The sequence below is a fragment of the Diplotaxodon limnothrissa genome, linkage group LG6 (genome assembly GCF_057381915.1).
Source record: "Diplotaxodon limnothrissa isolate DT_005_m linkage group LG6, D_limnothrissa_male_GT1.1, whole genome shotgun sequence".
In the NCBI taxonomy this organism is placed as follows: domain Eukaryota; kingdom Metazoa; phylum Chordata; class Actinopteri; order Cichliformes; family Cichlidae; genus Diplotaxodon; species Diplotaxodon limnothrissa.
The window spans coordinates 7,839,956-7,984,134 of NC_140601.1; the positions used below are offsets into that span (position 1 = coordinate 7,839,956).

The 144,179-nt window shown below is 39.7% G+C and overlaps 6 protein-coding genes across 6 annotated transcripts; 2 read left to right on the plus strand and 4 right to left on the minus strand.

Annotated features, from left to right (window-relative positions):
• Positions 1 to 7,989: 7,989 nt before the first annotated feature.
• ier2b (immediate early response 2b) lies at positions 7,990 to 9,498 on the minus strand. The gene has a single exon (XM_085355564.1). The coding sequence runs from the start codon at positions 9,372 to 9,374 to the stop codon at positions 8,823 to 8,825; it is 552 nt and encodes a 183-aa protein (XP_085211690.1). The 5' UTR covers positions 9,375 to 9,498; the 3' UTR covers positions 7,990 to 8,822.
• A 7,817-nt stretch (positions 9,499 to 17,315) lies between these two features.
• stx10 (syntaxin 10) lies at positions 17,316 to 30,734 on the plus strand. The gene is made up of 9 exons (XM_085356766.1): positions 17,316 to 17,373; positions 17,883 to 17,958; positions 18,818 to 18,911; positions 19,540 to 19,634; positions 21,956 to 22,018; positions 25,079 to 25,180; positions 26,544 to 26,650; positions 27,355 to 27,449; positions 28,055 to 30,734. The coding sequence occupies exons 1-9, from the start codon at positions 17,339 to 17,341 to the stop codon at positions 28,129 to 28,131; spliced, it is 744 nt and encodes a 247-aa protein (XP_085212892.1). The 5' UTR covers positions 17,316 to 17,338; the 3' UTR covers positions 28,132 to 30,734.
• Positions 30,735 to 43,180: 12,446 nt separating this feature from the next.
• Positions 43,181 to 67,734, minus strand: nacc1b (nucleus accumbens associated 1, BEN and BTB (POZ) domain containing b). Its single transcript, XM_085355566.1, has 8 exons — positions 67,587 to 67,734; positions 56,524 to 56,674; positions 54,255 to 54,497; positions 52,311 to 52,532; positions 48,628 to 49,087; positions 47,625 to 47,922; positions 47,366 to 47,463; positions 43,181 to 46,092 (listed from the first exon to the last, which is right to left on the minus strand). Exons 2-8 carry the CDS (start codon positions 56,647 to 56,649, stop codon positions 45,764 to 45,766), a joined length of 1,776 nt encoding a protein of 591 aa, XP_085211692.1. The 5' UTR covers positions 56,650 to 56,674; positions 67,587 to 67,734; the 3' UTR covers positions 43,181 to 45,763.
• Positions 67,735 to 73,221: 5,487 nt separating this feature from the next.
• trmt1 (tRNA methyltransferase 1) lies at positions 73,222 to 90,803 on the plus strand. The gene is made up of 16 exons (XM_085355567.1): positions 73,222 to 73,347; positions 74,255 to 74,620; positions 76,994 to 77,183; positions 79,449 to 79,636; positions 79,862 to 79,977; positions 80,723 to 80,835; positions 82,860 to 83,008; positions 83,278 to 83,361; positions 83,665 to 83,734; positions 86,710 to 86,844; positions 87,032 to 87,117; positions 88,191 to 88,299; positions 88,485 to 88,561; positions 88,672 to 88,791; positions 89,855 to 89,969; positions 90,694 to 90,803. The coding sequence occupies exons 2-16, from the start codon at positions 74,268 to 74,270 to the stop codon at positions 90,766 to 90,768; spliced, it is 1,980 nt and encodes a 659-aa protein (XP_085211693.1). The 5' UTR covers positions 73,222 to 73,347; positions 74,255 to 74,267; the 3' UTR covers positions 90,769 to 90,803.
• A 653-nt stretch (positions 90,804 to 91,456) lies between these two features.
• On the minus strand, positions 91,457 to 104,956 carry man2b1 (mannosidase, alpha, class 2B, member 1). The gene is made up of 23 exons (XM_085355568.1): positions 104,822 to 104,956; positions 103,958 to 104,060; positions 102,038 to 102,211; positions 101,768 to 101,961; positions 101,201 to 101,333; positions 100,949 to 101,094; positions 100,212 to 100,411; positions 99,961 to 100,081; positions 99,364 to 99,442; positions 98,925 to 99,034; positions 98,652 to 98,759; positions 96,785 to 96,901; positions 96,409 to 96,591; positions 96,219 to 96,316; positions 96,014 to 96,134; positions 95,691 to 95,809; positions 95,123 to 95,224; positions 94,840 to 94,927; positions 94,336 to 94,416; positions 94,006 to 94,230; positions 93,226 to 93,375; positions 92,982 to 93,084; positions 91,457 to 91,889 (listed from the first exon to the last, which is right to left on the minus strand). The coding sequence occupies exons 1-23, from the start codon at positions 104,954 to 104,956 to the stop codon at positions 91,786 to 91,788; spliced, it is 2,994 nt and encodes a 997-aa protein (XP_085211694.1). The 3' UTR covers positions 91,457 to 91,785.
• A 7,205-nt stretch (positions 104,957 to 112,161) lies between these two features.
• LOC146630062 (uncharacterized) lies at positions 112,162 to 113,794 on the minus strand. The gene is made up of 2 exons (XM_085355569.1): positions 113,454 to 113,794; positions 112,162 to 112,564 (listed from the first exon to the last, which is right to left on the minus strand). The coding sequence occupies exons 1-2, from the start codon at positions 113,756 to 113,758 to the stop codon at positions 112,294 to 112,296; spliced, it is 576 nt and encodes a 191-aa protein (XP_085211695.1). The 5' UTR covers positions 113,759 to 113,794; the 3' UTR covers positions 112,162 to 112,293.
• Positions 113,795 to 144,179: the final 30,385 nt, after the last annotated feature.

Genomic DNA, 144,179 nt, shown 5'->3' on the forward strand with positions numbered 1-144,179 from the left:
GCCGGAAATGCTCACTAGAACAGCAAGCGAGGATTAATCTGCAGCTGAAAATAGTCCCCAACAAATGTACTGTTGTTTACTCCCGCATGAGTCATGGTTGCTAAAAATAGGTCCCAACTCTCATAGACAGTGTTTAGAAACGTTTAACTTTATATTCATGTATTTGAGGCATTTTAGAAATATAATATTAACGCTGGATCATTGTTATATCTTCAGTTGAAAATCAGCGAGAGCTTAGAGTTGAAAACTCATGAACGATACATAATATGACTAAACTGAACTGGCATTAAATTTCTCCTGATATTACCTATAAAATGTTTAATAAATAAAATAGTTACCTATAACATTCCATTAGTGTCAGCTTTAATTTGTGTTTATTGCAACACACTACGTGATGCCATAAAGTCTTATCCTTTAATATATATTAGCATGCTAATATATAGATATGCTGTATAGGTCTCCATTTACAAGACTGAAGCTTATTCAAACAAACAAATAAAAATTTAATTGAGTTTAGTTAAATTTTCATGTAATTAAATGAAAGTCTGAAAAAAAATTAAATGTTGCTGGGACCTAGCAGTGCTAATATACCCACATAGCAAGCTGGTCTGGCCCAGATCTGGTGTCAAGCCGGCACTGCTGACTGACCGGTAAGTGGTATGTCATCCAGATATGGGTCAGGCCTGACGTAGGTGGCATTTTTTATGTGATGGCATGCCACATCTGGCCCGATTGTGGTTTGGTGTATGTGGCCCAGGCTCATAGAAAACAGGTCTGGCCCGGATCCGGCATCAAGCTGGCACTTCTGACTGACTGGTGTCATGGCAGGGTGTATGTCAACCAGATGTGGGCCAGGTCTGGCAATGATGGCACTATCTATGTTCCTATTTTCCTATTTTAGTTTGAAGACCCAAATTCCATGTTGCAATCAATGTTCCCTCTGCGCAATTCCGCACTGCTGGCACGGTCTCTGCGCACAGAAAATCTGCGTTGCACACACAAAAAAAAAAATCTAACCTGAATTGAAATTAAAATTAATACTTTAAGAATTCTGTTTTGCAGTGTTAGTCAGTAAGTGACTGGCTGCTCCCGTATGGGATTAGAACGACGCCACTTTATCCTATAGTCCAGCCAATGATGCGATTCACACTCATATATACGCAGCTAATCAACGTCGTTGACAGGCTATGACAGCTTCCTTATGTGCTGACACTGGTGTTTTAGCTAGCAAAGCGGCGTGGCTGATGTGGAGTGAAGCCACGTTAATGACAACGTGTACAACCATTGGAGATGTGAGCAGAACAATTGACGGGAAAAGTGTGGACTTTATACCAGGCCAAGTAAAACCAGAGTTATGATAAAAAATATATGCAATGTTTGGTTTTCTTCCTGAATACTATCATTCTTTATATTTACTGCAGGAAGAAACGGTAAAAACGGTGTTTTATAAGGAAAACCTCAAAAGCACTCTCCCCTGTGAGCAAAAACAGCCCTCCCAACTCCCCCAGCCTTTCCTATTGGTCGAAAAATGTACCATGTCGACCAATCACAAAAATGATATGGCAGTATGGCATTTAGTTGTTTATGCAGGGGGGAAGTTTTAGGAGTGACGGCGGTGTTTGAGATGTGAGAGATTTTCGATGTTTAGTGCAAATCTTGTGTAGTTAGTGTGTAGTGTAGTCAATAGTTTTGTTGTGTGTGTCAGGACAATGAGGCGACTGCTGAATGTTACAGGAGTGATACATCTCCTGTTGCCAGGCCTGCAGGTATCAGGCTGTTGTTCTCCTTTATCTCATAGTGGACAGAAATTATTTTTTGGAGTGACACAAATGATTTGTGTGGCATCAAATTTGATGCAGAACAGCTGATTGTTCTGTAAATATTTTGAAATGTTTATTTAAAAAAACGCCTTGGCTGCATTTTTAGGTAAACAGCTGCAAAAACTTTGTTGTTTGCATAACTCAGTTACTTTATTGAAGAAGTAACTATATAATTAATTGCCCAGCATTGGTCATCATGTAGTGTATTTTGCAGACAGAGAGTTACAGGACCTTCTCCCTGACCACAGACTCATACTCATAATACAAGTCAGAGCAATATATATATATATATATATATATATATATATATATATATATATATATATATATATATATATATATATATATATATATATATATATATATATATATATATATATAACAACACCCAGCACGCCCCTGCGGGCGGTTTATCCTTCAAGCTCAGGTCCTCTACCAGCCTGGGAGCTTGAGGGTCCTGCGCAGTATCTTAGCTGTTCCCAGGACTGCGCTCTTCTGGACAGACTAGACCTTTATGACTAGAGAGAAGATTTTCTGGATAAACTAGACTTACCTAAGCAGACAGCTAATGCTAATCATTGGCTAACTCACCCTGATCAATCACCTCCATGTTTGACAGTTAGTTTAATCTTCCGACCAGGCTCTGCATCAGTTTCCTAACTCAAAGTTGAGAAAGCGTTTTAGAGTCATTTTATATAATCAAAGAACTCAATTGTTTTGTATCTCTATGTATCCCTCATGTTGGATAATTCATCTCTAACAGACAAACCTTTTAAAAGCCTAACTGGTAAAGTGAACTTTCACTCATTGGACAGTTCATTAGTTACACCCAGCTTGTACCAGGTTGGAACCTGCTTTGCTTTAGTTCATGGATTCAACAAGAAGCCAGTGTTGAGCCTGTATGAACTGCAGCTTCAGTGTCCTTACAGGAGTGCCATCGGGTGTCTTCTGCAGCTGTAGCCCAGCCACTTCAAGGTTTGATGTGTTGTCCATTCAGAGATGCTCTTCCGTATATCTTGGTCATAACAAGTGATTATTTGAGTTATTTTTGGTGTCCTATCAGCTCGAAGCAGTCAGGCAATTCTCCTCTGACGTCTGACATGAACAAGGCATTTTTGCCCAGAGAAACCAAAACCGTGCTACCTTCAAAGTCACTTAATTCATCAGAGTACAAATACACTAGCTTTAAAGACTAAAGGTTTAAACTGAATCTCTCTCAATATCAGGTTTTGATTTTATATGTTAAACCGTGATTTAACTGTGCTTGATTCTTTTCGCTATAGGTTAGAAGACTTCCTCTATTACTGTTAAGTGTATCAACATAATACAGTAATTCATTGAATTCAATTCAAGCTAAAACCTCTAAACATCCTGACTTAGGTCTTGAACACTAATAGGATTATAAAGCATTATCAGCTGTAATCCAGGACTTCCACTCACGGTCAAGTCAGACACTAAGAAACGAGCAGGACGTAATTACAAGGAACAGAAAATTGATGTTGATGGTCCTTAGATTGAGCCCAGTTTATTACCTTTTGAAGTGCTGGGTTTTTTAGAAACAAGCGGTACATTTGTGTACCAGCTTTTCTTGCAGAGGCACACTGAAAGGAAAGAGACAAAGAACTAAAAACGTGCAGGTTCACTTAAAAGGAAGATTTGCACCTCTGACTCCATTAAGGCACCTCTCAGAACAGCGTGAACACACAAGCCTGCAAATTTATAAGATAAACAGCGTGTGAGGTGAAAATTCGATTTAGTTTGATGGAAGTACTTATTTCAGGCTTCTATTTTTTTGTTGTTGTTATTAAATGTGTGTAATGCTGTTTGATTGGAGCACACGAACTGTCCAAGGACATGTTATATTCTTCTTTAAGTGGCTAAAGTAGAACACTGTGTACCACAGCTGTTGTACGCAGCTGTGGAAAACGTGGTGTGTTCAGGTACGCATCCTCTGAGTAGAAGGTTTTTCTCTTGTCTAAAAAGTGAAGTTGCAGGTATTAAAGGACCAATCTGGACTGTGGTGGTGGCAGGGTGGTGTGTGAAGAGTTAATATGAGCCTCCATCAAAACTAAAGTGTGGGCAAGCTTTTTCCTGCCTCATACGGTATGATGAAACTATGACAAGGATTGAGAAATATGATGACTGATCAGTGCCTCGGTTAGTCAGCAGTGAAAAATGTGGCTGACTGGCATGACATGTAAAATTTTGGTGGGTATTTATGACAGTCAGAGAGCTAAGACCACACCTCTGTGGGGGGGTTTCATTCTCATGGAACTTCACTTACCCAATAAGTGGCATTGTTTTAGCCCATGTTTTAAATTACACAGAGCGAGTTAAGTCGTTGTTTCACATGGCGATAAACACACACACTGGAATTCACTCTGGCAGCATAATTATTGCAGCTTAAAGACGGATTTATACATGAAAGCGCAGAAAGCGTACACATGTAGGGTTTACTACGTATGGTTTGACCCAGATGTGGAAGCTGTTGTTGGCAGATCAGGGTCACTGTGATAAAACCCTTATCCGAGAGCTTATACAAGCATGCATATCTGGTGGCAAAAACACTTATAGTGTGATACTGAAGCTGCTGAGCCCTTTTGAAGGAAAACAACTGTGATAGCTGTAAATATTAATTATTAGAAACCAGAGGGTCTGAAACTGAAGGTCCAAATTCTACCACAGAGGAGTGGTCACCACTTAATTAAGGACGAACACAGTTTTTTATATATTTTAAAGACTTTTCTTATTTTGTCCTTTTGTTTCGTGAAATCTTTTCAGCTATTAAAAAACAAACACCTTCAAATCACTCTGGATGATCTCAAGACATCAATCACAAATAGACGCTCCTTCTTTTTAGGGGTGGAAGATAAAAGAGATAAAAATGATCCCTCCATGTTTTTGATTTTGGATCTACTTGTGCTGAGCAGTTTAATGTGATTCACAGTTTGCAATATTAGATGTGTTTTTTACTGCACTCTTTCAGTTCATCCTCTGACTGAAACAAGCCATTTCAGCTCCATTACCCTTGCCTTTGTGCTAACTCTTTCTTCAGATTGGATGGACTATGCAAACAACAGGCCAGAGATGTGTGCTCGGGTGGCCAAATGAAGGATACTGCCTCTCTTTAACATCATAAGCGTAAACTCTTGGCTCACTTTTATATATGCTCAGAAAAATGATTTGAAACTATACCCATGTTTAATATGAGCACACACCATTATAGCACTATATTTATTGCAGAAAAATAAGAACAGTTCCTGTTAGTCCAAATCCGCTCACAAGAAAATAGCTGAAAGCAAATCGATCATTTCATTCATTTTTGAGGTGAAATGGTCCTTTCTGTTTAGACTAATTCATAACCGGGACGGCTGAAAGTAGCATGCTGCAGTCCTAAAATAATAACGATAATAAGAGCACTGAAATTATAAGTATACATTATAACACCCTTACATTAATAACAGTATTTTCTATATATTGATTTAATTTTCTTTGTTCTTTTTACACATTCTTTAAGAGGTTTGTAGTACAAAAATTGCATATCATTTGAGGAACATAGCCAGAATCAGACAAGTTTTGTCAAGCAACACTGCAGAGGTTCTTGTCCATGCATTTGTGTCTCAGGCCCTCGCTCTCCCGGGAAGAGTGATAGATGTCCCGGGCAGACCTCATGACCAGGGAGAGTAGGAGGCGCCGGTGAAGTGTCAGTCCTCCTCTCTGGGTCCTGGAGGCGTACAGCTCTTCTTTCTGGGCTACCAAAGAAACGTTTTAGAGGTCTACAGATGGTGCAAAATGCAGCTGCTCGCATTTTAACAAGAACTGGGAAATTTGAGCACATTACCCCTGTACTGAGATGTCTTCATTGGATACCTTGTCAGGTTCGAGCAGATTTTAAGGTACCTTCATACCTCCCCGACCTTTTACACCTTTATGTTCCATCTTGTGCTCTACAGTCTCAGGACTCTGGCCTTCTGAAGGTTCCTGGAGCCAGAAAAAAGACAACTGGAGAGCGTGCTTTTTTCTTTTCGTGCCCCGTTTCTGTGGAACAACCTCCCTCAAGATATTAGGCAGGCATGCTCTGTGGAGGTTTTTAAAACTAAGTTGAAGATGCATTTGTTCACCCTATCTTACATGTCTTAATTCTATGGCTTTTAGTTTTTACATTTTTACTGTTTTTAACTTGTATTGTGTTTTTTACTTGTATTGCTATGTGTCGCTTTTATTTTATTTATCTCTTTAGTTTCAAATAGTTGTACAGCACTTTGTTTGAAAGCGCTTTATAAATAAAGTTATTATGATTATTATTATTATTATTATTAAAAAACACATTTTGGGGTCAACTTGAAAGAGAAGTAGATGTGAAATGCAAAAGTGAGTGAAAAGTGGTGATATGTAGAACCCCCTTATATCATTCCCTATATGTTGTCAGTACAAACAATGGCATTATGAAACATAGCATTATTATCACTTTGACCTTGAGACCAAACTATTGATCTTGGAGGAGAGGTCAGAGGTCAAATGTGGCATGATATTGTAAACCTTCATGTGGTACTTTGAATATCTTGATAAAACACGCCACACTTCATACACCACACACGAATCATAGTTTCTAAGTGATAAGGTTATAAAGGTTTTTGTCAGTTTACAACCAATAAATCATAGAGTTTACCTTCAACACCTCGGTGGATGTAAGGTAAACTTACTCAAAAACTTTTGAGTAATTGTGTTTACAGACAAAAAGAATGACACACGGGTCTAATGTTTTAAGCTTAAGGTGTTCACAAACCTCATGTGGCTCCAGACTTAGCGGCTCTCTGGAACGTTGACAGCAGTGGAAAACGTTAGACAACTCTACCTTCGAATTACTTTCGTTTTTTCCAACGAATGAACTCTTCACACTTCAGGATGACATCAGACTGAAGGTCAAAATCTCTTTCTACTTCACCTTTTCCTCAACACCTTATAATAAATGTTCACAGTCATGTTAGTGCTCTCCATTGTTCTGCACTGTAGCTCATGTGTAATAAAGGAATGCCATGATCAGACTTCCAGGAACCTTGTTTTTCTTCACTGCTGACTTCACTGTGTACTAAATGTGGCTGCAACTATAATCAAACCCATGAACTCATCGCAATTGGTTTTTCAGCAAACATTCCACATACTGTGTCCGAGTCTTGTCAACAGGATATTTGTCACACTGAAGAATTACTCCAGTCTTTTACAAACAGCCTGGCTTATTTATAGCTCTGCCTCTCACACTTTGTTGCAGCAGTGTTGCCATCCTCTCCTACATTAGAACAGCATGTGACCCATAAGTGGCAAAAATAATGGTAATGATTTGCCAGAACTACTAAATAACAGCTAAGCTGAGGAGTAAAAATTATAATTTTTCAGTATTTGGGGTCAGGGGGAGTTGTAATTGTGTGAGCTGTGTAAGTTCTTCTTTCATTTTTAATTCCTCTTCACCTCAGGTTCTGCTTCAATATGCGGTAAATGAGGAGGAAGTAGACGTGGGTGAAGGGTAATGTTAAAGGTGACAGGGATCTTACATGATAATGAGGATGATGACTGCACAACCGGAACAACCTGATCAGAGTCGCCTCCGTCGTTGAGTTTCGGGGTGTAGTTACACTCGAGGCAGCTGGCAGGAAGTTAATGATGAAGAAACCCTCAGGTTCTAAACACCACCTGCTGCTGTGTGCATTATTCAGCAGCGGCGTTTGGCCCCAGCTGCGATGTTGCGTAACTCTTCTAATACCCCCTCACCGAATCGGTGTCAGGTCATGTTGGTAGGATGTGATTCAGAATTCTGTCATAATCCACAGGAAGTGGTACAACCAGCGAAGCTGTTCATTTGTGTGTGCGTGTGTTTGTATGTGTCTTAGTGTAAGCACAAGATTAGTGACAGCAAGCCAGACTGGCGCTGGGCTGTACCATCCTCCTCCTGTTTTAAAGGATTGACCCTCTAAACTGTGGCCTAATGTTGACTAGCAGACCTTTTGATCTGAAAAGGAGGTGTGTGTATGTGTGTGTGTGTGTGTGTGTGTGTGTGTGTGTGTGTGTGTGTGTGTGTGTGTGTGTGTGTGTGTGTGTGTGTGTGTGTGTGTGTGTTTGAAACTTTAAACGTCAGTCTATTAGAACAAAGATTTCAGGACAACTCATTAACCTTTCTACATGTTTATTAGAAACATTTACAACATTAATTCAGTCACATGAATTAAAGAGCAGCTTTGAATGTGAGGTAACATCATTTCACAGACGAGACATGAACAAGGTGGTTTCAATGACATTAAAACACACACAGTTTAAATTAATGGGCTTCCAACCCCACGTGGACAGCCATGTGAACACAGTATGTAGGACAGTCCCCCAAGCAGTAGTATCGATTTATCAAAGTCCACAGCAGCAGCAGCTGAACGTGCATGTAAATGTATGCGCAGCAGTGTGTCTGCCTCAACTGTCCTTCCTCTTAACAGTGTTTCAGTGTGATATCCGGGTGTAAAGGCCGGGAAATCCCTGAATGCCCGGTTTTGTGTGTATGTGTGTGTGTACTGGTTTATGGTCAACTGTTAACCACTTCACTTCTTCTCTGTCTGACTCAAGTCTCTTTCTGCTGATTCACACATACACACACTTTGAGTCAGCGGCAGTCACTTGTTTGGACTCATTAAACTGAAGGTGAATCACCAGGAAACAAAAAGCAACACAACCAGTTCCCCTTCGGGTTCTTCCTCAAACTTTCCGCCGTCTCTCTTGCAGGCCCGCTTCTTCTCCTTGTGTGCTTTGTTGTTATCTGTGGGGGCTTTACAAGCCCGGCAGGCACACTGTGATTGACCGGAGAGCTCGGACCAGTGCCCCGGTAATCCCACTGTCCCGGGACTGCTGATGTAGGTCAGCTCCGCGGTGCGCAAAGGGATCACAGCGCCCTTATAGGTTAACGAGGAGTAGAGAATCACTCCGCTCTAAAGTCCCCATAGGAGGCTAATTTCTCCCTCCATCTGTTCAGAAGGCAGGTATAACCCGATTTAGAGACAAAGTGGTCAGGGACTCCCCGGCGCGACAGCTGCCGAGTGGGACCTCATACCTCTCTTCCCCGGGCTCCAGCCTCGCCCTCTTACTCGGGAGGAAGTCAGGCGCCGCCGACGCCTTCCCTCGGCGTTTCCTGGACTGCTTGGCAGGGCTTAAGTTCTCTTTGTCCTCTATGATTTCGCTATCACACCCGTCCTCCGTGTTGTCAGGCTCCTCTGGAGCCGTTTCGGTTGAGTTAAGTACCGGCTGGGGTTCTGGCTGAGGCTCTGGTAGCCGGGTTTGTTCCCCTGGGCTGGAGCTGGTGTCCATCGGCTCCTCCGGAGCTGACTGCGCCCCGCTCAGGACCTCGCTCTCCCGGGAAGAGTGATAGATGTCCCGGGCAGACCTCATGACCAGGGAGAGTAGGAGGCTCCGGTGAAGTCTCAGTCCTCCTCTCTGGGTCCTGGAGGCGTACAGCTTGCTTATAGACACGGCCAGGATCCGCCTGGCTTCGATGTTCACTTCCATTGCTGTTGTGGCACTCATTGTTTTTCTGTGCGTAATTGCGCACCGTTGTTTTGGCACTTTAACCAAAGGCGAAAGGCTGAGTTTAACTTTAGTTTCTAGCTTGTATTCTATCTTAGCTCAGACTCCGGCTCTTCTCCGTTTGTTGTCATCTGAGAAATGAGAGCGTGTGAGTAGCAGGGTGGTGTTTTATTTCCTCTCTGACGTAATGTGGACTTCATTCCTCTGTAAGTGACAAACAGGCGCCGCCCACACCTGATGTAGCTGTAGCAGCAGCACACACACACACACACACACACACACACACACACACACACACACACACACACACACACCATCTGTTCTGTCTAGCATTCCTTCCTCACAGTTTTGTCTTGTATTACTTGGATATCTTTCCCTTAGCTGTAATCAACTTGAATGGTGCTTTGGTTTCTAGTAACATATTTTCTTTTTATCATTTTCAAACTTTTCCATAAAACATTTTAAATATGTCAAACATGGTCTCAATGTTTGATGCATATTTTATTCAAAAATATTTCTAAGACATTTTATTTTATTATCATTGTAGGCTTAAATCGCCCTTTACTAACTATCTATCTATCTATCTATCTATCTATCTATCTATCTATCTATCTATCTATCTATCTATCTATCTATCTATCTATCTATCTATCTAAAAAACTTGCTCGTGGCAACTTTACGAGCAGAGGTTTGAAACATGAGAGGCTATTGAGCACATCAGATGTCAGATGTGCTGCCTGGTGTTTAAGGATGTTTTTGAATGTAAAGTACCTTTAAAAAGCAATAAATGAAGAATGGTAATTGAGCAGCGTGAGATTAACCGCTGTTTACATTCGGGTAAAAACCCAGGCAGCAATTCGAAGAACTGACGTGGGAAAAGGAAGTGTGTTCAGTTTCTCGTGAGTTTTGGCTCCTCCTCTATATCACACAAGCACACAGAGCAGCATACTCGTGACTTCAGAGGACATTCCGTTGACTTACATGACTAGCTGTACTGTAACCATAACTAGCCCAGAGTGCTTGTTGTCTAAACTTAGCCCCAGTCCCAAACTTAAACCTTCAGATCTGACCAACTTGTTGTGTGTTTGTCACTTTAGCATGAAGACGCTCTATAACTAGCTTTAGGTCCCCACAACAGGAGTAACGCCTGGACCACACACTCATGCGCTCGCCGCGTCATTCACTCACACGTTCTGCCTCCATATATGGCTCATCCGGTAGCCTGGGAACGCGCACAGTGGAAAAGCCGTGACGCGAACGCGCAACCGCAGCCCTTCCTCCCCACGGTCCCCTCTGTCTCTGTGTGCCCGGTGGCGGTGGTGGCGTCATCTGTACTCCATATATGGAGTTATCACCGGTGTAAATAAGGTTACTTAGCAGCTGTACGACCGAAGTCAAACGGCAGGAGCCTTTCTGTCCGTGCTGCTTTCAGGTCCCATTGGAAATATGTTATCTTAGCCTAACAGCGCAGAAAAGCCTCAGATTCTGCAGGGAGAAATGCGTAATAGAAGTCTTTCCAGAGAGCAAACGGATGTGCACGCACTTTTTTTTTCTACAAAAACGCTTAAATGCAAATTCTGGGTCAGTTTAAGGTTAATACGTGGGGATGATGGACTGTATATAAAAGATGGACACAGCTTTGTGACATTATCAATATATTTGTAAATTTGTGTTTTAAACTAAACTTGAACTAAAAAGCAGAAAAATGAATTTCTTATACTTTGAAGCATCTCACTGTGTGTGTGTGTGTGTGTGTGTGTGTGTGTGTGTGTGTGTGTGTGTGTGTGTGTGTGTGTGTGTGTGGAGGGGTGTGTGGGGGAGGACAGAAATAGTAAAGCAATCAAACAAAATGAACTCATACACCTGAAATCAGGCAAATTCCATAACTTAGTACAACTACAGTTATGCCCTCTCGTCAGGCACTCATTTTCATTTTTTTTTACGCCCACACGTAACTCTGCCTGTCACACAACTGCAAGTCAGTGCAGTATAATCATTGGCGCGGCATCCCAATTACACTCGTTATCACTAACACTGGTAATCATCGCCCTCAAGTGCTGTAAAACATGCAAGCGGTAACCATGGAAACGTTTCCCATCACTGCTTTTCCTTCCCTGATGATGTGGACATGGCACCAGAAACACAAACAATATATTGGATACAGCTTGCACTGCATGCACTGTCTTCTTTGTTATTCCAACTATACAATTTACTGGATGTGTAAAAGAATAGGGGCAATAAAGTGGGCTGCAATAGCTGCAATATATTTTTATGACTTTGCCAACAAAACATTGTCGTTTTAGCTGGTTGCTTTACATTTGATAGATTTTACTTTACACTTGGGTAAAAGAATAGAATTAGAAGATCACAAAGATGTTATCAGAGATCGCTTTAAATGTTCAGAAAAGCAAATGATCAAAGTTTATTGCTACTTGCAAGAATGCAAGTAGCAATAAACTACTTGCATTCTTTCTTTCAACAATCACGTAAGTTTTTGGTCTGAATCAGTAAAAATTGTAAAAAAATAAACTGATTTGTTGTTAGCAGTTTGTTTTTGTTTTTTTTATAATCACATTTTACTCCTAGTATGCACGTTTAATGAGCTATATAAGCTGAGCAGATCTTAAGCAAAGAAAACAACTAAACATGACTTCACTTGAGGTCTGTGGATCCGTCGCTATGGTGACAATGTTATGTGAGATTATACTTACACTGCCTCTGCCTAAGGCCAAATGTGAAGCGGGGAGTGTGAGTTGGTGTGTGTGTGTGTGTGCGCAGCAGACTAGAGGGCAGGGCCTGCTTTTTCACTGCGCAGTAATTCTTTGTATAGGTTACAGTAAACAGTGGTTGGTAGTGCTGGGAGATGACCTAGTTGGCAAAGCAGACTACAGGTGGAAAGCATAGAAACAGTTGCTACAATGAACATTATATAATGGCTGAGATTTTATTAACATATGCCTACATTTTAAAGCGCCATAGCTGCTATCGTCTATTTTTTAAGGACGGTTGTTAATGCTCTTCAGTAGGATATCCACAGTCAAGGGAAAGAGAAAGTACACCCTATTTTAATCCCAAAGTTTTACCTATCAGGACAATAAAAAATAATTTAGTCCTTCCCAAATTAAAAAAATATATATATAGATAAATACAACCTTAGATAAACAACAGTGCATGACACATATTACACCACGTCGTCATCTGACAAAAGCTGAACCAAAATGTGGAAGCAGTGTGTGAAAATCTAAGAAAAATACAAGTACACCCCATGACTCAATAACTGTTAGAAGCATTTTTAGCAGCAATAATTTGAAGCATTTGTTTTCTGCACGACTTCATCACACTCACACATTGTTGTGGAGGGCTTTTGGCCCGCTCTTCTTGACAGTGTAGCTTCAGTTCATTGACAGTTGCAGGCATTCATATTTACACAACTCTTTTAAGGTCCCACCGTAGCATTTCAGTCAGGCTGTTTCCTGTTGTAGATTTGCTGGTGTTCTCGAGATCATTGCCATGTTATATGACCCAGTTTTTTCCAACGTTTGCTGTCAGACAGATGTGACACTGCAATACTTTGGTAAACAGAGGAGTTCGCCGTTGACTCAGTGACTGCAAGGCGTCCAAGTCCTGTGGTTGCAGAATAGGTCTAAATCACCCCTCCTCCACTTTGCTTGACAGTGGAGGTGTTTATACTGATCTGCTGTGTTTAGTTTCCAGCAAACATTGCCCTGTGTATTATGGCTAAACATCTCCACTTTGGTCTTGTCTGTCCACAGGACATTGATCCAGAAGTCTTGTGATTTGTTCAGCTTTGCAAACCAAGCTGCCGTGGGGTTTTTTTTTTTGGGTTTTTTTAGATAGAAGAGTCTTTCTCCTGGCAACCCTTCCAAACAAGCCATACTGGTTCAGTCTTTGTCTAAATGTGCTGTCGTGAACTTCAATGTTTCGCATACCGGCTGAGGCCGGTCTGAGAGTCTGAGATGTAGCTCTTGGGACTTTTGCAGTTTCTCTTAGCATTGCTTGGTCGGACTTTGGAGTATATTTGCTTAGACCACCACTCCTGCGGAGATTGACAACTGTCTTCAATCTTTGAATAATCTTTCTCATTGTAGAATGACAGACTTCATTTTGTCTGAAAATGCCCCATAACCCATCCCAAGCTGATGGGCAGCAACTTCTTCTTTAATTCCATTGTAGAGGTTTTTCCTCCTCGCCGTTGTGTTATCACACACCCAAATGCTCCAGATCAGCGAACTTTCAAAACCTCTGCTTTTTCTTAGTTGCTCACTCTTGCTGATGATCAGTTTGTCTTTACCTGATTTTAAGACCTGCTGAGAAACCTGCTGTAAATCCAAAAGCACACACACACTCTCTACTTATTAGGTTGCAGCTTTACAAACTCTATTTTTATTTGAGTGCAACTTTGATTGAACATTTCCTCCGGGTAAACAAAGTAATTACTTTAGGAAAAGATATAAATAAATCTTATAAAGTTTGTATCTGTCTTGTGTGAAACTTGTATGAAAAGCATACAAGAGTGAAAACAGATATAAGATCCCTTGAAAAATTATATAAATGAAACTTGTATGTTTTGGATACTTACTAAAACAATATATGAAAGTAATGAGAAAGTGGCCACTTTCATGAGTAAACCATATAAGCCTTATATGATTCAGTATAGGCCACATCTTATGCAAGTCTTTTATAAATTTTTACTATTTCTTTTCCATATGGGAAGCGGAAAATAAATCTGAATTGATTCTTATATGCAACAGTCGCACACTCAGGTGTTTCCTTTTTCCAGTCCCAGCATCTCTGTTGTGAACTGCTTTTGTCTGTTTCAGTAGGAAAGCTTCTATAGATTAGCACATCTCCTTCTGAGCTACACATTTCTTGTGAGGCCCACATGTACTGTCACTTCCCATCATGCGCTTCCCATGAGACACTGAAAACAACACACACAAAATAAAAAAATAAAGCAAAACACACAGTTATAAGTACTCTTGCAGTCTTCTGTGTAACTGCACTTCCTTTTCTTTGTGCTAGTGTTCGTAACAATGCAACAAAATCTGCAATAATACCTGCTTTCTCACGAGCCAGTGGATAAATGGCAGACGTTTAGACAGCTTTGAAAAGCAGATGCAGTTTCTCAATAGAGCTGATTTACACTTGGCTCTGATTCTTGACAAAGGATTAACTGTGTGATAACCAAGAAATCATTTTTTACTTTTTATTTTTGTTAATTTTGTAACCAAAAGCTGCAAACACCCTGTGGTTCCAGCATCCTTGACTTTAAATCAGTGCCTCGACAAAAACAAGTGGTTTAAATAAATCACCTCGGTCTGCGAGGAAGTGCGAACGCACTTAGCAGCAGCAAGTTGCATTAGGTCATTCTTACTGGGAGCACTTAAAGGCACCACAAAGGAATGGGTCAGACTTCTATATTTAGACTCGCTTCTCTGACTGTTTTTTCCTGCTTGTTGACTCTGAGCCAGTTTCCCTTTTTATACCGGCATGATTTGGTTGAGTTCAGATCTTGTTTTGTTCCGCTAAAGAAGATTTTCCTGCTACATCACGGTGTTAGGGTAAAAATGAGTCAAGGTTTCCATCAAAGGCAGATCTGCCTTCAGCTGAGCTGGACAGTACTGAAGCAACGGCGACAGATCGAGTGACAGAACGAATGGAATTTGTAAGAATCAGAAACGTGTCCTCGTATCAGTTTTTTATCAAAGGGGTTTTTGAAGGTATTTTCCTCTTATTCAAACAGAACGTGGAAGGATGGTGGACATGAAACTGTACAGACTACAACTAGTTTTAAAGCATATTTGTGAAAAGTTTGTGACTGTGTTGTGCTGTATAATCACTAACTGTGTGGCAGGGGCTCAAACATTTGTCTGCCTAATGATGGTCCAGAAATGTGTTTACATATGACGCACACATAAACAAAGAGCAGGGCTTCTAAATGCAACAGAGGGAGACAGTTTTCCAAACGACGAAAATGAAAGCTTTTTGGATAATAAAGGCATTCAAACTTTGATTCTTCTTTCTTGTGTGCGTGTGTTTACATGTGCAATGGTTACCTCTCTATTTGTTTGTGGAATTTGTAAATCTAGATAAGCTTTTATGACATCACATTTATGACACGCTAACTGAAAGCCTGGGATAGTACCGGCTATGCGAACACAACAGCACTTTAAGTCAACTTGTGACTTGTGTGTAAATGTTGACTTGGTGCTATTACCCCTCAAAAACTTGGGGTCACTTACAAAAAACCCTGGTTTTAAAAGAGAAGATCTTTACCTAATATGATGTGAAACTGGTCAGAAATATTGTAGATGATGAGTAGTTATTACTGGAATCAGAATCAGTGATCGTATTCCATTGAAATTCTGTTTCAATGTGTTTATGATCCTCGGTGGAATATCTATGTGTACATAGGCCCGCTGTCTACAACCACTCCTGTGTTCCAGTGACACATAGCTAATGACCTCCCACAGCTAGTGGGAGGTCATCAAGTTAAAAGGCATACTGATAATCAGAAAACCCCCTTTTCCAACTATGTAAGCATGACTAAAACATGTTGTGATTAAAGATACAATTACTTGTATCTTTAAGCTTCGACGTTTGTGCAATTGATTGCAGTCGGAAAATGGACGATAAGAAGAGACTATTTTCTGACCTTTCACAATCAAATCAAATCTTCAAAACAAAGAAATGAAGTCTATTCCACAAGGGGGGAAAATACGATTTCATACTACAGTTTCATCTAGACGAGAACAGGATGCCTCACTGGTCCTTATTAAATGACACCTAGAAGAGCCAGATTTCAGTGTTTTTTAAAAAGGAGTAGTACACCATGTTTCCCAAACACAGGGGGGAAAAAACACACTTTTTTATTTTAAAAAAATCTGGTGAGTTTTGAAAGCTCCTCACACCCTCCACTGATGATGCTTCAGATGCTTGACTGGGCAAATTTACTCCTCGTTTGATCAGCTTGGTAGTTTTCAGCTGTACTAAAATAAGAGTTTAGTCTTTTAAATAAGAACAGTCACCACGAGTTCAACAAAGTGTTGCAAACATTCCTCACAGATTTTGTTGCGTATCAACACGATAGCATCACACAGTTTGTCAGATTTGCAGATTTGTCATTGGCAAGCCGACAATGATGAGAATCAGCCGTGCCGCCACATTCCAAACGTGCTCCATTGGACTGAGAGAACCTGGAACAGAAGACGGGACATTTATAGCTATAGCTGTGAATTTTCTCAGGACAGGATGGGAGGAATTGGGGGAGTGCAGGATGACGACAGGAAGGAAGGAAGGAGCTGGGCAGGACAGGGTGGGCTTGAGAAAAGCCCACAGAAATAGAGACAAATGGGTGGGACAGGACGGAGGCATGCAAACACGGCTGTGGAGGATTTGCCGAGCATGCTTTTTTTCTCTCCCCTAGCAACACCCTGCTATTATCCCTTTTTTTTCTTTCACCATTTTCATGGATTGTCTCAAATTAATTTCTAATAGGACCTCCATAGTGTCCAATGACACATCAGCCTAGGTCAGATTTCCACACTAAGGTTGGCGAAAGCACTTTCCATGAAACTGTTGTCATCATCAGATGGACTTTGCCCCTCTTGCTCACAGAATTTTCCATTACCTTTTCCAAATCTGCAGTACATGGTCTGCACTTTGTACTTGAATCAATCAAATAATATATACTATGTCCAGCTCCCATACCTGTTTTATCTACCTGTTTGTTTATAACTGTTTTATTCTTGTCCTTTGTGTTTATGCTTGTGACGAAGTCCCAGCAAATAGAGGCTCGGACAGCGCCTGCATAGCTGTTACTGAGCTGAGTTATATAACTACCATACCACCCCCAACTCTCCACCTCCACTCCCCGTCTTTTTTACGTCTGTGCGCTACCAGTGACGTGCGCATGCGCTAGGTGTGAAGAGGAAGGAAACAACATGTCGATAGAAGACCCATTTTTCGTTGTGAAGGGGTGAGAAATGAAAACTAAATGAGACGTGAAAGCTCGCGTTGTTATAAACTAACTACAGCTTTTAGCGTGTTGAGTGTTAGTTACGCGGGGTTGTTGCTATTTTTCCCCTCAAAGCAAAGTTATATCAGAGAAGTTAGCCCAGCGGCTAGCTCTAGCTAGTTAGCATTAGTGCTACTGTAGCAGCTGCGCAGAGGGGCGCAGTGAGTTTGGGTTTTTTTTTTATATATAAGAGCGATGAACTCAGCACTCACTGAAATCCGTTTCTACCCACACCCCACTTGGCTGTCAGTGAAAACACGGGCCAGCTGTGGGACTGGCTGTGGTCAGGCACTTTAAAGTCGTTGCGAAGTTAGGAAGCATGGGAACTGGGGTTTGTTTTGGTTAACCGAGGGGCGTAGCTGCAGTGCTCAGTTCGGAAAACACCCCTGTACTTTAAATGATTAAAGGGCGAAGTCAACTGGCTATGATTTTCCGCGCTGATAATGTTCCTGTTGTGTGTTTTTGTTCAGGGAGGTGCAGAAGGCCCTGTCTCGAGCTCGGGGCCTGTTTGATAGATGGGAGGAGCTGTTGCAGGAGGGGACACAGGTGAGCCTCATGGGCTGACTCACGTGGTACAAACATGCTGCCAGGATGGCACACAACTTTTCAGGGTCATCAGGTGTTCATTATAGTTTTAAATATTGTAACTGGAAATAATCCCGCGTTTATCGAGCTATCATGGCATCTAATTCACTGCTGTTTGTGTGAGGTTTATTTTCTCGTGTTTTTAATAGGATGTGTATACTGCCCAAAGTTTTGCAGGGCCTTAAGGTATCTTGGACACTTAAATATTTCATAGGAATTAAGGGGAACTGGTATGCACATGTCCAATTTTTTTTTCCATAAATGTTTGGACAAGTATTGCATTAAAATAACCTTTAAACCCCTGCCCCCCCACTTTATTTCTGCGGAATAAAATTATTACTCATTCTTATTGATTCGACTATGAAAATGTTTTCTCTGTTTTTGTTTTTTAAAGTTTTTTCGAAGTATTAGTTTTATTTGTTTGTTTTTTAGCATTTTAACCCCCCTGTTATGTTGCGGATCAGATTGACCCAGAACAGAAGAGATGTCACATGTCATCTGAATCACTTCAGAAAACAAAAAAAATCAAAATTATAAAAGAATAATAATAATGGATTGCATTTATATAGCACTTTTCGGGGCGTCAAAGTGCTTTACAATTCCACTATTCATTCACTCTCACATTCACACACTGGTGGAGGCAGCTACAGTTGTAGCCACAGCTGCCCTGGAGCAGACTGACAGAAGCGAGGCTGCCATATCGCGCCATCGGCCCCTCTGGCCAAAAAGAAAATTGTAAAAAGAAAATTGTAAAATAATCAATGCCAGTGTTTCTGACACCTTTGGATGAGTAAATTTGCCCCGGGTCTGTTTGTTTCAGGTGAGTCGAGATGAACTAGACTGGAGCGCCAACGAACTGAGAAACTGTCTGAGGGCCATAGACTGGGACCTAGAGGACCTCAGTGAAACCATCAGTATCCTTGAAGCATGAACAAATGGCTTCCTAATGCCCCACAATGGCACTGTCATCATATGATGAGCAGTATTTTTAAAACAAACAGGTTCTTTGTGCACACTGTCTTCCTGTTTTCGTCCTGTTTAATCAGATTGGTCTCCTAAACTGGAACTATTTTAGTTACATAATAATTTACCATAGAAGTATTTGAAAAGTCGCTGTCAGCACTCAGGAACATATCAGGAAACACTGCTGATGGAAAAGAAGAGAAGGCAAGCTTTTATTAAATGCCTGAACTTCTTGTGGGGTTTTTGTCATCACTGATGGAGACGGATTAATAAGTGTGAAATGAATCCAGGGAGTCAAGAGGTTGTCAGAATACCTGAAATTTAATGCAATACCTGGTCAGCACCATAACACAAGTCCTTCTAGAAGCAGGTGTAATTGCACAGCAGTCATACCAAAACTGTCTCTAGACAGTGGTCACCTGAACATTCATGTATGAATCAGCCGCCACATCTGATTTTGGTGCTATCTTTGCATTTGTGAAATTCTCCACAAGGTTTGCGTTAAGTACCATGTATCACTCTTGTAAGAGATGTAGCACTGATTGAGCCGTTTTGTTGGTGGGTCCTTGACTGGTTCAGGCATCGTGGAGTCAAATCCAGGGAAGTTCAGACTGGGTGATAATGAACTTCAGGAGAGGAAAGATTTTGTGGAGCGAACCAGGAAGTCTGTCCAGGTAACTTCAACCTGAATTCATTTTTTTTCCTGTTTCCACACTCTTGTATATTCAGACATCAAGTCCTGTGGTCTTTTTTTTGTTGTTGTGTGCTCAATAAACATTTGTGAATGACATGAATAAAACATTGCAGATGACAAATTGTAGATGAAACAACATAGTTGTCCTCTTCTTAATTTATAGCAGAGCTATTTGATACGGTTGCTTTAAGTCTCAAAGGTGTACCTGATAAAGTGATATCTGCTTAAACATGATGATCTGGAGTTTTGTCAAAAGTCTCTCTGTATTTACCCTTGAATACAAAACATTTATTATCCAGCATGTTACACTGCTCACAAAAATGAAAGGAACACTTTAATCAGAGCACAGCATCAAGTCATTTAAACTTGTGGGATATTGATCTGGTCAGTTAAGTAGCAGCGGGGTTGTTAATCAGTTTCAGCTGCTTTGATGTTCATGAAGTTAACAACAGCTGCACTAGAGGGGCAACAATGAGACAACCCCCAAAACAGGACTGGAGGTGGAGGACGCTGAGATTTTTTAACGGTCAGTGTCATTACTGGAAGTATGAGGTGAGCCTGGACACTGCAGAGGTTGCACAGATAGTCCAGCTCCTCCAGGGTGGTACATTAATATGAGCCATTGCCAGATGTTCTGCTGTCTCCCAGCACAGTTTGACGAACATGGTGGAGACGTGGTGTCCAGGAAACAGGCAGTTACTCTAGGAGAGTTGGACAGGAATGTAGAAGGTCCGTAACACATTAGCAGAACCAATATCTGCTCCTTTGTGAAAGGGGGGACAGGACTATCACTGCCAGAGCTTCCAATGACCTCCAACAGGCTACTGGTGTGAATATCTCTGACCAAACAATCATGAGGGTGGCCTGGTGCAGGATGTGGTCTAGTGGGTCCTGTGCTCTCTGCCCAGCACTGTGGAGCCTGATTGGCATTTGCCTTAAAAGACCAGAACTGGCAACTCCACCACTGGCACCCTGTGCGTTTCACCCTGAGTACACGTGACAGACGTGAAAGAGTCTGGAGAAGCCAAGGAGAACATTACGCTGCCTGTAACGTCGTTCCGCATGATCTGTTTGCTGGTGGGTTAGTGATGGTTTGTCAGAACGTCTTTGAATTCAGCCCTTTGAAGGTTGATAATTTTTATTTCCATCAAACGATGGGGCGTCCTTTCATTCCTAACATGATACCCAGTATCAGTATAAACCCACATCCAGCAAGTTTTTTCTTGTTGAGGTCTGATGTGTTTTAAATGTTCCTTTAATTTTTTTGAGCAATGTACTTCACTGTCCAAATTTTTGTAATTTCAGAGTTATTGTTCACTCTTGCCTAAACATAAAGCCCTTATCTAAATGAAAATGAGAAACTAGATTTACCAGTATTTTCTTTGCTTTGATGACTCATAAGTTGTGCTCTAATCTTCTGCAACATATTTACACACAAACACAGTATGACTAACAAACACTTATTATTTTGAACACACTGAGTAATCATTCAGTGGGGTTTTCCAAAAACTCCTTGGCGTCAGGTGATCTAGGCCTTATCTCATAAATGGTTCAGAAGTCGTAGTACTCCCAGATCCATCAGAAGCCTTTTTCAAAAGAATATTTTTCATCTAGTATTATAATAATAATTAAAAACAAGCTATTCTTATTTGATTTTAATTAACAAGCTTTAGCTTATACCTACACTGAGGGTATAATGTTTTATTTTGAAATCGGTTTCCAGTAGCTACAAGTGTTCTTGATGGAGCGCAGACAGCTGCTTCCCTGGAAGGCCTCCGCTGTGTCTTTGCAGCTCCAGTGTTACCAATAAAGTAGAGGCAAAGTCAAACATTAGTCAAAGCAGCAGCTCCCAAAGCCGAGCAACACTTATTTATTCATTTTCCCTGTTTCTATTGTAACCACATACACAGTTTATTTCTACCTGTCGACATATTTAACCGCGCTGCAGCTGTTGAGCTCCTGACTTTTAATGAATTTAAATCAGTGTCCAAGCTGTAGGCACAATGGAAAACATGAGTCAGTTTTTATTACGACTTAACGGCAAAGGTGGCATTCTTAAAATAGGCCTGGAGAACTGAGTCACCGGAGCCAAACAGAAGAGCTCTGCTGTGAAGGAACAAAAGACTTTCTGACATTTTGATTTGCCTGACAGCGATTCTGGAGCAGCACAGAAAATCTCATTAATGAACATGTCTGCACTGAGGCAGCTTTTAAAAGGATTTTTCTGCTGCTATTGGGACAAATTGTGAAATGAGAGGTGTAATTATTTGTGTTTTGCTTTTTGTGTGTGTGTCTGTATAGGACATGAAGGATCAGTTGTCCAGCCCTTCTGCTGTGGCTCAGGCAGAGAAGAAGAACAGACAGGTTGGTGAAGATGTAAACATAAAACAAAACACACACACTGTGTACACATAACATATATATATTAGGGGTGCAACGATACACAAAATTCACGGTTCGGTTCGGTTCGATACTTTGGTGTCACGGTTCGATATTTTTTCGATACAAAAAAAATGTTCATGCCTTTTTAATTTGTCATTTATTAAAATTATAAATATATATTTTAACTCAAAAGTACAGTTTTTAAATTTAACCCTAACCCTTGTGCGTGTTTTTTATTTTGACAGCGAATTCGCACCTGCGGACCACTTATGTGCAGCCCTGGTTATTTAGCTCGTCATATTGCAGCCACAGAAATTCTTTTGTCCATGAAACCATAAAGCTGTACTTTCTTTTTGCCTTATAGTCTGATTTGTCATAACTTCTCCGTTTTGTGGTAAGCTTTTCTTTGGCTGTCACTTCTTCACCCTGACCTGTCTTATTTGGCTCAGCAGAACTAAAATATATATATCCTGCTGCTTTTACACACGCACTCACATAAGCTCAGCGATTCTCTGCGCGATCAACCTCTCACATGTTTAAGCTGCGGGAGATTTCACTTGTCATGTTTGCATAGTAAACTAACGATTAATAAGACGATGTCAGAGGAATTGGTGCACAAATTATCATCACTCACCAATCAGTGCTGTCGCTCTCTATACACAGTTCGCGCGATTGCAAAGTGAAAGCAAAAAACAAGCGCAAATTCAAACGCGATTTCAATATGTCACATATTGACAGTGGCTCACCGATGCCAATGACATAATTACCCAGCTACATTTCTGAAAGAATGCAAAAGCATTGACATATATTTTTCCTCCCTACAATAGCCCGACGGGCAGGGCAGAGATAGATTTTGGTAGCCCGACTGAAAAAATCGCTAGCTCCGGGACGTCGGGCTAGCGATATTGCGAGCCCTGTATCTGATTGAGGAATGACTCATCTTTGGAAAAGAGAGTTTATTACAGAGAAATGTCTCTTTCCAAAATAAAAGCTATACTATCCGCTTCTTCTGGGCTATATTCTCAGCAGCATAAGGAGACTCGTGTGCTAACAGCTGTCTAAATGACTCGGCTAAAGTTAGTAGCATGCTTGTTGTTTTGGTCTTTGCACTAGGATGATGTCGGCGTAAATGTGCAGTCATATTCGTTGTGTTCCCACTAGTGCTTTCAGGTTAATCTCGTTGAAATGACCTTAACGCCACAACACGGCAAATCTCCGTTAACGAGCTACCGCCGATCGCCCCGTGCGTGGGGCTAGACGGCCAACACGTTAACGAGCTAACTGCGCTAACACACTAGTTCCCACCCATGTAATTGAGCATTGCATGGCACATCCAACATACTGTTTTACTTTAGTCCATGACTCGCTTACCTTCAGGGTCATACATCACATGAAAACCAAAATAATTCCAAACGCCAGATCTGAATGAGGGTGGGGGAGGTCCATGTTGCAAGGGGAGCTTAACTTCTGTCTTGCTAGCTTGCCCTGCGCTCTTCCTTCTGACTATGCTGTCTGTGTTGAGCGCTCAGTGGATCTGCGCTCGACAGTGCAGCCTAGGCGGAGTAGTCGAACGCAGATTCACTGAGCGCTCAACACAGACAGCATAGTCAGAAGGAAAGTTGATAAAATAAATCACAAATTTTGTATTGTTCGATACATATGCGTACCGAACCGAAAGCACTGTATCGAACGGTTCAATATCGATACGAATATCGTTGCACCCCTAATATATATATATCCACACTACTGGGTAAAATGCAATTTGAGGTACAGGGTCTGAATTGTGGAACTCCAAATTAGCGTACTTCTACATCTACACCATCTGTTTTCACCTGTCGTGCACAGGACCAGGTAAAAATCTGCTCCTGTAATCTGAGCTACACTTCCCTAGAAATATGACTAAGCTATTGTGATTGTCTGAATCCTACATTGCATTTCCGTTTACTTTCTCACCTCAGTTTTTACCCCTCAGCCGTAAAAGGCTGATGGGGTATTGTCACCCGCTGGGTGAGCAGGTGCTTGGCCCGAACTCCCAGGTTTGAGAATACAATAACTCGAGAATGAGGTGATGTAGGATTTTGAACTTCATGTCATAGGTGCAGCTACTAAAGATCTCAGATGAGTTTAAATCTCAGTGACCTGGACCTCAAGGTCTAAGGTCAACTTCTCCAAAAAATCTTTCGAACACACAAAATAAATTGTGAAAAATCTCACCTAGGATTTTTAAATTGATTTCATAGCTGTATTTACTAAAAGTTTGCACAATTTGTCTTTTTGGTAACATAAGACTGAAGTTTGTTACACTGATGTAAGGCGTCTGCTCTCTCAGTGTGTAAAAATGTTTTTTTCATTTTTCTGCTTCCTTCTTCTGGTCCTGCTGTTTTTTTTCTTACTGTTTTTCTTTCTACTCTATTAGTTTCTTAAACTTTGAAAACAGGATGAACAGGCACACACAGGAAACAAAATTTCCCAGTGTCCAAATATCACAAATGTGCTGGTTTTACATGTGTGCTAATTCTTTGAAGAAAGTAAGAAGGTTTCTATGAACCTGGTAGTAAATGAAGTCCACTGCTAACTTTGGCTGCTGGAGCTTCATATTTACTTTCAATAACCTTGTTTTATGAGAGAGAGGACCTGACCCTTCACTTCAGTTTATTATGTTCTTAATGCCCATTCATTCATCACGAGCCGCACCTTACATAACTCACAAACGAGCCTCGCTGTAGTTCACGTGGACACCGTTATCATGGAGGATTTCTTGTTTTTGTTCTATTGATGATAAGGCACGAGCTATATTAATGGAGCACAATGCTACTGCAAAAGTTGCTCTACATTAGCTGAGAAATCCTGACAGACAGATCAGTTTCCATCTGCCACAGAAAATGAATAACTGCACCATCTTGTGTTTTGAAAAGTTGTCAAACTCCTATTATTCCAACAATAATTCTCCTCTGGAAACTCCTACAGCACACAGACACACAAACATACACGTACACTCCCAATTTTCTGCAAAGGCTGAGTCTCGTGTCTGTGTTTGTCCAGGCTCTGCTGACTTCATTGGGCCAGGACAGGTCAACAGGATTGGAGGCTCATCTGGTGTCTGCAAACTCCAGATACATCCAGGAGCAGCAGGAGCAACAGCAGGTAAGAGACCAGCTGAAACTGAACAGATGTAGAGCCAAAAAAGAGGAAAGCAAAAGCCTCAGATGGGGGAAGCATGAGAAGAAATGAGAAGAAAAAAGGGAAGGGACTAAAGGAGATATTGTTGTGTGACAAATGATTACATGTAAAACGAGGATTCATGAAAAGTCCCATCGGAATATTTTGTTTGTTTGTCATGTGATAGATGACAGGAAAGCTTTAATCAAAGGATCACACAGAAGGAGTGAAAGATAAGCTCGTCAGTGAAGGATTGCTGCTGCAGCGTAGCAGTGAGGTGAAGGAGACGTGCTGCAAAGTATCACACTGTGAGTGAAGTGAAAGACAGTATGAGCTGTGGGTTTCTACTTCCTGCGGTGTGCGCTGATATTGGTGATGAAAGTGTGTGATCACACATCCTGTGTCAAGTTGTGGTATTTAGTAAGAAATAGTGTTTCTTCATGTCTTTTTTTTTTAATGAAAGAAAAGTTTGACCTTTTGTTTCATTACCTCAGCAAGGATGTGGTCTCCTCTGCGTTGACATCACTGCGGGGGGTTTGTAGCAGTGTATGATTTGATTCAATGAAATGATTTAGTGGAACTTTTTTTTTCTTTAAACGGTTAGTGTAGAGATTCTGAAAAGAAGCACCCTCGATACAAACTGTTCACTGAGACACAAAAAACATGTTTGTTTTTTAAAGGTTCAGATTTACCAAGCAGGGAAATAGAATTTCAATAATTCCCAATACTGTAATTCTGTACCAAGAGTGGGTCAGAAGCAGTGAGTGACTGAGGCTGAACCAGTGTGTGTGTGTTGGTTTTAAACTGGTATTTCTGTATGGAAACAGCAATGACATCCAGACCAAAGAGAGGCAGCGGAAAAGAATCAGTCAGTTCTGACACAAGAGTGAATCTTTGGGGGGGGGGCTGCATCTTGGAGGTTGGGGCAGTTGTTCTCTCAATGAGAGCTCATATGTCCAAAGACATTCATTTAAATGTGGTATAGAACGGAAAATACAATACACGAAAGAAAAAAATAGTAATGATTTGTGATGTTTCAGAGCTCTGTGTTCTTGCTGCGGGTGGAAAACGTGCAAATGGAGGTTCTTCTTTCTCTCTGCAATTTTCATTCCTCAGAAATGTGATTTAAAAGAGAGCAAACTATAAAAAGTAACTAAACTTTACCGGGAACACATTCACGGCCTGTATGTCTTTCTTGTGTCCCCACAAGTGTTGGCGTCTACATCTAAGGGTGAAGATCTTTAGGCTAGGATTAGGTTCAGGTTAGTTGAAGGATTATGGAAAACCTTCAGTAAAGAGATGTAAGTCTGTCCTTTGAAGTGATGGGTGCGTGTATGTGTGTGTGTAGTTGATCATGCAGGAGCAGGATGAGCAGCTGGAGTTGGTGTCGGGCAGTATCAGAGTCCTCAAAGACATGTCTGGACGGATCGGAGACGAGCTCGATGAGCAGGCCGTGTGAGTACACATGCACACCTTTGAGAGCTTTTCCTCAGTTGGCTGAGAAAACACAATAACACATAAAGGTGTGTCCCAGTCATCATATGCTCTTTTTTTTAGATGCCTATAAAAAATGTCACATGTGTGACCGCTGAGTTAGGACTGAATACTGAATGCATTCGTAGCCCCACAGTGTTTACATCCATGTTAAGCAGCACTTCAGGATTGTGGGTTTTGAACACACACACACAAACACCTGACAGTCTAAACCAGGTTCAGGTTTTTGTTTGATGTACTTGATCTAAATCCTGACTGGATTACAGGCTCGGGTGTGTCCAACATCACCGAAAAGCACCTCTTCCACTAAACTTTTTATAGCTTTGTCCATTTATATAATAATGTCCTATCAAAAGCCTGCTGTAACTCGCTGTAATGAATCCAAATGTTTAAAACAAATCGCCAAAATTTGTTGAAACTACAAATGTCTTGAGCCGCAGTCCAGTTTGATCAAGACCAAGGTCAAATCTTTTGGTCTTGATCTTTCTCAAAAGCCTGTCGTTTTGCCTCAAATTAAGATGATATGCCTTTTAATCGCAAAGGCAACTTTTCATTGATCCTCTTATAATCTCGTCCACATCCCTGCAACAGCCAGGCCTTTGTGAGGTCACAATGTGCAGATGCTGATGTTAAAGTTCTCGCGGTATCGCTCGTTTTGTTTTTAGGATGTTGGGGGATTTTGGAGATGAGATGGACCAGACATCGTCCCGCATGGACTCTGTGCTGAAGAAGCTGGAGAAAGTGTCTCACATGACCAGCAGTGAGTTTACACACAAGCAGTTATATTTTCTACATTCACAGAAAATTTACCTTCAATTAATTTAGTTAAAGTGACACTGCCTGATTTATGAATTAAATCAGTCAGTGCGGGCTGTGAGAAGTGCATTTTAACTGTGACTCTGTAGACCCTGAAACATTGCTCTCAAAGTTTAGCCTATCTGCTAGTTCCAGTTTCTGCAATGCTGTTTAGCGTTGAGTGTTTCTCATTCATTTCATCTCCCCTGTTCTGTCTGTTATAGCAGACAAAACTGTGAGGAACACAGCTTGTGTCAAAAAGAGTGACAGCAACCACAGCAGTGTGTAAAAACAGAAATGAAATGAAGAAACAGGAAAGGGAAGCGCTAAAAGGCCAAAACATTTCCTGTGTGACCCTCAGTATTATGCTGGGTACTTGAATCAGCTCTCAATCATCAGTCGTAGCCCAATCAGACACAAAGCTAGTTGGAAAAAGAAAATAAGCTTGACAAAAACTTGAGTTCCTTCCAAAAAAGAGCGGTGTGTTTACTGTAATATTTTATGCTGCCTAAGGTCGTTTTAAGCTCTGCGACACTGTAGCGCAATGATGTCCTGTGCTGTGTCCATCAGGTCGGAGACAGTGGTGTGCCATCGGTGTCCTGGTCGCCATCCTAATCGTGGTCCTCATCCTCTTCTTTGCACTCTGACATAAGCAGTCTATGACCTCTCGACCCCGTTCACAGACTCCTCCCTGTCTGGATGGCTGGACGGTTACAGAGCCCCTCCCATCACTCCCTTTCTTTGTGCTGAGGGGAAGCTGGTGATCTGCAGGCTATAGTGAGGATGGATCCTCCACTCCACTTCAGCCATTCTAGTGGAAAGGGTGCTGCTGGTCTCTCAGCAGCACAGTTTAGCACGGGGAGGGGGGGGACCCTGGTGGTATTATGTCTTTTATTTTGATGCATTTTGGTTATCATTGGAGTTAGAGGGACTCGGGGAGGACCGCTCCTGTTGGGTTAAAATCACAAACCTGCTAAAGTTCGCTTCGTTTTAAGCCAACAGCAGTAGCATGGGGGAGGATTTTCAGTGTTGCCTTAAATCTATTTTTATACCATGTTGAAATGTGCAGTTTGTTTGTGTGCCTAGATGTAAATCATGCTGGGAGCTTACTCCTTGCTAGCAGTAATCAGCATCGGGCAGGTGTGCAGGTTTTCCCTCCACTGATGAAGAGTTTAGTAAAAAGTGCTGCTGAGCTGTGTGTGTGTGTGGGGGGGGGGGGATCTTATGGATCCTGGTTTTGCCTGTCAGATTCATTCCGAGTCTCTTTTACTCAGCAGACATAAATGATTCATTTCCTGCTCTGATAGTGATCTGCCACAGAGAGGCAAAGGCCACCTTCCTTCGCACCCCCGCAGACATTTGAGCACACGATTGGCTAAGGCTTTGTTACCCTCACTGGTTGAAGAGAGAAAACCTTGGCTTCAAGCGAATGGCTCTGCCTCTCTTTTTTTTTATTGAAAAGCTTCAGCTAATGAGCAGAGGAATAGTTGCTGGGCAGGATGTCCCCACACAGCCTAGATTTAGGCTTAGAGCTCCCTCTGCTGGAGCCTGAGGCTCATTTCTATTCTTTTGTGTCACGTCAGGCAGTACTACCCACACTGAGGTGTGTTGCAGCACTGTGTAAATGCTTTGACTTGCTTTTTGTGTGTAAATGGAAATTATTCTTGTACAAAGCATCTGATTTTTAATCCTGTGTGATCCAGATATCTTCACTCAAGCTTTAATCACCCAGTTAGAGAAAATGAACTCTTTGTTTTGTAGGTCAGAGGTCAGGTGCCTTTGCCTGTTGCAGGAGTGGGTAAGGCTGAAAGCACCTTTACTGCCAGAGCTTTGTGTAAGTTAATGTGAGCTCTTGTCCCAGCTTCAGAAGGGCAAGTAGCTCAAAAACCGGGAAACGTGTCAGTCTGAAACAACACGGAGGCGCATGAATGTAAAGGCACATGAAGGGTTTTGAACAGAGAGCTTCCTTTTACTGTTTCACTTAAACCTGGGAATTGTTTTTACATGATTATAATGTAACGGCACATCAGACAGGTGCTTGACAGGTTTCATGTAGTGATGGTGCTGAATTGATTGCAAAGATGATTGTGCAATTACAGCACTGGTCATTGTTAACTAATCTGATCTGTGCAAATTGAAGTATTAGATGATCACTCCCACCGATCCTGGTTTTTAAAGCTGGGTTAGATGATATGGTTTTGGTTCATTACTCCAAAATAACTGTACAGCGTATTATAACTTGCAGGTAGTCAGAGAAGAGACTGGACCCGTGCACGTCCTGTAGTTGTGTTTTGTGCCATCAGGACACACGGGGGTAAGGAAGTGGGGAAAGGGACAGGAGGAATGAAATCTGTGTGGAAGTGGAATGTGGTGGACTTCTGTGAGATTACTGGATTTAAGCAGGGGACTTGGAAGAAAAGGGCGTGAGTCCTGTGGGAAGCCTCAACTCAATGTTGTCTTGTTTTTAACCCAAATGAAGCGCACACACCCGTGTGCCTCTCGTGGGAGGGGCTTTTGCCCAATGCAGCTTTAATGGTACTAGCAGTAGATTATTTCAGATTATAATAACTGCAGTTAACATCAGTGCTGAACTCCATCTAGCACACATTTACACTAATCAGCCACAATATGAGGACCCCCTCCCTAATATCACATAGACCCCCTTGTGCTGTCAAATCAGCTCTGATTCATCGTGGCATGGACAACGGGAGTCTGGGGGATTAGGATCTGGGGAGATTGAGCTTTTTGTTGCCCTCTCAGAGTATCAAAAGGTGGATGGCACGAGTTAAAATATCAGCCACACGAGCAGCATGGCTAAAGGTTTAAACACGATTACGTCAGTGGTTTTTACTAACCTTTGGTTCAAAACTGCTAATGAAAGTAAATATTCAAAGTGCCAAAGGTCACATTTGTATTTATTCTGTGTGAATGACCAGCTATTACAACGAGTATGTTTTGGATTTTTGGATGTAAATGTGTAAAATACAGTACTGGTAGCCATCGTGTCCTCTTTTTCACACATGATGTTTGAGTATGTCATTGTGTTTTTACTGCCTCTGCTAAAAAGAAAAAAAGGGCAACATTGGTGACAAAGTGTAAACTTTTCCTGTCATATACACTATATACCGTATGAAGAACAAGTGAAGGGAAAAAGCAAACTGCATAAAGTGAATCACACAATTGTTCTGTTACTGGCATCCAGAGATTTTTTTTAAAATTGCTGATTGTGGTTATAAGTTTCATTAAACTTGAAATGACCGAATAACGTCCTGAGTGTTTATCTTCTTTGAGGTGCTCGCTCGGCGTCTCGGCTGTGTGTCTCGAGGATGGCAGTTTGGCTTCCCTCTTGTGATTTGTTCCTCTGATAAAAGCTTTCACTGGATTGCAGATGTTTGAGTTTTAATTGAGAAGCACTTTACAAAATGGAAACATCCCTGCGTGTTATTCTGAGAGCCACACGGCAATCATTATGTAAAATTACATTTACTTTAACTGCGAGGAGCGCGCTGCTACTCCCCGGAGGCTCTGTGAACTGCACACATCTCTTAAAATAACCAGACGGCAGTCGGGAGACCGACACGTTCGTGCGTGTTTCAGACATCCTGTGAAACTGGGAGAGGAGCTGATGGGTTTTATTAGTCAAGCCGAAGCTGCTCAAACTGAGCACATTTTTCTGTGACAAATGCTAAGCCACCTTTCAAGATGGTGTTATTTATCAATTGGGAGAACTTACATTTTTAAAAAAAAACACACAGGAAATGGGACACTTCAATGTTAGGGAGAAAAATATTGTGCCTGTTCTTTCCACTGTAAGAAGTGCATGTCCATCTCATGTGTATAAGTGCAGCTCCAGATGCTTTTCCACCAGCCTGCAATATTAAACATACAATAGCACTTGCTATTTATCATTGCATTTCCATGACAACGAGTAATAAAAAGCATTGCCCCTCATGTTTGTGTATTTCGGGGGGTGCAGCTGCTTACCTGTGCACACAAAGGCCTCCTCCCACTTCAGATGCATCCTGGGGCAGTTGCTGCTCAGATTGTTTATTTGAATTCATGTTTATTTTCAAAAGGCTGCCTAAACTTGGCTAAGAAATAAGGAGGAAAAGCCCTATGTTCATAAAATGTGTGCAAACAACTGAATTTTGTTGGAGAATAAGGTGTGGAGCATTTCTGTGGCGTAATGAGTTTAGTTTAGGGTTTATTTAAGACGTGTGGTAATAAAGTTGACCCCTTGGACTGCGTTCAAACCTCCACCCCGCAACTTGAATTTCATTTTCAGACGAGTACAGCGAAGGCCAGAAAACTTATGTCTGTCCAGTGTGCTCCATGCCTGCTCAACTAAATGCAGCTAAAGCGAATTGCATCGACTCTTCCCCTTCAGAGGCCTCACAGTGTTACACAACACCTCTGTGACAGTTTTAATTTAGCCACTGGACAAGTGTGTGGATCTGCTGAGGGATAGAACAGCTGTGAAGGCTGTGTTCTCTGAAGAAAGAAGTGGTTTGCACATCTGTGGGCACACATCACACATCAAAGAGTGCAGATAAACTCAGTTATTTTTCCTCCTCCCTCAGTTGACCACAGGGGGGCGCCATAGGCAGTCACATGATTGTGTGTTTTATTTGCCCGCTGCTTAAAAGTTCAGTGTAAAACTGACTTCATTAGCAGCTTTGGGAAAATAAATTATTGAATGTTTCACTACCCAATGGCAGCACATCTTCTGCTGTGTCTGGGAAACTATTTATTCATTTCAGTTTCATTTAAAGACCACACTAAGAAGTAAAACACAGCAGAAAAACAGTAAATAATCATGGATGTTGACCTCTGGTAGAGCAAGTTGTGATGTCATAAACTGTAGGTTTTACATCTGCATCTTGTTACTGTCGCTGTTACCATGCCCAGACTAGCATTTAGTTCAAAACGACCACTTTTACAGATGCACTCTCTCACATTACCTAGCACAATTGTTTGCTGAGTCTCTCACAAAACCCAGTACTCACATCATATTACTAATAAGTATTTACTTGATGGAGCATATTTCTGTTAGTTCACTACCTAAGACTCCAAGCTTCTGCTTTTATTTCTTATTTCTAGCCAAATGTAACCTCTTGAGCTGAGTGCAGATTTCTGTCTGCAGTTCCTCTCATGACCACTTGAGGCTCCCCAGTGACACCCATTATTAACTTAAAGTTTACATCCTGGTACAAAAAAAAAAGGTTTTAGTCTCTAAAGCTAATTTCAAATCTCATTTTATGAGTAAAAGATGAGGTTTTTATTTGTATGATGTGAATATGATAAACATGGGACCTGGATATACAGTAGTGGTCACACTGAATGAGGTCACATGTTTTTAAAGTAACCACCTTTTCAGATGGTGATGCATTTTGGACAAAAGTAAATCGCAGCAAATAAAGACACAACGCCGCTGTAAGGTCAGTCCTGTTTGTTACAAACCTTTTATTAAGATATTCAGATTTCTTCCTCATTTTTAATCAGTCTGGTTTCTTTTTCTCTTTACAGTAGTTAATGTGCAATTATCTTTATTACTGGGTCACAGTTAGGAATTCACAAAGTTATTGGCACTTGGAACACATGAGGGAAACACTGGCATGTACAAGGAGAGCGGGGTGGGGGCTGATTCGAGGGAGCATCTGGGCAATCATCTGTATGGAGTTCAGGGGGAAGAGGGGGCAGGGCTTGGGTAAAGGTCTGTGGGGAGAGGTGTGTGTGTGGTGGGGTGAGGTTGGGCATTTTTCTTTGACATCAGTAGATGCTACTGCATTGTTTTTGTTATTTTTATATATTTATATATATTTTTTAAACTTCCAAAAGCTGTCATTTCACTTTTCCTTTTTTTCCTGGGCTATGAAGAATAATAAAGAATAATACCTCATGCTGCGAGTGCACATCTAACAATCAAACTTTGATAGTGCTTCTATGTCATAATGTACAGTTTATATATTTATATATTTATAGTGGAAGAAAAAAAAGGAGAAAAGAAAGATCTGCAGACTGTTTTCACCCAACAACACCAGAGACAAGAAATAAAACTTAAAAACAAAAAAAAGTCATTCACGGTTGCTATGATCATATGTAAGCCCCGCCCCCGTTTCTTAAGCATGATTCTGAGGTAAGACTGTGTTGACATGGACTCCCAACTTGTGTCCCGTTTCTGTAAAAACCCTGCACTGTATGCATTCAAATGGCCCGAGAGCGCTCTGCTGAGGCTCCTGGGTTTGTTCCTGAAAAACAAAAAAAGTATGTACCTGCTTTGTAACGGCAGCCACAGCAGTTCAGAAGCTGCTCGCAGCACTGAGATATCTGTGGGGATTAAGGTCTGCTATGGCTGAGAGCTCCCGAGGTAAACTGGTACTTTTTCTTTTTTTTTCTTTTTTTTTTTGAAAAACTGCATCAGCGACACGAAGACGCACACACGCACACGTGTCCTGCAGCACCTCCAAAGAGTGTGCGGGTGCGAGCTTCGGCATCTCAGAGGTTTGCCTGTTTTGTATTCATGTATACATATACAGTATATATATAGATATTTATGCATCTGTGAGCATGTGTGTTGTCTCTGGTGTGTGGGGATTTGGGGAAAGAGAAGAGTAAATGTTTCTGATAGACGACTACAGACCAGCAGACAGCAGGAAAAAGACTCGCGCAGCTCAAGGACCGTATCGGAGGTCGGGAGAAGGGGTGAGAGAGGTCAGGTCCGCTACGCCGAGGAAGAAGTGGAGGAAAGCTGGCTGAGCAGAGGGATGGAAGGCGAGACACAAACCAAGAGGCTTCACTTCAGGATTACAATCTTGTATAGTCTTGCGTCCACTTCCTGTTCACTATTCTCAAGTTTAGCCCGTTTTTAACCACACAACAAAAGTGTCGACAGTCTCAGCAGGGCCCCTACACAGGAAAAATCCACCCTCGATTTCTACAACTTCGACTTGTCAAGTGTTCAGACATCCTCTGTCTTTTGGGGGTGTTTTGGCCTTTTGTCCATCAGTTTTTGTTTTCCTTTCTGGAATATGTTATGGCTTTGTACTTTGGTTTTGTGAGTCTATAATCCATACAGTTTAAAAAGAAAACTTTGCTCTTCAGCATTAAACCTGCACTAGTGCAAATTTGTTCAAATAGTGACAAACCATCAGAGAATTATCTCCCTGCTGGGAAGTAACTTATTTAATACTCTACTTTTAAACTATTTAGCTTCTATTTTGTATTCTTGCACCACAAAACACTTCTTCACATTTACACTAACAGGTGCACTCAAAACTGAAAATGAGTAGAGACACCAAACATTTGGTAGCCAAGCGGAGGATATGTTGTTAGCACAGATAATGATGCTACGGCTAGCTAGCTAGCTAGCTTTTTCCCCATGAGCATTAACATTTAACGTTAACATCGCATGTGCAATGTTAATGCCCTGTTTGGTATTTATGTGTTAAATAGTCCTGACTGTAAAAGAATTTGGTTGTTAGCATCATTAGTGCAGATACTGACAATTGTGCTAGCTAGCTAAACAGTACTTTTTTTACTTTAATGCATTAATGACTGTTAAATTGTTACAGTGACTGTAAAATAATATCATTTTTCAGCATTTCAACTATTTTTAAATATCTTTTTAAAAATATTCGACATATCATGGCAGGTGCAGTGAAACACTGGAATCATCATTTTTGCTCACAGCCCAGACACAGGCTTCGTTTAGCAGTTATAAAGCCAAAATTTTCAAACAGTAGACCAAAACCAAAGCTAAGAAAGTTGGCACAAGGGAGGATTTTTCCTTTCGTATTTTGACCGCACATTAAAAATTTGTTGAACAAAAAGTGAATACAAGTGTCAAAAAGATAATACAGTGTCCATGCATCAGATAAACTGGATGGAATTTTTAGCCCAAAAAGACACTCGAGTACATCTGAAAAAAATCACTTTCTTAAAAAGTTCTTAATAATTTGAATACATATAATTGGTTTTACTTTCAAGCTCAAAACTCTCGATTGACCCTGAACCAGTAAGCCATCAAATTCTTATTGTACGATCGTTCCTCTATTGGTGATTTCTTTTGTTCATTTCCACTTCCATATACGTGTAGGAACCCTGTTTGAATCAGCAAGACCAGACTTCACCCTTTGTTGGTAACCCTCACCCAACTCCCACCCACCCACCTACCTACCCGCCTGCGTTCAATTGCAATCCATTCCCACATGGGTGAAGGATGATCATCATTTTTACACTTTACAAGAGAAAATAAACATACAAAATAAAAAGGGAAGTACAAAAATGTAAAAACAATTCAAATAAGCCCCCCCAACCCACCCCAAAAAACAAAAAACAAAACAAAACTCACATTACATCTACAATTGTCAACCTTACATCAACAAACGTCCCTCTTCTGATGCCGACATCCAAACCACAGACAGGAAGTGACACGGTGAGTGTGCTCGGAAAGGTGCAGAGGGCTTTGGCTCTACTTAACAATTGAGCTCTTGCCCAAAGGTGCTTTTCTTTTCTATTTTTAAGGGGAAAAAAGATGACTCCACTTTCTCCATGTCACTTTTGTTCCTCGCTGTGGATCGGACGCCGAGACAGAGATCAGGAATGAAAAACATGTGGAGTGACTCGTGGATGGAGGATGGAAGCAGGAAAACGGCTGCAGTGCTCTTTTCTTTTGGAAGTCATGTCGGCAACATTTCAATCTGCTGACAGCTTTTATTTGGCATCGCAGACATTTTGGCAGGTTTGAATTGGATTTGTAAAATGAGCAGCAGTAGCCTCCAGCAGGCCTGCTGTTAAGGTGCTCGGATAAAAACAGTGATCGAGACTCTTTGATTACAATCATAGCTTTTGTGGGATCACTGTTTCTTGGGATCCTGCCACCTGGTGGTTTTGGCACTTACTGCAGCTTCTGAGCCCCCCCCCCCCTCACCAATTCTCTGAAGCTGCAGTAGCTGTAATTAGCCCCCAGGTGACGTTTTAAAGAGGAAAAAAAAACATTCAAGCAACAATAGCTTATTCTTTGTGGAAAAGCTGGTCAAGTAAACTTACTTTGGGTCGATTTGTGGTGTAAGTTTATGCAGGCTTGGCAAAGACTCTGATCTGAATTATGCAAAGACAACAGCGAATAAGCTTTCATCCATGAAAGGACAGTTTTTTTAAACAGACATTCAGACGCATTGCCTTAAAATGATGTGAGCCCGCCACAGTTTTGTTTGCCTCAGCTCTCCATCCATTTTTCAGTCCGTCCTGATCATGTCCCGACAACGGCTGCAGTACAGTAAAAAACAAACATCTGGTCCAGCATTACACCGCCTCTCCAACCCTCCCCGCCCACAGCACCTCAATCATACAACAATCGCAATGCAAAAATATGTGGTTCTCTTTCTCTATTTTACAGCTAACCAGCTTTGACTCTTTTTTAACACAACTTGGCAACTCTACATACAGGTGTTAATGTCTTATTAGTAGCATCTCCTTTAAAAATAACTTTCAAAAACTACAGTACGCTTGCTCGAATGTAAAAAACAACAACAACAAAAAAACAAACAAACACGATGAAAAAAAAAACTGTAAAACTCAAACAACCAAGCTTTTAGCACTTTGCTCTGGCCCCGCTCAACCTCGAGTTAGAAAACTGTGCTCAGGCATAGCTGCCCTACAAAGGGGCAAAAACTACAACCGACTTTAAAAGGTCAAAGGTGACAGATGATCTTTAAATCTTATATGCTAAAGAAAAACGACAATAATAAAAAAAAGATATTCTGTGATATACAGCCTATCATACTAGGACGTCCGAGGCTTACTGTTCAGGTTCATACAGTTTTTTTCTCTTTGCACGTCTAAGAGTGTTTAAAACTTCTGTCTCGTCTCTCCGTAGCACTCGGCTACTTGGTTGTAACATTCCCTCCAAAACGAAGAGTAAATAAAACAGATATGAATAAAAATATCCCTTAGCTCTGCTCGCTGGAAGTACGCCAACTTTACAGGAACTGTGAAGTTCTGGACCGATACCCAATAACCCATTCAGATATTTTTTTTCCAACTGTTAATGTTTTTTTTTTATTATTTCAATCTTTGTGCCAAAAATCATTATAAAACATAACTGCCCTCTTTTAGAGCCTTTCAGCTCTTCAGTGTCTTTTTGAACATCTTATCAATGGAAATTAATCGGACAACAAATAAACATTGATCACTGATATCTGCACCTGCTGTTACCAGTCAACAGGGTTGATATCAACCATTATTTGTATATTTTAGAGCATCCATATGAATCTATCTTGAGAATCCTGGTTCTGAAAGCCAACTCGAGCCTCTGTGCACCCAGCTGACTTCCCAAACCTCCAGATGACCAGGTCAAGCACCATCAGACAGCAGAAACTCCATCAAAAAGCTTCCCTCTAATCACGACTCCTGCACTTTGTTCTCCTGCCTGCCTCTGTGGAAAATTTAAGACATGCAGACTGTTGTGTTAAAACAACGCTGTAGGCTAACGGCTGCCTCAGTAGCTGCTTTTGGACCAAACCAGACCTACCAGTCTTTGATCTGGTTGCATTTGCACCAGTAATACAAACTCTGAAGTGATGTATTTCCCAGGCCAGTGCTTGGTAATTTCCAATCACCTCCTGTTGTGGTCTTTTCATTTCCTGTAATCCCACTCTATCTAGTTTATCACTAGGCAGCAAGTTGAAGGGAAATGCTAGCAGGGACTATGTATTCACATCATGTTCTTTGTTTCAGAGAGGTTCGAGACAGCCTGGACTTCACTGTCAGTTCACTTCTCTGCGTTTTGGTCCATTTTTAAGGCTAATATAAGGAGCTGTTCTTTACATGCCTAACCTTTTACCACCATTTACTTTTGCTGGCCCTGCATTTGCATGTTCAGCTGCTCAAAATACACTTACATCCTGACTAATCACATTACATTTCCCTCACTGAAAGTTCCTCGAATGTTGCGGAAGAACTTAATTCCCAGGAGGACATAAAGAAAAAAGACCTTAAAAATGGAGCTCTATGAGCGACGAAGGACCCGCAATTTGTGTAAAAAGTGGGGTACATCATCCGTTGTTCCCAAAACTAAGGTACAAAAGCAACTAGTATCTCCCAACCTATGACCCTGTGTAGGATGTTCTTATATGAAAAGGATACAAAACCTCTCTCTGCTACATAATTACACATATTATTGCTTTTTTCTAAATTCTGAATAATTCAAGGACTACGTCTAGAGTTCTCCTTTTTGATGCCACTTCTGGGACAGTCTTGATGTTTCTACAAACAATTTGGAATATATATATTTTTTTTTTATCCAATTTGTGTCAGGAAAACAAAGAACTCTTCATTACAAGCTTTCAGCTTGCTATCTCATCTTTTAACATTTAGCCAGTGCAAGATTGATGGAACGACAGATAAAGATTGGCCGGTGCCATCGGGAAATGTCATCTTATTTGTGGATGGGCCAATGGCGGTCAGCAAGGCAAATATTGATACAGTGGTGCATCCAGAGCCCTTTAAACTGCCTTGTTCAAACAGTCCAAATATCCAATGATATTCAATTGAGCATCACCGAGGAAAGGACGAAAACAAGCAAATATTTACATTTGGAAGCAGAACAGAAGTGGGAACCAGTGATTCTGATGATTCAGCTGATAAACTAATTCATGCTATGGTGATCGATTGATCATGTCAGCTCTGGTTCTTGCACACAGTTTGCCATATAATGAAGATGGAGGTGATATTTTGCTTAAAGAGGTCACATGTAGAAAATAAAGTTGTGTTTCAGTGTACTGTGAAACACTGTAAACTCACACTGCCCCTTATTACGAAGCTCAAATGGTCTCACACTGTCACACCATCACACTGCAGTGCTTTAAAAGAATTCAGCCAAATCCGTTTCTGGACATTAAAGGTATTACTTAAATATTTAAAAAATTAGTGCAATTTTAACTTTGTGGGGTTAAAAAAAAAGGCGCTGAAAGGTCACGTCTTTATCTGGATCCCAGTCGGCGTCCACTAACTGGGTGCTCTTCTTATCAAGCCTTTTTAAGAGATTTAAGCAAATCTACCGTTTATTCATTCAAGCCCCAACCCCACCCTTCTGCAAAATGTCACGCTACATAAACAAACAAGCACCTAAGTATTTATCGTGGTGGCACAGGGCCACGGAGAGACAATCACCACATCCTCCTCCCTGTCATTAGTCTCCTCTCTCTTCCTCTCTCCTCTCACTCCTGTGTCTTTGTCTGGATTGAGGCTTTGCTCGTGTGACGGCAGAATGCCGCAATGCCTCGTCTGTCCTGGGAGATTCTTAACAAACATCTCCTCCTCAAGAAGAACAGCAGCACCGCCGCCGCCTCCCCCTCCTCCTCTTCCCCTTACTGCTCAAGTCTTAGATAATTATAATTATTTCTCACTTGGTCACTTGGTTCAACAGTCTGGTTGATATTCACCTCATGATTGGCTGCGTCTCTCATGTGGACACTCTGATTGGCTGGCCACAGCAGCCAAGGGAATATGGGGACAGATAGACCTTCCTCATCAATAGTGTGATTATTAAAAGGTGCGGTTAAAACAAAAGAAGACAGTCGGACCACGGCGTCCACGCGCGCACACATACACACACACACACACACAGCACTGACGTGCTCGGTCAAATGTACCTACGCCCAATTAGTTTCAGATTTGCATTCGAATAGCTCATATGTATGCACACACGCACGCATGCAGCAACATATTTGGCAGCCTGTTCTCTTGTTGTTATAGACAGCTCACCCACACACACACACACAAACACAGATTTACACACACAGACCCACACACAGAAGTGGATACAGATATACAGGAGGGGAGAGTTTGGCAGGGATTTGCATTCTGTGAAGAAAATGGAGTCGAGACAGAAATGAAGCAGTGGTCGATGGAAAATGATGGTTCACGTAATGAAGCAACAAGGGACCCACACTATTTAGCTGCTTCCTTTGTGTGTGTATGTGTGAGAGCGACCTAGGGCGGCAGCAAAGAAGAGAGAGAGAGAAATGTATACATAAAGAGGCGGCGAGACAGAAAGATGTAAACAAAGAGAATGGAAAACAGAGAGACAGGCGAGGACACGGAGAAAAGAGGGAGGGAAGAAGACGAGAGAAAAAACAATTGGGGAGATGAAGAGAGGGGTGGGGAGAGGAAGAGAGGGGGGTGGGAAGTGTCAGAGTCCTGGCTGCAGTTTTGCTGCTGTCCCATGCAGGAGTACAGGATGTTTAAAAGGCAGCAGCAACTGGACATCTGGGAGGAAATTTGTAGATTAAAAATCCCCTACTGCAAAAAAATCTGAGTGTTGGAGATTTGCGTTACTTATAAGGGATTTTTATGTTTTTAAAAAAATATCCAGGAAGAGTCGAGCTGTAGTCATGACATGCAGCGTGCCCGCAACACATCTGCACGTTTGATATCATACACATATACAGACTCTGTGCTGTGTATATGTCACTCTGCAGGTGTGTGTGTGTGTGTGTGTGTGAGAGACAGGGGGAAAAAGAAAGGTATGCCGCTCTCGGAGGCAGACAAAAACAAACAGCCACTCATCTCAACCTCTGTGCACATACCACCCACACACCCACACCCACACACACACACACACACACACATACAGACCTTGCAGAGCTGAGCACCCAAACCACCCACACACAGTGACAGACATGCGCAGTCGCCCCATGAAGCCAGACACACACGTATGCAGCACATAGATCGAGACGCAGACCCAGCCTGGCATAGGCATGCGCATTACACACACACACACACACACACACACACACACACACACACACACACACACACACACACACACACACACACACAGTACCACTGTCAAAAGCTCTTTCTAGTGAGGAGGCAGACATTAACATGCCATAAATGGAGATAGAGGGAAGCGAGAGGAGAGGAAAAAAACTGCATACATACATTAATATGCGCACACACACACACATTAAAAGCACACCCACACATTCTGTTCGCCCACAGATACACACACACACACGCACACACAAAGCCTTTACAAACAGCTCCCCAACCCACCCTGCAAGAAACCACACACACACACACACGTACATACACAGCCGTATGCATGCATGCATTCACACCAAATCATCCGAGCGTCCCAGCCACCACCCTCCCCCCCTCTTCATCCGTCCCTCTTCTCTATGGAGGCTTACACTGTCCTCTCCTTCCCTCTCCATCTCTCCCAGATTCTTTTTGATTCCCTCATTTAAGACAGTGCTCTTACACAAAACACTGCGAATGAGCCAACGCACAGAAAAAGAAAGCAAAACAAAAATAGTGCAAACTGTCCATCCCCCCCCCCTCCCTCTCCATCCTATATCTTTCTCTTTTTCTTTCCTTGTTCATGTCTCACACTTGTTCTGTCCCCAGGTATCGAACTTGGTAGAGTCTCTGTGGATCGTACCATGTGGTCCATCACAGAGGGTGGGGCAAGGCGCCTCCCCACTTCCTCCTCTTGGCCTTTAGGTGCTTGTCTCAAGACTAAGGGTTCTTTGACTAAAAGCATTTGATTTACATCTAAATATGTATATTAAAAAAAACAAACAAACACATAAACATCTTTCCTCATAAAACAGGTTTTAAAAAGCAGACAATTTTTTTTCATAACACTGATCTATAAAAACTGGTTTCGTTCAACGCGCCCCAGAGGTTGCTTTTTTTGGTTCCACACTAAGATCTTGTACAGGGTTGTTTCTGCGTTTCGCTTAAGAGACAGTCTGACTACAGACTCTTTGCTTTGCGTGTGCGAGCGTGTGTCTGTATGTGTGTGGGCGGTGGGTAGAGTCACAACAGCAATATGAAACTGTGACAATGATATTAAACAGTTCAAATAGCTCCACTTGCCCACTTCACTAGCATTAAGGTGCTTCAGGTTTCTTCTATCGCAAAAACACGGGCCACGTATGATTAGGAAAAAGAAATAAAACCTGTGTCCCGTTTGGGTTTTGCCGTGCTCAAAAAACAAAAAATCCACATTTTTGATGTGTTTGTCACAGTGGAAAATTGAAAGTAACGCACGCAGGAAGACAGGAATTAAGAAAGGGGGAATATTTAAAGTGACAAAAGATTTTAGCAAAGCCTGACTGACACTGGGATTTAGAGGAACAATGAAAACTGAGATCAAAGATGCATTAATCTGCTATTTAGGTTTGATTGTGGGCTGATCCATTTGGTTCCATTCTTAATTGCTCTGTGTGGAGGCATTTCGAGCCTGCTACTCTTAACTTTGACTAAATCTAATAAAAAGTTCTTCGGTCACTCTCATTAGGTTTGCTTTAACAATTCTTAGAAAGCTTTTATTAAACTTGGAGTAATGTAACAGGGTTATCTCCATTAACTCCATTAATATTATTTGACCTCACCTGTCTCTTGTCAGCACCAGTCGCAGCACTATTTCAGTCTTGATTCAGTCTCAAGACTGAAAGAGTAGCATCAGTGCACACCTGTGCTGTCTATTCAATTACAAGTTATAGCAGGATAAAGATTTTCACATATTTTTCTGGATGTGCAGGTATATACAGTCTCAGTCCTCTCCATTGCAGCACCAACTGTCATACTGCAGTTCACCTCACTGCCAACTTAGTGACTTTGCTGGAACATTTAGCGCCATTTACTGACCTTTTCCTCAAAAAAAAAAAAAAAAAAAAACTCCTAGCAAAAAGCGCTACTTCACAGATCTTCACCACCTACAAGAACTCCCCTCAGAGTCAGATGCATCTCTCTCCTCCTGCTGCTTAGCGAAGCACCAACCAAAATCTGAGCTCTGCGTGATACAACAATGCATTTCACAAACTAGCACTGCGCTCTGAGACCGCTAAGAATATTGTAAACAATAAAGTGGAAGTCGCTCTTTCCATTTCTACATCGCTTCAAGGATGATTTTCTTTTTCAATAAAGAATAACATATATGGAAATACAGATTCATCTGTGATGCCAATATTGCCCAATCAATATGTATCAGTCAGGCTCTAGTTATTAGTTCATTGTTATTGATTGCCACTGCTTTGATTTGAACAGGCAAGATTAAAGGACTGAAATTAAAAGCTGGTTATAAAACACACTGAACATCCATTTCAGGCAGCACAGTGGCATTGATGATCAGAGTACCAGTGGGACTAAATCAAACGTTCCTCTGGACCTGCATTCAACTTCAAACTGAACAAGAGCAGAAAGCCCTTTCCAGGGTTTTCTTGATGACTGTATTCAGCTGCGTTGCCAAAGCTGAAGGCCAGTTTTTTTTAAAAGAAAAGATCTACTTCTGCACTCTTGTTCTTTTTTTTCTTGAAAGCTACCACTCACACACGCAAGTACCAAAAGCAACCATGACTGCAACGACTTTCAGGGTTGTTTCTATGCCAACATTTCTCTGACTTCTATCATTTAGCAGCTTTCCTTTTTTTGTCATTATAAGCACTTATAAAGCCAGGAATTTCACTTTCAAACAGACGCGCACAACTTTGAGCCACTTTTCTATCTGCTGCATTCTCCTCAAACACAAAATGTATCTGAAACGTATCGCTTCGATGCGATTCCCCTTTATTTCCCACGTCGCTCTGGTGTACTGTAGCCGATGCAGCTGACAGCCCCCAAATGCGTATTAGCGCATGTATGTGTGCTCACTGCAGTGATGGGTGAATGAATCGCCCAAGCGTGTGTGAAACGCTCTGTCTGGCCTCCCTCTCTCTCTCACACTCTCTGCGGCAGCACAAACTGTGCGGCCATTCAGACGCACACCTACATGCGCGCACGGAGCCGTGCTGCTCGCCATGTACCGCCGTCTGAATTAGCACCTTTGTCCGTGCCAGGCGAGCACATATCCAGGCGGGCAGAGCCTGAGGAAGCCCGTTCCGTTAATATTCTCGGAGAAATCAATTTAAACATGAGCTGACATGAAAAGAGCACCGCCGCTGTATCCTCTCTCACACACACACACACACACACACACACACACACACACACACACACACACACACACACACACACACTCACTCAATTTGTCACTAAGCTCACAGGCAGAAACTCGCTTTAAGACAATTCTCGACTTTCGTTCAGATTTTTTTTTAAAAAGGGGAGAGGGGGAGTTAAACAAACTTAGAGATTGGATTCTAGCTTTTTCTTATTTTTCTCTTTTTTGCCTTTTTTAAAATAAAGCCACACCGTTTTCTCAGTCCGATACATACAAAAACTTAGTTTGATTGTACTCATACCGCAGGAAATAACACAGTGCATTTATCACACGCAAACTCTTTTACAATCATCGGTAACAAATTTCCTCTCCTTCAGGAGTCTCGGCAAACATCACACACAAAGGTGACAAAAAAAACAGAAAAAGTAAACAAACTGATATTTTATTTTTTGTTTTTTTAGAGTTTAACGGCCAAAATGTGGGGAAGGTTTGGGAGGGGGGAAGGTTATTGATTAGGCTTTAAACTCGCTAACAAATCTGAACATATCACCAGCCAATCGAAAAGCTGCTGTCCAAGTCAGAGCATTTCTCTGAAGACCAGTAGGTCAGCTTCCCGGCATGGCCAGCTGGGGTTAAAGAGCAGGCTGAGGTCGAGGAGATCATAAACCATGCCAATATACATATTAATATTCATTTCAACCCCTGACCTCACCGAGCCCAAACACTCAGAGAAGCTTTCATCTGGCAGATGAAACAAAGCAAACCAAAACAACAAAACAAAAAGGGCTCGGCGCAACCTCACTCAGCTGCATCTCGAATGCTTCGCCACGCATACATTCAATATCAAAAACAACAGTGTTACCGAAGTTTGGAGAAGGAGCCTTCTCCAAACTGGATTACCCCTCCCCGCCCCCCTTCCCCTAGGGAATGTCTGTGATTATGGTAAGAAAAGGTTTTTAGTGACAGTACACACTCTTAAAAACATAAAAAAATAAAGGCTGAAATCAGGTTTCTAAAGGTTGCAGAAGGATGAGGAACTGGGGGGGAGCGAACCTCCTTCTGCTACCTTTCACCATCTCTCTCCACAAGAGCATTCAAGAACAAACTGCAGAGATTCATTCTGAGCTGTGGAGACAGACAGAAACGTGGACAAACAAAGGAAGGCAAGCAGAACAAACTGAAGAAACATATCCCCAAACATAAAGCGGGCTAGGGGAGGAGTGATTACTGTCAAGACCAGAGTGGCCATCGTTCTGTTCTCATCACCCCAGAGATATTCCACCCCTCCTTCCATCAATCTGTCCATTCTATCTATCTGTCCGTTCACTCACTCAAAACAAAGTGCTGCTATCTCCCCCCGCCCCCTGCAGGCCGTCTGCCGGCGTGGCTCCGCTTCCCGCTTCGCTGTTGTTGGCTGCTGCCGCTGCAGCCACGGCTTCCAGTGAGGCGGGGTCAAAGCCTTGCTCCGTCCCCAACGCGTCGGCCTCCATCTTCACGCTGTCGGCCAGGAACGCGGAGTAGGCGTCGCTGTCGGCCATCAGCAGTTTCAGTTTGGGGATCCAGCTCTTGCGGACGACGCGGCGGGCGTTGGTGCACATGTCGGCAGCGATGGCGTTCATTTCGCTCTCCTTGAAGCTCGGTGCGAAATTCTGGCAGTAGACTGGAGCGAGGCAAAGAGTATGTAAAGGGACAATAAGAGGAAATGATGGGAGAGAAAAACATATGGCAGAGAAACGCAGAAACGCATTAGAGCCTAAATTCTAAAGCTGCAGCTTTGCATACTGACATGCAATCACAGACTGTATATAAACATAGGCCAGTGTGATGTCATTGATTTGTAGACTTTAATTTTGAACAAAGGGGAACCTTTGGGTACATCATACTATTTATTCATCTCTGGCTCTCTTCCACAGCATGTTTTTTGTTCTCTCTTCCTTCTCTCACCCAAACTGGTCCCTGAGCCTGGTCCTGCTGGAGGTTTCTTTCTGTTAAAAGGGAGTTTTTCCTTCCCACTTTCACCAAAGTGCTTGTTCATAGGGGGTCATATGATTGTTGGGTTTTTCTCTGTATGTATTATTGTAGAGTCTACCTTACAATATAAAGCACCTTGAGGCGATTGTTGTTGTGATTTGGCGCTGCATAAATAAAATTGAATTGAATTGAACTGAACTTGAGGCTGGCTCCAAAAGCAAGTATCATAGACTCCCAAGCCCAATTTGTCTTCTGTAGCTAATGTACATTTTCATAACAACTGTTATAGTTTGCCCTCATATTTATTAGCGTTTAAAACTCTGGGTGTGCTTGCTTTATGTGACTAGTTGATGCTGGTAAAGGCGACTGTAGCTTCCAGCTCTCTGCTCGGCCTCAGAGCCACTAATTTGAGTCACTTAACTGGATGTCTAGACATGGAGTTTTGGTGTTGGTGTACTGTGAGGAAATTCTACTATAAATATCTGACAAGTCTCCTTGCTTTCTGTGCAGTCAATTCAGTGAATTGAGTGAAATTTTAGTGCGTTATTTGTAGGCTATTTAGCATTAATTAGCAGGTATCTGTACCTGGGCCATGTCAATGACAATCCTTTGTGCTAGCGTTAGCTTTTAACTGAGCACATTACCCTCTTCTTTAAATGTGGTCACTTCTTGCTTCAAACTGAAACAGACAGCGGTGACCAAAAAAGCTAACATACCATTTCAAAATGGCACTTCACAGCACAAAAGGTTACAATGGGTTGTGTACATCTTTTATATACAGTCTATGATGCAGAAGCCTGAACTTTGACATTTTAGTCACCAGAAAGCAACATGGTCTGAGGTTTAAGGCAATTTCATTTTGGCTTCACTTTTCCAACCCGACGGGTACGTCCATCTTCCTTATACAGTCTATGCATGTAACTCTCAGTATACATACACTGTACGTCTTCTGTATGACTCACATTTGACAGCGTGCAGCACTCTGTTGTCCAGAGGTTTACGACTGGGATCATTGGTTGAGGAGCGGATGCCGGTTCCACAGCTGTTAGCCAGAGTGCTCCTGAGCAAGTTAAAACAAAACAAAAATACACATCAACACATAAAATACTTGAATGGACAATGCACATCTTTGTCTGCTGTCAACAAGCGCAAAAATGATCAACCATAAAATCTTTATTATATCAGTCTTACAAAAATAACCCCCCAAAATCAGACACTGACCTGTCGAAGAACGCCGCCAGAAGGCGTCTGAGCAGCACTTTGTGGCGGGTGCCGGCGCTGACGTGGCAGTTCATGAGCTGGGCGCGGGAGATGAACACAGAGGTGCCGCTCACCAGTTCCAGCTTCTCAGCCGGGTCTCCTTCCTCATACAGCTTTGGGTGGCAGCGGTTTCCGATCTGGCTGATGAGCTCGGCGGGCAGCGATGCTAGTTCCTGCCGGGACCGCCCCCCTCTGCCCCCCCGCCCGCCCCCTGAGTCTGGGGCTAAGTCTGGCAGAGCCTCCACCCGCTCCCCGACAACTGAGGAAGGGAAAGATCGAGTGTTACCTTTCTTTTTTTTTTGCAATGAGGGTTAGGGATCATTTAAAAATTTTATATAGTAGCAACAGCTTTTCAGCAGTGATACAAAACTTCTAAAGGGAATTACAAAGGGGGCCAGCTCTCAGATGTTAAAAAAACTGGATGCAGGCCGTTCAATCATACACGTTAGCCATAAACTTTTAACATCCAGTTCTAAATGTACTTCTGTTAATGGTCCTTCTTGTTTGAAACCACTGCATATTTACTGTAAGCACATGATGCTGCTCCTTCGAACTTTTCAGTCTCAAGTCTGATCCTAAAACATTCAATAAACAACAAACCTCGCTGTGCCCCAGTTTCCAATTCCTGCATGTAACAAAATACCGTTCGACCAACTTTATTCACCATCGTTCCATTCAAACCTCCATGTGATTGTCCTCAAACTAGTGATCAAGCAGACCATAAACAGCTCACAAACTTAAAGCAGGACCACAGCTTTCAGCGGTTTCAGTGTTTTGAACATTTCGCTCTCGCTAACATCCTCCACTATTGAGAAAGTTGGATAAACAAACTTTCCACCATTCGTACTCGTAAACACACTACAAGCGCTGCAGAGATCAGAGGAGGAAACTTTTAGACGGAGCTGCACAGTAACCCTGGAATGAACTCACCCGCTGATGCATTTATCCTGCTGTCAGCGCTTACCTGCTGCTCCGGCGTTCAGCATGCTGTACATGGTGTACATGTTGCAGATCTGTCTGTACTGCTCTTCAGTCTCATCTGCTATATCATCCTCCTCCTCATCGTCGTGGTAACTGATGGGCGAGTCGCTGGTGTACATGCTCAGGGTGCCCGGGCTCGTACCCTCTGGGGTCCCGCCGTTGTTGTTGTTATTGTTGTGGTTACTGTTGAGCACAGCTCCTCCCACTAAAGCGCTGCCTCCGCTGCCCACCAGAGAGGCGTTAGCGGCAGGTCCGCGGCCAGAAGCGTCCTGGGTTATTGTATTGGAAGAGGACGAGGAAGAGGAGGAGGAAGAATAGCGTGCGGCCTTCCTCAACCCGCCGCCCCCGCCCCCTCCTGACCCCCCTCCCCCATCACGGTTACCCCCCTCCCATAGCCGCTTGGCCACAGGGGTGCAGACCACAGAGTAGGGAGAGCCCTCCGGCTGAGGAAGAGAGAGAGGGAGAGAAACATGCTGGTTATAAACCAGCGCCTGACTGGAACACTCAATAAAACACAGTAATAAACAAATGTCATTTCATGGTTTCGTGGCTTAGAGTACAAATGGTACGTTTCCCATCTCAAGCAGCATCAAACAAATATCACTGGAGGTTCTGGCAGCACGTTTTTAATGCACATATATTGAACAGAGGTGCCGGCCTCAGCTGAAACAGAGCACACATGCTCGTTATTAGAAATGATTTGACTGTAATGAAGCGAGATGGGTTTGAGATAAAACATTCATTCAGCCACTCATTGTCAGTTCGTCAAATGCCTCCCACTGACCATCTCAGACAGGGGAAGATGTACTTCTTACAAGTACAAAATTCCAGGTCGCTATGGTCATAAGTTTATCAAAAAAGGATTTCAATAGATGATGGTGGGTTTTCTTTTTAGTACAATAGAATTCAGCTATGTAGAAATGATCTTCGGCGTCAAACTCAGGACCTTCTTTCTGTGAGGCAACATTGCTAACCACTGCGCCACCATGCTACCCTGCATCCCCGTTTGTAATTCAAAAAATCACACTGAGAAAATGACAATAAACACAAATCACAAATTCTGCATATATTATGAACTGAGTTGTTCTGGTACATGGTGTCATACCTGGGCAATGTCACACTGATGGTGGATGCTTTTTTCTCTATTCTAGCTTTAACATCTCAAGCCTTTATCAGTTTTCAAGAATATTATATGCCTCGTGTGTGAGAAACTGTGAATTCAATATCAGTCATCTAAAGGCCCCCAGATCTGCTGATAATGATTGGACATCCTAATATTTTAGGGATTCTCCATACTCATGAAGACATAATACCAGCACCGCACCCATCTCTTAAAGTATTTTTTAATGACAGCATAGATCTGAAATTTTGCATAAGAAGAAGAATCTTTTCCCAGGAATTTTTCAGGTCAAGTTAAGATTTTTTTGTTTTGTTTGTTGCTTTTTTAATTGAGATGAATTGAGATGGAAGGGCAAAAAGGCACAATTTCACACAGCCAATAATATGTAACTGAGCTATCGGGAGTATCAAATATATGACCCAAAGGCCAGAATCAGCCTTCCAAGGGGGGGGGGGGGGGAATCCAGTCCACTGAAGGCTTTGCAGAGAATGAGAGCATGAAAATGAAAGATGCGGTTACATTTTCTGCGTGTAGTTTTGGCAGCAGAATGACAAAATGCAAATCTCAGGATGTTCATTTGCTTTATATAAAGTTTATTATTTAAAATTCCATCCATCCATCCATCTTCATCCGCTTTATCCGAGGCCGGGTCGCGGGGGCAGCAGCCTAAGCAGAGAAGCCCAGACCTCCCTCTCCCTAGCCATCTCATCCAGCTTATCCGGGGGAATACCAAGGAGTTCCCAGGCCAGACGAGAGATATAATCTCTCCAGCGTGTCCTGGGTCTGCCCCGGGGCCTCCTCCCAGTGGGACATGCCCGGAACACCTCACCCAGGAGGCGCCCAGGGGGCATCCTTGTCAGATGCCCGAACCACCTCAACTGGCTCCTTTCGATGTGGAGCAGCAGCAGCTCTACTCTGAGCCCCTCCTGGATGGTTGAATTTCTCACCCTATCTCTAAGGAAGAGGCCAGCCACCCTTCGGAGGAAGCTCATTTCTGCCGCTTGTATCCGCGATCTCGTTCTTTCGGTCACTACACACAGCTCGTGGCCATAGGTGAGGGTAAGGGCGTAGATCGACCGGTAAATTGAGAGCTTCGCTTTTACACTCAGCTCTCTCTTCACCACGACATACCGGTGCAGCGTCCGCAGCACCAATCCGTCTTTCGATCTCCGGCTCCCTTCTCGCGAACAAGACCCCGAGATACTTGAACTCCTCCACTTGGGGCAGGAACTCATCCCCAACCCGGAGTGGGCACTCCACCCTTTTCCGGCTGAGAACCATGGCCTCAGATTTGGAGGTGCTGATCCTAATTCCTGCTGCTTCACACTCGGCTGTGAACCGTTCCAGTGCGAGCTGGAGGCCATCATCCGATGAAGCCAACAGAACCACATCATCTGCGGATGATGTGGTTCTGACGAGTTTCTGAGGCCACCGAAGTGAAAGCCCTCCACCACTTGGCTGCGCCTAGAAATCCTGTCCATAAAAATTATGAACAGAAATGGTGGCGGAGCCCATCATCCACCGGTAACGAGTCCGACTTATTGCCGGCAATGCAAACCAAGCTCTTGCAACGGTTGTATAGGGATCGAATGGCCCGTAGCAATGGGCCAGACACCCCATACTCCTGCAGCACCTCGCACAGGACACCCCGAGGGACACTTATTATTTAAAATTAAAATTAATTACATTAAATGTGTCAATAAATAATCAAAATGTACTTCTTTACACTAAAAGAAAAATAGGAATATTTGTCTCAAATATGAACTCCAATGATGTTAACACTCCTGATTTAACAATCACATAAATAAATCATAACACAAGCTGTAACAGAAACTGATTAATTGGGCCCAACTTTTATTAAAATAATTATATTTAATAACCAGCCCTCTTGCTATTTTTCTAAATCGTCTGAAAATATCTGATGATCTGTTTTCTTGGCACTATTTCAATATTCAATATTTCAGTCTCTGTTTGTTTGTTTTTTGTTGTCTTTTTAACTGTGAAAACAAATCAGTGGTGGAAAAAGTCTGACGTCTACAGGTTAACATTTCACTTACAGAAATGTTAAGTGAAAATAAGAAGTAACATGCAATATATCAGCTTTAACAAGATCGCACGTCTCACACACAACTAACGTTAAATCTGCCACTGATGGGGAAACACTACACCTGACAAATATGATGATGTTTGCTTATCTATACCAAAAGTATGTGATGATGATCACACTGCCCCTAAAGAGATATGCAGATTAGCAGCACTTGACATCACATGAAAACTATTTTTGGAACTCACAACAGATGCTTTCCTCCATTTTCAATGAAAAGAAATGAACATATCCAGTATATATACTTCGTTATTAGGGTAATCTGACTCTACCTGAAGCTGAAGTAACCGAATAAGGAGTCTGACCTTTAAAAAAATTCATGTTCCTTCCTCGGAAAGTTTTTGGACTCTTACTTCATTTCAAGATTATGATTCATCCGCCAAAAAAGAAAGAAAAGACAAAAGCATGTGGGGTTGTGTAGCAAGGCCCAGACCAAACCTACCTGCTGTGGCTGTGGAGCTGGCTGAGGTGTTGTGGCTGTATGTTCAGTCTTCACCTTGGACACGAGGGGAAGGGGTGTCAGGCAGGAGGCAGGCCTCCCTACAGTGGCAGCACCGATGCCAACTCCGCCCACTCCCACTGTTTGAGTGACGGGGCTCTGAGGCTCAGAGGATGGGGTCTCCTCGGTGTGGAGACCCTGGGAGTCACAGCTTGGAGAGGAGACCTGGTGTGGGGAAAGTTTCATGAATATGATCAAAACATATTATGCCATTAGAAGGGTAAATCTACTGTAAACATACTGTATGTCTGATATCTACTCAAATCTGACGGTAGCACTGAAGACAGGTAAAAAGAGACAGCACTATTAAATATATACATATATTAAATATTTACTGAGGGAAACTTGGTTGTTTGATGGAGCTGGGCTTAACATTTCTCAAATAAGGTATCAAAAATGTGTCCAGCACTCTGTTTTAAATCTCAGGCAACACATGGCAGCAGTGGTGTAATAATTTAGTAATAAAGAACGTAAATGATGACATTAGGAAGCATCCTGAGCTTGAACAAATGAAGCCAACACTTGTATTACAAAACCTGCAGTTCCTCTAGTGGACAACAGAGGCTCGCTCCAAAATTGAGTTGATCCTCTGTCCGAACATACCCAAATATTAAATTTCCGAAAACAATCCTTAAAAGGGTGATTCAACAAACAGAGCTGGAGTCTTTGCATCGTTGTTTTTATGAGGCGGGGGGGATCACTGATCTATTCTTTTTCTTTAAGGCTTAAAATTAGGGGTGCAGCTTATGTTATCAGAATATTTTGTCATTTTATTAGAAGTAACTAATAAAAAGTCTGTCCAAGAAGTTTGCACTTGGCCTCAGTTAAGAAGAAACTTCTGTTTTATTTGTATGTTACTTAGCACTAGCTAGCTAATCTTCTATACACAATCTATGGAAATGACCAAAGTAATTCACACCTGAAGTTCATGTATAATGGTACAAAGAAGCCAGAAACAAATGACCATACAAGCCATCAATGAGCCAGTGGAATGCTCCAGTAGTAGTTTAACAATAAAATAGTAATATCTGAAAAATATGTGCTGATTAAAAGGTTAATATGTTCATGTTATTGTGGTTACAATCTAAAGCAGTATAATCAAATTAAGCGAAAAGTCCTGGAGTTCAAAATTGACAGTCTCCATATTATAATGCTGAAAAGAATTCTCCTTAATGAAACATTCACACACACAAAACATATAAGGCAACTTTAAATCTAGTAATCATGAATCAAACATGGACATCCTGGCTATTTAACATCACAACACTACTGGGAACTAAAAGATCGTTCATTTTTAGCACTATTTGGTCATTGTATTAACAATTCTATCAAAAATTTCTGCCAAAATAGCTGATGGAGTAAGAAAACTACAAATAATGAACATTTTAGGAACAGTAAACTGTGATTGCACGATATGACTTTTCTAGTATCAAATCTTGTTGTATTGATCGTTTTTCTACTGGTCTACTAGCACATAGCTGGCATTTTATCAACCCTGTGTCTAGAGGTGTTAAGTGGAACTTTCAAGGAAATCAGTCCCCCTCATTAATATGCTAATTTATGCAGCCAGGCACTCCAGATCTAATCAGATCATCTGCTACTATAGAGGGAACCTGTACGACGTTTCAATTATTCTCGATTGACGAGAACGTGTCTACAAACAGAGACGCCCCCATCACAACATAATGCCACGCATAATGTCACGCACAACAGGTAACACGGCGGCAGCACGCAGAAACGGCTATTTTTACATCTGCTTCATTTTGATTACATTTAAATAATCCTCATATTCACAGAAGTGTTCCTATGGATGCTCTTCTACATTTGCATTCAACTTTAACAGACGTTTAAATGACTCGATTTGTGATTGCTTCATTATCAGCTTACCTTAAGGAAAAACTCGGTGCCTTTCTCCATGATCTGTTGGATCTGGAGGAAGCCGGCGGTGTACATGAGCAGAAACTGGTCTCCCACATTCATGCTGAGGCGCCCCGTGTAGCAGAAGGCCAGGATCTGCTGGAAGCTCTGCGGCTGCACGGCCGGGGGTAGCTCCACCACCGAGCTCTTCCCCCCAGCATTGAACAGGTCCCGGAAGTAGGAGCTGCTGGCTGCCAGCACTGCACGGTGGGCCTGAGGGGTAAACAGCAGGGGTAGTGAAGTCGTAAGGGTTTAAAAATACATAGACTCCGATGCAGTAAACAGTATATATCAACATCCATATCCGGAGATTTGCACTTGCTCATGTTTGTTGTCAGTAAGGCAGAAGACATAAACAAACAGGAAAGTAGTAACAGAAGAAGACTAATACATTTTTATTGTTAATCTCTGGTTGAATTTATTTTAATGCAAAGCATGAAAATTGCATCCTGTTGTAAAGGAAACTTCACGTATTGCTCAACAGTAACTTTTGAAGCACTGCCAAAATTAGTGTCTTCAGGTTACGATGTCAAATTGCACTAAACAGTCCAAAACTAAGTTTACTGACTGATCAGGAGAGGCAGACAAAGGAAGCTCAAAAAATGTTGAGACTATTAGTTTTTGACCCGAGGCATCGTTTTTTTATCCTACCAAGAGATTCTCACCAAAATCCTGACACTACATGCACAAACAGTACTCCAGGCAATTCATCTGCACATTCTGGCAACAAGGAAACACGAGGACCTAGAATTACCAGCTTGTCGCTGTGTCTCTCAGTGAACTGAGTCAAGCTGCATTTTACATCCGTGCTTGTCTAGACTCATACGTAGAAGACTAAGGTTGCAGTGGCTGAGATTTTTCCAGTTCAAATACGACACCTTGGCTTGGGTTATCTTCCATTTAGTGAGTAGCTGTCAGACACCAATGTCAAAATAATAAGCTGTATTCACTCTGAGGAAGAGACTGGGAGTCAGTCTTTATGTGTAAGCCAACATGAGGCTCTACTTAAACACTAACTTTGTAAAACAAACTGTGGCAAATAAATACACCCAAGAATAGAAATGTATTGAATTGGTATGTCATAGTAATTATTAGCATGTGGAGTGGAACTGACAAGAGACAGATAATGTGAAAATATATTCATGGAGTGCAAAAAAAGCTCCCCAACAAGTGTTACACTGAACATAGTGAGAGAGAAGGGACGGCAACAGCCATGTCGCTGTCAAAGCTTCTCAGTCCCGTCAAGTTATATGTCCATGCTGTGCAGTTTGCATTAAGTCAAAAGTTACTGCAAACTTAAAAGAACACTTACTGGTGAAACGTGTGAAATACCTCCAAACATACTGCCAAAAGTATTCGCTCATCTGCCTTCACGTGCATATAAAAAAGAGTTCTTAATCCATAGGGTTTGATATGATATCAGCTTCAATTTATCTGGGAGGGCTTTCCACAATATTTAGGAGTGTTAATGGGAATTTTTGACCATTCTTCCAGAAGTGCATTTGTGTGTTCAGACACAGATTTTTGGATAATAAGGCTCACAGTCTCTGCTCTAACTAATTCTAAAGGTGTATGAGGCTGAGGTCAGGACTCTGTGCAGGCCAGTCGAGTTCTTCCACACCAACAGGAGCAAACAGAACAACACAGAATTGACTGCAAAGAATAGATGACTCCCACAGATCAGTTCGCTCACCTTGATAACAACTCACTAACAACTACATCCCTAAAAACAACTATAAAGGAATTTGATAGGCTGACACCAAAGATCAGTGTCACCAGGTCATTATCTGTCCACTGATGAAATATGGCCACAATCTCTTCTTCTCTTTTTCACTTATGACGTTGAAAAATTAATAACACTAGTGCTTTTGCATTTGGGTCATCCGACATAAATGTTGTCATAATCAGTAAAAGTTTTCTTGAGTTACAAGCAAAAACATCTTTTGAAATGTCACAGTGACATTGAGATCCTTTCATACTTTAGTGAGAGTGCACATTTCTGCCAAATTTGGAGAAATTCAAAGTAAATAGATTACAGTAAAGAGTTGTATTCAGCATGGATGGGTGCACAGACAACAAGAATGTGTTTGGCAATGAGAGTAAGCTATGTGGAGACATAAAAAGATAAATTACTTTTAACTTTAAATATGCGCTTTTGATTCTGCCTGTATTCAGGTCAAACAAAAACGGCGTTAGCTATATTAGTTTGAATGAAGTCGTCAAAAAACTTAATTCTGACCTTGAAGGCATGTCCCTTGACGACCACGGAGACGTCACAGTAGAGGCCCTGCAGCCGCTGCTCGTTCAGACACTCCAGGACATTGTTGCCAAAGTTAGGGATCGCCATCTGCAGCGTCTGAGCCATAACGCTCTGCCCAGCACCACAGGGTCTGCAGGAAGTAGAAACAAGTTAGTGTGTGGATAACAGGAGCACTGGAAGGTTAAAAAGGAAGGAGTGGGTGATGGAGGAAAGGAATTATCTGGAAGGACGGTAGATGACGGGATGATGGGGACATACAGGTAATTGGCAGGAAGGTCAGGAGAGTTGGGAATTGGTACAGGAAAAAAATGAGAGACGTGATGGAAAGGAGACGATAAAATGAGGCAGCGTGACAGGGGCAAATGAAACCAAATAAATGAGTTATGAGATAAGAGCGCAAAGAAGAACTGGAAAATATGCAAAAAACACAAGCAAGGCAGAGTTAAGGAGGGACGAAAGAGACTTAAAATAAAGAAATGGGGTAAGTAAAGTGTGTGATGATTAATGAATTAAGTATCTGGTAAACAACTTTAATTCAAAACTCTATCTTTCAAATGAAACAGAATTTGGGGCCACCAGCCACAGTTACATAAGCCTTTATCTTTTTTCTTTAAAAAAAAAAAACCCTTGTTTCATGACATCTAATTCTCAGTTAATAAACTGTTTTGGTGGTTTTTGGCCTACTTTGTTATTTTCTTGTCGTTGCTTCCCAGTCAAAACACAGCCTCTTACATAACTCATCTATTTCACTCGTCTTCGTCACCATCCAACAAAGAAGCTTGTGATCAAAAGTGGAAGAACTGTCAAAGTACAGAAAAGGAATAAAATAAAGCAGGACTTTATCTCTAAAATCGGTGTTTCTCATGACTGAAGTCATCACTTTTTTGGTTTTGTTTAAAAATGCACAATACAAACACAGAACGACTCGAACGCCAAGTATGACAAAGCAGAAGTAAACAGACGAGAGCACAAAGGTGAGTCACGACTCCACTGAACAAATACGTTATATAGAGGATCGTGGCCTCCGAGTGATGGATGGTGGCCGAGCTTAGCTGACACCGACAAGTATTTGGAGCGCAGCTTGTGGTGAGGAGCTGATGATGATGAGCTCCTACCCTGGCTACAAACCCAAACAAACCACTAATAGGAAACTGATTAGCCTCGTTCCTCCACTAGGAACGAGGCTCACAGACCAAGCCTAGAACCTACACACCAGCTTTCTAACTCCGGTTCTCCTCATACATTTGCGGGAGTGTGTACAGTGATGCAGCAGCAGACACTTAAAGGTTAAAAATATCATATATACAGCTTTTCTTGAGGTTGCTCCCTTCTGGGGCTGCACCAGCAGATGATCTGCTTCCCTCTCACCCTATTCCTAAAATCTAATTCTGTCACACAAATACACAAACTTCATGTCCTCTTTCACTACATCCATGAACCTCCTTTGTGGGATTCCTCTTTTCCCCCTGCCAGGCACCTCTATATTCAACATCCGTTGTCCAGTAGATCCACTGTAGGTGTTTTTCGAACAAAGACTTTTTGGGATTCCCAAAGGGTAACTACTTGGGGTCCACCGATTTTTCGGCGGGCTGATATTGTCGGTCAATATTAGCCATTTGGTCATCTATTGGCAGACAAAGGAAAATACACAAAAACTAACTGATCTGCGAAGCATGGGACAGAGCATTATAGAATAAATAAATTTAACAGGTTTTGTTAAGATGTGTCTGAAATAATAAAAAACATACTTGCAGATACATCAGATTTTTAAATCACCAAATCCATATCAGTCTTAAAAATCCTTTATTGGTGAGGATCTAGGAGCTGTTCCAAGACCTACTTACCTCGGACAGCGTTTTTTCTGTTTTCATTTTAACCACTAATAAAAATGCGAACATGACAAAATGGCATTTGACACTGCAGCAGCAACAACAACTGCAAGGAGATAAAGCGTGAAACACCCAGTATAACGTCATTACGCTACATGTGGCGTGGACAGAATAGTGTAGCATGAAATGCAAGCTAAATCTTTAGTCAGTGTTGTGTGGTTTGTTTTTTTTACTTTGGTCAGCTACATGATGATTCGCTGGTATTACACAGCTAAACTTTACATGGATTATTTTTGTCAGTCATCAGCAGTGTTGGTCAAGTTACTTGAAAAAAGTAATCAGTAACTAATTACTGATTACTTCCCCAAAAAGTAATCCCGTTACTTTACTGATTACTTATTTTCAAAAGTAATTAATTACTTAGTTACTTTTTAAAAGCACGATTTGCAACATGAATAGGTAATAAAGCGATAGATCTTTCAGCCCAATTCTACTTTTTCTACATAATCCATCATACAAAATGTAATCAAATGGAAAAGTCTCTTTTTTTAACTTGTTTTATCAGTTTTAATCTTTTAACTTTATGCATCAAGAAAAAAATTTAATTATATGCAACATTCTCTGACTTGAATAAATTAGTTTAACATTTAAACCTATTTTCTACACATTCCAGCACATAAGGAACAACTTGTGTTTCTAAGGCGAATATTTTTTTTCATAGATTGTCTCCTGCTTTGTGAGTAGCTTGAGTAGCAAGTCAACATCTTCCACACAAACTATTGCCAACTGCAACAACCTGCTAGCAACCAAAACAACAGCACCAAGTGCCTCTTTGAAGCAAGGTTCCCATTAACAACTGCGAGAAAAACCTCCCCAGCTTGTCATAGAATACACATTTTTTCCTTGCGAGTAGAAGTTACCAGATGGTTGCCTAGTTGGTCTCTAGGCCTGTATGACTGAGGCCTTACTCAAAGGTCTCGCTTGTGATGTAAAATACTTTCCCTAAAGTTGAAACTAAAAAAGAAAATGCAAGAGGTTCTCAAGGGAACTAAGAACCAGTGCCACTTGAGAAATAGCTTCAAATGTTTTAAAGTATCAGATTTCTATGCCTCTGAGCTTATCAATTCCTTTATCAATGCCTGCAGGTGCTGGCAGTGTGCACTTTGATTGCAAAACAACCTCATACACATGTCTAGTGCTACCACATAAAGGAGTTATGGCAGAGAGGAAGAAGAGGCTCAGAGCATGACTTGATTTCACTAAGAAAGAAGAGAACAGTTGTGTTTACAAAGTCACAAAGTGATTATTTCAGGTAGGGATGGAAACACCAGCAACATGCTGAAACATCTTACACACAACGTGAGCTTCACTTCCATGTATGTGACGCTCTAAATACATGCAGAACAAGTGCTGTTGCTACTGTCGCCCAACAGTGCTGCTCAGTGGTAACTGGCACTAAATAAGCTGAAATATAATAACATTAGCACCATGCTTAAAGCTTAAATTGAGGGTTGGGAAGAGGGTTCAGAGGGTTGGGAAGCTCATCTGTAACCGGAAGGTTGCCGGTTCGATCCCCCTGCTCTCTCTCTCTTGAGCAAGACCGCCTGCTGGTGTTGGCCAGAGGGGCCGATGTTGCGATATGGCAGCCTCACTTCTGTCAGCCTGCCCCAGGGCAACTGTGGCTACAACTGTGGTTTACCTGCACCAGTGAGTGAATGAATAGTAGAATTGTAAAGTGCTTTGGATGCCCAGAAAAGCGCTATATAAATGCAATCCATTATTATAAATTAAAACAAATGCCACACAAACATGCTCTCATTTCCTCCACCTCAGATGCCAGCTAGCATTAAGCAGTACTCTGTTTGGGACTTTAGATAATGAAGCTGTTCTGACAAAAAAACCTCGCTGTACTCATTTTCTCACATAATTGAGCCAAGAATTGATAAAGAACCAGATCAATAAGCACATCACATTAAAGAAATCTACAAAATCTTATCAATTCCCATCTCTAGCCTTGACACAAAAAACTACCTGCCATTCAGAATGGGAAAAGCGTGACTGATCCATGTTGCTTATTTGAACTGTCACAGGAATGTTAATGGAAACCTGGATGTAATAGCATAAATCATCAAAGTGCGCCGATGCAAAGAGCTTCTAGGGTAGGTACTTCAATTTCTGGTAAAAGTTTTCAATATCTGGATTCAGATTTTTTCATAACAACTTACTGCCAAACACACCTGTCCCTAGCATGTTTCAGAGCCTTTCAGTGACTTTTTAAAAAGTCAAAATCATTGACTCTGGGACAATGAATCATGTACTATTCTAGTCTTCTTAACTCTGATCTAATATTCATCACACATCTGACAGAACTGCTGGATCACTTCATCAGCTGGAATCAATAGAAAAAACATCTTGATAATAAGAAATTGCTCACGTGACGTATATTGTAATCTTGAAAAGGTCTAGAACTCTGTAGGTCATTACTTCTTAAAGTCTGATTAACCTCCCTCACTTGAGGTCATAAACAGATTGAGTACAGTTTTATTATGTAGACACATCATCAAATCACAAAGAGCTCATGTTATAGAAGAATATTTATTCATCTCTGGTTTACAATAAAAGAAGACAATTTGACTGTCATTAGCTACTTTATAATACAGGTTCCTTCACCCCCACGGCACATGACCTGCTAATTGTGGCTTTCTTTATTAATTTACATCACCTGACTTACTGTTTACTTTACCGAGGAATGGCAGAACTGGCTTCATGCCTGAGTACACACCGTACTCAGGTCTTAGGTAAATGTTAAAGGATTCAAAATGCCACCATCACACAATACAAAAATGATTATTTGGAACGTAGGGTATTTTGCCTTAATAACCAAGAACAAACTTCTGGCAGACTAAATTAAGTTTACCTTTTATATGACAAAATTGATCACATGTGAAATGTTAAAACTGCAATCCAATTGTTAAGTGATGACGTGACGAATCCTACTTCCGGGTCTAAAGTAGTCTGCGTTTAATATGGCTTTTGTGTTGTTAACATGTTTAATGTTATGTATTTTCTTCTATTTAATCTCAAAAAGCTCCTAAAACAGTCAGTGATCACTGTTGACCTCCCTCGGCTTTTATTACCGCTAATCATTTATTTAAGCTCAGTTTTTAAAACCTTAGGATGTAACTACAGCCCAGCCCATGCAGCAGTATATGAATGACTAACCTCGTATTGTGGATGGATTATCTCAGTTGTTCTCCTGGCTGAAGTTTGGTCCTTTTACAGCATCCTGCCATGCGATTACATTTGTTCCTGACCACCAACAACACTCACGTTAACTTTTATCCAGTGGGAAAAAAGTTAGCTTGTTTATATTATGCTAACATAGCTGTGTAGCTAGTGGTCACGTAGCACATCATTATATACCAGCTAGCCCAACTTCAGTAACCCTACAAACGTCACTGCTGTTTAGTTTCCTGTCTTGATTTATGCTGGAAGTGATAACAGAGCTGTACGTTTTAATTTGTTTCCAAAACCCCGCAGTCAGGACATGCTATATTGTATTTAGATAGAAGCTAGCGAGCTAACTCCCTGCTAACTTCTAACTCCATTAAATGTCATAAATTCCGTTTTCATGGATGCCTGGATGTTAAACTCAATTGTTACACCTGGTAGAGCAGAACGCTGATCATTTTATTAAAGATGAAAGACTTTAGACAGTTTTCCAACTCTCAGTAATGCCATAGTGATCGTTTGATATATGGACCTGCAGCGGAGTTTAGGTCCAGACACGGCTAGTGACGTCAGACTGAACAACCGGATAAGTAGAAATCAAAAACAGGCAACCCCCTCCCCCCCCCCCCCCCCCCCCCACATGAGAAAAAACAATAAGAAAGACAACAAACATAAGAACCACAGCTTTTCTTCACCTTTGTCTAGTAAAAAGCCATGGTTATGCACATGCTCTTATGCCATGTCATTTGCCTTCGAACAGTCGAACAGGACTCAAAGCCATTCTGCATTAAGTGAATTTAAAAATGTCTTTGCACAGTGGATTTTATTAAAATTCAATTATAATTTTCTAGTTAATGTGAAATATTCTACAGCCTGGCCAGAAGTGAATGTGGGCTTTTAGGAAGTGAAAAAAAGCAATGGACAAGGGGTGCACTGGATTATCATACTGTTTTCATAATTGATGAAGGCCAAAGTAAAGTTTGATTGATTCCCCGGCCTTACTTTTTGCTATTTACTCTCAATCTGGGTTTGGCCAAAGTATTCCATCTAGATTTTCTAAAGCCAGAGGCCAGGCTTAAAACAGTAAGTCAAACTCCAAGTATCTCCAGTGATTACAGTCATGATCTGATTTAACAAGTGATTTGTTGTGCAGCTGTAATGAACAATATTAAGTCAGCAAAGACAAATGCCGAATAAGAAATGCTGATGCATAACTTCCCCAGCACTACACTTTGGTAGTTATCCATTCAGTCACGAGTGAACAAAGAAGGGCAGAGGGCTTATAGCCTTATAGTACAGTTTTTTTATTTCATATTTCTGTATAGTTTTTTTATTTCATATTCTGTATAGTTTTTCATATTTATATCCTGTTCATATCCTGTACATAGCTTGTACTCACTACAGCCTGTACATACATATAGTTATAGCATATTCATAACATACTTCATACCGTGTACATTATAACATACCATAATAGATCCATTTCTGTAATATACTCACATATCTATATTATTGCTAATATATATTTGTAATATATCTATATCATGGCTAAAGCACTTCTGGATGGATGCAAACTGCATTTTGTTGCCTTGTACCTGTGACATGTGCAATGACAATAAAGTTGAATTCTATTCTATACTATCATAAACAAAATGTATCCCCTTACAGGAAATTCCATCGCCACTTAACTCAAGCACAATAGCCCTTTTTAATGCTCATAAATGGCAAATACATGTTTAGTGGGTGGAGCTCAGTTGGTGACAGAAAGTGAATGTTTTCCAGTTTCATATCTTGTGGGAAAACCCAGCAAATGTACTGAAGACAATTCACTGACGTACCAAATACAGCAGGAGGCAAGGCCATAGCATGTAACTGTAAAAGACGTAGGCTATGGACTTTCCACACACTACCTCTGTTCTGAAGAAGTAACAGTGAGGGAACAAATTGTGGACTTTTAGATCCCCTGAGAGAAATCCTCTATAACCACATAGTCACATATCACATTGTTCAGTCTACTGAAAGTGGCAGCTTTGCAGTTGCTTTACTAACTACATCTCTAACTGTTCCTTTATGTGTGTTTAAGATCTTCTATCTTAAAAATGCACTCAAATTCTGAATGGTTTTGTTCACTTTAATCTGCTTATTTAAGCGTTGGAACTAACATTATTCCTCATCGCTAACATTAAGATATCACAATGCTCTTTGTCTAAAAAGTGTTACCTTTCTCATGAAGTCCCAGACTGAGGCTGAGAAAAGGCAACAATGGCTTACACTCCAAATTGGTCTACAAACACAGATGGAAATCTTACAAGCAAGCACGACATGGTCCCAAGTCTGTAACTGACAGACTGTTGTGACTATGCTGGACAGCTTTTTCCTTTGGGTCATGCTGCTAAAGCAAGCCACCATCCGTTCTTTCTACAGGAAACCAACAACCAACTTGATTTGGTTCAAATGCAGTGATCCGAGTGTAAAACAGAATCTGCCTACTTCACAATGCACTTTATTCCTGAAAAAAACTATCATGCAACAAATAAACCTACAAAGGGATTGGAAGCACCACTTTGCAAGGAAACTGGACATAAACTGATGATAAATGGGCAGAAAACCCCCCAAATACTCATACAATACTGATACCATATGTATGTCCATGTTTTTCTCTTGTAGATAAAAAAAAAAGCTGACCAACTGTCAAAGTGACAACAACAAAGTTTACATAAATTGAAAGTGAGTGTGTAAAAATTTGTCTTACACCTCCCAATTCAACTCCATGATTCAAGCTGCTGTAGGACAAACATGTTTTAATCAGCCAACATATCAAGAACATTAAATTTAGACTGCACCCCATGAATGCTGCGGCCAGCTGGCATGTTTCTGTAACAGTTTGGACCGGCTCTGCCCCGCAGTTTCTCCCTATCTATGGAAATCTATCAATCCATTGTTTACCTCAGCTGTCAATGCTGGTTGAAAAGCATCTACCCTTATTTAATCTAAACGAGGCTGTAAAACTTTGTGAAAAAATAAGGATACAGGTCAGTGTTTCAAAGAAGCTCACTTCTATCTGATGACAGCCATACCGCCGTATTGTGGGTTTTGCCACAATAGCCGCTGGTAGTCAAACTATCCCTGAAGTAACTTTGTTGGAGTCTCTGGAGAGAATAAACTTCCATGAGATAGGAAAGTGTGATTTTTAGGGTATCGTGAGGGAACATGGTGACTTCCACAAACCACAAACCTACTCCTGTGTATTTTAAATTTATATTAATGATTTTTTTAATTGACTGATGTAAGTTTTTAAGTTTAGGAGAACGCATCAATTAGTTGGAAGACATAATTGTTCACTAAAGTATGTATATTGATGAGTACAATTTTTTTTTCTATTAAATAACCTCAAAAAATGACTAACTCCACTGTTAAGGGGTGGGTTGTTTTTTGTTGACTTGCTCTCTCACAATAACACAAAGTGGGTAAAAGGCAGACATACAGATTTCTATGCAACCAGATTCAGCCCAAAAATCGGATCTGCAGCAATACCTCTAACTTTGCTGAAGTGGTGACAACAGCTATAACTTTGTCATAAGAACAAGCCAAGACACATGACAATGCCTCTAGTTCCAAACCCACTTAATAACTGCACATTCAGCATACAGCCCAAAAGTGACCAACGCTTTAATCACCGGGAGTCCTTCTGGGAAACGTTGACAAAGAAGGTTTTGCAAAGGTTAACAAAACAAGAAAATTACAACTTTTCGCAAACTAACCTCACTCCTGGAATGGCTTCCATCGAAATTACAAAACAAATGTCTGGAGGTGGATTTTTCCCTCTAAACCATAACTCCTTCAGTTGAGCTTCTCCTTGGCCGGTAATAAAAGGCAGTGGCTGTATGGTGTGAAGCTTCCAGGTGTGAATGGTGGGTGCTGCTCTGGCATGCACGCTCAGCAAACCTTCACTGGCTGAAAAATAAAGGGTGAACAAATTGGACTAAAGCAGTCCTGAGCTCCTGCCTTACGCCTACATAAGGGCAGCGCTGAGAATAGGGGGCCATCATAATTAATTATGTTTATAGTGACTAATTAAATCTGATTGATGCAGGCATGAAAACTATGACAGTGGACTGAAAGGGAAGAGTAAAATGTGATTACTTACAACTCCACTGCCACACATTACATCAAAAGCATTTTAATTTTTGTTTTAATGAGGCTTGATCTAACCTGCACAGATCAGCCTTGGCTATCAGCATTTTTATATACAGATAGACAGAGAGATAGATTTCAACACTAGCCACCACATAAAGTGGAATATAATGCCTTAAAATTGCAAAATATTACTATGTTTATTAATTGTGTAAACTGCTCGACAATATAATTACACTTAATTAATTGTGCAGTCCTGTTCTGTACGAGGACAATTATGATCACAAACGGATTATTGGATTGGGAGCACTCTGTACAATTTGTTCTGTAAAAAACAGTCTCATTATATCGGGTCTCTGTTACCGAGTGCATTGTATATAGGTTAGTTTTCTCCTACCTTTTCTTTTTTAATCGATAAAGCTTTGGCAATAAGAAAGTTCGTTTGTGCCTTGCTATTGTACCTGGACACGTTATTGTGGCTTGACAGCTTGTGTCGATGTAAAGAAATCAATATGCATTGAATAAGTGCAATTAAAATTCAACTGTAGAGGCTCCGAGTGATATTTACTCAGCGCAGTTTGGGTCCTATACAGGATTTGTTTACACGCATTACTTCTACTTTAATCAGAACACAACGATCTTACTGGGAAATGTGGGTCGTTGTCTTTACAAAACAGTGTTTTGATAGCGAAGAAAGTCTAAAAATGACTGTTTCTGATTCTATGGCACTAAAAATGCACGATCTGCTCCGCTAACATCTGCACTTCCCATGGCCTTGAGCAAGCAATTGAACTGACAAATGTCCCAGTGGAGCATCTCAGCGACCAATGGTGAGATGTCTATGGCTGTTTCCAGGTGTAAATATGTGCAGTCGTATGAATAATAAGCAGCTGCCAAGACAAAGCATGTCTGCTGAAAAAATAAATAAATAAAATCTCCCCACAGTATTCGAAGACAAAAAGAATAAAAATAAAGCAGCGAACGCATCGAGTGACAGTGTGCACAGTTGCTGATAATGACAATAATATGCTGGCGATGCTGATAAAAGTTTCAACATTTTAAAAGCAGAACATTTTTTTTCATGCAAGCTGGTTTCCATTCACACTGCTTCATTGACATGTCATGTCACACAGGGATATGGTACCAGGCACCTTTTGCTCCTCACAGGTCAGAGGTCACAATAACTTCCAAGAAACAGAAAAGGAGAGTTAACTCACACTACTTGACCCTTGCCCTGTATTCCCCATGTGCCCCACTATGTGCTTTGACTCCACAAGAAAAAAAGAGTGTGTGACTGCGTGTGTGTTTCAATCATCTGCAACTTTGAAAATTGTTTTCCAGCACCAAAAATAAAGCAAAAATATATATATATACTCAGGTTTATGCAAACTAACCACATGCTGCTGCTAATACCAAAACACCAACATCAGATTACCGCAGTCATTTTGCTGCCAGATAATAAACCCGAGCAACCACGTGAACACGGGCTTTTGATATCAATATCAATCACTGCCTAATCATATTCAGTTTCCTGGTTTGGGGAGGTTAAAGGTGGCCTGTTAGCAAGTAGCAGGCTAAAGCTAAGGCTAACACTGGCAGAAGTAAAAACAGTTCACACATGCACACAACTCACAAACAAGGCTCCAAATCACGTGTAATAAACGCCAGCCTTGGGTGGCCTTTAGTTTGCAGCCGTTTGGGCTAGAAATCCTGTATTTACCGAAACTCGTGAGCAGACAGGCATCACAATGTGGCTATAGTCGTAGCTTCCCTTGAGCACGACTAGAGCAGAAACTTCAAAACCGAGATATCATTTATACACATTAATTATACATCAATTAATCTCACATGAAAGTCTCGCAGAGTCTCGCTGGCGGACGCCTCGGAGAGAAACAGCCCGCCGCCACCAGCGGTGCAGCAGGGCAGTCAGAGCGGGCAGAGAGCTCTCGGTGCCCCGCCGTGTGCCAGCCTCGATGCCCGGTAGAATTTGGGAGTCCTCAACTGGCCCGGGCCGGTGTGTGCGTGCATTCAGCGGAGGGAGGGGGCGAGGGAGGGGGCGGCAGCGGAAAATGGACAAAAAAAGGAGAATGAGAGAGCTCCTCTTTTTTATTTTTGAATGTCAATGATGGTTTTTAACTGCCCTCAACACACACGTTTATCGTCTGGGGGACCAGGGGTACGAAATATGGCACAAAAATAGTCGGGGGCGGGGGGTAAAATATTCAGCAGTTCCCGTCTCCCCTCCACTCCGTGCCAGCGCGGTGTGATGTCCGTTAAGACCGAGTTCCCTCCTCCTCCTCCGGCCGAATGGCAGCTACCAACATGGGACAGACACGCGTTGTTCCCCCTCCAAAATGTCGCTTATACTATATCACAGCGAATAAATGCTTTATTGCATCTCCACCAAAAAGCGGACTCGGGAACCACGCGGGGCTATCTTCACTCTGAGGAACTAAGATTCTTAAGGTATTTTTCTAAAGGAGAAGCGGGGGGTCTACAGCGGAGGGCGATCCTGGCACTCCATCTTTAGCCGACATCAACAGGTCATCCCGGGACACAAATGCGCTGCAACTGTGGGCGAGACAGACGGATGGATCCGGCATGGCGAGAGAGGAGAGGAGAGGAGGGGAAAGGAAAGTAGGGGGCTGGCTGTAAAATCTTAACCCATTTACCGACAGCAGCCTATGCCATGAGATTACACAAATAAGCAACTACCAGCGTCGTTCAAATGCAGCAATGTCTAAAAGGAAGAGGGGAATAAATGCACGCCTCGCTCAAACCTCAGGTAGTTTCTGAGAAAGTTCAGGAATGCTAGAGAAAGAGGAGCATAGGTCTCACGAGAAGACAGTCGCCCAGGGGTAGCCCGAGGCGACGAGTGAGTGGTGCCGGTGTGAAGTGGTTAAAGTTTTGGTCTGTCCCCAAGCACCCATCCCCCATAGGAGCCAGCACAACTTTACCACCCCACTCCCCTAAAAAACAATAGCCTAACCTCCACTTCAACAAAACGCCGAAGTCCCATACACCACCCCTCCATCTAAATTCACCCACAGAAATGTAAGCATATACAAACACGCAGTGGTGGGCACGGGCAACTAGCAAACCCGGTCCCCCAACCACCCTCCCCAACGGGCCGAGTCCGAACCGTTACACACGGTGACCCGCCGAGCTTCCACTCACCCCTCGGCTGTGTTCGCTGGAAAGTGTTTCAATGGAGGAGCAAAGCAGAAGTGGTCTAGTGTCTCCCTCCGCCTCACTACAGACACTCATTCACTGTGACTGTACGCCGTGAACCAGCAGCGGAGCACGCATACACATACATTACTTTGCGAGCGCGCAGGATGTCGGGCGTGCACGCACGCACACACACGTGCCAGCGAGAAGAGCGCGGAGCTATCGAGGAGGACGCAGAGGAGCAGAGCGGGGATTTTTTTTGAAACTCTCCCAGGGGTTGCAGACAGATCGCAGAGCTACCGATGGACAGACAGACACACACACAGAGGCTGTATGCACTATTTTATTGGGCACTTTGTTTACTGTGTGCTATATTGTCAGCAGGTCACAGGTGCGTAATCTAAAATGACTAGCCCACCTATTGATGTATTATTAGTGTCTTTACATCAAAAAAAGTCAGAGTTGCATGATGTCATAACTTCAAACCAAAGTAAAATAAAAAAGTTTACCTCAATGGTAATCAAAATAAACCTCACCAAATCTTTAATTTGTCTCCAAAGCCTTTAAAAACAAGTTAAGGGGTAAATTATAGGCTCGCCCACACACTCACTCTGTTTTCATTCAGTGCAGACAATGCGGAGCAAAGTTTACATTTTTCTGCATTTAAAGATATAGCGATTTTTTTTTTCATGTCAAAATGCATAGATGTTTTTTCATCGCTTTTATTCGTTTTATACGAGGCTAAACTGTTTTGTTTTTTCGTTTTGAAAGATGGTTAAATAAGACAGAAATAATTTAGAAAGCCGGTAGAAATGCATAGAAATACAGAAATAGTCACACGGGTAATGTAAATACAGATGTAGCCCAACAGCAATAAAACTGGCGGTAATCAGATTACATCCGAAGGAATAACGGATCACGGGTTCGAGCCCACGCGCCGCTGCGGGCAGGTAGACTGCCAGCGTCCCCAGCCGACCCGACCGTCTGAGCCCCACCCACCAGTCCACCCACTCAACCCCACTCACTCACCGGCGTGTCTTTGGTGCTGGAACCAATTCCCCTCCGATGCCCGACACCGCACGGACGTGAAGCCTACCGGGCCGGCGGTTCGATCCCCGCTGTCTGATCTGTACTGAGAGTGCGTCTAGACTCCGGGCAGGTGAGCCCTCCGGGGCCTCCAGGCGCTGCGCACAGTGAATACTAAACAGGATGAGACTGCATTCAGGCACGGCACTGCGCTCCCCGCTCTCTCTCCCTGTCATGCCAAATACTATTAACTCTATAATTCTCCTGTGTCAGATGTATAGCGCCACGCTCTCTGGGCATTCATTGTCACAGCGCCCCCATCCAGATGTTCAGGCTCGTGTGCGTACAGTAGAAGCAGAACCCTCTATTTTTTATTTTTCCTCTTATTTACAGTCAACCATGTCCCATTTTGTGGAAGCTGGCTGCAAACCGCTCAATAAGCAGATGGTAGATATTTGATAGTGAATACGAGAAAGCCTGCTGTATATGCAATATATTGCTTTTCAGTGTAACTCATTCGCTCTACTGTTCAAGTTGTAACCTATAAAATATTTGTAGCCAGGTGAAATTCCAAACAGCACAGAAAACAAAAACCATCTTTAGGTAATCAGGTATAACTTACACTTCACCAGGAGAGCTGGAGCTCTGTTTCAGGAATAAAATGGTAACCATTGCTGTACTTATTTTATTTTAATTTCAGGTTGTTGGGTCCCCCGCCCCCCCAAATTGCTTACATTAAAACACAGCGTGAGATCTGTGCCAAAAGCGCACATGCCCTCTCTGCATGTCAGCTAAAGGACAATCTCAGGATTGAGTTTGACAGTGTGTTCATTTAGACTGATGTAACAGGGAAATAAAGGAAATGTTCTTCTACCACACAATATTAAAATAATACAGGTTAACCCAAAATACAAGCTGAATCTAATCTGAGAAACAAGAACCAATTTTACTGTATATAAATAAATAAGATTGTGGGAATTGTATCAGATATTTATATATGGCATAGATGTTGCCCGAGGCAGTGTTTATGCAAAGTTTCATCAAGATTGGGCACTTGTCTAGGATGCAATAGTGAACACACAAACATACATATACTACAATCATCATTATCATAATTATTTATATTATTTATATTATCTTCATTATCATCATTATTAGTAGTAGTATTAGTAGGATTGTTGTACAATGTATTACAATGCAAAATGTGCAATACTGTAATAATTCAGTTCAGCTATTTTATTGTTAGCACACGCAGAAGACTTGTTAATGTAAAAAAAATATAGTGAGAGAAACTGTACTTAAACCAGTAATGGCTTTAGCAGTTGTTACAGTACTCATATAGCTACAAGCTACAACTGTGGTTTCCCTTCACCAGTGTATGAATGTGAGAGTGAATGAATAGTGGTATTGTAAAGCACTTCGAGGGGTCCCGAAAAGCGCTATATAAATGCAATCCATTATTATTATTATTATCATATAGAATGCTGTAGTGTACATTTCCATACATCTTATGCTTCAGTAGAGCTGTAGGTGTAGCAGAGCACCTTGTTGAAACCTGAAAAAAACATGCAAGTATTTTATCAAAATAATCTTGGCCTCAATGCAGGCTCGTAGTAAGACTCATAAAAGTTGCAATCAGCTGATTTTGAAGGCATTTTCTGTGGCACACATTCAACAACGTGTGGAAGCATTCCTCTGAGATTTTGGTCCATATTTGACATGACAGCATCACACAGTTGCTGCAGATTTGATAGCTGCACATTCATCATGTCAGCCTCCCATTCCACCAATCCTGAAAGTTGTCTACTGGATTGGGATCTGGTGACTGTGGACACTACTTGAGTACAGTGACGGATCTGAAGGATGGATCCATGCAAAGATGCCTCACACCAGACAGCATTTTTCCAATCTTCGCTTATCTCATTTTTTTTGAGCCCCTGTCAACTGTAACCTCAGTTTCCTGTTCTTAGCTGACAGCAGTACAGTCTGCTGCTGCTGTAGTGCACCTTCTTCAAGGTTTGACATGTTGTGCATTCAGAGATGCTCTTCTGCATACCTTGGTTTTAACAAGTGGTTATTTCATTGCTGTTGCCTTCAGCTTGAAGCAGTCTGGCAATTCTCCTTTGACCTCTGACATCAACAAGGCATTTTCACCCAGAGAACTGGGGCTCACTAGATATTTTGGACATCAAACGTGAGCAGGCTATCTTGACCATATCTACCGGTGTGAATGCACTGAGCTGATGTCATGGGATTGACTGATTCAAAAACTGAATTTACAAGTAGATGAAGAGGTGTAGCTGATAAAGTGTCCAGTGAGTTTATGAATCACAATGTTTTCAGCATGTTTTATGCTTTTAAATAATGAGTACAAAGTGATAGGATTTCTGCAGTGGCAATAAAAGATAATCGAATAAAGGACAAGCATCTGAAATAGGACATAACTGTCTAGGAAGTCGGGCTTATTGTAGGGGAGATCATGCTTGCTAGGAACTGCTGGGTTCTAATGTTCGCCACATTATCTGAATAAAAATGTCGTTTTTATCTACTGGGATATTAACAGACCCGCGTTTGCTGTGTGGTAATTAGATTGCCACAGAAGGACAAAACAGAGACAGTGACACAGTGACCCTCTTCTGGACTGCACTGCTGATATTGTGCAAAAAGCCCTTGTAGTTGGTGCGGCTACAGCTTTCCAGCATTGTTCTCTATAATAAAAATAAGACAGGAAATACATACTCACAGTACCCTGGGTGTGACAGCATTGTCATCTGCAAGAAAATGGCAAGAGCAGCACAAATGCAAGCTTTTAATTGTCTCATCATTGTCACGCAATAACGACCTACATTTCATTAACCGCTCCTGTACAACGCGTACAGCCGCACGGCACTGACCCGACCTGACCTTATTCTCTCTAAGGCAGTTTTTATCTCCTCACATCATAGGTCTGAGTTAATCCATAGGCTATGTTTAGCCTTTTCATCAGAATGCATCACTAACTTCGGGCACGGTGAGATTAAATTAGATTATTCATGATGTGTTTTCCAGTTTCCTCGCATGTTCACTGCGGGGGAAAGTAGGCCAGTTTGCGCAGCGGCAGAGCGATAGACCCTCTCTCTCATGTGTCCTCACGTTACACTGTTTCCCTTACATTACATGGCTGTAGGCGGAGGTTAGGGGAGGGGGCGGGGAGCAAGCCTTTTTAGCGCTCTATTTTCTGCCCGCGCGGGCCTCCGTAGAGTCGCTCGCTTCAAACATGGCAGCTTCCATGTGTTAATGTGAGAGCGAACCGCAAGCGGTGTGTAACAGAGAGTAAACAGCTAGCACAGGGGTGCCCGTTGCTTTGGAAACAAAATAATAAAACTTCTGAGAAAACAGGAGAGCCAGTGTCCACGCAGAGGAGGTGACACGGGTAAAAGCACTTAACCTTTGCTTATTTAGCCTAGCTAGTCAACATGCTAATTAGTTTGCGGCGATAATGTATGTTGTATGCAGAAACGTTATCGTAGTAACATCCGTTTCTGCTCCGTTTCAACAGAGCAGAGATTTACTCACTGTTATTTTATTGAACGACTGAACTGTAGAAGCTACAAAGGTGAGTTAAAAGTACATTTTAGAGGATATTTCATATTCAAGTGCTGAAGGAGTCTTAATCCATCAGTGACTGGGCGAACCTGTACTCTGCAGCAGCTGTGTAAGCCATTTAAAAAGTTAAAACTTCTTTGGGGACTCAAAGGATACCATTAACGTTTTGATGAGCACGATAAACTAGTGTGCTAAAATGCATATGAATGTGTTCATTCACACTCCAGTGAAAGGAAAGGCTCGGGTATGTGGCTTTTTGTCACATCACAAATGAAATATGAGTTTCCAAGTTCGGTCAGAAAACCTATTTACCGTTTAAAGCTTTTCTAAGAACACTAAGAAAATTGCACCTCTCACTTTCATTTATTTTTATTAATCAAAAAAGTGATTAACAGCTGCTTAGCTGCTCATTCAAAGAAATCAGCTAGAGATCATCTGGTTAATGGTTAATGGCAGAACACCCATTGATTCTTCAAAAGCATGAACTCCAGACGAGTCAAGCTCTACTGATGTGGTATTGTCATGGTTGTAGTGTGTGCTGTCTCACACAAAATAACCCATATTTTTTGAGATCTGATGACTGCCAAGGCTGTAGTGTACCATTAAGAATTGCATGTAACGGCTCTTTATTGAAGGTGTGCGTGATTCAAGTCTGTGTTGAGGAAACTGTGAGGTTGTTCTTTTTTTAAGCCAACATATTACTTAAGACATTTTAAATGTGTGTTTCCTTGCAGCCATTGTGGCTTTATGCTGGTGCGGACAGCCCGGCTGTTCCCCTTCATCATCTCCCATCACCTGCATCCCTCTCGCACGCATTCAGCCGGACACGGATTTCGGTGGAGTGCAGCTGCTGCTAGCAGGGGAGTGAGATTCATGGAAACTGAAGTTTCTGCCTCTAACCCTCCAGCTGCATCTGCTGAATCTTCAGCAGATGGCACGGGCCAGTCCGCCACTATCTCTACAGGTGACCAGGAGAAGATGCCTTCTGTGGGACTGTTACCAGGAGAGACAGTGGTTAAAGAGGGAAAGGCAGCCATCTTGTTCCCCAGTGCCAATGAGGTGTTTTATAACCCAGTGCAGGAGTTCAACAGAGATTTAACGTGAGTATGAACTTCGCCTTTATTGCCACTTGCAAAGTATCCACAACTGTCTCCATGTTAAAAGAAAAACTGATGGAACAGTAACAGTCAAAGTGTGATTTAGATAAAATAAGGTGTCTAAATCCAGGTTTTTCCAGGCTCATTGAGATGTGATATAAGCATGTTTTGACTATGTCATTGACACTTTATGAAACATATTAAAGAGAGACAAGGCCCTACTTGTTGGGTCTATATGTCAGAGAGTTGGACAAGCTAAACTCTGTAGGTATGTAATTAAGACTGATTTTTGTAGCTCTGATTAAATCTAATAATAATAATAATAATTGATTGGATTTATATAGAGCTTTTCAAGGCACCCAAAGCGCTTTACAATGCCACTATTCATTCACTCTCGCATTCACACACTGGTGGAAGCAAGCTACAGTTGTAGTCACAGCTGCCCTGGGGCAGCCTGACAGAAGCGAGCCTGCCATATCGCGCCATCGGCCCCTCTCACCAACACCAGTAGGCGGTAGGGTAAAGTGTCTTGACACAACGACCAGGACACAGAGCCCGGGGATCAAACCGGCAACCTTCTGGTTACAGATGCGCTTCCCAACCCCCTGAGCTGCGGTCGCCCCTAGAATGCAGCTCTGTACCCACTCCTGTAACCTGTGCGGTAGCCTTAAGTATACCCTCCTAACATTAACACTAAAGTGACTCAGTGAACTGTGACATGTGCGTTTAGTAGGAATATGTGGTGTAAATAGAGCGTTTTGTTTAGCACAAGGATATTACTTCTGTAAAACAAATTACAGCAGGTGGTAATTGTGTCTAGCATGCCCATTATACTAATAAAATAGTACGTATTCCCCAAACATATGCACTGTGAACATATGCAGTTTCTTTATTTTCATGGCTCAGATGATCCATGCATTGACTCTGTCCTGAAGTCTCACTTCTTCCTGTGTTTCTGTTATAGTAACTCGTGTTTAATTAATTATCCAGAGCAACACAGACACAAACCAGTATATAATCCCAAGTGCAAAAAGTTGGGACCCTGTGTAAAATGTAAATAAAAACACATTGCAGTGCATAAACTGAGACATTTTATTAAATTATTTGCTCATTTTGAATTTTATGGCAATTGCACGTCTTAAACGTTGGGCTGTGGGGAATAAAGGCTGGAAAAGTAAGTGATACTATAAAGGATCACTCGGACAAACATTTTTCAACTAATTAGGTTATTTGGCAACAGGTCAGTAACATGAAGGAGAATCAAAAAAGCATCTTAGAGAGACAGTTTGTCAGAAATAAAGTTGGCCACAGGTTCACCAATCTGAGAAAAATCAAAATCCAAAAATTCTGTAAAATTACAGAAATCTCTGTGCGGACTGGACAAGGCCATAAATCATTACTGGATGCCCTCAGGCAGCACTGCATTAGAAACAGGCATGTTTTGTTTTAGGGGCCAAAGCCCATTTAAAATGGACTGAGCCAAAGTGGAAAACTGTTCATAATGTGCAATTCTGTTTGGGAAAACGTGAACACTGCATCATTTAACATGGTAGTAGAAGAGTCCCGGTGGTGAAGTGGCCTGCCTCGGGGCAGGATTTCACTTTCATCAGACGGTGACGTCCCTGTGGCTTCATCCATCCTTTATGTACAGTAATAATCTGCTTTTCCTGTCATTTCATTAACAAAAGTGTGTTAATTAATAGAAAAAAGTCACAAAAACCCCTGAAATGCTGGTGACTTTCCCTGGTCAGGGAGAAGATTGTTAGAAATCGCTTCTACAGTGGCCTCAAAAGTATTTGCATTGTTAAACAATCAACAAACTTCCTGAGCTTTGTTGACCTTTCTTTTTTACAGGATGAATTTTTAAGAACTTGCCATTAAAACAAAAAACAAACAAAAAACGAACCATAACATATATTTTTTACTACTGGCCACATAGTGGCACAATCGAGACCTGCTCTTTGTTCTCAAGAAACCATCTAGATTCATTAAATGTGTCTTTTTGCAAGGTAGTTTTGAGAGACGAACACTTCAGAGCAACACTCAAGACTGAAAACCTAAAACCTTCAGCAGGACACGGCTGCTCTCTTTACAAAGAAAACTCATCACTCAGTTGCTGTTTGACAACCTTGTTTGAGCATCTTTGGAAAGATCGAGCCACAACTACAAGAAACTACAGAGCAGGATTTGTGATTTTTTTTTTCTCTCTCTAATTTTCTTATTGGTCTTTCATCTGTGTGGACACATCTCCCGTGTCACAGGAGATGTGTCTGAAGGAGAGAGAAAGTCCTGAGAGTTACTGCTCTGCCTGGACCCCGTTCTCATTTTTCTCTCACGTGTGCGTTTATAAGTAAACATTCCCTTTCTTCTTTCCAGATGTGCTGTGATCACAGAGTTTGCGAGAGAGCTGCTGGCTCAGCGAGGGGTGAAGGTGGTGGTGCCAGGCGAACAGGAGAGGGTGGTGGTCTCTCTGTCAGAGGAGACAAACGAGGCCGAGGCACAGACGGAGGAGAAAAACGGATCAGAGGAGCCAGCTGTAACGGCAGCTGCGGGGGAGAGATGTGAGGTATGTAAGAGTGATTTATTTATGTATTTTTTAGTGCAGTGGCACACCAACAGGCTTTTATTGCTATGTATGAATACAAATGCAGGATTTTAATGGTACATGTATCCAGCTTCTAGTTTAGAAGGTTTTGTTCATGCGTACGATCCAGAACCTGATTTATTCACGTGTGGAAGTTAAATTAAATACCATCTGAAGACTTTAGGATGATAATGAACATGAACAAGGCAGAACAAGTGGTGTACTTGTATTTCTATGTGAATGGTTCTGTATCTAAAAGCCAGGTATTATTACTGCCCAGAGGGACCTCCCATGCTAAAATCATATGCACTGGTTCCAGTGGAAAATCCTTCGATAGAGGCCAATTTCACACTTTGGGGGCCACAAGTGGTCGAGAGGCAATTGGATCATTTTCAAGAAACTTCAAAACATGTTATGAAGTTGATATAATCTCATTAGTGTCATTAGACTGAAGGTTTTTGTCTTTGTTTTGTTAATTAGAACAGTTGCTGGTGATCCCAGCTTTCCCTGAATACAGCTCTCACATTTTTTTTAATTAGTTTCAGTTTCACTTTGAGTTGATTAATTCTCAATAAGGAAGGAAAAACATGAGAGCAGCGACCAGCTTCAAAATGAAAATGTTTTTTTGGCTACGTTCACACTGCAGGCGAAAGCACATCAAATCCGATTTTTTTTGACCCTATGCGACCCATATCCGATCATGGTATGACAGTGTGAACGGCACAAATCCGATATTTTCAAATCCGATCTGGGTCACTTTCGTATGTGGTACTGAATCCGATACATATCCGATGTTTTAGAAAGCGACTGCTGTTTGAACGGTCAGGTCGCATTAAATCCGTCTTTTACGTCACTGACACAAGACAGACGCCAATTATCAGCGCCAGAGAAGCGCCAGAGAAGCGCCAGAGAAGACATCGCGAACGCTTCTCTGGCCATCCAGTGTAGATGTCAGTGAAACTGTTGGGAAGACAATGTTGGAGAAACGTGAACATTTTATTTGTACTGTATAATCTGCAGATTCTGACAGAAATCTGCAACTATCCTTTGAAGCACCGCTCCTCTCTAAAACAGCAATAAGGATCATTATTAGGTTATTTACATTATTATGTAAATAACAAAATAACTTAAAGCAAAAATTGGGAAATGTAAAGTCCGAACTCTTTATATTAAGGGCCATCAGTCAAACAATACTGTTTGCTCTGGGTCTAAACAGAGCGCGTTGTGTGTGAAGTCTTCTTTTGCGCATGCGGGCCGCTTTGAGCGTTCACACTAGAGCGCATTTGCTGTCGCATTTTATTTGTAGTGTGAACACGCAGACAAAAAAATCGGATTTGATCAAAAAATCGGAATTGAGCATTAAGACCTGCAGTGTGAACGTAGCCTTTGAGGGAATATGTACACAGAGGGAGCAACGTTTTCACATTTTCTGTTCCAGCAGTTGTGAATTGACCTGAGAAAAATAAAGAGTTGTTCCATATAAGTAAACATAAAATCCTCCTCAGCACTGTTTCTGTGTCTTCCAGTCAGTCTTTGCATTCTTTTGCAGAGTCGATGATCAATCATGAGCTCAGTGAAGAATGTTGTTGTTAAAGAGTTGGATTCTTTTTTTATTGTTATTATCGAGTTATTGGAGCCCAAAATGAAGCGAAATGAGAGTAAATCTAGTTGTAACTGTAAACTTGCTCTCTTGTGGGAAAATCTTACTCAAGGTTTAGGAGTGCTTATGGGAATTTTTGAGCATTCTTGTAGAAGTGTATTGTGAGGTGAGACACAGATATTGGATGAGAAGCCCTGGCTAACAGTCTCCACTCTAATTCATCCCGAAGGTGTTCTGTCGAGTTGAGGTCAGGATTCTGTGAAAGCCAGTCAAGTTGTTCCAAACCAAACTCGCTCATCCGTGTCTTTATGGACTTTGCTTTGTGCACTGATGTGCAGTCATGCTGGAACAGGAAGGGGCCATCCCCAAACTGTTCCCACAAATTTGCTTGTTTTTATACACCTGTGGCCTTGGAAGTGATAGGAACACCTGAATTATATCAGAGACTACTACACCATATATTTGGAAGATGTGGTATATATTCAAAAACGTAAAGCAACTCTTTGATTAAAGAGCTCGTAATTTTTGGCCGGCAATGTGTAATTTTCGTTTTCAGGACTTGTTTCTGTTGCTGCCAAGAGGCCAAAGAGTGCGTGTGTGTGTCTTTGTGGAACGTTAAGTGTGTTTCCCCAAACCTTTTGTGTCAGCGTGGTCTGCGTGTCCTGGAGGGCCTAGCAGCATCTGGTTTGCGCTCGGTGCGTTTTGCTCTGGAGGTCCCAGGCCTGCAGAGCGTCACTGCCAACGACTTCTCTGCTAAGGCGGCGGCTCTGATCGCCAGGAATGCCCAGTACAACGGAGTGAGCCACCTGCTCCAGGCCAGCTGCAGAGATGCCAGGTATGACTAGTCAGCATGTTCTGCTGCTTTACTTCCCACTTTTATCAGCTCCACTGTTCAGTACCATCTTCTTTCCCCCCCATTACTTCTTGTTTCATTGTTCTTCACTTTTGACCTTTGACCTCCTGTTCACATTTCTCATGAGCGTCTTTTTTTGTTGCTTTTATCCAAATTTACCATTTAAGATAAATAAATAAAAATTTCTCTCTCGGGTTTTAAACACAGCATGCTGATGTATGACATGCGAGCGAAGAAGGATCGCTATGACGTCATTGATCTGGATCCCTACGGTAGCCCGGCCTCTTTCCTGGATGCTGCCGTTCAGTCTGTCAGTGAAGGAGGTGGGTAGTTCACCGTAGCAGCTCCTCTAGGTTTCATCACTTTCAGGGATGTGGAAAGTTTCAGATCACTGTTGTAACTGCAAATATTCAACTAGTGCAGAGGCTGCTGACACATGCATGTATGCAGTCTTTTAAAAAGCCAACAGCATGGTGCATGTGTGTGATAGACTAAATGTTAACTGGCTGAAAGTTTCAATTAAATATGATTTTTATAGCAACAAATCACAACAACAGCCACCTCTAGGTGCTTCATATTCTAAAGTAAAGATCGTACACTAAGGAGCTCGGTAAAGTGCTCCTTGCCAGCTTAATGGCCTGTTGTATGTAGCCCAATAATGGAGGTAGAAGCTGACACCACACGGAGCTGTTTTCAACACTGCGTTGCATCTGAAGTGAATTCAGATTACTTTTCAAAATTCACCATAAAATCAGTTTGGCAGCTGCTCAGAAGTGGGCGAGAGATTGTTAGTGAAATAATTCTTGTTTGGTTTGATCCACTTTAAGTGTCAAAATCACTTTGTTTGTCACAAAGCAGAGAATAGCGTGTGTGTGTGTGTGTGTGTGTGTGTGTGTGTGTGTGTGTGTGCGCGTGTGTGTGTGTGTGTGTGTGTGTGTGTATGTGTGTGTGTGTGTGTGTCTTTTTGTGTATATGTATGATGTCTAATCTACACGGTTAAGCTGCCACTGCAGGTTTATAAATTTCAGTCTTTTAGATTTCTCGTCTTCTCTCCCCCCCCCCCCTCAGGTCTTTTATGTATAACCTGTACAGACATGGCGGTGATGGCAGGAAACAGTGGAGAGACTTGCTACAGCAAATACGGTTCAGTCTCCATCAAAGCCAAATATTGTCATGAAATGGTGAGGGTACAGAGTATACACACAAACAAACACTCTCCACACTCTGGCTCACTCTCAGAAATGTGAAAATGACACATTGCAGTACATGCACAGTCATGTTTGCATTAGTGTGTAAGCATGCAGAATGTATCTGAGTGAGACGGTGACGCTGTAAGTAATCGTACGTTCAATTTAGCCAAGTGAGTTTTCGTGACGTCAAAAACAAATGATATTTTATTCTTGTTGTGATTGTCTGAGGTTATAATCCTTCAGTGTGCACACTTTGGGAAAAGAAATAGCAGAGCAATGATTGGCTACCTCTCCAGAAGTTCCTCTTCTTGTGGATCATCTCCAGCTCCTCCATTTTGGACCGCAGATGGTGACTCTACTTTCTGTTCAACCTGAAGGCATCAAGCCTGCACTTGCTTCAGGTACAGTGTAAGTTGGACCTCCGGCTAGTAACGGATCACCGGGACAGCCGTCACCAGCTGCAGTCCAAGATGTTGGAGTCAGTTTCGGGATGAGAGACTCAGAATTGACTGTTTTATTACATGTAATTAGAAAACTCCCTGAAAAGCCTTCAGTTGATCCAAAATGATGCAGCGAGAGTACTGACAGGGACTAGAAAGGAAGAACATATTTCTCCTGTTTTGGCTTCTCTTCACTGGCTCCCTGTTAAATCCAGGACATAAAAGATCTTTAATAATCATCCCCCATCTTATCTTAAAAACCTCAGAGTACTGTATCACCCCAGTAGATAACTTCACTCTCAGACTGCAGGCTTACTTGTGGCTCCCTTTCCTGTTGAGATTTGGGAGACAAACACTCTCTACCTTTAAGATTAGGCTTAAAACTTTCCTTTTTGATAAGGGATAAAGTTAGGGTTGGATCAGGTGACCCCGAATCCTCCCTTATATATGCAGCAATAGGCCTTGGCTGCTCGGTGCTTCCCCTGATCCACTGGGTGTTTCTTCTAAACTCATTATGTGTTTAATTATTAGTAATTGATTAATCTTTGGATCACGTTCACAGTATGCCTTTGTCTCGTCTCCCTCCCCTCATCCCAACGGGTCACAGCAGATGGCCCCGCCCCTCCCTGAGCCTGGTTCTGCTGGAGGTTTCTTCCTGTTAAAAGGGAGTTTTTCTTTCCCACCATCACTAAGTGCTTTCTCATGTTTTGTCAGATTTGTGAGTTTTCTCTGTATTATTGCAGGGTCTTTACCTTTATAATATAAGGAGACTGTTGTTGTGATTTGGCACTATATAAATAAAAATGAATTGGATTGAAATGAAATATTAGTAAAATAACAAAATATATGCAAAAAATACAGAAAAAAGTAAAAGACATAAAATATATACCACACAATTCTACATGTTTGAAAAGCAGAAGGATAAATTTTACACTTATTTGATGAGTGAAAGTCACGACTGTTACCTGCCTGTAGGGAAACATGAGACAGGAAGACTGTAGGTGGCTTTTTAAAATAAGGGTGAAGGGCTTATCGAGTCATCTAAGTCAAACATGCAGCTGTCTCAGTGGGATCCAGATGGATAACAATAAATTACACAGTATACTTGGGCAACCATCCAAAGAGTCATCGTGTAGACAACGCCGTTCTCGTTGAATATTTTCTTTGGCAGAAATACAAGAAAAGAGCAACTGGTGAATGTGTTTGCACCACAGCCAGAACATGTGTGGTGTTCTCATAAAGGTCTTTTCTTCTTTTTCCCACCTTCTCATGTGCTATCATGATCTGATTTCATGCTGCATATAGCACAAGTAGTTTTCCACACAGTAGTGGAATTCACACAATCTCTAGCTGTGAGTGGCAGTAATGGAACATAAATGCAAGGATCATTAAAAAAAACTCATAAATTCTATTTGATTTGATGAAAAAGAAACCCCTCTGCAGCTGAATAAAACTTCTTATCCAACATAATTTCCTCACATCCCTGTAAACAGATCCGAGATGTTTTCCAGATTTTCACAGCAAGAGAAAAAAAAAAGTGCTGAATACGTGCCTCTCTCCATCTTTGAACTCCAGGCTCTGCGTATCATCCTGCACAGTTTGGACCAGAGGGCAGGAGTGTACCAGCGATACATCCAGCCCCTGCTGTCCGTCAGCGTCGACTTTTACATTCGAGTCTTCGTCCGCGTCTTCACAGGACAGGCTACAGTCAAAAACTCAGCCAGGTGCTCGCTCACACACACGCACACACTGTCTGCTAACAAAGGCTGATCTATCCTGTGTGATGAAAGATGAATGATCCTGAAACTGGGTCACTGCAGGAACAAATGCACAAAGTAACAGCAGCAGGGGGATTTGTGAGGGTAAAAGTAAAGTGCTAATAGAATAATAGAAATCTGGGTACGTGACACTAAAAGATGATATTATGACTGATGTGCTCAGTATTGAAACACAAAATGACACTGCAGTTGAGTCCCGTCTCTCTTTGTTGCAGTAAGCAGGCGCTGGTGTACAACTGTGTCGGCTGCGGGGCTTTCCACTTGCAGAGAATGGGCAGGAGAACAAGCAACGGAAAACAGTGAGACACTAAACACTCTGCTGCTGCTTCTAATGAGGTTCTGTGTGTGATGGTTCAGTCGAGGTGTGCTCATCAGTGAACTGGCGGCTTGAAATAAAGTCCTCAGTTTATGGTGTTTCTGTTTCTTTTTGGATGTAAAAATCTTAGGTTGAACTCAATCAAAAGGTTGACTTCAAGGAGCCATGGATGGATACGTTTGGCTAAATGCTTTACTATTAAATGTGAGGTTTGCTGTTCAGAGAACCCCTCTGTGTTACTTGATGATCACTGCGTGCGGTAAAGTCGATGTCTGTTTGATTTCAGCATGAAGTATTCTGCTGCCACCGGGCCACCGGTTGGACCAGAATGTGAGCACTGCGGACAGAGACATCAGGTGATGCACAAACACGTCACGTCAGTGTGCTAGCATTCGCTCTGGGTTACAGTTTTTGTTTTGGTGGTTATGGCAGAAATGTCCCACTTCTCAAGCATATGATCACTGATACATTCACAGTACTTGGCTGGGCCTCCTCCTTACCACATATTACTGTATGGAGGCGATCAGCTTTTGGCCCTGCTGAGGTGTTACTGAAGCCCAGGTTGCTTTGACAGCTGCCTTCAGCTTGTCGGGTGGATCTTCCTCTTGAAAATACTTCACAGATTCTGTGTGGGGTTTACGCTAATCGAGCACAGTAATAACATGGTTGGCAAACCATTTGGTACTAGTTTTGGCACTGTGGGGAGGTGCTAAGTGCTGCTGGGAAGTGAAATTAGCATTTCTATAAAATGTCTTAGCAGATGGAATAATGAAGTACTCTAAAATCGCCTTCATTGACTTTGCAGCACAAGTTATCAGACTGTGGAAACTGTGGATTCAATTGAAAAACATCAGAATGTCGAGTGTAGTGCTGGTTCATGCAGGACTAACACCAATCACATCAGCTGATCTTATGTTTGTAATACAGAGCACAGTTTTGAAGCTGTTTTGTCCTACCTAGAGTTTGTGGGCATCTGTAGGTTGCCTAGCAACCCAACTCCACCTGTTGTGCTGTGTCCAGTCAAATCAGTGTGGTTGTGTTGTCATTTACAGGGAGTGCAGAATTATTAGGCAAGTTGTATTTTTGAGGAATAATTTTATTATTGAACAACAACCATGTTCTCAATGAACCCAAAAAACTCATTAATATCAAAGCTGAATGTTTTTGGAAGTAGTTTTTAGTTTTAGCTATTTTAGGGGGATATCTGTGTGTGCAGGTGACTATTACAGTGCATAATAATTAGGCAACTTAACAAAAAACAAATATATACCCATTTCAATTATTTATTTTTACCAGTGAAACCAATATAACATCTCCACATTCACAAATATACATTTCTGACATTCAAAAACAAAACAAAAACAAATCAGCGACCAATATAGCCACCTTTCTTTGCAAGGACACTCAAAAGCCTGCCATCCATGGATTCTGTCAGTGTTTTGATCTGTTCACCATCAACATTGCGTGCAGCAGCAACCGCAGCCTCCCAGACACTGTTCAGAGAGGTGCACTGTTTTCCCTCCTTGTAAATCTCACATTTGATGATGGACCACAGGTTCTCAATGGGGTTCAGATCAGGTGAACAAGGTGGCCATGTCATTAGTTTTTCTTCTTTTATACCCTTTCTTGCCAGCCACGCTGTGGAGTACTTGGACGCGTGTGATGGAGCATTGTCCTGCATGAAAATCATGTTTTTCTTGAAGGATGCAGACTTCTTCCTGTACCACTGCTTGAAGAAGGTGTCTTCCAGAAACTGGCAGTAGGACTGGGAGTTGAGCTTGACTCCATCCTCAACCCGAAAAGGCCCCACAAGCTCATCTTTGATGATACCAGCCCAAACCAGTACTCCACCTCCACCTTGCTGGCGTCTGAGTCGGACTGGAGCTCTCTGCCCTTTACCAATCCAGCCACGGGCCCATCCATCTGGCCCATCAAGACTCACTCTCATTTCATCAGTCCATAAAACCTTAGAAAAACCAGTCTTGAGATATTTCTTGGCCCAGTCTTGACGTTTCAGCTTGTGTGTCTTGTTCAGTGGTGGTCGTCTTTCAGCCTTTCTTACCTTGGCCATATCTCTGAGTATTGCACACCTTGTGCTTTTGGGCACTCCAGTGATGTTGCAGCTCTGAAATATGGCCAAACTGGTGGCAAGTGGCATCTTGGCAGCTGCACGCTTGACTTTTCTCAGTTCATGAGCAGTTATTTTGCGCCTTGGTTTTTCCACACGCTTCTTGCGACCCTGTTGACTATTTTGAATGAAACGCTTGATTGTTCGATGATCACGCTTCAGAAGCTTTGCAATTTTCAGACTGCTGCATCCCTCTGCAAGATATCTCACTATTTTTGACTTTTCTGAGCCTGTCAAGTCCTTCTTTTGACCCATTTTGCCAAAGGAAAGGACGTTGCCTAATAATTATGCACACCTGATATAGGGTGTTGATGTCATTAGACCACACCCCTTCTCATTACAGAGATGCACATCACCTAATATGCTTAATTGGTAGTAGGCTTTCGAGCCTATACAGCTTGGAGTAAGACAACATGCATGAAGAGGATGATGTGGACAAAATACTCATTTGCCTAATAATTCTCTACTCCCTGTATGGCTGCTCTGTTCTCTCACCTGGCTTTCCATATGACCGGTCCCAGAGCAGCGCCAAGTGGCCACATAAATGACTGCTGATGGAACAAAACAGTCTGACTGTAGAGGTTCTGACTGAAATGTGATTCTATTGTATTTGGGAACAAATGTAAAGGTAGCTGACTTTTTTTTCTCCATTAAAGTTTTTTTAAAATGACTTTAAAGTCAAGGGTGCAGTGGCCCACTTAAAACCAGAAAAATCCCACAGGGACCTCCCAAAGTTTTCACTCTAATCAAAATACAAGAAAGAAAGATGGATTCATTGAAATTTTCATTCAAGAAACATAAACGACTCTGGCTGTTGGCTATTAATTGCTAATGCTACCCAGTCACATGCACCGTGTTAAAGCAACACACCTGCCAAACAGGGCATCAACTTCAATATAATAGCAGTGAATTTAGGTTGGAGTAATGAGTAATATCACAAACTAACCACCTGCTATTACCAGCTTTAATTCACTTTTTTATTGAAATAAATAAATTTATATAAATGTATTACTGTACATAGATGTAAGTTCAAGCTGACTGCCTGCATTACCCTTGCAACTCACCAGGGGTCCCCAGCACATACTTTGGGAATCACTGACTTAAATGGTTTATATGTCCATAAACTGGCCTGCTTGTTTCTGGTTGTTACTGTGTGGGCATGCATAAAACTCCATTTGAAGCCTCTACCTCTCCTCTTTGCAGCTGGGCGGTCCGATCTGGGCAGAGTCCATCCACGACCTGGAGTTCGTCCAGAAGGTTTTGTCTGCCGTGTTGGGGAACCCTTGCAGGTTTGGGACATCTAAACGCATTGAGGGCGTGCTGAGCATGGTGACTGAGGTACTCATTCCCTTTCTTATATATGCTCTCACTGCTGGAACAGGTGCTATTTAATGGGATTGTCCCGTGGGTGTGGTTGGTGGCGTTAGCCGGCTTTTTGTTGTGTGAGATAGACTGTGATCACGTTTCAGTCGTAGTTTCCTGTCAGACTGAAGCTTCATTGCCTGTGACGTGCTCTGTGTTTCAGGAGTTGGAGGATGTGCCGCTTTATTACACCGTGGACAATCTGAGCAGCACGATGCACTGCAATACTCCATCCCTGCTCCAGTTTAGGTACACACACACACACACACACACACACACACACACAGTTTGCATCAACTGATGGTCTGTATGCATTTCTTAAAGACTTACAACTCATGCTTTCTTAAATTTAGTTGTAGGTCGTAAGCTGCGACCGCACAGGAAGTGATTCACTCGATGCATGTCACTTTGAAGCAGTTGGCAGCGGTTATTTCACCCGCAGTCATTTTTGATCGTGGAGTGTTGTTCACGCGCTCTCTGATTGCCACTTCGCTTCGCTGGTTGATACAGCTTTACTGTGAAAGAACTCTTTGCAAATGTGTAATTGTGTAACTACACACAGACACTGTTAGACACTACTGTCTTTAAAAAAAAGTTTTTATTTGATTAGAGAATTGTCAGTGACAGCAAAATGTATTCTTTAGAAAGGTGTCACACACCCAGAAAGGTTACAAAGCACTGTGTAACACACACACACACACACACACACACACACACACTTTGCTGATAGAAGGAAGTCAGCAGTAACTTGAAAGAGCATCTCTTTCCACACGACATATCAAACCTTGATATTGAAATCTGACACACGGCTTTGACTGAGGCATACCACCTGTTGTTGCAATCTTTTGTTTGCAAGGGTCAGCCAATCAGAAGAAACAATCCTGAAAGGGGAGAGGGGAAGGCAAGGGAGCTGAAATGGCTTCTTTCAGACAGACGATGAACTCGGCTGCTGCACCAAAGCCCTGGATCAAATTAATAAGAATATTTTGATTATTTTAAACTGTCAAGTATACAAAGCTCCAGTATAATCCTTAAATAAAAAATATGGAGTTGGAAATGAGCATAGCTGCCCCCGCTTTAAAGCTCTCATCCATTTATATCTAACACGGAGTCTGTGGCATCTTCTACCTTGTTGTTTAGGTTATTCTCCTGCTGTGCATGTGTGAATGTCCACATTTGTTTGTTTTCAGTGATTCCAGGAGGAAAAAAAATATCTTACCCGTGGCTTTCCGTTTGTCTGTTTGTAGGGAAAACCTTCCTCCTCTCACATTTCTCACAAACTGAATCATCAGAGCATCCTTCCTCTATCTCACTCTTTTCAGGTCTGCTCTCCTCCATGCTGGCCACAGGGTCTCCCTCTCTCACGCCTGTAAAAACGCCATCAAAACAGACGCCCCTCCTGCAGCCATCTGGGACATCATGCGATGCTGGGTAAACTTTACAGGAGAAAAAGAAAAGCTATTTTTTGTAATCCTGAACACAGCCACACGCTGTTGTTGCTTAAACATTTCCATGTCCTGCTGGAAATGTCGACACTAAATAAAAAGTGAACATGCTTATTCAGAATCGTGTAACACATTTAAAGTCACACATGCATGTTTGATGATCTGCTGCAGGAGAAAATCAACCCTGTAAAGAGGGAGAAATTATCTCCGACCAGCCCCGCATTCAAGATCCTCTCCACTGAGCCCAGGTGAGCCACTTTGAGCCATCAGGAGCACATTTACCGCTTTAAAAGATTCCACTGTCTCTGAAAAATGCACAGCCCTAACCTGCAGATCTGTAATGTTTGTGTGTTTGTAGCTTTGAGGCCTGTTTCACTGTAAGGGAGGACGCCAACCCTCAGTCCCGTAAGCGCCACCTGACCCGGTTCCAGGAGAATCCTCAGGCCTTCTGGGGACCCAAAGCTCGCGCCAAAGCTGGGTAACCATAACAACAAGTTTGTTCGTTTTTTTTAATAGTCCAGAGGTCACAAGTGTCACATGCTGATGTTTCCAAAGCAGCTAAAATGTGTGTCAGTTGAATCAAGAAGTACGGTGGCCTTGAGTGGTCAAACACACTGCAACTTCAGAAAAAACTGCAAAGACGCACAAAACACAACAGAAATACGAGGGCAAACCCAGAACTAAGGTCTCCAAAGCAGTGGTGACGTAGAGAAACTGTTCATACGGCTGTTTGCCACACTGTTGTGATCGGTGCTTCCTCCACTCCCGAACAAGCATGCGCAGCTTCGCTGGGACGCTCCATCTTGGCTTGGCAGCCCTATGAAAATGGAGCTCTCGCTGAACGCTACCGCCAAGTGCGTGCAGGGGGTATTGTTGGTTGACTTTCTGCCACAATAAATGCTGACAGGTACTGTGAAACACTGAAAAAAACTCAGAAGGGCAATTCAGAACCAGAGAAGAGGAATGCTGAGCAAGGGCGTAAGCATTCTCCACGACAACGCGCGACCGCACATCGCTCGTCAAATTGTCACTCTCCTGCAAAACTTTGGTTGGAACTTCATCACCCACCCATCCTACAATCCGGACTAGGCACCCAGTGACTCCCACCTGTTCCTAAAGTTGAAAGAATATTTGTCCAGAAGGTGATTGTGTGGCGCCAGCAAGCGGGTATGACATGGGCATTGTAAAACTGCCACAGCATCTGCAAAAATGCAGCGAGTGAAATGGTGATTATGTAGAAAAATAAATAATTCTTCAACCTTTAAAATGATGTAAATATTTCTAAAACGATAGGTGACCTTACTTTTGAGATTGCCCTCGTAGGAAAAAACCCCAAACCTTAAATACCCTGGATTAGTTTAGTTACTTAAAGTAGTCCTGAGTTTTTCTTTGGAGAGAAAAAAAAGCTGTGTCCATGTTCTTCCAGTGTTCTTTGTTTCTTGCACATGTTGCTCCTTCTATCATCTCCACTTATTTATTTTTTTTATTCTCTTTTCTCTGGTTTCCTGTTAATCTTTCTCCTCATTTGTTCTCTCCTTCAGTGGTGGAATCTCTGCTGACCTGCAAGACAAGAGGAAAAAGTTCCAGAACAAGAGAAAGAACCAGATCACAGACTCTTCTCAGCTCAAGACCTTCCCCTGCAAGAAGTTCAAACAGGTCAGATTTACTAAACACAACCTAAATACACTTTTTTTTTTTTTTTTTTACATTAAAAACTCTTAAATAGTGCTTTTACCTGCATCCCACTCAACTGAAGGTGAAAATGGTGACTAGCTGGTGAACATAGCATAACATTTTGGTAATGACTTGGTGGAGACCAAAATGATGCTGTTCTTGTGGCTGCTGGGCATTTAAAGCTAAGAGGCCATCTGTGCAAAAGGCTGCCCACCCCAGGCATGGTTCTGCTCAGAGGGGTTTTCTCACAAACTAGGAGTACGTGAAAAGGGTTTCTGCCTGTTTAACATTTAGAACTATGTTTGTGCACAGCACAGTAAAATGAGAGGAAGAGCAGAAAGCATCGTTACTGTTGCAGCAGCTGACGGAGTCGCTGCAGGTGAGGATCGCTTCAGCACGTCGGGTTCTTTATCATACTGTTGGCACACTCAAGTCCCTCTGAATTAAAGGCAGGCAATTACCTAAATACTAATTAGTCCCGTAAAGTCTCGATGTCCTGGGCGGAAAATGAAACGGCAGACTCGTGCTGACGAATTAGTCTTCTCCATAGGTTGCTTTGGCAGGTCGCCACACACTGCTGGTTTCCTGCCAGAGAAGCTGCGCGCTGCCTCGGCAGCCACAGCCAAAACATACTGCTGGCTGTTCAGACGTTACTACATCAGAATCCAACAGCTTTCATGAGTATTTCTTTATTTTTGTCTTTCAGGGAACATGTACCCACGGAGACGAGTGCTGCTACTTCCATGACTCGGAGCAGACAAATGAACAGAAAACAGAGTGATGACTCTATATTTTTCCTTTATTTTAAAATAATCTTATTTCTGGAATTTGAATGGATGTTTGAATGTTGCGCAGCAGACTGTTTTGGCTTTTAAAAGTTACTGTACATAACATTTCCATGATTTAGTTCTATACCAGAGGGTTTTTTCTTTTTGACTGTCAGCCTGTGTTCACACCAATAAAGTCATTGCTGTGAGACTGTTTTTGATATTCATAAATAACATCAGGTGGACGATTATAATCTGACACACCTTTGTCACTCAAAAGGTCAAATCGTTATGAAAAGCACCTCTTTGTATAGTTTTCTTTACGTTTCCACTACAAAAACAGTTGCTTGTATAGCACCTCAGCAGCCATTTAGCTTCTCACACTAAAAAAACACCAAAAAACCCTTTTTGATCATCCGAGGCTTCACATCGCTGCGTGGTTGAAGACACGCTGGAGACAGCAGGCACAGATGACGGTCACTGGAAAAGGTCTGCAGCAGCAACAGCACAACATCTGTTCTGATGTCAGATTATCAGCAGTTAAATGCTGCTTCACTGATTATACACAAGATTTGTGGCACAAACACGAGGGCAGGACAGTAAGGAGGATTGATTTTTATTATTAGCTGCTTCTTGATAAGTAGAAAAATCTAAGTATACACAACATGGCAGAAATGCAAAGATTATACTTTATTGCACATATCACTTTGTGGGAGACGATATTCTGTTACTGCAACAGCACAAAAAATCCCCACAAATATAAATGTTCTCAAAAATGTTAAAGGCAGCTTTAACAAATTCAATCTTATTCAGACATTCTGTATCAAAGGCTGAAGGCATCCTGAAATGACTTTTGCCCAGGTCAGTCCGGGCTACAGCTGTGATCCGATTTTAAGTCGTAGGCAGCGTGAATACAACTTCTCATTCATTTTTCCCCTAAAAATCCACACTTTATTAAATCAGCAACGTAAACAAGCCACAGGAATGTCAATATACGATAATTCATCCTATAAAATCTCATGTGTGATTGGCTATCTAAGGTTGACTTTGAGAAGAAACGTTCGGATCTCCATTGGCCTTAAGGTCACCTCCCACGTGGACGGGTCTTGAAATGTCTTCAGCAGTGGCTTTTCTCCTGGAAAACAGACACATTATGTGAGCACAATCACAAACGACACAAAGTGTTTTTGGTTGGTTAATCTTTAAACACACCAGCAGTGTGAATGTGTGTGTGAATGGGTGGATGACTGGATATGTAAAGCGCTTTGGGGTCCTTAGGGACTAGTAAAGCGCTATATAAATACAGACCATTTACCAGTGACACGGGTCAGTGATCAGCAACCAAGTCTCCTCACAAGGAACAAAATAACATGTTGAGCTCCAGAAACACCTTGTAGTATACATTACATTATGAAGCATATCAATCTGTTTATGACGCTTTATGGCTCCCTGCTGGCTTAATTAGCACCTGCAGGGAAACTGTTAAGTCGATGACTACAATCAGAGATTTCTATCAGCCCAGCGCTCCTTCAGTGCATGGTCACCTGCCAGATGTTGAAAAATCCAGATGTTGCCAGTCTTTATATTACTATATAAAATATTATAAATAATGTAATGAAATTGTGACAACACTAAACGAAGGCCAAAATCTGCAAATATCAGGGAATCCTCACTATGGAAGTGTGATTGAAGAGCCAGAATAACGGATTACTGAATTATGTTAAGTGCAGTATATGTTTGCAAATAAGTTTCGTATTGAAGCCATACATTAAAAAAAAACACTGACTGAAGCGCAGACTGTGCACTTCATTGTCACTGGATTATAAATGTATTCAGTTGATGATGCAGAAAATGTGTAAATGTTTATATACTTTATTTTGCTGCTGCTACATTTCTTTCACACAGCTGGAACTGCAGCTACGAGTGCACAGAACATGCATCATTTAATCTATTAAATTATTTTCACTTTGATCTGACAACGAACCAAAGTGATTTCCACAGAAGTTCATACCTGGTCTCTGAGATTTTACCACCGACCTCCAAAATGCACAAAGCTCAAAGCAGCTGAGTTGGAATCCATATTAAAATAAGCCCGAGGAGACGACATTCATTGAAATTTAGCCAAATTTAAATCGAGTCAGACTGGAGAACACATCCAGCTTTGAATCTAGGGTGACGTTCAAAACTGCAGTGGTGAACTAACTGACACAACACTGGTGTCCTGTACCTTTCTCAGGAGTCCAGTCAAAACGTTTCATTTCATCTTTCCACTGATTGGCCGACAGGTTCAACTCAGCCACACCCAGAACCTCCAGAGTTGAAAACAGCTTCTGCACAGACAGGAAAGACGATGGGATTAGTTACAGCAAAACGACATTCCACTGCATTGCAAACGAGAAACGACTGAATGACAGATGACCGTACGGTCGCTTTGAGTGTAACAAGGTTTAAACTGTTTCTGAATGTCTGACCTGCAGGTTGACTGTGACTGGCTGAGAGCTCACTTTGCTCTCTGAGCTCTGGTACTGATGCTCCAGTCTCAGCAGCACTGAGTCTTCATCCCACTGACTGAGTGTCAGCAGGTGGACAGCAGGGGGCAGTGCAGCCAGGAGCCCTGAGAACTAAAAGACAAAGACCCCTCACTCACAGAAACCATGCCTTTTTAAAAAAAAAAAAAAAAAAAAGATTATTTAATGTATTCCAACCACATTTTCTATAAAATTACTACATAAAGTTGATATGAATTTCGACCAATCGCTGGCTCTGAAAACATGTCAGCAGCAGTTGCCGCTAAAGGCAACACAGCTTAGCTCAGTTCCCCTGAGAGCGAGTGAAACCATGTCTAAAAAATGCAAATATGTACACAGCAGGACAGAAATGGGTTATAACCAGCAGCATAGACAGTTGGAGACAATGACTCAAAACAAGCAGCAGACTCTCACAGGAACAGCCTGCAGTTTGTACAGTGCAGGTCACAGCACTGTACAAAGCTTTTCTTAAGCTTACACACAGGAGTTTAAGGTGTTTGAACAGGAACCTGCAAGATGGAGGCCAGCTGGTTCTTGCACTGCTAATATTTCAAACACAGATCACATCACCGTGACTTCTGAAACCCGATTAGTGAAGTGTGTTAATAACATGTCTTTAAAATACATGCAGTATTTGTACAAGTACTGTACGAATGTGCATGTGATTGGGTGAATGAGTAGAAAGGCACTATACAAGTACCAGTCCGTTTACCATTTACATACCTCCAGCTGAGTGTTTGGCTTCAGATCTCCATCAGTAAACGTAAGCAGCGGCTGCAACACCATCCCCTCTGCGAGGGGGCGGTGCGTGTCGGCAGCAGTCTGCGGGGGATCGAGGGTGAGGAGGAGGCGGCCGCGGACCACCAGCCCGTCTGGGAAGATGCCAGAGATCTCGTTGAGAGGTTCACCAACACCACGGAAATCATCGTGGAGCAGCCGGCGGTGGAGCTGAGGGTGAGGAGGTTGGATAGAGAGACTTTAATAAGAACTCCTTGTGTGCGCTTAGATGGGGTCAACATGCTAATGGTGATGAGCTACGACTTTATGCCTCACCATGATCTCCAGTGAACCATTCTGGATGCTGCCTCCACCCTGAGAGCGATCCGTTACCACAGTGAGTTGGTCCACATCATCCTGAAGACACACAAGTGAAAGGAAAACATCACTTGTGATAATTCATAATAATGGATTGGATTTATATAGCGCTTTTCAAGTCACCCAAAGCGCTTTACAATGCCACTATTCATCCACTCTCACACACTGGTGGAGGCAAGCTACGGTTGTAGCCACAGCTGCCCTGGGGCAGAGTGACAGAGGCGAGGCTGCCATATCGCGCCATCGGCCCCTCTGGCCAACACCAGTAGGCGGTAGGATAAAGTGTCTTGCCCAAGGACACAAAGACCAGGACAGAGAGCCCGGGGATCGAACCGGCGACCTTCCGGTTACAGATACGCTTCCCAATCCCCTGAGCCACGATCGCCCCGTACTGTCATAGAACTGACAGTCAATGCTTTTTGTTGCCTGTCTCTCCAAATGGAAGCTAACAAACACACAAACCTTGATATAAGCGCGAGAGTTGATTGGGTAGTAGTTTCCAGCAATGGGCTCTGACTGTTTCAGGTTCCAGGTGGGCCGGAAGTCTTTCCTGTTTGGGGGGGATGGGACACACACACACTAAGTGTACAGAATTGGATTCTTTTAATGTAAAACTATCACATAACTGTACAGCTGTCTTACTTTGTATATAATCTGTAAAATATCAAAATCCAAAACAACTGCAACAACTTTAAAAGGTTAAAGTGCATTTTCCATCATCAAAAAACAAAAAGCAAACTCTTACTTCCTCTGCAGAACTTCTCTGCCGTTGGAATCAGTGTAGAAATATTCAGAGGTTTTGATGCTGGTGTCCAGACGAGTGATCACCTCCTTCCCCAGGCTGTCACTAAAAGGTCAAGACAGCAAGTGTGACGTGGGTTAAAGGTGGGTGGTGTGGGGAGCATTTTGGCCAAGATTCCTCACTTTTCCTTGAATTTATTTCTCTCGCTCACAAATAAAAAAAAAAAAAAAAATGGCTAAAATAGACCTGAAATTATGAGCTAAATCTATTCCCCAGTGGGTGTGCATGGAATCTTATGGTCTAAAATTCCCTCTTTCCATGTATTTATAATCTGACATGGGGAAAAAGATAACAGCGATCTAAGCCAATCACTTGCTATGATATGAGGAAATATTTAGAAGGGCAAAGCTCTGCCACAATATTGCCCCATATGAGGTTTTTCTCCCCTGAAAGATCAGTTGACATTAAGGCACTGAGCTTTTAGAAAGGTTGAAGAGAACAGAAATTTCAACAACCACTTATCTCTAAAAACATCTCCATTACATATGTAGTGTGCACGTGTTAAACTCACTCTATCGGCACAGGTCCCACAGTCCACTCGAGCTCCAGAGCTCTGCTGTCAGCATAGAGACGAACCACCTGAGACACCCAGGGAGCAAACCACTGCCTCACCTCCTGCACCACTGACGTCTGAGGATGAGAGCATTGCAGTACAAAATTAGACGCTGCATATTAGCCTCTAAACAGGGAGGTAAAACATGTTGGCACGTTCATTCTGACACCCACACATATAAAATGACAGCAGCCTATAATTTAGAAGTAAACTGAATAACAGTGTTAAAACAAAGCTTTGATACTAGGAATCTACGTCTGGATATGAGCAAACATCTCTACCTTAATGATCTCCGTCTTGGCCGTCCGGCTGATGATGAAAGGTGTGGAAGAGTTGGGTCTGAAGATGTAGGCTCCAGAAGGCTGCCTGCTCTCTACGTTGTTACCGGCACTGGCGTTGTACCTGGGACGTTTTAACAACACATCATTTGGAAGCTCAACTTAAAAAAAAAAGCGTGTTCATTTTGTTATTTTTAGAAACACTAACCAGTAGAAATTCTGTGTCAGTTTGATGATCTGTTTGGTCTCCTGATTGTTGAGGCTGCTTATCAGGCCTGTCTCAGGGTCAAAGGTCACTTGTAGGAACTAGAGTGCACGAAAACAAACAAAAACAGTTCCTTTTTCAGAAGATTTTGTTTATTTATTTGAATATTTTGGACTTTCTTCTGTGTTCTGACCTTATTCTGGATCACTGGGGGTGCGCGCTGCTGTGCAGGTGCAGGTGGAGGTCCGTCCTGGATCAGGGCCACCGTGTACGTGGTGTAGCCCAGAGGAGGTGCCTGAACCTGGAACACCAGCTCATTGACTGCAAAGCCTCGTTGTCTTCTAACTTCGTGAGTGGCCTGTGACACGTGAACCACCTTCAACGCAAACACATTATCGAGTGTTATCTTTGTTTATATTGAACATGTTGAGTGATACAAAAAAAACCAGTGCTGTGAAAAAGTATCGCAGACTTCATTCTCTGAGATGAGATCCATCTATATCTTGTGTCTGACAACTGCACAGCTTGTTTTGGATCATCTCATACTTGCTGCTGGCACACATACTGACCTGGCAGTCCACCGCTTTGCCACTAGCATCTGACACGCTGTACGCTGTTCCATTGACCGGCAGCCTGACGGGCCAAGTGACGGGCCGAGCGAGAGGGTTGTACACATTGACTGAGAACTGAATGACAGACAAAAAGACAAGCGAGAGAAAGGCAGCGTCAGCATTCAGTCTTATCTGTAATTACACAGAATGTATTTACAATAACTGTAGCCCAGGTTTTTTAGGCTGTACACCTTGAATACACTGTTTGTTCCGAGGATAAATCTCAGAGGGTCAGAGTGTTCAGAATTACATTTAAGATGACAAATTGTGGGGTTTTTTTATTATGTTACCGGTGGATGGTTGTTAAACATGGTTTAAATGACAGGATCAGTACATGTACAAGTAAGACTTATGAGCCAAACCTTCAGATTTTAAATGCTCACTTTCAGACAGGATAGTGACTCGGGCACGCAGCTGTGACTCTACCCACTTGCTGTTCAAATGTCTTGATGCATCCTCAGTCATCCAGGTAAGGAACTCTTAAAAATTAATTCTGTTCATCTGGACGTAGAGTTTTCAGTGGGAGAAACATTTCGTCACTCATCCAAGTGACTTCTTCCGTTTCAGCTGACCGCAGGTTTCACTGATCACATTAACTGGGTGGACCATCACATTAGGTTCACCTGGGAGGTTATGGCAGGTTAGCCTTCTTAGACTGTGAGATTTACACCAGTAAAGGGGGACATTTAAAGTTGATGTGTACTGTAAACAAATGCTCACGGGTGAGTATTTAAGGTTTGACTCTCATCATCCACTGGAGCACAAACTGGGTGTCATCAGGACGCTACAACAGACACAGCGGCCAGGGAAGTAGAAGAACATCACATCATGAAGGCCCTGAGTAAATATGGTTATCCCAGCTGGACTCTTGTCAAAGCTTGGAGGCGCCAATCAATTCAGGAGAGAAGCAAAACTGCTGCCTAAGCGAAAACCCTAAGCGATCCCGTATGTGTCAGGAGAAGCAGAACATTTGAGATACATTTTTTTCTAAACACCGGGTCTCTGAGGCTTTTAAACCCCAAAACACACAATGCAAAAATTGATCCACCCCAAGGATCGGGTCCCCCGACACAAACAGAGTAACATAGTGTACGCTGTTAAGTGCCAGGAGGATTGCCAGGATTTATACATCGGGGAAACCAAACAACCTCTGGCGAAGCAGATGGCTCAACACAGAAGAGCCACCTTGTCAGGCCAGGACTCCACAGTCTATTTACACCTACAGGCCAGTGGACACTCTTTCAATGATGTACACATCCTGGACAGGGAGGAACGCTGGTTTGAGCAAGCAGGCCAGGAGGGGGCCTAAGGGTACATCTTTCACCATCTTACAATGCTGTGACTGCAGCCATTCCCCAACTTTCTGTGAATGGTACTCATGGTTGTTGATCAGTGATTGTTGATCAATGGTCATGACAATTTGCATATTAATGATCAAGAAACTGACCTCACAGCAGATTGCACAATGACTGAAACCAGCCCACTGAAGGAACAAATGTACTGTTTATAAGATTGGGGAAACCTGCGTCAGCTGAGTCTGAAGAATTCACTTGGATGAGTGACGAAACGTTTCTCCCACTGAAAACGTCACATTCAGATGAACAGAATAAACCTTTTTGGGATTGCTGTTCAAACCTTTTGCCAGTGGGTGGTAATCAGACAGATGACTTAAATAGGACTCTAAATTGGGCTGCACCAGTGCAAAGATTACTAAGGATTTCACTGTAAATCATGCAAATCTACTTTAGTCAATTCCAAAAAATAAAGATGAGTTGGAAATGAGTAAAGCGGGTCCCCTTCAAAGTCTATTTTCTGTGTTTTTTACCTTCTTGCTGGATTCAGTGAGAGGACACACGCTGACGTTGAGGTTATCACAGTAGATTCGCTCAGCAGACAAGCCGCTGAGAGCAGCCAGACTGTTACTGACTAAAACCTGAAAGAGAGACAACAGTTAGACAAGAAACCTGTGCAAGAAAGTTTGGACTGAAGAACACTTTCTGCTAAAGACATGATAATATATTTTCCTGTACAGAAAATGACAAATTTAGCACAAGTAACTTCTGTTGGGTAAGATAATGTACTGTGAAGCCTGGAGTACCTGACAGTGTTGCCAGCCGTTAGCAAGCTTCCTGGCGTAGTCATTTGCTACGTGTTGCTTTTCTGTGCCCGACACAGCGTCATGGTGCTGAGCCACAGCCATGGCTTTCTCTACCAATGAAAGCAGCCGTCACTCAAGCTCTTGTCTGACATCCAATTGGTCTTAGTAACACAAATACAACTTTTAAAAAGTGTCCATATTCTTAACCGGTTCACCAATTCACAGTTGTGGGGAGGCTGGAGCCCATCCCAGCTCTCCTACATCCTGGACAGGTCCATCACAGGAGTAGCACTTGAAGACAGCCAACCATTTATGGTCATGCTATTACATGTTAACCTAATACGTAAGTCTTTAGACTGTGGCAGGAAGCCAGAGTACCTACAGTATGCCTATGCAGAACCCACTAAGGAGACACAAAAAAGATTCAATCAAATCTTACTCATGGTCTGGCTTTCACCTTCCCCAAAGGGTCCTTTCCTGGAAGCTGGACCACCAAATACCTCCAGCTGGTTACAAGTCTATTAAGAGGGAAAAAATGAACACAATTTAAACATATTAAAATAAACACAATTTAAAAAGTCTCACAGGTATAAATTTTCCACCATTAAACCTATATTTCCACATCTTAAGGTAGTTCTATAGACGCAGGATACCAGTGATAGCTTTATTAAGTGCCAGCTAACAGTGTGCTTCATGCTATATATTAGCATTTATTTGCTTACAGTTCATGTTAGGAGTTAGATAAACTTTGTTTTCACAGAACAAAATTTAAAGCTTGTTAGTGTAATGTGACAATGTTATACTTATCTAGCATATGTCATGCTAACATTCTTAAAGTTTGAATGTTAGCATGCTAACTACCATCTACACTAAAACAATTAAATTTTTCTGAAAGCTCTAAAGTTGTGGGACAGGACTTACAGTTACAGAGGTAATTCTAGAAAAGCAGAAATTTGAATGTTGTGATGTCGTCGACACAAAGTGTAATGCTGAGCACACTGTAAAATCGCCCCGCACAAAGTAAATCTCAGAGTACCTGCAGGTTGCTGTTGCTGATCCTCTCATATCGCTTCAGCGCTGGTCTGCTTGTAAAGTAGCCAGTCCAGAAATCATGAGCGTCGTCTGCATAGGGGAAGAAATCATCTGTCTTCAATGGCCTGGATAGAAAACCAATGGATTTAGCTGACATTAAAATGCAAAAGACGACACTTTTTACAATAGAGTTTAACACCAACAGTGCTGCTAGAACAAGAAAACATTATCCTGCCCCTTTAAAGTTCACAGTACCAGGTGAGGTTTGCTCGGTGCAGCTCCTGCAGGTAACAGGACGGTGTAGAGTAGAGCACGTTGACTTTGCTGCCATTTGCCTGCCGGGCATTTACATAGTGGATCAGCTTGTCCAGGTTCTTGTACCACAGGTTGGCATTCTCATATTGAAAGTCTGAGCCCATGGTCATGATGATGTGGTTGGTCTTATAGACCGTAGACTAAAAAAGGAAGAGGAAATAATGCTTAACAGATTAAACTAAACAAAAAGGAAGAAAAGGGAAGAGTGAAATTAAACAATTCACACATCTCTTCAATCACACACACCTCACACTATTCAAAGCACATTTATATGATGGCTAAAGTGGTGAATGTGGATTATTAAAGGAGGACATTGCATTACACTATCTGTAGATGTCTTTATTATTATGATCATGACAGGTTCATAAAATAAAACCAGACAGGTTGAGAAAAGATTTATGGGGACCTGCATGAAGATATGCTGACATTACTTGAAACAAGAGGTTCCTACTGAAATTTTACATGTCATGTTAGCTAGTCACAGCTGTATATGGGCTGGGATAAAAAGCACAGTATCCCTTCTGCTTCCTCTTTTTCTAAATCAGAAAGCGTTGTTTGATGTCTTTTGATTTAACATGAGCATTTTTTTCGTAGTGTTAGTTAAACATGCGGTGTTAAGAACACCACGTGACTGATAAATCAGTGTCTCTGTGCGCCAGTGTGGAGTTGTGTCCAACCTGACTGTTGGCGATGACAAGGAAGCGTCCCACCACATCATCAACATTATAGTCTTCAAGATCAGGATCGTCTCTGATAGGTGGGTCACTGCAGAGCTGGTCCCAGCAGAAGCCCTCAGGAGGGTTGTAGCCATTAGGAAGGATCCCTGTTGGTTAACGGGGGCAAACGGTTAAAAAAATAATGTGACACCGTCCTGTTGCTGAGTCCAGAAGTCATTAACATAAAGGGATGAAGAAAGAAACTTTGCATACCAGTAAAGAGGTCAGCCATTGGAGGAGTGAGGCTGTCGGAGGCTCTCCATAGAAGCTCCTGCTCCTTATTCCTCATCCTGCGAGCCCAGTCTTGATAGTCTAGACGACCAAAGAAGAAGCCATCGAATCCCATCTGCAGCAAAAGACAGACAGTTAATGGTTAAAGGAAAGTCAAATGGAAAGCCAGTGAACTAAATTGTGCCTTCATGTAATAATGCAGCATTCTGGAAATAAGCCCATTTGATTCATTGCAGAGCAGCAAATCTGATAATGACGATACAGCCAAAAATTTGTAATGAGAAAACGGAGAGTCTTTCTCGACGTGAGTGCTACCTTAACTCTAATTAGCCTCAACTCTCTTCTTTAACTGATAAATTCTCCCATTTTAAGTCTCACTAGAAATCAGGCCTTCCTTAAGGTGACCAATTATGCTCATCCTTCTATTCTGCCCTATACTGCTGATATTAAACATGGCCAACGTTTGAAAGTGTGACAGTGAATGAGCTGAGCAATTCTGAAGTGTGACTCGTACAAAACTCGAAGAATAAACATAAAGAGCTATGCTACCTGTGCAAACATGGAGGCGTGTTCCCGGGCGTGGCCAAAGGGGTCGATGTGCCAGGCGACGCGGGGACGGCCACAGGCTCCAAAAGTCTCATTAAGGAACCTCAGACCAATGGTCATCTGGTCAATGACGGCGCTGTAGTGTGTGGCAGCCTCGTCGCTCATACACCAACCACCATTCACAAATTCCAGACGGCCTGCGGGAGGAGCAGCTTTTGGTAAGGATGCACTGAAACACTTAACGCAGCTGTATAGTACTGAATGGGTATTTACCTTCATTAACCAGCTGTTTGACTGTCTGCTGCATGCTGGAGCTCTGACTCTTCCACCAGCGGTAGAAAAAGGCCGTCTCCACATAGATGAACCTCCTGTCTGGATTCTTCAACAACTGATCCACAACTGAGTCCAGGATGTACTGAACACCAGCGTGCTGGATGTCATTACGATCTACGCACACAAATGTGCACAGATTTAGGACAAAAGAGACATTATTTTGTAACACAGAAGTCAATGCTTCAAGAAGTGGTCAGAATTTAGTTGCTGTGTGTCACAGTTTGAAAAATATTTATTTACACTAACGTATCTTAACAGCAAGAAAGTATATGTGCTCATCTGCATTCATGCATATGCCCAAACAAACCACCCTCAGTGCAGATGAGTTCTGCTTACATATTAACCCAGACTGGAAATCAATATCAGATGATGGTCACCTGCACAACACCTGGCCTTACAACTTACTATAAACAACATGTGACATTAAAATAAGCAAGCTCGACAATCAATTGCACTAAAAGCATAAAACTCTAAAGCAATGAAGAAGTAAACTGTTGCAGTAAACAGTACATTATGAGGCAGTGTGAAATACACGACAGAGTATAAAATGAAACGAAGGTGTTTTAATATCGTCTTCTGATACATTTCAACAGTGGCTCGGGCCACTTCGGGGGTGGGGTGCCCTCGGCCTCTCGGCCTGGGGCTCGGTCACTCTGGCGCAGCTGGCTGCCGGCGGAGCTCCCGGGCACGTCACTGCAACCCCCCCTGGCTTCTGCTCCACAGCTGCTGAGTGACCCCTCATCTGGGGCTCTCCTCAGCTCTTTCTGGGACAGTGGCACAGCTGCCCCTCCGTTGGTCTTCCTTGGTCTCTTGTGCTCTGAGGGCCTCTGAATGTCTGGAGTCTTGATCTCCTCCATACCTGCTTCATGCCCTGGAGGACGGGGCTGTGGCCCCCCACACCCTCTAGCAGATCATTACATGAAGGAACCTTTTAAAAACAAGCGCGTCCATGCTCACAGGTGTACACACGGGTGCTCACACACACAAACTACACCCTTTTTGGCTCCTACCTCAAGGCACACTGTGCGCTGTCGATCTTACGTGCTGCACAATAATGTTTAACATTTAGTATTTACTGTTATATTGCCATAGATCATCATGATGTTGTTTATTCTATTGCTCTAGTCTTCTTCTGCTTGTTTTCTTTTTTCTTTCTCAACAGGTGATCCAGGAAAAGAAAAAGAGAAAAAAAAAGGTGATGAAGCAGATTTTCATTGTCTTTTCTCTCTATCTCTTTTCTCCTTTTTCTTTCCCTCTCCTTCTGTTAACTTTCTTCTGAACTTTTCTTCTTGTTTTTCTTTCCCGTCCCCGAGTCCAGTCTGGCCTGATTACAATATCTTAGAATAAAAATAACTAATAAAGATCAAATAAACTATGACAATCAAGTGGGCCAGTATAGCAAAAGGCCCACTTGGGAAAGTAAATCTGTTGGGCATTTTTCTTGGCCTTCAGACAATAATTCTGATTGCTACAGTGCCAGACAGGACACAAAAAAAAGAAAAAAAAAGATACATTTCCACATTTCGCACAGCCCCAACAACAGAGAGTAGTTCGAACATGAGTGATGGCTGTCACTCCAGTTCACATTCAAATCAAATCCAGAGATCATGTCCATGAACCACCATTAAAACACATCATAGGGCTTTAAAGCAGGAGGATAACGCTGCTGGTCACAAGACCCACAATCACTTGTAGCAGCAATCAGGAAGATATTTAGTACCAGTCAATAGAGCAGATTTACTTGCATCAGCAGAACTACTAGAGTAAATAGAAACATATGCAAACATTTGACAGAGTAAACACAGAGCAGGAGGTTGGCTAATAGCTTCACAGTGTTTTTTCTGTATGTGTCACACTGACCTCCATAGAAGTACTGGTCCACGGTCTTGAGCCAGCCAACGTCATCATGTGTGTGCGGGACCAGGTGGACATTCAACATGCCCGGCTTGGTGGCATGACATGACTGCACACAGACACACACTCTATGAATACAGCTGTACTGCTCTGTCGGAAGAGTCATAATGTCGACAAATATTAACTCCAAAAAGTGATCGTCTGCCAAAAACTGATTTCTGGTATTTACCAAAAAAAGGATTGCTCGCATTTAAACTGCTATACATAACTTGTTAGTCTATAATATGTGAAACCTATATCAAATGTATCCCTCATGAATGATATAAGTCATCTTGAGCCACAAACAACATTCCTGTAACAAAGTAGAAGCTGCAATCAGTTTTTGGCAGTGACTTTTATATATCCTTTATTTATGCAGTTAAAAGAAGCTTGTTGACATTAAAAATGTGTTTTAAAGAAGAATCTGGCCAAGAGGACAGCAGATATTGAAAGACATCTAACAATAGTTCTGTAAACATATTTTAAGTGGACAAAAATGATGGAATTGGTTGTAATGTAAGTGCAATAAGACAGAGTTGAAAAAGATGTAACTGTAAAATGTTATATCTAGCACCTTTGTAAAGCCTGTTGACCGAAGTCTATTTGCCAACATAGGTAAAGATATTACACATAAAAACACAGGTAGACATTGGAAATCAGTTTTTGGCAGGCGGGCACTTTTTGGCACAACACCAGCACTTCCTTGTATGTGAGCACAGTCATGTGAGTGAAACAGAAAGTAGCGCTAACAGCTCCATTGAGCTTTTTGACATGTACCTTAACCCTAACACATGTAAATAAAATACAAAAGCGCGACATAAAGTAGCTAACCTCGTATCCGCAGGTTGGAACGTCTGTTTTCTTCTCGCCGACAGGAAAACTTAAAACTACGCTGAGGATAAACAGGAGAGCTGTAGCCAGCTGCTGCGACCTGCCCGCCATGTTGGAAAACAACCCGAAAATCATGTGACATCTGTTTATGTTGAGCTGGGTCACGTGACCGTCACCCTGTCTACCGCATGGCTGTGGAAGCTGGAGAGCACTGAATTGTTTTCCCTCCAATCTGACTTGAAGGCACTGGGGAAAAGTAAGCGACAAACCGCGGAATGAGAGGACTCAGCGAAAATAAACATAAGTTAACATGACAAAGACTGACATTACATTACAGTGATATATATATATATATATATATATATATATATATATATATATATATATATATATACTCTCAGTGTACTCTCAGTGGCAAGGGAACAATAAGAGAACAGCACCACCAAGGCTGGAGACGGAGCAATACTGGAAGAGCATATGGGAGAAGGATGCAACCCATAGCGGCAATGCTCAGTGGCTAGAGGATCTGAGGGCAGACCACAGCGACCTCCCTGAACAGGGTCCAGTAACCATCACAGTGGCAGATATCCAAGAAAGGGTCTCCAGTATGAAGAGTTGGACAGCACCAGGGCCCGACATGGTTCACGCCTACTGGCTGAAGAAGCTAACTGCACTCCACGAGCGTCTGGCAGCACAAATGAACCAGCTGCTAGTTAACGAGAGACACCCGGAATGGCTAACTGAAGGCCGGACGGTCCTGATCCCCAAGGACCCCAAGAAGGGACCGGTCCCCTCCAACTACCGACCAATAACCTGCCTCAGTACTACATGGAAGCTCCTGTCAGGCATCATATCGGCTAAGATGAACAGGCACATGGGTCAATACATGAGCGGGACACAGAAAGGAATTGGCAAGAATACCAGAGGCGCAAAACACCAGCTACTGGTAGACAGAACAATCAGCCGAGACTGCAAGACCAGACTGACCAACCTGTGCACTGGGGTCTATCACACCAGGCAAGACCCCAGGTGCAGGCTGTGTAAAGATGCCCCAGAGACAATCCAGCACATAACAGCAGGGTGCAAGATGCTAGCAGGCAAGGCATACATGGAACGCCATAACCAAGTGGCCGGCATAGTGTACAGGAACATCTGTGCCGAGTATAACCTGGAAGTCCCGAGGTCAAAATGGGAGATGCCCCCAAGGGTGGTGGAGAATGACCGAGCTAAGATCCTGTGGGACTTCCAGATACAGACGGACAAAATGGTGGTGGCTAACCAACCGGACATAGTGGTGGTAGACAAACAGAAGAAGACGGCCGTAGTGATCGATGTAGCGGTTCCGAATGACAGCAATATCAGGAAGAAGGAACACGAGAAGCTGGAGAAATACCAAGGGCTCAGAGAAGAGCTCGAGAGGATGTGGAGGGTGAAGGTAACGGTGGTCCCCGTGGTAATCGGAGCACTAGGTGCGGTGACCCCCAAGATAGGCGAGTGGCTCCAGCAGATCCCGGGAACAACATCGGAGATCTCTGTCCAGAAGAGCGCAGTCCTGGGAACAGCTAAGATACTGCGCAGGACCCTCAAGCTCCCAGGCCTCTGGTAGAGGACCCGAGCTTGAAGGATAAACCGCCCGCAGGGGGCGTGCTGAGTGTTTTTTATATATATATATATATATATATATATAACTTAATTTTTACCTTTCTTTGTTTATTATCATATAAACAGTACAGTGATTACATGCATTATATACAGTGATATATATATATATATCACTGTATATAATGCATGTAATCACTGTACTGTTTATATGATAATAAACAAAGAAAGGTAAAAATTAAGTTAGTTAAATATATCAATTAATTTGCAGACATGACCTTTTTGTACCCTTCCTGCCACTAAGCAAGAGTTCTAGCATTTGCAGCCCAATAATAAAACTAAAAACATGGCAGACCAAATCCAGCCTCAAGTTTAGACTTAGATAGATCAACTTTTGATATCCTATGATTTTTATAGCCCCAAACAAATGGTAATACTACTGACTCGATCATTTGAAAAATTGCTTATTCAAAAAGATAGGTACGTTTAAAAACAGACATAAGAATTTAGGGAGAGAAACCATTTTGATTGCATTTATGCGACTCATCATGCAAATAGGGAGAGCCCTCCATTTCTCAATGTCCTTTTACAGTTTTTTCAACTTGTTCAAGATAATTCAACTTAAAGATCAATTTAGGATCATTGGGCAAAAGAACACCAAGGTATTTAAGTCTGTCTGTAATTTTCTTTCTTTCTTTCTTTTTAAATTATAAATATGTATTTATTTGATTTGATTTTCGGTTGTTACAGACAGGACAGACATGACTGGGGGATAAGACAGGGAGAAAGAATGAAAGAAAGAGAGGGGGAGAAAGAAAAATAGAGGGGAGAAGAGATGGTGAGAAAGGTACGCAAGATCGACAGCGCACAATGTGCTTTGAGGTAGCAGCCAAGAAAGGTGTAGTTTGTGTCTGTGAAAACCCGTGTGTTCGCCTGTGTGCACACCTGTGTGGATCAGCATGCTTGTATTCAAAAGGTTTCTCCATGTAACGATCTGTGGGGTGTGTGGAGTGTGGGGAGCCATAGCCCAGTCCCCCAGGGCATGAAGCATGTATGGAGGAGATCCAGGCCCCAGACATCCAGAGGCCCCAGAATATGAGGACCCAAGGAGGACCACCAGGGGGGCAACCGTGCCACCCTCCTGGGAAGAGCTGAGGAGAGCCCTAAACAAGAGATCACCCAGCAGCCACAGAGCAGAGGCCAGAGGGAGTTGCAGTGGCCAGCACCTCCTCCCAGCCCCCCTACCCAGACGGTTAACAGAAGACCCCAGACATCCCTCCACCCGCTCATATGTAGTGTTGCTGCGTCCTGTTCTTAAGTGCATTTAATTATTATTGTCTGTAATTTTAAAAAGCAAAGTTTTCAAGAAATCAACATCCAGGTTTGCAGTTAAAGCCACAAACTCACTCTTCTACCAGTTAATTGCATAACAAACAACCTCACCAGATCTAATAGTACAGGAACAGATCGCTCAGGATTTGACAGGACCAAAACTGCATATATATTCCACAATCACATAGGGATGGGGGTGGGTGTGTGTGTGTGTGTGTGGGGGGGGGGGGGGGGGGGGGGGGGGGGCTCGTGTTTACTGATGTTTGTTGCATTTGAAATTATCTGACAGTTAAAATGTTTTATTATTTGTATTGCTCAAAATGACAGCGTGTAATCTGTATTTAATTAAATATTTGAGTTTAGGGTTTAATGGGGTTTTTTGATTTTCTTCTTTAGTGTTTAGTTTATTAACAAACTAGATTGTACTGCATCGGTTGTGATTTATGATTGTGTTTGTTTTGTTACCCCTCATGTGTCACAATGGTCTGATCAGCCATTATATATACCCTTGTATGTTATTTCATGTTTAGGTCAATTATGTATGTTTGGGCAGTCATTTGGTCAGTTAAGTTTGCAGTGTTTGCCTGAGTTCAGTTTTGTTTCTTTGACCTCTTTTATGAGCTCAACATTTATTACTCTTGTAAATATAATTTTTGGGGTTAAATAAATGGAAACTATATTTTTCTAATAATTCCTGGGACTCCTGTTTTTCAACTCGGTCCATCACACACACTCTAGATCTTGTTTTAACATACGACATAGAAACTGAACATTTAACAGATAGCTCGTAAGCTGGAGATGAAATGGTGTGCAAAAATGTAATAGCTCATCATTTAGCCTGCTTTATTAAAAAAGCTAGAACATCTTACTATTCATTACTGATTGAAGAAAATAAGAACAACCCTGAGTTTCACTTCAGCACTGTAGCCAGACTGACCAAAAAGTCAGAGTACCATTTAGCCAACCATTCCCATTCCTAGCCTCCATTTCTTGATGGTTTTGAGATAGAACAGGCTTCAGACTGACCTCCTAGTGTCCTTCTACCGTGCCACTATCGAGAGTGCGCTGGACAGGCTCGGTCGTTGTGTCCTTGGGCAAGACACTTCAACTGTTGCCTATTGGTGGTGGTCAGAAGGCCCGGTGGCGCCAGTGTCCGGCAGCCTCGCTTCTGTCAGTGCGTCCCAGGGTGGCTGTGGCTACAATGTAGCTTGCCATCACCAGTGTGTGAATGGGTGGATGACTGGATGTGTAAAGCGCTTTGGGGTCCGAAAAGCGCTATGCAAATACAGGCCTTTTACCATTTCACCCCTATTTATTTTATTATATAACTGCCCTTGTATACACCCACAATGTTTCTGTTTCAGAATCAGAATCAGAATCAGAATACTTTATTGATCCCTGGGGGAAATTATTTTTTGTTACAGTGCTCCATTTTAAACCAACATTAAGACAAGACAGACAATACGCTAACTAAGAATAGTACAATATATACATACATACATAAGTCACTTATAAATAAATATTTGGAAAAGAAACATGTGTAGTTGTAGCAGCAAACAGTGTGTTAAGTGGATGCGTTGTACAGGGAGATGGCCACAGGCAGGAATGATTTCCTGTGTCGTTCAGTGGTGCTTTTCGGTAATCTCAGTCTCTCACTGAACGAGCTCCTGTGACTTCAATGTTTCTTACGCATACACCATGTATATAGTTGGTTATTTTTTTCCCTCGTTGTACATTGTTTTCTCTTCTTTACTTTCATTGCATCTCCAGCCCACATCTCCAGCCACTGTACTTAAGGGAAGTTGGGACAATGTAAAAGACTTTCTTTAGGCAATTGCATTTGAATTACCTAAATTCATGACAGGCATTCAAGCAGTAATGCCTGGACTGAGAAACAAACACACCAAGCTTCTGTGTTGTTTGAGCCAGAGACTGGACTTGTGGATGAACAATACAAACATTTTATGTTTATTATGTCAGTAATGTAACTTGCAATAAAAAGTTATGGGAAGCTTAGACTTAGTTTCAGAATAATTACATCTGATACTTTGTTTTATTGAAAAGGTTATTAAAGTTTTAAATTGTATGACAAATAAAATAATAAATTACTAAAAAAAACACCAGCTACAATATTGGTAATATGTGTGTTGTTCAGCAGAACAGTGTCCAGTATGTTAGTTGATATACTTTATTTACATTTGAAAACAAAAGTTGGCATTACAAGGAGTGTTTTTAATTCTTAATTTTTAAATAAACATGCAGTGTTTATATTAAGTGTTGAATTAGAAAAAGATTCAAGGATATTATGTCAGACAATGGCAGTAAGAAACATAGTGTTAAAATAGCTGTATATAGCATTATCTCTTTGATCTGAAGATTAATCTGGAGAAGAGGTCAAAGGTCAGTTATCGTTATGGGGTCTTGCTATATGCTATGACACAAACATAACACAGTTGTAAATATCATAGTTTCTAGGCTCTAAGGCTTTTTGTCAGTTTAATAGTGAGCTTTACAAGATTGATGTTCGTGCTCAAGGTTGGCACAGGCCTAAGTTCGCTTATGACCACTAGAGCTGGAAACAAGACCTCAAGCAATCCTAACGGTGTGTTCACACCGAACGCGATGGACGCGAATAGAGCGTCAGGTTTACATGTAAAGTCAATGGAAAGGCGCGATGACGCGCGATTGCGGGTCCCGCGAAAATTCGGAAGCAGATTTGTGTCGCGAAAACGCCAAAACGCGTGAAACGCGCGTCAGTGTAGCGCGTCTGGCGCGTTTGACTCGCGAATAAAACCACGCGCGTGAGTTTTTGTGTTGCATTTTGTGCATACGCGCGTTTCGCGTCTACCGCTCGAGTTGGAAAAATCTGAACTCCAGCGTCAAATCGCGCCGCGACAACCAATCAGGAGCCTGGTGACGTGGCTGTTACCTAGGTCAAAGGGGCAGATCCAGCCAAAGCCTTTCATACTTCAATGGAGGGGAAGGCTAATCAATGCGGTAGCAAACAACTCGGAGCTGTACAACACCAGCTGCTTTCAGTACCGAGACAGGAATAAAAAGGACCGAGCTTGGAGGAAGATATGTGAAGAGATCGGGCAACCTGGTAAGTTCATTCATTTCTCTTTTGAAAGTTTTCACTGACCCGGGGAAGCAGCACAAAAGCTAGCAAGCCACCGCTATTTTCCCACTGACCTACAAATACCGTTCTGCTTTTATGCATGTTGTCATTTAAGAATATATTTTATTGTTTATTAATAAACAGCACACAGTGGTCCCGCTGTTCATCCGTCACTGCTTTGCTTTTTCGCTGATTTTTTATTGCACAGTACAGCATTGCATTCTGCAGCCTGATTGACAAATCTCCTGCGCTTGCCAAATTTATCACGTTTGGTTTTGATAACCATCGCGTCCAATAGAAAAAACAGCACAAAAACACCCATAACTATGAGCCTCATTCGGAAATAGACACCTGCACCGTGAGGGAAAAAGGCGCACGAAAGTGGCGGGCAGATGAAGACAAACCGCGGCATAATAATACTTTTACGTTTTGCAATCTACAAAGGTTTGCACTTTGAGAATCAATTGTGAGAACTGTGACCAGGGGCTAGTTATTCTGAGAACCCCTGCAATAAATGAGGGACCACTGTCTACTCTACGATTATTATATCGAACCTGTTAACATTTAATACTGTATTGATAGAACCAACTGATTCTGCAGCAGAGCATCCCCAGTCCCTGAGCTCCTGCTGCTGCACCCACAGATATGTACAGCAAGCACTGATACCTTTTTAGTCGGTGGGATTCCCTTGTGATCACCTTTACTAAATATCTACAACCAATCTGATTATATCCTGTTATTGTTTTTTTTTTTTTCAATGTTGAAATTAAAATCTAGTAGCAGCCTTCTCATTTCTTTGTGTTTTGTGCTGTTTTACAGGCCCACAGAGGAGGACGGCTCCGAGGCAGATGAGGGACGGGTCCCAGGACGGTCCATCGGCGGTGGAGCTGGCCACCCTGGAGTCCCTGAAGAGGCCACACCAGTCTCCAATGGAGCATTTCTTCCTCAGCCTTGTTCCTGCTCTGGAGAGCAGCTGGTCCTTTTTATTCCTGTCTCTCTGTAAATTCTTATATTTTATATATTTATGTTTAATGTTTTTCTGTTTGAGACTTTTAATATTATTTCAAATAAATGTTTATAATGACTAATGTCTCAGTTCTACTACACAGCAAATGTTGGCACACGACTTGACACATGTAGAATTTATTTCATATTATACTAATGACAAAATATACTGATACAGTGGGATGCAGAAGTTTGGGCAACCTTGTTAATAGACATTATTTTCCTGTATAAATCGTTGGTTGTTACAATAAAAAATGTAAGTTAAATATCATACAGGAGACACACACAGTGATATTTGAGAAGTGAAAAGAAGTTTACTGGATTTACAGAAAGTGTGCAATAATTGTTTAAACAAAATCAAGCAGGTGCATCAATTTGGGCACCACAAAAAAGAAATGAAATGAATATTTAGTGTATATCAATGTGTGTGTCTCCTATATGATATATGGGGTGCCTTTGTCTGGATGTGCTTCCCATCCAGAGCTGCACAGCACAGAGGAAAGTTCCAGCGCTCCTGGAATCCCTCTGTGATGGAGCGCCAGTCTCCAGGTGAAGGCACAGCCATGAAGTCGTCCACTAGACAGTCCCAGATGGACGTCGCTGCCTGGGGGGTGATCTGGCTCACCGTGGACACACCGACTCTGAAACTGAACGCGATGGTCCTGAAGGAGTCCCCGGTGACAAGGAACCTGGACAAAATTGTTCAAAATCAGTATTATGTGTACTGCAGTTACAAAATACATCATTCAAATTCCAAAATACTTTTGTGATGTCAGATTTAAATCACAAAACATGAATCTTACATAAAACCTTTTGTAATTATAAGGATAATTACAAAATGTATATTAGATAATATCTAAAACAGTTGTGTTTTGTTTTAACTTTAAAATATCATAATTTGATTGGTAGCAACTTTCACAACTACAGTGAGCCAATCACTCATAATTCCTAAACATGTCAATCAGGTAGGAATGAAGTAAGACATTAATAGAAATAAAGAGTTGTATGTTGACATGTAGCCCTTTCCTTGCTTAAATCATTAATATTTTTGAAAAATTAATCTGTGATAAGACATAGCTTATCAAGATAGAACCATGTAACTAGAGATGAACCAAACTGTTCACAGTTTTATCTAACTCTGTTTTAATAAAGGCTGTGACCCCTGCTATAGAGTCTGACAGCTGCAGGGATTATATACAAATATTCAACTATCCCAGAATTAAACCAGGTCTAAATAAAAAGGAGTGAGTATCACTACAAGGTTAACTCAGTGGTCCTAATGCTACAGTTTGATATCAGCAAACACCGAGCGCATACATTGATGTGACACCACAGCCATGCTATCATTCAAACACTGATAACAGCATAAATCGAATTAAATCGGGACTTGATGAGACCTTCTGAGTATCACTAGAAATATTATAAAGAGTCGTCTCTGTACCACAGTTTGCTTTCAGTAAACACCGACAGCATTCACTGTTAGCATAGCACATCCATGTTAGCAGTGTATAACTGGATGGATTAGCATATTAGCACAGATATCAATAAAGGACTACCGTATTAAATAGTTTTACTAACCTCAGGCAGACGGACAGGCGCTCTGCAGGTGGGATTGAGCGTCTGTAGTTGGTGTCTAGGCGGGCAATGCTGGGACCGACGAGGGAAAGCAGGTCCTCAAACTGGCCGACGGTGATAGCGCTGGAATGGCCGTCATCCAGGCGCAGCTCCTGGAGCAAGTGGTGAAACTCACCAAACTGCTCATGCCTCTGGAGGACCTGATGGACCCAGGTACGGCGAGGACGTCTTTTACGCTGCTGCTCTGCTCTCCACAGTACATAGAGAAGGGAGACTCTCTCTTCAAGCGCTAGCTCGATAGCTGCCATCTTGCAAAGATACCGGTCTGGCACAACTCCCTCCCACATTCCTCCCACATTTGATTTTTCTTGGACACGCGTTGAGACGCGAATGTACACGCGTCAAATTAGGGGCGTTTGGGGCGTTTTATTCGCGTCCATCGCGTTCGGCTAATTAGCGCGGCTAGCATTTTAATATCTGTTAAATGGTGTCATTGCTAACATATACCTGTTTTACAGCATGGTGAGTAGCGAGAACGCTAAGTTATTGTTAGCTTCGATAAGAAAAATGTGAAGATGTAATATTACCATGAGCTATATGCTAATGTTATTCACTCAAGCAAACATCTCAGTTACGGATTTGCTGCTTTCTAATATCTATGTTTATTTCTGGATATACCTATACCTACGTGCTTATATTACATCCCATATAAAGGGTGACAACGGCAGTAACTATAAATGACCATAAATTAACTGTAAATTACATTGCAGTGAGCTCCATTCTTATAGTTTTATTACGTGCACACGCAGTTGGCAACCGTAACCAAGGCGAGTGTTTAAATGCACTTCCACAACGTTCCATTCGTTCTTTTGTGCTGGCTCGTGAACTTGTCTTGACCTGCTCCAAACTCAGCTTGTGGAAAGATAACTTTTGGAGAATATTTCTACAGAAAGCGGAATTTACTAGAAAGCGACAGTACAAACGACTCGAAGAAGTCGTTTGTACTGTCGCTTTATGACGTGTTTCATAACAGCAAAGCTGGCTGGCTCGTCGTGGATCCGGACTCATTGAAAGTCACCTGGCTGGTACGTTTCAAAGATTCTTCAATTATTTTAAGAGTCACTAGACAATTATAATAATTTAACAAGTTCCAGTGTGAATATCAAATTTTAATGTGATCAAAATATGTGTATTCCAAGATTTTTCCCGGTAAATTGCTTGTATGCTTTAAATTTTGCGGGACAGCTGTAGAATTCATTAACGAGTGGCGTATGAATGTGAAAAAAGGTGTTACTTTGATTGAAGGCTTCAAATTTGACACTGCCCCCCAATAAAATGGTTAAACTAGCTTAACGGACAAAGATTCGTAAAATACTCCCCAAAAAAAGAATAAAAATAAAATCAGTTTCTATGGTAACAGCATTTCGTCACAATGATAGAACATGCAGGTGAACACACCAGATCCCCTGTAGCTCCTGACATCATTTTCTTCTCTGGATCAAAAGCTTCATTAGGTAAACTATAACGTTTTTTCCCAGCTACATAACGCAGTGATAAAAAAAATAATCAAAATAAAATAATATAAAAATAATATTGAAAACATTAAGCATAGTCAAAATAATCATGAAGTCAAACCTTTATGTGTGTGTTTTATTTTGTGTTTTATTTTAAAAATATGTGCTTGGAGTTCCACTGCCTTTGTTTGTATTGGGAACATTTAGGACATGAAATTGGTACATTAAACCTCTGATGCTGTTTCAAAATGTGTTACATTGTTAATGAAAGAATCGTAATAAATAAATAAATAAATAAGAGAATGAGCTGCCTAGTTAGTTATACATTTCCTGTAGTATAATTATGTAACAAGCTATTTATGTCCAGTTATTTAAAAATGAGTACCTATTATCCATTACCGACTCCAACGTAGTGTTTGCATAAAGGTTTAAAAAGGACAAATAAAACAAAATGAATGTATACAAAATAAAATAGTGTTACCATAAAAGTGTAGTGTGCACAGAGTGAGCTGCCTTGGGGGAGGTTTGGTGCTCTTCTATTAAAAATGGATGCTTCACTTAATGATGTGAACTTAGTTGACATCTTTTGATCTCACATGAAAAAGTCGAAGTGTCACTCAGTCTGACATAAATGTAGCCTAAAATGCTCTTCTGTCATCATCTGCTCAAACTAACAGATGTAGGTCTGTTGCTTTAGCACTGGCTGTTTATTACATTCCTAATGTTATTTTAAACTTGTTTCCTTACAGACTGTCTTGACTATGTGGTTGAGCGTCCTGCAGAAGAAGGCCTTCCTCAAGTCATCAGGATCCTGGATGACAGTCTCCTGAACGCCATCTCTTCTGATGAAGCACAGGACACTGATGCCCAGCGTGTCGGTGACGGTGAGTATATCCCTCCCTCAGTCTTCCCCTTTTCTCATAAAGAACTGGATGCTGATGCGTGTCAGCGAAGTGCAAGATGAAAAAACCCTCCCTGAAAATGAGGAATCAATGCTGGAAAGTCATTTTATTACTTTTAGGTCTGTTTGTTGCAAATCTCTTTCACTTGTCTTTATGTCTTGTAATATTTAAGTGTGTATTTATGTCTTGTATTGCTGGTAAGTAACTTTCTTGCACTGAGGTCTGTTTATTGCAAATATCTTTGACTTGTTTTTATGTTCTATAATGTTTATATGTGTATGTATGTCTTGCATTGCTGGTAAGTAACTTTCTTACACTGAGGTCTGTTTGTTGCAAATATCTTTGACTTGTTTTTATGTCATATAATGTTTATATGTGTATGGATGTCTTGCAATGCTGGTAAGTAACTTTCTTACACTGAGGTCTGTTTGTTGCAAATATCTTTGACTTGTTTTTATGTTCTATAATGTTTATATGTGTATGGATGTCTTGCAATGCTGGTAAGTAACTTTCTTACACTGAGGTCTGTTTGTTGCAAATATCTTTGACTTGTTTTTATGTCATATAATGTTTATGTGTGTATTTATGTCTTGCATTTCTGGTAAGTAACTGTCTTGCACTGAAGTCTGTTTATTGCAAATATGTTTGACTTGTTTTTATGTCTTATAATGTTTGTGTGTGTATTTATGTCTTGCATTTCTGGTAAGTAACTGTCTTGCACTGAGGTCTGTTTATTGCAAATATGTTTGACTTGTTTTTATGTCTTATAATGTTTGTGGGTGTTTATATGTCTTGTAATGTTTATGTGTGTATTTATGTCTTGTATTGCTGGTAAGTAACTTTCTTGAAATGAGGTCTGTTTATTGCAAATATCTTTGACTTGTTTTTATGTCTTATAATGTTTATGTGTGTATTTATGTCTTGCATTGCTGTTAAGTAACTTTCTTTCACTGAGGTCTGTTTTTTGCAAATATCTTTGACCTGTTTTTTTGTCTTGTAATGTTTATGTGTGTTTTTATGTCTTATAATGTTTATGTGTGTATTTATGTCTTGTATTGCTGGTAAGTAACTTTCTTGCACTGAGGTCTGATTATTGCAAATATCTTTGACTTGTTTTTATGTCTTATAATGTTTATGTGTGTATTTATGTCTTGTATTGCTGATAAGTAACTTTCTTGCACTGAGGTCTGTTTATTGCAAATATCTTTGACTTGTTTTTATGTCTTATAGTGTTTATGTGTGTATTTATGTCTTGTATTGCTGGTAAGTAACTTTCTTGCACTGAGCCTGTTTGTTGCAAACATCTTTAACTTGTTTTTATGTCTTATAATGTTTGTGTGTGTTTATATGTCTTGTAATGTTTATGTGTGTATTTATGTCTTGTATTGCTGGTAAGTAACTTTCTTGCACTGAGGTCTGTTTATTGCAAATATCTTTGACTTGTTTTTATGTCTTGTAATGTTTATGTGTGTATTTATGTCTTGTATTGCTGGTAAGTAACTTTCTTGCACTGAGGTCTGTTTATTGCAAATATCTTTGACTTGTTTTTATGTCTTATAATGTTTATGTGTGTATTTATGTCTTGTATCGCCGGTAAGTAACTTTCTTGCACTGAGGTCTGTTTTTTGCAAATATCTTTGATCTGTTTTTTTGTCTTGTAGTGTTTATGTGTGTATTTATGTCTTATAATGTTTATATGTGCATGTATGTCTTGTGTTGCTGGTAAGTAACTTTCTTGCACTAAGGTCTGGTTATTGCAAATATCTTTGACTTGTTTTTATGTCTTATAATGTTTGTGTGTGTATTTATATCTTGTATTGCTGGTAAGTAACTTTCTTGCACTGAGGTCTGATTATTGCAAATATCTTTGACTTGTTTTTATGTCTTATAATGTTTATGTGTGTATTTATGTCTTGTATTGCTGGTAAGTAACTTTCTTGCACTGAGGTCTGATTATTGCAAATATCTTTGACTTGTTTTTATGTCTTATAATGTTTATGTGTGTATTTATGTCTTGTAATGTTTATGTGTGTATTTATGTCTTGTATTGCTGGTAAGTAACTTTCTTGCACCGAGGTCTGTTTGTTGCAAATATCTTTGATCTGCTTTTTTTTGTCTTATAATGTTTATGTGTGTATTTATGTCTTGTAATGTTTATGTGTGTATTTATGTCTTGTATTGCTGTTAAGTAACTTTCTTACACTGAGGTCTGTTTATTGCAAATATTTTTGACTTGTTTTTATGTCTTATAATGTTTATGTGTGTATGTATGTCTTATAATGTTTATGTGTGTATTTATGTCTTGTATTGCTGGTAAGAAACTTCCTTGCACTAAGGTCTGGTTATTGCAAATATCTTTGACTTGTTTTTATGTCTTATAATGTTTATATGTGTATTTATGTCTTGTATTGCTGGTAAGTAACTTTCTTGCACTGAGGTCTGTTTATTGCAAATATCTTTGACTTGTTTTTATGTCTTATAATGTTTATGTGTGTATTTATGTCTTGTATTGCCGGTAAGTAACTTTCTTGCACTGAGGTCTGTTTGTTGCAAATATCTTTGATCTGTTTTCGTTTCTTATAATGTTTATGTGTGTATTTATGTCTTGTATTGCTGGTAAGTAACTTTCTTGCACTGAGGTCTGATTATTGCAAATATCTTTGACTTGTTTTTATGTCTTATAGTGTTTATGTGTGTATTTATGTCTTGTATTGCTGGTAAGTAACTTTCTTGCACTGAGGTCTGATTATTGCAAATATCTTTGACTTGTTTTTATGTCTTATAATGTTTATGTGTGTATTTATGTCTTGTATTGCTGGTAAGTAACTTTCTTGCACTGAGGTCTGATTATTGCAAATATCTTTGACTTGTTTTTATGTCTTATAATGTTTATGTGTGTATTTATGTCTTGTATTGCTGGTAAGTAACTTTCTTGCACTGAGGTCTGATTATTGCAAATATCTTTGACTTGTTTTTATGTCTTATAATGTTTATGTGTGTATTTATGTCTTGTATTGCTGGTAAGAAACTTCCTTGCACTAAGGTCTGTTTATTGCAAATATCTTTGACTTGTTTTTATGTCTTATAATGTTTATATGTGTATTTATGTCTTGTATTGCTGGTAAGTAACTTTCTTGCACTGAGGTCTGATTATTGCAAATATCTTTGACTTGTTTTTATGTCTTATAGTGTTTATGTGTGTATTTATGTCTTGTATTGCTGGTAAGAAACTTCCTTGCACTAAGGTCTGGTTATTGCAAATATCTTTGACTTGTTTTTATGTCTTATAATGTTTATATGTGTATTTATGTCTTGTATTGCTGGTAAGTAACTTTCTTGCACTGAGGTCTGATTATTGCAAATATCTTTGACTTGTTTTTATGTCTTATAATGTTTATATGTGTATTTATGTCTTGTATTGCTGGTAAGTAACTTTCTTGCACTGAGGTCTGATTATTGCAAATATCTTTGACTTGTTTTTATGTCTTATAATGTTTATATGTGTATTTATGTCTTGTATTGCTGGTAAGTAACTTTCTTGCACTGAGGTCTGTTTATTGCAAATATCTTTGACTTGTTTTTATGTCTTATAATGTTTATATGTGTATTTATGTCTTGTATTGCTGGTAAGTAACTTTCTTGCACTGAGGTCTGATTATTGCAAATATCTTTGACTTGTTTTTATGTCTTATAGTGTTTATGTGTGTATTTATGTCTTGTATTGCTGGTAAGAAACTTCCTTGCACTGAGGTCTGATTATTGCACATATCTTTGACTTGTTTTTATGTCTTATAATGTTTATGTGTGTATTTATGTCTTGTATTTCTGGTAAGTAACTTTCTTGCACTGAGGTCTTGTTGTTGCAAATATCTTTGACTTGTTTTTATGTCTTATAATGTTTATGTGTGTATTTATGTCTTGTATTGCTGGTAAGTAACTTTCTTGCACTGAGGTCTGATTATTGCAAATATCTTTGACTTGTTTTTATGTCTTATAGTGTTTATGTGTGTATTTATGTCTTGTATTGCTGGTAAGAAACTTCCTTGCACTAAGGTCTGGTTATTGCAAATATCTTTGACTTGTTTTTATGTCTTATAATGTTTATATGTGTATTTATGTCTTGTATTGCTGGTAAGTAACTTTCTTGTACTGAGGTCTGATTATTGCAAATATCTTTGACTTGTTTTTATGTCTTATAGTGTTTATGTGTGTATTTATGTCTTGCATTGCTGTTAAGTAACTTTCTTTCACTGAGGTCTGTTTTTTGCAAATATCTTTGACCTGTTTTTTTGTCTTGTAATGTTTATGTGTGTTTTTATGTCTTATAATGTTTATGTGTGTATTTATGTCTTGTATTGCTGGTAAGTAACTTTCTTGCACTGAGGTCTGATTATTGCAAATATCTTTGACTTGTTTTTTTGTCTTATAATGTTTATGTGTGTATTTATGTCTTGTATTGCTGGTAAGAAACTTCCTTGCACTGAGGTCTGTTTGTTGCAAATATCTTTGACTTGTTTTTATGTCTTATAATGTTTATATGTGTATTTATGTCTTGTATTGCCGGTAAGTAACTTTCTTGCACTGAGGTCTGTTTGTTGCAAATATCTTTGATCTGTTTTCGTTTCTTATAATGTTTATGTGTGTATTTATGTCTTGTGTCGCTGGTAAGTAACTTTCTTGCACTGAGGTCTGTTTATTGCAAATATCTTTGACCTGTTTTTATGTCTTATAATATTTATGTGTGTATTTATGTCTTGTATTGCCGGTAAGTAACTTTCTTGCACTGAGCCTGTTTGTTGCAAACATCTTTGACTTGTTTTTATGTCTTATAATGTTTATATGTGTATTTATGTCTTGTATTGCTGGTAAGTAACTTTCTTGCACTGAGGTCTGATTATTGCAAATATCTTTGACTTGTTTTTATGTCTTATAATGTTTATGTGTGTATTTATGTCTTGTATTGCTGTTAAGTAACTTTCTTTCACTGAGGTCTGTTTTTTGCAAATATCTTTGACCTGTTTTTTTGTCTTGTAATGTTTATGTGTGTTTTTATGTCTTATAATGTTTATGAGTGTATTTATGTCTTGTATTGCTGGTAAGTAACTTTCTTGCACTGAGGTCTGATTATTGCAAATATCTTTGACTTGTTTTTTTGTCTTATAATGTTTATGTGTGTATTTATGTCTTGTATTGCTGGTAAGAAACTTCCTTGCACTAAGGTCTGGTTATTGCAAATATCTTTGACTTGTTTTTATGTCTTATAATGTTTATATGTGTATTTATGTCTTGTATTGCCGGTAAGTAACTTTCTTGCACTGAGGTCTGTTTGTTGCAAATATCTTTGATCTGTTTTCGTTTCTTATAATGTTTATGTGTGTATTTATGTCTTGTGTCGCTGGTAAGTAACTTTCTTGCACTGAGGTCTGTTTATTGCAAATATCTTTGACCTGTTTTTATGTCTTATAATATTTATGTGTGTATTTATGTCTTGTATTGCCGGTAAGTAACTTTCTTGCACTGAGCCTGTTTGTTGCAAACATCTTTGACTTGTTTTTATGTCTTATAATGTTTATATGTGTATTTATGTCTTGTATTGCTGGTAAGTAACTTTCTTGCACTGAGGTCTGATTATTGCAAATATCTTTGACTTGTTTTTATGTCTTATAGTGTTTATGTGTGTATTTATGTCTTGTATTGCTGGTAAGAAACTTCCTTGCACTAAGGTCTGGTTATTGCAAATATCTTTGACTTGTTTTTATGTCTTATAATGTTTATATGTGTATTTATGTCTTGTATTGCTGGTAAGTAACTTTCTTGCACTGAGGTCTGATTATTGCAAATATCTTTGACTTGTTTTTATGTCTTATAGTGTTTATGTGTGTATTTATGTCTTGTATTGCTGGTAAGAAACTTCCTTGCACTAAGGTCTGGTTATTGCAAATATCTTTGACTTGTTTTTATGTCTTATAATGTTTATATGTGTATTTATGTCTTGTATTGCTGGTAAGTAACTTTCTTGCACTGAGGTCTGTTTATTGCAAATATCTTTGACTTGTTTTTATGTCTTATAATGTTTATATGTGTATTTATGTCTTGTATTGCTGGTAAGTAACTTTCTTGCACTGAGGTCTGATTATTGCAAATATCTTTGACTTGTTTTTATGTCTTATAGTGTTTATGTGTGTATTTATGTCTTGTATTGCTGGTAAGAAACTTCCTTGCACTAAGGTCTGGTTATTGCAAATATCTTTGACTTGTTTTTATGTCTTATAGTGTTTATGTGTGTATTTATGTCTTGTATTGCTGGTAAGAAACTTCCTTGCACTAAGGTCTGGTTATTGCAAATATCTTTGACTTGTTTTTATGTCTTATAATGTTTATGTGTGTATTTATGTCTTGTATTGCTGGTAAGAAACTTCCTTGCACTAAGGTCTGGTTATTGCAAATATCTTTGACTTGTTTTTATGTCTTATAATGTTTATGTGTGTATTTATGTCTTGTATTGCCGGTAAGTAACTTTCTTGCACTGAGGTCTGTTTGTTGCAAATATCTTTGATCTGTTTTCGTTTCTTATAATGTTTATGTGTGTATTTATGTCTTGTGTCGCTGGTAAGTAACTTTCTTGCACTGAGGTCTGTTTATTGCAAATATCTTTGACCTGTTTTTATGTCTTATAATGTTTATGTGTGTATTTATGTCTTGTATTGCTGGTAAGTAACTTTCTTGCACTGAGGTCTGATTATTGCAAATATCTTTGACTTGTTTTTATGTCTTGTAATGTTTATGTGTGTTTTTATGTCTTATAATGTTTATGTGTGTATTTATGTCTTGTATTGCTGGTAAGTAACTTTCTTGCACTGAGGTCTGATTATTGCAAATATCTTTGACTTGTTTTTATGTCTTATAATGTTTATGTGTGTATTTATGTCTTGTATTGCTGTTAAGTAACTTTCTTTCACTGAGGTCTGTTTTTTGCAAATATCTTTGACCTGTTTTTTTGTCTTGTAATGTTTATGTGTGTTTTTATGTCTTATAATGTTTATGAGTGTATTTATGTCTTGTATTGCTGGTAAGTAACTTTCTTGCACTGAGGTCTGATTATTGCAAATATCTTTGACTTGTTTTTTTGTCTTATAATGTTTATGTGTGTATTTATGTCTTGTATTGCTGGTAAGAAACTTCCTTGCACTAAGGTCTGGTTATTGCAAATATCTTTGACTTGTTTTTATGTCTTATAATGTTTATATGTGTATTTATGTCTTGTATTGCCGGTAAGTAACTTTCTTGCACTGAGGTCTGTTTGTTGCAAATATCTTTGATCTGTTTTCGTTTCTTATAATGTTTATGTGTGTATTTATGTCTTGTGTCGCTGGTAAGTAACTTTCTTGCACTGAGGTCTGTTTATTGCAAATATCTTTGACCTGTTTTTATGTCTTATAATATTTATGTGTGTATTTATGTCTTGTATTGCCGGTAAGTAACTTTCTTGCACTGAGCCTGTTTGTTGCAAACATCTTTGACTTGTTTTTATGTCTTATAATGTTTATATGTGTATTTATGTCTTGTATTGCTGGTAAGTAACTTTCTTGCACTGAGGTCTGATTATTGCAAATATCTTTGACTTGTTTTTATGTCTTATAGTGTTTATGTGTGTATTTATGTCTTGTATTGCTGGTAAGAAACTTCCTTGCACTAAGGTCTGGTTATTGCAAATATCTTTGACTTGTTTTTATGTCTTATAATGTTTATATGTGTATTTATGTCTTGTATTGCTGGTAAGTAACTTTCTTGCACTGAGGTCTGATTATTGCAAATATCTTTGACTTGTTTTTATGTCTTATAGTGTTTATGTGTGTATTTATGTCTTGTATTGCTGGTAAGAAACTTCCTTGCACTAAGGTCTGGTTATTGCAAATATCTTTGACTTGTTTTTATGTCTTATAATGTTTATATGTGTATTTATGTCTTGTATTGCTGGTAAGTAACTTTCTTGCACTGAGGTCTGTTTATTGCAAATATCTTTGACTTGTTTTTATGTCTTATAATGTTTATATGTGTATTTATGTCTTGTATTGCTGGTAAGTAACTTTCTTGCACTGAGGTCTGATTATTGCAAATATCTTTGACTTGTTTTTATGTCTTATAGTGTTTATGTGTGTATTTATGTCTTGTATTGCTGGTAAGAAACTTCCTTGCACTAAGGTCTGGTTATTGCAAATATCTTTGACTTGTTTTTATGTCTTATAGTGTTTATGTGTGTATTTATGTCTTGTATTGCTGGTAAGAAACTTCCTTGCACTAAGGTCTGGTTATTGCAAATATCTTTGACTTGTTTTTATGTCTTATAATGTTTATGTGTGTATTTATGTCTTGTATTGCTGGTAAGAAACTTCCTTGCACTAAGGTCTGGTTATTGCAAATATCTTTGACTTGTTTTTATGTCTTATAATGTTTATGTGTGTATTTATGTCTTGTATTGCCGGTAAGTAACTTTCTTGCACTGAGGTCTGTTTGTTGCAAATATCTTTGATCTGTTTTCGTTTCTTATAATGTTTATGTGTGTATTTATGTCTTGTGTCGCTGGTAAGTAACTTTCTTGCACTGAGGTCTGTTTATTGCAAATATCTTTGACCTGTTTTTATGTCTTATAATGTTTATGTGTGTATTTATGTCTTGTATTGCTGGTAAGTAACTTTCTTGCACTGAGGTCTGATTATTGCAAATATCTTTGACTTGTTTTTATGTCTTGTAATGTTTATGTGTGTTTTTATGTCTTATAATGTTTATGTGTGTATTTATGTCTTGTATTGCTGGTAAGTAACTTTCTTGCACTGAGGTCTGATTATTGCAAATATCTTTGACTTGTTTTTATGTCTTATAATGTTTATGTGTGTATTTATGTCTTGTATTGCTGATAAGTAACTTTCTTGCACTGAGGTCTGTTTATTGCAAATATCTTTGACTTGTTTTTATGTCTTATAGTGTTTATGTGTGTATTTATGTCTTGTATCGCCGGTAAGTAACTTTCTTGCACTGAGCCTGTTTGTTGCAAACATCTTTAACTTGTTTTTATGTCTTATAATATTTGTGTGTGTTTATATGTCTTGTAATGTTTATGTGTGTATTTATGTCTTGTATTGCTGGTAAGTAACTTTCTTGCACTGAGCCTGTTTGTTGCAAACATCTTTAACTTGTTTTTATGTCTTATAATATTTGTGTGTGTTTATATGTCTTGTAATGTTTATGTGTGTATTTATGTCTTGTATTGCTGGTAAGTAACTTTCTTGCACTGAGGTCTGTTTATTGCAAATATCTTTGACTTGTTTTTATGTCTTATAATGTTTATGTGTGTATTTATGTCTTGTATCGCCGGTAAGTAACTTTCTTGCACTGAGGTCTGTTTTTTGCAAATATCTTTGATCTGTTTTTTTGTCTTGTAGTGTTTATGTGTGTATTTATGTCTTATAATGTTTATATGTGCATGTATGTCTTGTGTTGCTGGTAAGTAACTTTCTTGCACTAAGGTCTGGTTATTGCAAATATCTTTGACTTGTTTTTATGTCTTATAATGTTTGTGTGTGTATTTATATCTTGTATTGCTGGTAAGTAACTTTCTTGCACTGAGGTCTGTTTGTTGCAAATATCTTTGATCTGTTTTCGTTTCTTATAATGTTTATGTGTGTATTTATGTCTTGTATTGCTGGTAAGTAACTTTCTTGCACCGAGGTCTGTTTGTTGCAAATATCTTTGATCTGCTTTTTTTTGTCTTGTAATGTTTATGTGTGTATTTATGTCTTGTATTGCTGTTAAGTAACTTTCTTACACTGAGGTCTGTTTATTGCAAATATTTTTGACTTGTTTTTATGTCTTATAATGTTTATGTGTGTATGTATGTCTTATAATGTTTATGTGTGTATTTATGTCTTGTATTGCTGGTAAGAAACTTCCTTGCACTAAGGTCTGGTTATTGCAAATATCTTTGACTTGTTTTTATGTCTTATAATGTTTATATGTGTATTTATGTCTTGTATTGCTGGTAAGTAACTTTCTTGCACTGAGGTCTGATTATTGCAAATATCTTTGACTTGTTTTTATGTCTTATAGTGTTTATGTGTGTATTTATGTCTTGTATTGCTGGTAAGTAACTTTCTTGCACTGAGGTCTGTTTATTGCAAATATCTTTGACTTGTTTTTATGTCTTATAATGTTTATATGTGTATTTATGTCTTGTATTGCTGGTAAGTAACTTTCTTGCACTGAGGTCTGATTATTGCAAATATCTTTGACTTGTTTTTATGTCTTATAATGTTTATGTGTGTATTTATGTCTTGTATTGCTGGTAAGTAACTTTCTTGCACCGAGGTCTGTTTGTTGCAAATATCTTTGATCTGCTTTTTTTTGTCTTATAATGTTTATGTGTGTATTTATGTCTTGTAATGTTTATGTGTGTATTTATGTCTTGTATTGCTGTTAAGTAACTTTCTTACACTGAGGTCTGTTTATTGCAAATATTTTTGACTTGTTTTTATGTCTTATAATGTTTATGTGTGTATGTATGTCTTATAATGTTTATGTGTGTATTTATGTCTTGTATTGCTGGTAAGAAACTTCCTTGCACTAAGGTCTGGTTATTGCAAATATCTTTGACTTGTTTTTATGTCTTATAATGTTTATATGTGTATTTATGTCTTGTATTGCTGGTAAGTAACTTTCTTGCACTGAGGTCTGATTATTGCAAATATCTTTGACTTGTTTTTATGTCTTATAGTGTTTATGTGTGTATTTATGTCTTGTATTGCTGGTAAGTAACTTTCTTGCACTGAGGTCTGTTTATTGCAAATATCTTTGACTTGTTTTTATGTCTTATAATGTTTATGTGTGTATTTATGTCTTGTATTGCTGGTAAGTAACTTTCTTGCACTGAGGTCTGATTATTGCAAATATCTTTGACTTGTTTTTATGTCTTATAGTGTTTATGTGTGTATTTATGTCTTGTATTGCTGGTAAGTAACTTTCTTGCACTGAGGTCTGGTTATTGCAAATATCTTTGACTTGTTTTTATGTCTTATAATGTTTATATGTGTATTTATGTCTTGTATTGCTGGTAAGTAACTTTCTTGCACTGAGGTCTGTTTATTGCAAATATCTTTGACTTGTTTTTATGTCTTATAATGTTTATGTGTGTATTTATGTCTTGTATTGCCGGTAAGTAACTTTCTTGCACTGAGGTCTGTTTGTTGCAAATATCTTTGATCTGTTTTCGTTTCTTATAATGTTTATGTGTGTATTTATGTCTTGTGTCGCTGGTAAGTAACTTTCTTGCACTGAGGTCTGTTTATTGCAAATATCTTTGACCTGTTTTTATGTCTTATAATGTTTATGTGTGTATTTATGTCTTGTATTGCTGGTAAGTAACTTTCTTGCACTGAGGTCTGATTATTGCAAATATCTTTGACTTGTTTTTATGTCTTATAATGTTTATGTGTGTATTTATGTCTTGTAATGTTTATGTGTGTATTTATGTCTTGTATTGCTGGTAAGTAACTTTCTTGCACTGAGGTCTGATTATTGCAAATATCTTTGACTTGTTTTTATGTCTTATAATGTTTATGTGTGTATTTATGTCTTATAATGTTTATGTGTGTATTTATGTCTTGTATTGCTGGTAAGTAACTTTCTTGCACTGAGGTCTGATTATTGCAAATATCTTTGACTTGTTTTTATGTCTTATAATGTTTATGTGTGTATTTATGTCTTGTATTGCTGGTAAGTAACTTTCTTGCACTAAAGTCTGTTTATTGCAAATATCTTTGACTTGTTTTTATGTCTTATAGTGTTTATGTGTGTATTTATGTCTTGTATTGCTGGTAAGTAACTTTCTTGCACTGAGGTCTGATTATTGCACATATCTTTGACTTGTTTTTATGTCTTATAATGTTTATGTGTGTATTTATGTCTTGTATTTCTGGTAAGTAACTTTCTTGCGCTGAGGTCTTGTTGTTGCAAATATCTTTGACTTGTTTTTATGTCTTATAATGTTTATGTGTGTATTTATGTCTTGTATTGCTGGTAAGTAACTTTCTTGCACTGAGGTCTGATTATTGCAAATATCTTTGACTTGTTTTTATGTCTTATAGTGTTTATGTGTGTATTTATGTCTTGTATTGCTGGTAAGAAACTTCCTTGCACTAAGGTCTGGTTATTGCAAATATCTTTGACTTGTTTTTATGTCTTATAATGTTTATATGTGTATTTATGTCTTGTATTGCTGGTAAGTAACTTTCTTGCACTGAGGTCTGATTATTGCAAATATCTTTGACTTGTTTTTATGTCTTATAGTGTTTATGTGTGTATTTATGTCTTGTATTGCTGGTAAGTAACTTTCTTGCACTGAGGTCTGTTTATTGCAAATATCTTTGACTTGTTTTTTTGTCTTATAATGTTTATGTGTGTATTTATGTCTTGCATTGCTGTTAAGTAACTTTCTTTCACTGAGGTCTGTTTTTTGCAAATATCTTTGACCTGTTTTTTTGTCTTGTAATGTTTATGTGTGTTTTTATGTCTTATAATGTTTATGTGTGTATTTATGTCTTCTATTGCTGGTAAGTAACTTTCTTGCACTGAGGTCTGATTATTGCAAATATCTTTGACTTGTTTTTTTGTCTTATAATGTTTATGTGTGTATTTATGTCTTGTATTTCTGGAAAGTAACTTTCTTGCACTGAGGTCTGTTTGTTGCAAATATCTTTGATCTGTTTTCGTTTCTTATAATGTTTATGTGTGTATTTATGTCTTGTGTCGCTGGTAAGTAACTTTCTTGCACTGAGGTCTGTTTATTGCAAATATCTTTGACCTGTTTTCATGTCTTATAATATTTATGTGTGTATTTATGTCTTGTATTGCCGGTAAGTAACTTTCTTGCACTGAGGTCTGTTTATTGCAAATATCTTTGACCTGTTTTCATGTCTTATAATATTTATGTGTGTATTTATGTCTTGTATTGCCGGTAAGTAACTTTCTTGCACTGAGGTCTGTTTGTTGCAAATATCTTTGATCTGTTTTCGTTTCTTATAATGTTTATGTGTGTATTTATGTCTTGTGTCGCTGGTAAGTAACTTTCTTGCACTGAGGTCTGTTTATTGTAAATATCTTTGACCTGTTTTTATGTCTTATAATATTTATGTGTGTATTTATGTCTTGTATTGCCGGTAAGTAACTTTCTTGCACTGAGCCTGTTTGTTGCAAACATCTTTGACTTGTTTTTATGTCTTATAATGTTTATATGTGTATTTATGTCTTGTATTGCTGGTAAGTAACTTTCTTGCACTGAGGTCTGATTATTGCAAATATCTTTGACTTGTTTTTATGTCTTATAGTGTTTATGTGTGTATTTATGTCTTGTATTGCTGGTAAGAAACTTCCTTGCACTAAGGTCTGGTTATTGCAAATATCTTTGACTTGTTTTTATGTCTTATAATGTTTATATGTGTATTTATGTCTTGTATTGCTGGTAAGTAACTTTCTTGCACTGAGGTCTGTTTATTGCAAATATCTTTGACTTGTTTTTATGTCTTATAATGTTTATATGTGTATTTATGTCTTGTATTGCTGGTAAGTAACTTTCTTGCACTGAGGTCTGATTATTGCAAATATCTTTGACTTGTTTTTATGTCTTATAGTGTTTATGTGTGTATTTATGTCTTGTATTGCTGGTAAGAAACTTCCTTGCACTAAGGTCTGGTTATTGCAAATATCTTTGACTTGTTTTTATGTCTTATAATGTTTATGTGTGTATTTATGTCTTGTGTCGCTGGTAAGTAACTTTCTTGCACTGAGGTCTGTTTATTGCAAATATCTTTGACCTGTTTTTATGTCTTATAATGTTTATGTGTGTATTTATGTCTTGTATTGCTGGTAAGTAACTTTCTTGCACTGAGGTCTGATTATTGCAAATATCTTTGACTTGTTTTTATGTCTTATAATGTTTATGTGTGTATTTATGTCTTGTAATGTTTATGTGTGTATTTATGTCTTGTATTGCTGGTAAGTAACTTTCTTGCACTGAGGTCTGATTATTGCAAATATCTTTGACTTGTTTTTATGTCTTATAATGTTTATGTGTGTATTTATGTCTTATAATGTTTATGTGTGTATTTATGTCTTGTATTTCTGGAAAGTAACTTTCTTGCACTGAGGTCTGATTATTGCAAATATCTTTGACTTGTTTTTATGTCTTATAATGTTTATGTGTGTATTTATGTCTTGCATTACTGGTAAGTAACTTTCTTGCACTGAGGTCTGTTTATTGCAAATATCTTTGACTTGTTTTTATGTCTTATAGTGTTTATGTGTGTATTTATGTCTTGTATTGCTGGTAAGTAACTTTCTTGCACTGAGGTCTGATTATTGCACATATCTTTGACTTGTTTTTATGTCTTATAGTGTTTATGTGTGTATTTATGTCTTGTATTGCCGGTAAGTAACTTTCTTGCACTGAGCCTGTTTGTTGCAAACATCTTTGACTTGTTTTTATGTCTTATAATGTTTATATGTGTATTTATGTCTTGTATTGCTGGTAAGTAACTTTCTTGCACTGAGGTCTGATTATTGCACATATCTTTGACTTGTTTTTATGTCTTATAATGTTTATGTGTGTATTTATGTCTTGTATTGCCGGTAAGTAACTTTCTTGCACTGAGGTCTGATTATTGCAAATATCTTTGACTTGTTTTTATGTCTTATAATGTTTATATGTGTATTTATGTCTTGTATTGCTGGTAAGTAACTTTCTTGCACTGAGGTCTGTTTATTGCAAATATCTTTGACTTGTTTTTATGTCTTATAATGTTTATATGTGTATTTATGTCTTGTATTGCTGGTAAGTAACTTTCTTGCACTGAGGTCTGATTATTGCAAATATCTTTGACTTGTTTTTATGTCTTATAGTGTTTATGTGTGTATTTATGTCTTGTATTGCTGGTAAGAAACTTCCTTGCACTAAGGTCTGGTTATTGCAAATATCTTTGACTTGTTTTTATGTCTTATAATGTTTATGTGTGTATTTATGTCTTGTATTGCTGGTAAGAAACTTCCTTGCACTAAGGTCTGGTTATTGCAAATATCTTTGACTTGTTTTTATGTCTTATAATGTTTATGTGTGTATTTATGTCTTGTATTGCCGGTAAGTAACTTTCTTGCACTGAGGTCTGTTTGTTGCAAATATCTTTGATCTGTTTTCGTTTCTTATAATGTTTATGTGTGTATTTATGTCTTGTGTCGCTGGTAAGTAACTTTCTTGCACTGAGGTCTGTTTATTGCAAATATCTTTGACCTGTTTTTATGTCTTATAATGTTTATATGTGTATTTATGTCTTGTATTGCTGGTAAGTAACTTTCTTGCACTGAGGTCTGATTATTGCAAATATCTTTGACTTGTTTTTATGTCTTATAATGTTTATGTGTGTATTTATGTCTTGTATTTCTGGTAAGTAACTTTCTTGCACTGAGGTCTGTTTGTTGCAAATATCTTTGATCTGTTTTCGTTTCTTATAATGTTTATGTGTGTATTTATGTCTTGTAATGTTTATGTGTGTATTTATGTCTTGTATTGCTGGTAAGTAACTTTCTTGCACTGAGGTCTGATTATTGCAAATATCTTTGACTTGTTTTTATGTCTTATAATGTTTATGTGTGTATTTATGTCTTATAATGTTTATGTGTGTATTTATGTCTTGTATTTCTGGAAAGTAACTTTCTTGCACTGAGGTCTGATTATTGCAAATATCTTTGACTTGTTTTTATGTCTTATAATGTTTATGTGTGTATTTATGTCTTGTATTGCTGGTAAGTAACTTTCTTGCACTAAAGTCTGTTTATTGCAAATATCTTTGACTTGTTTTTATGTCTTATAGTGTTTATGTGTGTATTTATGTCTTGTATTGCTGGTAAGTAACTTTCTTGCACTGAGGTCTGATTATTGCACATATCTTTGACTTGTTTTTATGTCTTATAATGTTTATGTGTGTATTTATGTCTTGTATTGCTGGTAAGTAACTTTCTTGCACTGAGGTCTGATTATTGCACATATCTTTGACTTGTTTTTATGTCTTATAATGTTTATGTGTGTATTTATGTCTTGTATTTCTGGTAAGTAACTTTCTTGCGCTGAGGTCTTGTTGTTGCAAATATCTTTGACTTGTTTTTATGTCTTATAATGTTTATGTGTGTATTTATGTCTTGTATTGCTGGTAAGTAACTTTCTTGCACTGAGGTCTGATTATTGCAAATATCTTTGACTTGTTTTTATGTCTTATAATGTTTATGTGTGTATTTATGTCTTGTATTTCTGGAAAGAAACTTCCTTGCACTAAGGTCTGTTTATTGCAAATATCTTTGACCTGTTTTTATGTCTTATAATGTTTATGTGTGTATTTATGTCTTGTATTGCCGGTAAGTAACTTTCTTGCACTGAGGTCTGTTTGTTGCAAATATCTTTGATCTGTTTTCGTTTCTTATAATGTTTATGTGTGTATTTATGTCTTGTGTCGCTGGTAAGTAACTTTCTTGCACTGAGGTCTGATTATTGCAAATATCTTTGACTTGTTTTTTTGTCTTATAATGTTTATGTGTGTATTTATGTCTTGTATTTCTGGAAAGTAACTTTCTTGCACTGAGGTCTGTTTATTGCAAATATCTTTGACCTGTTTTTATGTCTTATAATGTTTATGTGTGTATTTATGTCTTGTATTGCCGGTAAGTAACTTTCTTGCACTGAGGTCTGTTTGTTGCAAATATCTTTGATCTGTTTTCGTTTCTTATAATGTTTATGTGTGTATTTATGTCTTGTGTCGCTGGTAAGTAACTTTCTTGCACTGAGGTCTGTTTGTTGCAAATATCTTTGATCTGTTTTCGTTTCTTATAATGTTTATGTATGTATTTATGTCTTGTATTGCTGGTAAGTAACTTTCTTGCACTGAGCCTGTTTGTTGCAAACATCTTTGACTTGTTTTTATGTCTTATAATGTTTATATGTGTATTTATGTCTTGTATTGCTGGTAAGTAACTTTCTTGCACTGAGGTCTGATTATTGCAAATATCTTTGACTTGTTTTTATGTCTTATAGTGTTTATGTGTGTATTTATGTCTTGTATTGCTGGTAAGAAACTTCCTTGCACTAAGGTCTGGTTATTGCAAATATCTTTGACTTGTTTTTATGTCTTATAGTGTTTATGTGTGTATTTATGTCTTGTATTGCTGGTAAGAAACTTCCTTGCACTAAGGTCTGGTTATTGCAAATATCTTTGACTTGTTTTTATGTCTTATAATGTTTATGTGTGTATTTATGTCTTGTATTGCTGGTAAGAAACTTCCTTGCACTAAGGTCTGGTTATTGCAAATATCTTTGACTTGTTTTTATGTCTTATAATGTTTATGTGTGTATTTATGTCTTGTGTCGCTGGTAAGTAACTTTCTTGCACTGAGGTCTGTTTATTGCAAATATCTTTGACCTGTTTTTATGTCTTATAATGTTTATGTGTGTATTTATGTCTTGTAATGTTTATGTGTGTATTTATGTCTTGTATTGCTGGTAAGTAACTTTCTTGCACTGAGGTCTGATTATTGCAAATATCTTTGACTTGTTTTTATGTCTTATAATGTTTATGTGTGTATTTATGTCTTATAATGTTTATGTGTGTATTTATGTCTTGTATTTCTGGAAAGTAACTTTCTTGCACTGAGGTCTGATTATTGCAAATATCTTTGACTTGTTTTTATGTCTTATAATGTTTATGTGTGTATTTATGTCTTGTATTGCTGGTAAGTAACTTTCTTGCACTGAGGTCTGTTTATTGCAAATATCTTTGACTTGTTTTTATGTCTTATAATGTTTATGTGTGTATTTATGTCTTGTATTGCTGGTAAGTAACTTTCTTGCACTGAGGTCTGTTTATTGCAAATATCTTTGACTTGTTTTTATGTCTTATAATGTTTATATGTGTATTTATGTCTTGTATTGCTGGTAAGTAACTTTCTTGCACTGAGGTCTGATTATTGCAAATATCTTTGACTTGTTTTTATGTCTTATAGTGTTTATGTGTGTATTTATGTCTTGTATTGCTGGTAAGAAACTTCCTTGCACTAAGGTCTGGTTATTGCAAATATCTTTGACTTGTTTTTATGTCTTATAGTGTTTATGTGTGTATTTATGTCTTGTATTGCTGGTAAGAAACTTCCTTGCACTAAGGTCTGGTTATTGCAAATATCTTTGACTTGTTTTTATGTCTTATAATGTTTATGTGTGTATTTATGTCTTGTATTGCTGGTAAGAAACTTCCTTGCACTAAGGTCTGGTTATTGCAAATATCTTTGACTTGTTTTTATGTCTTATAATGTTTATGTGTGTATTTATGTCTTGTGTCGCTGGTAAGTAACTTTCTTGCACTGAGGTCTGTTTATTGCAAATATCTTTGACCTGTTTTTATGTCTTATAATGTTTATGTGTGTATTTATGTCTTGTAATGTTTATGTGTGTATTTATGTCTTGTATTGCTGGTAAGTAACTTTCTTGCACTGAGGTCTGATTATTGCAAATATCTTTGACTTGTTTTTATGTCTTATAATGTTTATGTGTGTATTTATGTCTTATAATGTTTATGTGTGTATTTATGTCTTGTATTTCTGGAAAGTAACTTTCTTGCACTGAGGTCTGATTATTGCAAATATCTTTGACTTGTTTTTATGTCTTATAATGTTTATGTGTGTATTTATGTCTTGTATTGCTGGTAAGTAACTTTCTTGCACTGAGGTCTGTTTATTGCAAATATCTTTGACTTGTTTTTATGTCTTATAGTGTTTATGTGTGTATTTATGTCTTGTATTGCTGGTAAGTAACTTTCTTGCACTGAGGTCTGATTATTGCACATATCTTTGACTTGTTTTTATGTCTTATAATGTTTATGTGTGTATTTATGTCTTGTATTGCCGGTAAGTAACTTTCTTGCACTGAGCCTGTTTGTTGCAAACATCTTTGACTTGTTTTTATGTCTTATAATGTTTATATGTGTATTTATGTCTTGTATTGCTGGTAAGTAACTTTCTTGCACTGAGGTCTGATTATTGCAAATATCTTTGACTTGTTTTTATGTCTTATAATGTTTATGTGTGTATTTATGTCTTGTATTTCTGGTAAGTAACTTTCTTGCACTGAGGTCTGATTATTGCAAATATCTTTGACTTGTTTTTATGTCTTATAATGTTTATGTGTGTATTTATGTCTTGTATTGCTGGTAAGTAACTTTCTTGCACTGAGGTCTGATTATTGCAAATATCTTTGACTTGTTTTTATGTCTTATAATGTTTATGTGTGTATTTATGTCTTATAATGTTTATGTGTGTATTTATGTCTTGTATTTCTGGAAAGTAACTTTCTTGCACTGAGGTCTGATTATTGCAAATATCTTTGACTTGTTTTTATGTCTTATAATGTTTATGTGTGTATTTATGTCTTGTATTGCCGGTAAGTAACTTTCTTGCACTGAGGTCTGATTATTGCAAATATCTTTGACTTGTTTTTATGTCTTATAATGTTTATGTGTGTATTTATGTCTTGTATTTCTGGTAAGTAACTTTCTTGCACTGAGGTCTGATTATTGCAAATATCTTTGACTTGTTTTTATGTCTTATAATGTTTATGTGTGTATTTATGTCTTGTAATGTTTATGTGTGTATTTATGTCTTGTATTGCTGGTAAGTAACTTTCTTGCACTGAGGTCTGATTATTGCAAATATCTTTGACTTGTTTTTATGTCTTATAATGTTTATGTGTGTATTTATGTCTTATAATGTTTATGTGTGTATTTATGTCTTGTATTTCTGGAAAGTAACTTTCTTGCACTGAGGTCTGATTATTGCAAATATCTTTGACTTGTTTTTATGTCTTATAATGTTTATGTGTGTATTTATGTCTTGTATTGCTGGTAAGTAACTTTCTTGCACTGAGGTCTGTTTATTGCAAATATCTTTGACTTGTTTTTATGTCTTATAGTGTTTATGTGTGTATTTATGTCTTGTATTGCTGGTAAGTAACTTTCTTGCACTGAGGTCTGATTATTGCACATATCTTTGACTTGTTTTTATGTCTTATAATGTTTATGTGTGTATTTATGTCTTGTATTGCTGGTAAGTAACTTTCTTGCACTGAGGTCTGATTATTGCACATATCTTTGACTTGTTTTTATGTCTTATAATGTTTATGTGTGTATTTATGTCTTGTATTTCTGGTAAGTAACTTTCTTGCGCTGAGGTCTTGTTGTTGCAAATATCTTTGACTTGTTTTTATGTCTTATAGTGTTTATGTGTGTATTTATGTCTTGTATTGCTGGTAAGAAACTTCCTTGCACTAAGGTCTGGTTATTGCAAATATCTTTGACTTGTTTTTATGTCTTATAATGTTTATATGTGTATTTATGTCTTGTATTGCTGGTAAGTAACTTTCTTGCACTGAGGTCTGATTATTGCAAATATCTTTGACTTGTTTTTATGTCTTATAGTGTTTATGTGTGTATTTATGTCTTGTATTGCTGGTAAGTAACTTTCTTGCACTGAGGTCTGATTATTGCAAATATCTTTGACTTGTTTTTTTGTCTTATAATGTTTATGTGTGTATTTATGTCTTGTATTGCTGGTAAGAAACTTCCTTGCACTAAGGTCTGGTTATTGCAAATATCTTTGACTTGTTTTTATGTCTTATAATGTTTATATGTGTATTTATGTCTTGTATTGCCGGTAAGTAACTTTCTTGCACTGAGGTCTGTTTGTTGCAAATATCTTTGATCTGTTTTCGTTTCTTATAATGTTTATGTGTGTATTTATGTCTTGTGTCGCTGGTAAGTAACTTTCTTGCACTGAGGTCTGTTTATTGCAAATATCTTTGACTTGTTTTTTTGTCTTATAATGTTTATGTGTGTATTTATGTCTTGCATTGCTGTTAAGTAACTTTCTTTAACTGAGGTCTGTTTTTTGCAAATATCTTTGACCTGTTTTTTTGTCTTGTAATGTTTATGTGTGTTTTTATGTCTTATAATGTTTATGTGTGTATTTATGTCTTGTATTGCTGGTAAGTAACTTTCTTGCACTGAGGTCTGATTATTGCAAATATCTTTGACTTGTTTTTTTGTCTTATAATGTTTATGTGTGTATTTATGTCTTGTATTGCTGGTAAGAAACTTCCTTGCACTAAGGTCTGGTTATTGCAAATATCTTTGACTTGTTTTTATGTCTTATAATGTTTATATGTGTATTTATGTCTTGTATTGCCGGTAAGTAACTTTCTTGCACTGAGGTCTGTTTGTTGCAAATATCTTTGATCTGTTTTCGTTTCTTATAATGTTTATGTGTGTATTTATGTCTTGTGTCGCTGGTAAGTAACTTTCTTGCACTGAGGTCTGTTTATTGCAAATATCTTTGACCTGTTTTCATGTCTTATAATATTTATGTGTGTATTTATGTCTTGTATTGCCGGTAAGTAACTTTCTTGCACTGAGCCTGTTTGTTGCAAACATCTTTGACTTGTTTTTATGTCTTATAATGTTTATATGTGTATTTATGTCTTGTATTGCTGGTAAGTAACTTTCTTGCACTGAGGTCTGATTATTGCAAATATCTTTGACTTGTTTTTATGTCTTATAGTGTTTATGTGTGTATTTATGTCTTGTATTGCTGGTAAGAAACTTCCTTGCACTAAGGTCTGGTTATTGCAAATATCTTTGACTTGTTTTTATGTCTTATAATGTTTATATGTGTATTTATGTCTTGTATTGCTGGTAAGTAACTTTCTTGCACTGAGGTCTGTTTATTGCAAATATCTTTGACTTGTTTTTATGTCTTATAATGTTTATATGTGTATTTATGTCTTGTATTGCTGGTAAGTAACTTTCTTGCACTGAGGTCTGATTATTGCAAATATCTTTGACTTGTTTTTATGTCTTATAGTGTTTATGTGTGTATTTATGTCTTGTATTGCTGGTAAGAAACTTCCTTGCACTAAGGTCTGGTTATTGCAAATATCTTTGACTTGTTTTTATGTCTTATAGTGTTTATGTGTGTATTTATGTCTTGTATTGCTGGTAAGAAACTTCCTTGCACTAAGGTCTGGTTATTGCAAATATCTTTGACTTGTTTTTATGTCTTATAATGTTTATGTGTGTATTTATGTCTTGTATTGCTGGTAAGAAACTTCCTTGCACTAAGGTCTGGTTATTGCAAATATCTTTGACTTGTTTTTATGTCTTATAATGTTTATGTGTGTATTTATGTCTTGTATTGCCGGTAAGTAACTTTCTTGCACTGAGGTCTGTTTGTTGCAAATATCTTTGATCTGTTTTCGTTTCTTATAATGTTTATGTGTGTATTTATGTCTTGTGTCGCTGGTAAGTAACTTTCTTGCACTGAGGTCTGTTTATTGCAAATATCTTTGACCTGTTTTTATGTCTTATAATGTTTATGTGTGTATTTATGTCTTGTATTGCTGGTAAGTAACTTTCTTGCACTGAGGTCTGATTATTGCAAATATCTTTGACTTGTTTTTATGTCTTATAATGTTTATGTGTGTATTTATGTCTTGTAATGTTTATGTGTGTATTTATGTCTTGTATTGCTGGTAAGTAACTTTCTTGCACTGAGGTCTGATTATTGCAAATATCTTTGACTTGTTTTTATGTCTTATAATGTTTATGTGTGTATTTATGTCTTATAATGTTTATGTGTGTATTTATGTCTTGTATTTCTGGAAAGTAACTTTCTTGCACTGAGGTCTGATTATTGCAAATATCTTTGACTTGTTTTTATGTCTTATAATGTTTATGTGTGTATTTATGTCTTGTATTGCTGGTAAGTAACTTTCTTGCACTGAGGTCTGATTATTGCACATATCTTTGACTTGTTTTTATGTCTTATAATGTTTATGTGTGTATTTATGTCTTGTATTTCTGGTAAGTAACTTTCTTGCACTGAGGTCTTGTTGTTGCAAATATCTTTGACTTGTTTTTATGTCTTATAATGTTTATGTGTGTATTTATGTCTTGTATTTCTGGTAAGTAACTTTCTTGCACTGAGGTCTTGTTGTTGCAAATATCTTTGACTTGTTTTTATGTCTTATAATGTTTATGTGTGTATTTATGTCTTGTATTGCTGGTAAGAAACTTCCTTGCACTAAGGTCTGGTTATTGCAAATATCTTTGACTTGTTTTTATGTCTTATAATGTTTATATGTGTATTTATGTCTTGTATTGCTGGTAAGTAACTTTCTTGCACTGAGGTCTGATTATTGCAAATATCTTTGACTTGTTTTTATGTCTTATAGTGTTTATGTGTGTATTTATGTCTTGTATTGCTGTTAAGTAACTTTCTTTCACTGAGGTCTGTTTTTTGCAAATATCTTTGACCTGTTTTTTTGTCTTGTAATGTTTATGTGTGTTTTTATGTCTTATAATGTTTATGTGTGTATTTATGTCTTGTATTGCTGGTAAGTAACTTTCTTGCACTGAGGTCTGATTATTGCAAATATCTTTGACTTGTTTTTATGTCTTATAATGTTTATGTGTGTATTTATGTCTTGTATTGCTGATAAGTAACTTTCTTGCACTGAGGTCTGTTTATTGCAAATATCTTTGACTTGTTTTTATGTCTTATAGTGTTTATGTGTGTATTTATGTCTTGTATTGCTGGTAAGTAACTTTCTTGCACTGAGCCTGTTTGTTGCAAACATCTTTAACTTGTTTTTATGTCTTATAATGTTTGTGTGTGTTTATATGTCTTGTAATGTTTATGTGTGTATTTATGTCTTGTATTGCTGGTAAGTAACTTTCTTGCACTGAGGTCTGTTTATTGCAAATATCTTTGACTTGTTTTTATGTCTTATAATGTTTATGTGTGTATTTATGTCTTGTATCGCCGGTAAGTAACTTTCTTGCACTGAGGTCTGTTTTTTGCAAATATCTTTGATCTGTTTTTTTGTCTTGTAGTGTTTATGTGTGTATTTATGTCTTATAATGTTTATATGTGCATGTATGTCTTGTGTTGCTGGTAAGTAACTTTCTTGCACTAAGGTCTGGTTATTGCAAATATCTTTGACTTGTTTTTATGTCTTATAATGTTTGTGTGTGTATTTATATCTTGTATTGCTGGTAAGTAACTTTCTTGCACTGAGGTCTGTTTGTTGCAAATATCTTTGATCTGCTTTTTTTTGTCTTATAATGTTTATGTGTGTATGTATGTCTTATAATGTTTATGTGTGTATTTATGTCTTGTATTGCTGGTAAGAAACTTCCTTGCACTAAGGTCTGGTTATTGCAAATATCTTTGACTTGTTTTTATGTCTTATAATGTTTGTGTGTGTATTTATATCTTGTATTGCTGGTAAGTAACTTTCTTGCACTGAGGTCTGTTTATTGCAAATATCTTTGACTTGTTTTTTTGTCTTATTATGTTTATGTGCGCGTGTATGTCTTTTATTGCTTGTAAGTAACTTTCTTGCACGGAGGTCTGTTTATTGCAAATATCTTTGACTTGTTTTTATGTCTTATAATGTTTATGTGTGTATTTATGTCTTGTATTGCTGATAAGTAACTTTCTTGCACTGAGGTCTGTTTATTGCAAATATCTTTGACTTGTTTTTATGTCTTATAGTGTTTATGTGTGTATTTATGTCTTGTATTGCTGGTAAGTAACTTTCTTGCACTGAGGTCTGATTATTGCAAATATCTTTGACTTGTTTTTATGTCTTATAATGTTTATGTGTGTATTTATGTCTTGTATTGCTGATAAGTAACTTTCTTGCACTGAGGTCTGGTTGTTGCAAATATCTTTGACTTGTTTTTATGTCTTATAATGTTTATGTGTGTATTTATGTCTTGCATTGCTGTTAAGTAACTTTCTTTCACTGAGGTCTGTTTTTTGCAAATATCTTTGACCTGTTTTTTTGTCTTGTAATGTTTATGTGTGTTTTTATGTCTTATAATGTTTATGTGTGTATTTATGTCTTGTATTGCTGGTAAGTAACTTTCTTGCACTGAGGTCTGATTATTGCAAATATCTTTGACTTGTTTTTATGTCTTATAATGTTTATGTGTGTATTTATGTCTTGTATTGCTGATAAGTAACTTTCTTGCACTGAGGTCTGTTTATTGCAAATATCTTTGACTTGTTTTTATGTCTTATAGTGTTTATGTGTGTATTTATGTCTTGTATTGCTGGTAAGTAACTTTCTTGCACTGAGGTCTGATTATTGCAAATATCTTTGACTTGTTTTTATGTCTTATAATGTTTATGTGTGTATTTATGTCTTGTATTGCTGGTAAGTAACTTTCTTGCACTGAGGTCTGTTTATTGCAAATATCTTTGACTTGTTTTTATGTCTTATAATGTTTATGTGTGTACTTATGACTTGTATTGCTGGTAAGTAACTTTCTTGCACTGAGGTCTGTTTATTGCAAATATCTTTGACTTGTTTTTATGTCTTATAATGTTTATGTGTGTATTTATGTCTTGTATTGCTGGTAAGTAACTTTGTTGTACTGAGGTCTGTTTATTGCAAATATCTTTGACTTGTTTTTATGTCTTATAGTGTTTATGTGTGTATTTATGTCTTGTATTGCTGGTAAGTAACTTTCTTGCACTGAGGTCTGGTTGTTGCAAATATCTTTGACTTGTTTTTATGTCTTATAATGTTTATGTGTGTATTTATGTCTTGTATTGCTGGTAAGTAACTTTGTTGCACTGAGGTCTGTTTATTGCAAATATCTTTGACTTGTTTTTATGTCTTATAATGTTTATGTGTGTATTTATGTCTTGTATTGCCGGTAAGTAACTTTCTTGCACTGAGCCTGTTTGTTGCAAACATCTTTGACTTGTTTTTATGTCTTATAATGTTTGTGTGTGTTTATATGTCTTGTACTGTTTATGTGTGTATTTATGTCTTGTATTGCTGGTAAGTAACTTTCTTGCACTGAGGTCTGTTTATTGCAAATATCTTTGACTTGTTTTTATGTCTTATAATGTTTATGTGTGTATTTATGTCTTGTATTGCTGGTAAGTAACTTTCTTGCACTGAGGTCTGATTATTGCAAATATCTTTGATCTGTTTTTTTTGTCTTATAATGTTTATGTGTGTATTTATGTCTTGTAATGTTTATGTGTGTATTTATGTCTTGTAATGTTTATGTGTGTATTTATGTCTTGTATTTCTGGTAAGTAACTTTCTTGCACTGAGGTCTGATTATTGCAAATATCTTTGACTTGTTTTTATGTCTTATAATGTTTATGTGTGTATTTATGTCTTGTATTGCTGGTAAGTAACTTTCTTGCACTGAGGTCTGTTTATTGCAAATATCTTTGACCTGTTTTTATGTCTTATAATGTTTATGTGTGTATGTATGTCTTGTAATGTTTATGTGTGTATTTATGTCTTGTATTGCTGGTAATTAACTTTGTTGCACTGAGGTCTGTTTATTGCAAATATCTTTGATCTGTTTTTTTTGTCTTATAATGTTTATGTGTGTATTTATGTCTTGTAATGTTTATGTGTGTATTTATGTCTTGTATTGCTGTTAAGTAACTTTCTTACACTGAGGTCTGTTTATTGCAAATATCTTTGACTTGTTTTTATGTCTTATAATGTTTATGTGTGCATGTATGTCTTGTGTTGCTGGTAAGTAACTTTCTTGCACTGAGGTCTGTTTATTGCAAATATCTTTGACTTGTTTTTATGTCTTATAATGTTTATGTGTGTATTTATGTCTTATAATGTTTATATGTGCATGTATGTCTTGTATTGCTGGTAAGTAACTTTCTTGCACTGAGGTCTGTTTATTGCAAATATCTTTGACCTGTTTTTTTGTCTTGTAATATTTATGTGTGTATTTTTGTCTTTTATTGCTGGTAAGTAACTTCCTTGCACTGAGGTCTGGTTATTGCAAATATCTTTGACTTGTTTTTATGTCTTATAATGTTTATATGTGTATTTATGTCTTGTATTGCCGGTAAGTAACTTTCTTGCACTGAGGTCTGTTTATTGCAAATATCTTTGACCTGTTTTTTTGTCTTGTAATGTTTATGTGTGTATTTATATCTTGTATTGCTGGTAAGTAACTTTCTTGCACTGAGGTCTGTTTATTGCAAATATCTTTGACTTGTTTTTTTGTCTTATAATGTTTATGTGTGTATTTATGTCTTATAATGTTTATGTGTGTATTTATGTCTTGTATTGCTGTTAAGTAACTTTCTTGCACTGAGGTCTGATTATTGCAAATATCTTTGACTTGTTTTTATGTCTTATAATGTTTATGTGTGTATTTATGTCTTGTATTGCTGATAAGTAACTTTCTTGCACTGAGGTCTGTTTATTGCAAATATCTTTGACTTGTTTTTATGTCTTATAGTGTTTATGTGTGTATTTATGTCTTGTATTGCTGGTAAGTAACTTTCTTGCACTGAGGTCTGATTATTGCAAATATCTTTGACTTGTTTTTATGTCTTATAATGTTTATGTGTGTATTTATGTCTTGTATTGCTGATAAGTAACTTTCTTGCACTGAGGTCTGTTTGTTGCAAATATCTTTGATCTGTTTTTTTGTCTTATAATGTTTATGTGTGTATTCATGTCTTGTAATGTTTATGTGTATTTATGTCTTGTATTGCTGGTAAGTAACTTTCTTGCACTGAGGTCTGTTTATTGCAAATATCTTTGACCTGTTTTTTTGTCTTGTAATGTTTATGTGTGTATTTTTGTCTTGTATTGCTGCTAAGAAACTTCCTTGCACTAAGGTCTGGTTATTGCAAATATCTTTGACTTGTTTTTATGTCTTATAGTGTTTATGTGTGTATTTATGTCTTGTATTGCTGGTAAGTAACTTTCTTGCACTGAGGTCTGGTTGTTGCAAATATCTTTGACTTGTTTTTATGTCTTATAATGTTTATGTGTGTATTTATGTCTTGTATTGCTGGTAAGTAACTTTCTTGCACTGAGGTCTGATTATTGCAAATATCTTTGACTTGTTTTTATGTCTTATAATGTTTATGTGTGTATTTATGTCTTGTATTTCTGGTAAGTAACTTTCTTGCACTGAGCCTGTTTGTTGCAAACATCTTTGATCTGTTTTCGTTTCTTATAATGTTTATGTGTGTATTTATGTCTTGTATTGCTGGTAAGTAACTTTCTTGCACTGAGGTCTGATTATTGCAAATATCTTTGACTTGTTTTTATGTCTTATAATGTTTATGTGTGTATTTATGTCTTGTATTGCTGGTAAGTAACTTTC

Bases quoted from the DNA above. Each gene is read 5' to 3' on its own strand.
- ier2b (XM_085355564.1), bottom strand. From the start codon at position 9,374: ATGAGTGCCACAACAGCAATGGAAGTGAACATCGAAGCCAGGCGGATC.
- stx10 (XM_085356766.1), top strand. From the start codon at position 17,339: ATGTCGATAGAAGACCCATTTTTCGTTGTGAAGGG. The intron at 17,959-18,817 runs GTGAGCCTCATG...TGTTTGTTTCAG, and splicing joins TGTTGCAGGAGGGGACACAG to GTGAGTCGAGATGAACTAGA. The intron at 26,651-27,354 runs GTGAGTACACAT...TTTTGTTTTTAG, and splicing joins GAGCTCGATGAGCAGGCCGT to GATGTTGGGGGATTTTGGAG.
- nacc1b (XM_085355566.1), bottom strand. From the start codon at position 56,649: ATGGCTCAGACGCTGCAGATGGCGATCCCTAACTTTGGCAACAATGTC. The intron at 52,533-54,254 runs GTAAGCTGATAA...TCCCCACACCAG, and splicing joins GCACCGAGTTTTTCCTTAAG to GTCTCCTCTCCAAGCTGTGA. The intron at 47,464-47,624 runs GTCAGTGTCTGA...TAACTTGCTCAG, and splicing joins CTGGCGGCGTTCTTCGACAG to GAGCACTCTGGCTAACAGCT.
- trmt1 (XM_085355567.1), top strand. From the start codon at position 74,268: ATGCTGGTGCGGACAGCCCGGCTGTTCCCCTTCATCATCTCCCATCAC. The intron at 80,836-82,859 runs GTGAGGGTACAG...TTTGAACTCCAG, and splicing joins CCAAATATTGTCATGAAATG to GCTCTGCGTATCATCCTGCA. The intron at 83,009-83,277 runs GTGCTCGCTCAC...TCTTTGTTGCAG, and splicing joins ACAGTCAAAAACTCAGCCAG to TAAGCAGGCGCTGGTGTACA.
- man2b1 (XM_085355568.1), bottom strand. From the start codon at position 104,956: ATGATTTTCGGGTTGTTTTCCAACATGGCGGGCAGGTCGCAGCAGCTG. The intron at 101,334-101,767 runs GTAGCATAGCTC...CTTTTGCTGCAG, and splicing joins ACGCCTCCATGTTTGCACAG to ATGGGATTCGATGGCTTCTT. The intron at 98,760-98,924 runs GTACTCCAGGCT...TCTCTCTTTCAG, and splicing joins ACGGCTGGCAACACTGTCAG to GTTTTAGTCAGTAACAGTCT.
- LOC146630062 (XM_085355569.1), bottom strand. From the start codon at position 113,758: ATGGCAGCTATCGAGCTAGCGCTTGAAGAGAGAGTCTCCCTTCTCTAT. The intron at 112,565-113,453 runs GTTAGTAAAACT...AATTTTGTCCAG, and splicing joins CGCCTGTCCGTCTGCCTGAG to GTTCCTTGTCACCGGGGACT.